The sequence below is a fragment of the Pholis gunnellus genome (genome assembly GCF_910591455.1).
Source record: "Pholis gunnellus genome assembly, chromosome: 8".
Lineage (NCBI taxonomy): Eukaryota > Metazoa > Chordata > Actinopteri > Perciformes > Pholidae > Pholis > Pholis gunnellus.
Genome location: NC_136534.1, coordinates 19,861,507 through 20,005,685, shown reverse-complemented (window position 1 = coordinate 20,005,685; position 144,179 = coordinate 19,861,507). Strand labels below are relative to the sequence as shown.

At 41.2% G+C, this 144,179-nt stretch overlaps 7 protein-coding genes and 1 long non-coding RNA gene across 11 annotated transcripts in view; 6 read left to right on the top strand and 2 right to left on the bottom strand.

The window, feature by feature from the left end:
• Positions 1–57,159: 57,159 nt before the first annotated feature.
• On the top strand, positions 57,160–63,947 carry zc3h12aa (zinc finger CCCH-type containing 12Aa). The gene is made up of 6 exons (XM_079164569.1): positions 57,160–57,249; positions 58,086–58,534; positions 59,007–59,146; positions 60,943–61,177; positions 61,344–61,450; positions 61,576–63,947. Exons 2-6 carry the CDS (start codon positions 58,161–58,163, stop codon positions 62,604–62,606), a joined length of 1,887 nt encoding a protein of 628 aa, XP_079020695.1. The 5' UTR covers positions 57,160–57,249; positions 58,086–58,160; the 3' UTR covers positions 62,607–63,947.
• Positions 63,948–66,239: 2,292 nt separating this feature from the next.
• Positions 66,240–66,719, bottom strand: LOC306699812. Its single transcript, XR_013767181.1, has 3 exons — positions 66,673–66,719; positions 66,354–66,450; positions 66,240–66,252 (listed from the first exon to the last, which is right to left on the bottom strand). It is a non-coding gene; the product is annotated as an uncharacterized lncRNA (long non-coding RNA).
• A 14,269-nt stretch (positions 66,720–80,988) lies between these two features.
• Positions 80,989–97,483, top strand: inpp5b (inositol polyphosphate-5-phosphatase B). Of its 3 annotated transcripts, XM_079165114.1 has the most exons (23): positions 80,989–81,343; positions 82,198–82,276; positions 82,594–82,691; positions 82,841–82,870; positions 82,980–83,090; positions 84,294–84,437; positions 88,543–88,636; positions 89,105–89,260; positions 90,738–90,839; positions 91,086–91,200; positions 92,089–92,205; positions 92,622–92,809; positions 92,934–93,045; positions 93,149–93,258; positions 93,696–93,831; positions 93,978–94,088; positions 94,179–94,344; positions 94,566–94,801; positions 95,087–95,194; positions 95,454–95,538; positions 96,201–96,328; positions 96,435–96,546; positions 96,996–97,483. In XM_079165114.1, the coding sequence occupies exons 1-23, from the start codon at positions 81,286–81,288 to the stop codon at positions 97,103–97,105; spliced, it is 2,706 nt and encodes a 901-aa protein (XP_079021240.1). In that variant the 5' UTR covers positions 80,989–81,285; the 3' UTR covers positions 97,106–97,483. The 3 variants fall into 3 exon arrangements, with proteins under 3 accessions (XP_079021240.1, XP_079021241.1, XP_079021242.1); XM_079165115.1 differs by lacking the exons at positions 80,989–81,343; positions 82,198–82,276; positions 82,594–82,691; positions 82,841–82,870; positions 82,980–83,090 and adding an exon at positions 83,133–84,087; XM_079165116.1 differs by lacking the exons at positions 80,989–81,343; positions 82,198–82,276; positions 82,594–82,691; ... (1 more) ...; positions 82,980–83,090; positions 84,294–84,437 and adding an exon at positions 85,596–85,655.
• A 176-nt stretch (positions 97,484–97,659) lies between these two features.
• mtf1 (metal-regulatory transcription factor 1) lies at positions 97,660–105,878 on the top strand (the record flags this gene model as incomplete). The annotated part of the gene is made up of 11 exons (XM_079164612.1): positions 97,660–97,723; positions 98,880–99,405; positions 101,580–101,818; positions 102,403–102,534; positions 102,820–102,893; positions 103,247–103,380; positions 103,545–103,622; positions 103,790–103,892; positions 103,981–104,651; positions 104,989–105,058; positions 105,376–105,878. Exons 2-11 carry the CDS (start codon positions 98,944–98,946, stop codon positions 105,876–105,878), a joined length of 2,466 nt encoding a protein of 821 aa, XP_079020738.1. The 5' UTR covers positions 97,660–97,723; positions 98,880–98,943.
• Positions 105,879–110,091: 4,213 nt separating this feature from the next.
• Positions 110,092–114,181, top strand: yrdc (yrdC N(6)-threonylcarbamoyltransferase domain containing). The gene is made up of 6 exons (XM_079165222.1): positions 110,092–110,310; positions 111,223–111,418; positions 112,087–112,201; positions 112,307–112,426; positions 112,612–112,742; positions 113,370–114,181. The coding sequence occupies exons 1-6, from the start codon at positions 110,139–110,141 to the stop codon at positions 113,491–113,493; spliced, it is 858 nt and encodes a 285-aa protein (XP_079021348.1). The 5' UTR covers positions 110,092–110,138; the 3' UTR covers positions 113,494–114,181.
• A 1,815-nt stretch (positions 114,182–115,996) lies between these two features.
• Positions 115,997–126,791, bottom strand: LOC306700195 (glycoprotein endo-alpha-1,2-mannosidase-like protein; the record flags this gene model as incomplete). 2 transcript variants are annotated; one of them, XM_079165136.1, is made up of 4 exons in its annotated part: positions 115,997–116,633; positions 117,244–117,320; positions 123,950–124,074; positions 126,281–126,791. In XM_079165136.1, 4 exons carry the CDS (start codon positions 126,789–126,791, stop codon positions 115,997–115,999), a joined length of 1,350 nt encoding a protein of 449 aa, XP_079021262.1. The 2 variants fall into 2 exon arrangements, with proteins under 2 accessions (XP_079021262.1, XP_079021263.1); XM_079165137.1 differs by having other exon boundaries at positions 123,965–124,074.
• A 4,053-nt stretch (positions 126,792–130,844) lies between these two features.
• On the top strand, positions 130,845–138,646 carry lin28aa (lin-28 homolog Aa; the record flags this gene model as incomplete). Its single annotated transcript, XM_079164767.1, has 4 exons — positions 130,845–130,875; positions 131,388–131,560; positions 134,982–135,166; positions 138,424–138,646. 4 exons carry the CDS (start codon positions 130,845–130,847, stop codon positions 138,644–138,646), a joined length of 612 nt encoding a protein of 203 aa, XP_079020893.1.
• Positions 138,647–143,605: 4,959 nt separating this feature from the next.
• mecr (mitochondrial trans-2-enoyl-CoA reductase) overlaps positions 143,606–144,179 on the top strand; it is a 3,495-nt gene continuing 2,921 nt past the window's right edge. Inside the window, exon 1 of the mRNA XM_079164602.1 lies at positions 143,606–143,976. Within this exon, the coding sequence (XP_079020728.1) occupies positions 143,792–143,976 (185 nt within the window). The 5' untranslated portion in view covers positions 143,606–143,791. The remainder of the gene's footprint in view (positions 143,977–144,179) is intronic.

The following is a 144,179-nucleotide window of genomic DNA, read 5'->3' as shown; positions in this document are numbered from 1 at the left end:
TTAACTTAGGAAAAAGTAGCTTGAGAAACCTACCACGTCACTTTCCCTGTCTGTTCTATAAGACCGATGTATGAAAAAGGCAATTAATATGACAATAGGTACAACCTAACCATTGAGCTGGGGCGGGGGTAGGGGACATGAAAAATCATGTTCAATTCGCTTTTTTTCCCCCTAGAAATACTGTAATGCGGAGACAGGTTGAAGGTGCATTGTAAAGTTCAACTGTGACTGACACATTTAATTCTGAAAAATTGATATGTAAAGAAAAGTTATGCAGAGAGAAAATCAAGTACAGAGCTAGCAAAAAAAATCAGATTCGACTAACAAAATGTGTGTAGCTTTTTTTTTGTGCTGTTGTAATGTAAGGAGGGAAATGCATAAATACGTAATATAAATTTAGGAAGGCCCTATGCATACTCCCTGGATGTGCCCACCGGCAAAATAAATTATTGATGTTGTTGGAGGAGGATGCTTCCCAGATCTTCTATTGGAGCTCTGCTGAGCCCACAACTCAGGTCAGAATGAGTCACCAGCAGTCTAGGAGATGGATGTGAAGAGGTCAAAGGGTCTGTAACATGGGGGAAACCATGCTGAATGTCAAACTGAGGGGAAGACACAATAGACCGGCCAACGCAACATCACAGCTCTGCACTCAGCTAGCAGCTCTGACCTGTTGACTGAAGTATTTTGCTCTTTCTCCAACGTATACAGCACTGCACAAAACAGGTCAGACTGGCATTGACCATGCACTGCATACTGGAGCAAATGCCATAACATTACAATGATTCAACGGTCGTTGTCTGTCGTGACAGATTCTGATGATCAATAATAGGTGGCATTACTTGAGATGTTTGCTGCAGGAGTCATTTGTCACCGAGAGAGCTGTCCTTTGCTGGATGTTTCCACGTTTTCGGACCATCCTCTGTAAACCCTAGAGACGATGGTGCAAGAAAATCCCAATTGATCAGCAGTTTCTCAAATACTCAAACCAGCGTGTCTGGCACCAAGTACCATGCTACGTTTATAGTCCCTTACATCACCTTTCTTCCCAATTTTGATTCACAACTTGGTTTGGAGTTCTGCAGATCGTCTTCCCCATGTCTACATGCCTAAATGCCTTGAGTTGCTGCCACGGGATTGGCTATTTAGATATTTGCATTGAAGAGCATGTTGAACAGGTGTACCTAAGAAAGTGGTCGGTGAGTGTGAATTACCACAGCAGCTCATTAACACTATTGATGGGATGATTAGCTGGTCATGAAGTCATTGAGCACATTGTGTGCATAGCAATCAGCACCATATTTTTATCTGCAGCCACCCTCGTCCCAAACGGATGCCAGGAAAGGGAGGAGGGAGGTTTGATCAACTTAATTAAAGCTTATTAGAGATTCTATGAGCTGGATTGGATCAGCACTGTGTAGAATAGAAATGATGGAGGAGACACTGATAAATGAGAGCGAGCCTGTGTACAAACAGACCAAAAGTGTTCTGAGAGCGGGATAAACAAATAGAGTATAATCATGTTGTCTCAGCCCCAAATTATAAAATGGAGGCATTACTCAGGGATGATTGTCTTTTGCATGCTTACACCCTGTTGGGTCAATGCAGCCATTAGTGTTGCTCACATTTCTACATAAAAACCCTGCTGTTCAGCCTATTGGCTTGTATATAACTACCATTAGTCTGTCAGTAGCAGCCTTGGACCATGCAGCAGTACTTGTAGAAATAAAGAGATTCCTCATTGACTTTCTTTAGACTAATATCTGCTTTATAATGCAGTTACAAGCCAGTTTTTCCTTGAGATGTGAATGAAATCTTCCAGGTTTATGTGCATAATGCTTTTAGACTGTAATATACACCTCTGATAGGGGCCTTGGAAATCCAGGAAGATGACAATTGCAATTACTCTGGAAGTCATGAATTTACATCATTCAAAAGATGAGAAATGAGCAGGTTTATGGGATGAAATAACGATTCATGTTCACATCCTCAAAGTGAGTATTCAAACAGGAATGACATAAGAGCAGCGCCTCTGCATTGATAGGGTTCCTGAAACACCTTCAGACCTGTCATTACAGTTCCTCGTGAAATGAGCATCAAAAGAGAGGAAGATCCCCCACGGTGACATTTATAAAGTTGCCATACAACCGCTTTGATATTTCAAACAGTTCTAGGTTTACACATGCCGTCTTTGAAGAATCCCAGTTTCTAGAGAATGTCAAAAATAATACTGGCACTTTGCGGATGGGAGGTTTTGCTTAAGTTTTATCAAACAGTTTTCTTGATCACATCTGATTCTGCCTAACATACAGTACAAGCAATCCACAAGCTGGAGGAAAGTTATTCTTCTTGTAGCCTGTGTATGCGGCTGTCAAACTATCACTGAAATGCCATGCAAGGAGATTAATGCAAGGTGGGTTTTCAGTGTCAAACCATATATCAAGGAATTTAATAGCTAATAATGAGTAGGCAGAGTAGAAAAAAACATCTGTAAATATACATCTAAAATAATGAAACCACTATTATGCAGCTTGATATCTAACCAGGTTGACTTTCCCTTCTTATTTTTGCAAAAGCCGTACTCCCCTGTCACAGTAAACTATTCATTATTAGATAGAAGATAATAACTGCAAACAGTCCTGACAAACAATTTAAATTGTTGAAGATAAAAACACGATAAACCAAAAAAGCTTATTTGACAAAACAGACAGATCTTTAAACCAAGCAAGGCAGGTGTAGAGTTTTCTGTAGAGTTTTCTACCACTAGTAGCGATATGGAGGAATGTTTTTCACGAGTGATTTCCCATTTTCTTTTTATCGTGGACAGACCCATAAAACTCTGATGTCTAATAACGTTAGTTGAGTGACCTTGAGCTGAAGTAGTTGGATAAGTGATGTTATAAGTGAGACCTGCTGTATCTTACAACATACTAAAGCTTTTGAGTATTCTTATTCTTTCCTAACTTTTGCACTCAACTCATATTTTGTCTTAACTAGTCTCTCCATGCTGTTGTTTTGCTACAGATTTCAATCCAAAGGGAGTTAGCCATCCCTGCAGTCTGTGACAAGCACTCCTGTTAAGAATGGTGCTCCTCCTCACCACCCACAGCAGCCCAATAATGGTTTGTTATGGCCATGCCCTGAAAAGTGATGATACACCAGTTTGGCCGGCCATGCCTACTCACCGTTAAATAGGGATATCTCTTTTTTCCCCCTGAACACCTTGCTCCACTGCTCTGTCCATCATAATAAGAGCTCTTGTATCCAAGCCCTGCCTGTGAGAGAGTAATCGGTGTGAAGCAGGGAATAACATATCACTTGGTATGCCTGGAAGCCCCTGCAAAGCCACAGACCTAATGAAATATTAATCCGCGGCTCCCCGCTAATGATAATGCACTATCAAGCATGAGTTGGTCCAACTGAGGCAGGCAGTTCCCTGTCACACTTGTGTTATGACAGGATATCCCTGCTTTTACAGCCCACAAATGAGATTTGAATCGGTGAATTACAAAATGGTTGAAGGGGTGGACCGCCACCTTTATTAATTCTTGACAGCCCCTGATTTCCTCAGACAGTTGCACTATAGACCTTTCACCCAGTAGCCTATTATACAGAGCATATGCATATGTTCGACTGAGAGGTTACACTGATGGCCTGTGGATTTTTTTCTCCATCTCTCTTTCTCACTTTCTCAGTCTTTTAATTGTACTGTTAGCCATATTTTACGGATTTACATGCACAAATACAACACCTGTGCCCCTCCACCAGCCAGGTAATGTTGATGACAGTTGACTTGCGTTCCATTTGCGTGCCATCAGAATGTTTTGAAAATTGCCATCATCAAATAAAAACAATGTCCATATTAAAGCTTTAAGACACACATTCATGAATTGAACAAGAGGATGGTGGAGCTTTTTCAGACGCTTATACTGCAGAAATAAAGCAAAAATAAGTGTGTGTAGTGTGGTTCTCAAAAGCACCGACAAAGGGTGAAAGATTAGGTAATATGCATACATTTGGTTTAAATTTGTTTCCTTTCTATGAAAATGAGCCACATTTAAAAAAACAATTCACAAAGATCAGCGCTAATAGTGAAACGCAGTTATAGTGAAATAATTAGCATCTCCAGAGGGTTGATGGTAACTGAAGCACATTTATAAGGGGTGTCACGCCAATACTTTCCAGTGACCATGACATAGAAGATCAAAAATACACTTTCTCTCCGTCACGTTTACATTCCTTACCTGAACATTGTAAAGACTACCTCTGCACCGCGTCAGTCAGGACCAGCAGCTCTCGATCTGCAAAATACGTTTTTATCCTTTTTTCTCTGTTATTGTTCTGCCTACTCTGCTCGGAGCGCAAAGGCAACATTTATCGCAATATCTTTTGTGAATTGGACCTTGTGACGGGGCAGATTGCAGTTGCAAGTGATGCAAGATTCATGGCGCTATCAGCTGTCTCAATCCTTTCTTTGTCAATTCTCCCCACACTGTGGTACCCGCTTGTGCTCACACACTTGTTGTATTTAACGTTCAGTCTGATTTCTTTCCAAACAACAACAGATTAGACGAGTGAGCCAACACAAAGCGGGGGAATATCTAAAGCTCCGCTGTCTTCATAGCTCCTAAATTAACGGTACCATGCTGAACTGCTGAATGTCGAGCAGTCGATACTGTGTGTATCTTCATATTTCACACATGCAGCTATGAACACAAAGGTGTCCACCCACACAGCGGGCACTTTTGAAATACAAGAGATCAAATCTACAATGAAGTTATACTGATTGACAAGCAAGTTCAAAAGGAGCATTTAATCGCTTAGCTTCAAAGGGGAATATGTGGCTCTGTCCTACATCGAGGCAACACAAGTCTCTTTTAACTGGAAATTAATTTCAGTCTGGTGGTGAGGGAAACATTTTTAGTGTAAAATTATAATAAGCCACCTTCTTTCAATTCTGCAGGAGATGCTATCAGGGCCATCGTAATGAAACTGGAGATCTAATCCTGGGAGAAACTCTGTTGTCAACAGTGATTTAAAACTCACAGCAGAAACACCTCGCTGAGACAAATCCTCTTAGCCGCGAAAGATGAGACTGAAGCGCTGTTCCCTCCACAAGAGATGACAAACAGAGGCTTGCGTGTCAACTTTGAATAGTCTCAACCTTGCTAATGTGGGTGAATTAGCATTGAGCACCTTGGTACAGCTACATCACAAGCAGATGGTTGATCTGTTGAAAGGCTGAACATTTCCTCCAGTGCAGGGTCCCTGTAGTACCTCTGGCCCTGAGGTCATGAGGTCAAGGACAAGAGGAGGAGTGGGAGAAAAATGAGTTCTTACATTCTCTGACAAGCCCCATCCTGAGTTTTCAATTACAGCTGTAGAGTGTTTATGTGTGTGTACTGTAAATCTGTGTGTATGTTTGTTTGTGCTTGTGTCACTGTGTATGGCGTACGCGTGTGAGCATGTGCGCATTGCCAGGAGGGGCAGCCAGCAAGGTCCTGGCACAGGATTTCCTGTCCATCAGGATTTGACGAAGGGAACAGATGGAGCTCTCGGAGGTGTGCTCTCAGCTCGGAGTCTCCCTGCTTCAGCCCTGCCACTTCACCCCCACGTCCCCACACCCTCACCACTCCATCCACCTCATCCACCACAGCCAGCTGTGCATGGCCTCTTCAATTTCATCAAAGCACTCGGTCATTCTTTTATGATAAAGCCACGGCCCTTGAAATGCATGGCCTCATGTCCGGGTAATACAATATGCAACAATAAAAACTAAGCTGACCATCTGAGTCATATGCAATGCTGGTGGGCGTCCAGCCACACCGTTCCTATTGCTGCTGGAATAGCGCTTTATTAGATGAGTGCTGTTAAATGATATGAGTGCGGTCTGGCCTTGGCCTGGGCGAGTGCCCGTTTCACTCTCTAGTATTGATTCAAGATTGTTTTATTTTACACATGCTATTTAGTCTCTTTAGATTAGTGTAAGTTTGATTAAGGATTGACAACAAAAAAACACGTTAAAGCTGCAATAATCAATATTTTGCTATTAACAACAGGCCTGATAGTTCCATGTAAAGGGAAAGGTGTTGTTTGCGGTGACAAAACAACAGAGTCTGCAGCTCCTCTCAGCTTTATGGAGCGTCTTCTTTCAGCTCATTATTTTGTTTTTAATTTACTATTTTTGTTCATTCTCATCAGCCATTTCGAGCTGCAGTATGCTACCTGCCCGGCTCACGGCAAAGAAAGGAGAGTCTTTGCTGTGAGCAAAAATGTCTTTAACTATTAAAAGAATATAGAATATAGACCGTTCTTGGTTTGATTTCTTTTTAATACATAAACCGTCACCACAGAGACACCTTTTATGATCAGAGTTTTGAGTTTGGACTCTGCTAATTGTAGCAGTTAAATGGAAGGTTTGTATAATCGGTGCAACGAGTATTTTTGCTGTATCTACGATTTAAACATTAAAGCCCTTCAAAATGTCATTCATGAGCTCACTTCAAATCACATTCATGAGACAATTTGTCTAATTTCAGATTAGATTTTAGAGAAAATGGTGCATTGTTACAGAATCATTTCACTACAGGTTAATAGCAGATCACCTCAAGGTGTCACTCAGAGTACCAGGACATTCTGATGTAGCATTTCAAAGTTAAAGCCCTTCGAAATCCCATTCATGATCTAACTTCAAATCACATTTAACCAGTTTGGTTAAATGTGACGGAGCGAGTTGGTGGAGAGCAAACAGAGGCAAAAATAGAGGACTCAAAAACATAATGGCAAATAAAGGCTAATGTTGCTCTTTATGTGCTGGATGTTTTGGAAAGCCACTTTCTGCCAAATCAACTTTTAGGTGGATAGTATGTCAATTTTTATTTGTAAGGATTGAGAGCAAGAAACCCTTAAAATCGAACAATTCTTTAAGTTCTCTCTTATCTCTTCATTCATATGGTTTGAAACACACCTACAAATGTGGATTTTTGTTTTCTTTTGACTGGTTTAGGAAATAAAATGGGGCATTAATCATATTAACCTTATCAGAAAATGATTCCATGTTTAAGCCGCCTATTTCTCGTTGTGACTAATGTGGGTAATAGGGTTAACAAAAGTTTTTAAGACAAAACCATCTGTGCAACATCACATTTTTGTCCCACTTGCAGTTCGGTAAACACAATGATTGTGATTCCAGGCTCTAAACACTGGTGTATCCCCGTCCTAACGTCCTCTTAAGGCTGTTGAAAGAAGATTCATTTTCATTGTTTTAGCTATCTCTGTATTCACCTGCTGTTAAACAACTGTGAGTTTGGTTTTGTTAAAGCATGAGGATTTCCTTGAAAGGCACAAGCTGTCTATTTATTTATCAGTATTCTTCCACAGGCATATACTAATCAATACATTAAGGTTTTAATTAATCTGCAGACAGCTTCTGTATGCTTTTTTAAAGATAAAGCAAGACAAAAGCAGAGCTTGCTTTTTAATTTCCTAGCATTGTTTGTGCCTATGATTGCATTTCTACTAACCAGTGCTGTATGTATTCAACAAACAATAACTCATTGTGTTTCAGACAGCATTGTGGTGCTGCGGTTCTTTTCTTAAAAATGGATTTACCCAGAAGAGACTGAGCGCTGCTTTTCACACATCACACTCTTTCACCTGGGAGATGCTCCATACGGTGCACCCCTGAGTGGATGCATTGGAGCAGTTGGGGGGTTTAAGACCTTGCTCAAGGGCACCTAATTAGTAGTTGGGGGCAAGAGATTATTCGCTCCCTTCCTGCACCCAGAGAAGTTCAATCTGTTGACCTTCTGCTCACAATCGTGCTTCTCTAACCTTGAGGCTATACAGTCACCCTCTGTTGTATAAAAAAGAGGCAGCAAACAGCCACAGCAAATGCAATCCAGCGTTACCACATTTAGGTGTTTTCCATGCTTTTGTCTCCCACTGTACTCTCTCGTGTGAATTGAAAGGACGAAGACAGTCTTTTTCCACATCCTAATAACCTCTATAATCTGCCCAGTTGTTTCTCATTTATTATTCTTTATCGATTTTCATCATCATTCCTAAACCTCCCCCTAGCCCTTTCCCCAATGAATCATTCTCCTCTCTTTCTCTATCTCTCTCTCTCTCTCGCTCACACACACACACACACACACACACACACACACACACACACACACACATACACAAGCACTCCAACTGATGTTGCAAATCCCAATCGATTCAGTGCCCCAAGCATATGAAGTACGGCGCATTTTTATTTTCAGTATAATACATCACAATCATGCATGTTAATGGTTTATTGTTTTGCAGACTGAGCTTGTACAAAATGCATTGTGCGGTTGGGTTTTTGCCAAAAGTATTAATTGCAGTTTGCAATGCTGGGATAACTCAGTGTTTGACAGCTAAATGGTAGTTGACAAAAATAAAAGTTAGACAATACGGGGATGGAGAAAAAGTTAAAATTCAATATATCTGAGTAGAAATTATACTTTTACATAACCTGAGAATATGTATTTTGGCAAAAGTTTAAACCTCATCTGAAACATTATGAAAACTCAACAATACAATCAAAACAATTAATCTATGGATTTGTAGAGAAATGTTTATTATATATTTTGTCAACAAAAGTCTCATACGATTCACTCAAACATTCTAAAGCAACTATTATTTTCATTAGAAATAAATCTGTAATTGGTTTTATTTATCAATTCAACATTTAGTCAATATCATGTCAGGAAATGGCCACTACAATTTTCCAGAACCCAAATTGACAATACAAAACACAAAGATGTTCAATTTATGATGATAGAAAACAGAAAAGCAGCAAATGAGAAACTGGAAGGAGAAAATATTTCATATTCTTGCTTGATAAATGGACTTTGCAACAAGCTGGATACAAAGCAATGACATGTTATCACTTAATTAAGTTGTTAGCAACACAAAGTTGTGTTTCTGGCCTCCTGTTGAATGTAACTCCAATGTTCTCTCTCTTTTAGCTCTGTCTTGGTCTCCACCAACTCCTAAAGCAGCTTTTTAGCTGCTACAATGCTCTACTATGACAGACAAACCTTTTGTAAATTAAGTAAAAAACGTATTATTTCCATAGGTTTTTAATAACAGGGTGTCACCACTTCTTGCCATGATATATATATATATATATATATAAGGAATATAGGACTGCAACAGCTAATCAATTAAATCGATTAAAACCGATTATAAAAATAGTTGCGGTTGGGTCTGTAATGATGCACGGCATCCGTTGAGAAACGCCAGAGGCAGAGACTGAGATTATAGATTCTAATTTAACAATAAACGTGCATCATGAATCAATATAGTGAAGTCCCTGATTAACCAGAGTCAGTTTGAAGTGAATCCTTTATTTCTTAGCAATAGAGACTTGAGCAATATCAAGTATATGATCAAATATATTAGTTTACATTCCCATTTCATTCTCAATTCATATACTGTATATATATTTTAAATGAATTGCTGGAAATAATATAATAGAGCCTTTTAAAAGATAAATAAATCAATTAATTTAAGTAATAATCATGCTTGAAGCCTAACAGAAAGCTTTACTTTGAATTCAGCAGAACTGGAGTTATCGGTTTTTCATTCAGCAGTGATCTGGCACCAGTGGGTCAGATCTATTTACTGAACTTTCCCTCACTGTGTCTTTTCTAATTTCCTTTTACCAGACTCTTGTGTCATTGTGATCTCTATCTGAGGAACCAATGCCTTGAGGGATTAATAACTTGGGAGATGGAGGTGGAGATAAATGATGCCTTGATTGTCCCCCGTCTGACTGTACAAACTAACTCCAGTTCCTTTCCATCATTTCTCCCGTTACCCTGTAATGCATTTAGTCGCTCCATTATCTTAACATACTCTCCATTTTGTTTATTGTTCATTGTTTAAAAAACCCATTTTAAACAGCACATCCTAAAACTCTAATCATGTTGGTGAGTGACCTGTTAACAAAAAGAGAATGAAAGTTTCACTGCCGACGGCTGAGAATGTACCGAAATGATCGCTATTGATGCTCTGAGGAACTCGTGAGTGGAGGGGTTTGATATGATAATATGAAGCGATGATTTGGAACAAATTCAATGCTTTAAAATGCCTTTCAGAGTTGTAGGGAAATGTGTCGACAATCCATACGGTGGTCTGTGTCTGTGCCGGAAACAATATCTTGACGGTGTACAAAGACCTGGAACGATGAAAAAAGTTTCATTAATGAGATTCTCTCTGGTGTGGCTCCTCCAGGAGGCAGGAAGGGCGACCTGTTTGTTGTGTTTCTCCAGTTGCACATATCCATTTCAATGGGTCAGCCTTACCCAAAGGTGGTTTCATCTTACTGACTAGGATGCGGTGAACCCTTACATGTCTCAAAGGGATAAGACTTATATCGTATGTCTGTGCTACGTAGTATATCTTGTTGTTGCCAGATAGAGCATTAATTCTCCTGCTCAGCATTTTTGTTGGATAACACAACTGACCCCAACCTTTGTGCAGTTAAGTGTGCTAGTTAGCTAACTAAGCTAAAGTTAGCTCTGTTAGCTGATTAAAAAAATGTCTCCAGCTGTTGTTGTAGTGTTACCAGTGTTACTCATTTTAAAACCCAAACCCTGTAAAAGGGGTCGTCCTCAAAAAACTGTCCCAAGTCAGCATCCTCAACATTTGAGGATCAATGTATGAGACATGTGATTAAAGAAACAGTGTTTTTGTAAAGCTAGTTATGATAAGTATAAGTATAGAACACATTTAGTTCAGACTTATTTTGTTCAAATAGAGTTGGGTAGGGATGATATATTATTGTAGGCCGATCCGGTTATCATCTAATTGGTTCCCTCGACAAAAAGCCAAGGGGATTTTTCTATTGGATTTTGTATTAATGCAGAAAAAAAGCTCTGTGGCGTTTATATTTACACGTTTTGTTCAGCAAGATAATATTCACAAATGAACACCACTTTTATGGTTTTTGAAGCGTGAACGCAATTGTCAGATGTAAAAATCTAACGCTATAAATGAACCGCACCACGGTCGCGTGAGCGCGAGTATACACAATGAGGCTGTAAAGGTGAACTAGTTGGCATGATGATGAATCCTGTCGTCTCATTTAGCCACTTCTTTGCAACTGCCTCTTTTAAGACACTTAAAAGCTTCAAAATTCAAGAGAGGGGGATTCACTGACACATTTTATATCAAAGAACAAAATGTTAACGTGTCTAAAGCTTGTCTTAAGCACAGACCTTATTTCAGACATCCAACCAAAAACCCATTTAAAATCCATTCTCTTTAAGATGAGGGAACAGGAAGTGAAGAAATGCCTCATTTCTGAGGGTTAGGACTCATTCCTGCAGCACTCAAAAGCCTGTTTGGCTCCACATACATAACCGCACATATTTACAAAATAACTTATTACATTTAACATTACAATGTTTTTGCCACGAGGATGAAATGAGTTGTGTTTAGCAAAGGTAACACTAACTTGAGTAATGAGGTCGATGGAGTGTGGACTTCCTCAAAGAGCCGGAAATAGCTGCTAACAATAGGTCTAAATTGTAATAGCATCCAGGACCGAAATATTTCCCCTTACCTTATCCATATCGACAACCAGATGTTTTCTGCTGTGCTCAAACTGAACCCTAATACCATGCTATAGCACATAACTTTATCATAAGCTTTTCTTTTAAAGCTTTTCTGTCATTGCAACATTTGTTGTCTTATGCTGTGTTCCATTTTCTTCGGGAATCGGAGCTGGGAATGACATCACACCTGAGTTGTCTGCGTTCAACAAGTTGGAAAATGTTCTGCATACAAACACCGTAGCAGCATGTCCACAGACATATGTTAGACATACTGTATGTATGACTGATACTGTATGATTTAATGAGACACAAATAAGACAGAATTGCTAATAAACACCATTTTTCTATAGTGTTTTTTTGTTTTTTTGTCTTAATAAGCGGAGCAGCCATCTTGCATTTTGAGATTGGGGTTGGTGGGGTTAGTCCGACTCAGGCGACATTCCAGGTGAAATTAGTAACAGCCTGGGCAGTCACACACTAAAATCACATTATTGCCCAAGTCCTTTGGGTGCTGCAACGAACCAGCAACATAGATTTTCATATTCTGGCTGATTTTTTGATGTATTTCAGAGCTGTGAGGCTGAATTCCTGAGAGCAAGCATATTTATCAAGGCAACAATATTGTCTCACTCTCCTTTTTGTTCTCTGGTCTTTTTAATTTTGTATGTGATACACATTGAGGACCAAAAATAAAACACTTGAAATGCAATCTGAGGTCAGGTTGAGTTGCATTTTTAGAAGTACGATTTGAACCAGATTTTAAGACACCTGTATTCATGGTTTCTTTTCTGTGAAGCTGAAATTCTGTGTATGGACCAGACATAGAATATGAGCTTGCAACCTAAAATCTGGCCACAACTGGGTTTTTTTCACTTGGCTGTATTGTAAATTGTAAACAATGGATTTCCGAGTTAAAATAAATGTTGAATGAAAATTGACTCCGTCCCTCAATGAAATACATAAATACGGCAGAAGAATATAAGTGACAGAAAATGAAAAACCAACATTCCAATTCTTTTCGCAGTTGATTGAAAACTCTACACATACATATATATATATACATATACAGTAGCCTATAAACTGTATGTTGGAGCATGCACAGAGGGGATAAAGTGGCTTAAATGCTTAAATACCCTTCCACCAATAAAAGACAATAGTGTAATACGTGCTTTCATTTTTTGATCCCCCTTCTTTTGTGTAAAGTATTCTTACACAGTCGTAATGTTTAATGCACTTATAGCCGCTCTACTGTTTTTGGAAATCCTCCATTAATGGACTTGAAAGTTGCTGAGTAAGGCTCTCAAAGTCACACACAGCTCTTTATAGTTCAGACCATAAGCTGAACATTTCAGTGAGCTACTACGAGACATATTCATGATTTATCAAAGATCAAATAATGATATTTACCCAAGAGTAGTCAGCAGATTAGGAAGCCTGAGTGTGTGGGAATGACTCATGATGGGGTTGTAAAACTGCGGCAGAGTACTTACTCGCCACACAGTTTAGTGGATTAAGGAGTGCCACAGTCACATTCAGACGACTGTGTCAACAAGGGAAGCATCTCCCAAACCACTGGCTAAATCAATGCGCCGCTCACTCTCTGGGATACTTTAGAGGTTATGCAAATGAACGAGGCTGGGATGTGACATTTTGAAAGCCCTGGATGGATCACCCCTATTAGCAAAGGCTTTGACGGATCTTAAAAGGTACTTTCCTCTCTCATGATGGAGGTTTATTCTACTCTCTCACTCCTCTTTCAACATGATTTGTGGTCAGCAGGGTCAGTGGTGAGTTCATATAAAACAAACACAGCCCCTGCTGTAGGGGAGGCCACCTGGGAAATGGAATCACAGCAGAGCAAAGAAGCAGGTTTCAGGAAGCAGAGAGCACATAACTGATTTTATGATGCATCACACTGAACAAATGTATCAAAGAAAGCTTAGTAAAACCAAGACTGCTCTAGTGATTCATGGAAATGAAGCCTGTAGCACAGCGAGCTAGACGCAGCTACTGGACAGTTTCCCACAACTGTAATCAGAAGCAATAATTGCTCACATCATAAAATGAGAACAGAATGTTGTATTCACTCTCTCCATTAAAAGGTGAATAATGTTTGCACAGCACCCAGGTGACACGCTAACCTTCATATAAATTGGTTGCAGCACTCAACTGATGAGATGACAATAGCCTAAAAAGCATGTTGTAGCAGAGGAGGCTGCAATTATCTGGTTAAAAGTCCTTAAACAGAATGATTGAGGAAAAGAATAGGGATGTTGATTGAATTCTGACACACACCAGCACTCAGTGTAGAGGTGGAATGTAAAATCACTGATGTTGCCAACAATTTCCACTGTGGTTTCCTCTGAATTATTGAAATTGTTTCAGTAATAATATCTTTTTTTTTTTAACAGTGGAAGTTTGGCATGTGATGAGTCCCCTTCCATTCGTACTGGGTACTGGGCATCTGTTATGCTACTGCTAACACTTAATAATAATAATAATAATCACCAGGAACTTGTGCAATAACAATTCTTTCGGTTTAGTTATTTTCATTACAAATGGCAAGAATAAATGGCAGTATGTGCAGTGTTGACATCTGGTATTTGGACTCTAAATATGTGGCATATATTGTTAAGCACAATGAGCTGCGATTAACAAATCAGATGCCCAAAACTGCATGACACATAAAGTTAGACGCCAGGTTTCTATTATGTGAAATGTTCTATTTGTCGTCCAGGCACTAGCCCCCGCATTGGCACCCTACAGCATTTAAGGAAATATACTACCAGGGAAAACATCCTCTATTGTGCAGGCCAGGCACAGAGTCTATTGACAGGAATATACAAACTGATTGCTAATTTTCAAATATGTAGCTTGGCCAGGCAATCACAGTGGTTAAGGAATGTGATAGTGTGTGATGATGGGAAGGGATGTGAGAGATCCAATGGTGACAGTAATGAAGGGTTTGAAGTCAAATCTCTGAGTGAATTGCAATGAAGGTCATCAACTCAATGTCATGGTTGAAGCCAGTAGCAGACTAGCAGCACAAACATGTACAGTACAAACATGACTATTCCAACTGCAATTACCGAAGGCCCACACAATGCTCACATTTCAGCGTCTAATCATTATGAATACTTGAGTAGCAATTAGAGTAAACTACATTGCTAAACTTTAGATTAATTCTCTAAAACATTAAATTATTGATAATACAATTTATATAACAGTTATAATGAACTAATGTACAATATCGGCTAACATTAATAAATATAACACAAATGCAAATGTGTTATACAAATGCAAGCATCTCACATTCTGCTGCTGCAAGTGTAACCCTGCTGTTACAATTATATGTTGCTGCATTCCAGTATGTCAGCAGTGATCCTAAACCTATGGAGGATGAAAAATGTCTTAAGTATAATTAAATAAATAAATAAAGCCATGAATAAATGTATAAATACAGAAATGAATAAATAAATGCTGAAATAAATACTGAAATATTTAAATGCTGAAATAAATAAATAAAAGAATAAATAAATGCTGAAATTAATAAATAAAAGTTGATACCTAAAGAGGACATAAATAAATAAATCTATTTCTACATTTCTGTTCACCTTCAGTTATTTATTTATGTATTTCTGTGTCCATATGTTAATGAGGTAGGTGGTCCGAACCTCATTCTTAAGCAGGATTGGTCAAGTAGGAGAGTAAGACAGAAGCAACCGATTCCTAACAAATCATCTCTGCAGACGACGTCAAAAAACTAGCTAGCAGCACCAATGGCTTCCACAGTCTGCAGCTTCGACTGCTGCGCGACGCTACTGTGAGACTGACCGCCTGTGAGTGCTTTGGGACAGCGGAGGGGCTCACGGCAGCACCCGCTGCTCGTTGAGGACAGTAACTGCAGAATGATACGTGCTTTCACGCCAGAGTCTCCAAAACACCAGAAAAGTTGCTAGATTTGTCACTAGTCGCTTTTGACAAAAAGAGTCGCCAAGAGGATTTGGAAAGTCACCAGATTTAGCAAGAAATTCGTCAATTTGGCAACACTGGGCTAGCCATTTTCAACGTTACTGTGCAAGGCAGAAGTAGACCAGAAGTGATCACACCCCTAGACCAATCCTGCTTTAGACAGAGGTTAGGACCTCCCACCTCATTAGCATACTAGCATACAGACACACAAATAAATAAATGAATAATGTATTTCTTTGATTATCAACTTTTATTTATTTATCTATACATTAATTTATTCATTTCCATATTTATTTCAGCATTTATTTATTCATATATACTTTTATTTATTTATTTATACTTTTATTTCAGCATTTATTTATTTCAGCATTTATTTATTTCAGTATTTATTTCAGCATTTCATTATTCTTTTATTTATTTATTTCTGTATTCAAACATGTATTTGAGTATTTATTTATTAATTCCTGTATTTATTTATACATTTATTAATTCATTTATTTATTTATACTTAATTCATATTCTGTCCTCCATAAAAACCAGCATCAGAGCTGGGTAGCAATAATAGTACATTATAAATACTAAAGAAGACATTTCCTAGTAAGTGCTTTTACAGATGCCCAAGTCTTCAGTGTGAAGTAGCTTCTGGCGTCGGTGTGAAAGACAGGAAAATGATCATACTTGGAGCAGAAAGTTCAGAGAGAAAAACTATGGAGTCATTCATAAATACCAAGGGACATGACAAGTCTCTGCACACAGAACAAAAAGAGGGAGGAATCACTAGGCCTTTCCTAAAGCTTGTCACAAAGGACGACAGTCATAAATATTTAAAGTGGTGCCACCAGATGAAAAGACTAAAGGTGTGGCAGGTAACATCAAAGTTAGATGAACAAAGTTTCTATCAATCCCAGGACACTGCTCTTTATACATTATAAGTGGATGTAGGTTTCACACAGCCTTTTGCGGATGGCCAGTGGTTTGCGGACGGCCTTTTTGAAGCCTAGTGTTCTGCATAGTTATCAACGTTTTGGTGTTTGGCGGTTGCAATCTTGTTTGTTTTTTTGCAAACAGAAGTGACACAAGAAGGTGGAGATGAGTACAACCAAACACTGAATAAGACATTTTTAGGCAACCAAAATGTTACAATTAACTTTCATGAACTAAAAACACACTGTGAAAGGGTTAAAGTTCTAGGACGAAAACTCCTAGACCGGACAAAAGGCGTGGTAGCAATCTCTCAATCACAAAGTAGCCCCGCCCTACAGCATACCCTGCTTAATGGTCTATTTTACTGTAAATGGGACCATCATTTACAAAACGAATATCATGTTGTATTGAAGAAGACTTGAAACTACTGATTGAGACCATAAACTCATGTTTACAATGTTTACTGAGGTAATAAATCAAGTGAGAAGTAAGATCATTTTCTCATAGACTTCCATACAATCAGACTTCTTTTTGCAACCGGAGCAGTCGCCCCCCGATGGCCATTAGGAAGATCTCGATTTTAAGTCACATTCGCATTGGCTTCACTTTTCAGGCCCGGACATTGCTGCCTGATTTGAATTAATTGATTTTGCTGCGAAACTTAACTATTTTAAATGATGACGTGTCCAGGCCTGAAGTGTGGCTCATATCCTCTGCCATCAACACACGCTGATGTTGAAAGACTGCTGGGATACTTGTTTACGCCAAGTTAACACAACTCATCTCCCAAAGCAGATAAGTAGCTCGAACACTTCCAGGGTTTTGGCCCGTACTTGGCTAACTTGAATTGGGACAGTACTTGAGCTGTCACTGATGGCATTTCAAGTCCGCAAGAACACAGTACAGATTAATAACCTATCTTGAGATCTATATTGACCCATTCATTTACGCACCGCAACTGGTTGCATTTCTACCAAACTGAACAAACTTTCCTGACTTTCTTCATCAGAGCATTGTGTTGTGTGTTGCTATCCCTGACTTATTAACAGCTCTGATCTGGGAGGAGCAGTCTCCGGTGAGAAGAGTTGCCTGTCCTCTTACAATCTTTCATTGCCGAGTAGCATAATTGAAGATGTTGGGGCTATTCTTTGATCAAGGGCGCTTGTTTATCAAGGGCACTTGGGAGCCAGTTGTCGAGGGAGCCGACAGTGCTTCTTATTACACTTCCTCTCTTACACTTTGAATTTTTTCGAGCCAAAATTCAAACTAGTGACCTTGTCCAAAGCTCACTTCTATATCCATTAGGCTGCCCGCTGTGCCAAAAAGAATTGATCAGTCACTTTGTTGCAACATTATGTGCTGCACGATATGAAAAAAACTATTTTCATTTTGCTTCCACCATTCAGGAATAGATCCTCGTGTCTCCATTGCATATTTCACTAGAGGACAATTGAGTCATATCGAGGCATGTCAGACAAATCTCTATTGGCAATGTCTGACATCTAATCTAATCTTGTCTGTCCTCAATTCCATTTCACTGCTGGTTTAACAGACTATTATGTTTTTAGCATTTTTGGCTTTCGGTCCACAGACTTATTGAGTGACTTCTCATTGAGGCTGGATACTTGGTTTGCCACGGCTATGGATGTCAGCATGCCTCATAAACCCTTAATGAGTCATACATTTTGTCTGTCTACCAGATCAGAGCTTTCCAAGGACTCCAATGGACTTCACAGTTTGGTCAAAAAATGACAAAACAAATGGAAAAAGAGACATCAGAGGGAAGAAATAAGTGTCAATCAAATCGTTATAGATTAGTCACTATGATATGTCAAGAGTGTCATCATGCTCGTAGCACGTGGGGTAGGTTGCTCTGCATGTCGATTGTTTCATTCTTCCCTTTTCTGACAGTGTATGTTTCAGCGTTGAACCAAAAAAATGAAATGTTCCGGGTCGTCTCTTCATTTTCCGATATTCTCATCTCTTGCTTCAGGCGAAGACAGCAATACACCAAATGTACACCCACATGCATCATTTCAACAGCATCCCCTTTGGTGACGAGTCCATTCCCACAAGCGTGATCCGACGTAACATCACACTGTAAAATATCAAGACTGTCAAAGGATAGAGTTATATGAAAATGTAAAAGCCCAGATTTTGATTGCCCCCCAATCCGATCGAGTTAATCATATTTACAAAACTATTTCTTCTGCACAAAGCCTGCTTTTTTTCTTCAACGTAATGATTAATATACCATCGCAATGAAGGCTATCATTTTATGTATTGATTCCGGTCAGGGGCCTTTGGCTCTGGGTGACATATGAGTGTCAGCAACCTGTGCTGCAATGCAATACCTGTGGTACACAGAAAAAGTCACGCATTCAAAATCACATTAGCATGGCTTTGACCAGTTTTACATAACATATCCCTGGATACTGTGGCTCCCACAGGGACGTGAATAAAGCATAAGGCCTTATGCAGTATCTTCCTGTGTTCTAAATATCGCCTCTCAACTTTTTATAAATGTGCAGTATTATCATTTGGAATTCTACCACAAAAAAAACTCTGTGTATCACTGGGGGAAGGAGAGGGAAATTGCAAAGGGAGCACTGGAATAAATTATTCGCAGACAAATCTTTTATTCCAACACAGAGCGCAGAAAACAAGTGTGCCAGCTCCCCCAGTAATTCAAGAGGTACTTTTCTTTTGTTCTTCCCTTTGTTTTCAGTGTGAATGTGGAAATAGACGTTGCTAAATAAGGCCCCTCCCATTTCCCAATTCCCTTACGAGCTTCGTCTGTCTTTCTTTTTCACTTTGGCAGCATCTCTTAAGCAATAGATCATTACCTGTTGTCTGTTTTCAGTAACTTGTACCTCCGAGTCAGGTCTATAATTTAAAATTGCAAGTGACAAAGACTACTCTCGGAACTGGCAGGAGCTTCCCCTCCAGTGTTTATTAAGTGTCCCAATTGAATAAATTACCTGTGGTGGCCACATAATTGAGTTGACCTTATAAAATAACAAGAGGAATGGCTCTGATGTGTCACACCTTCCTCCACCCTGGATGGCCCTCTCTCTCATTGTTTGGACTGACTCCCTCTTATTAAGACTTCATTACTGGCACAATATCAATATTTAATCCTCATTCTCTCCAGCTGCTTTGGTTGCGGTGAAGATGATAGTCAGAGAGGAGGAAAGACTTGGTCAAAGGAATGAGATGAAGGGAAAGGGAAAGAAAGCTCTTTCATCATGCATCACTGAATGGGACTGTTGACGCAAACGAGTCTCATGGATGGAGTATCATATAATGACTCACCCACCCATATTAATGTGTATTCTCAAGTTCACATTTAAAATGTTTGCATGATGAGTGGAGCCTCCAAAACAAGACACACTGCTTTCAAGCTCTTAGTTGCGTCGGAAGCCAAAAGGGTCAAATTTACACCCTTGAACAGTTCACACGTCTCTCCATAGAGACACTTCTCATGATAGGTAACATTAGCTGATAATAAACTGTTTTACAGCAGTGTCTTGCTTTTAAACACATTGTTTAAAAGCATCTTCGCAGGGTTGGAATTCATGAGTCAAACTTTGTTTCCAACCCGTCCAGGGATTCAAACTGAAACCTTTCACCCACCTTGTCTAACCTTGAGCTTGCTACCTCCTCACTTCAGAATGCTAAGACTCAAAAGAACTAGATTATTGCAATAGAGGAGGACTGCACTGAGAGCGCTTCTGGGTAAAACCCTACAAGTCTTGCAGTAACATTGTGTTCTTTAGTAAAGTGTGTTCACTCTGCCAGCTCAGTTTCTTCATCATGTCGAGTGTTGCGTCAATCTGAGAAGTACTGCAGTTTCTACAGGAATGTTTCAAGGCCTGCCTTGTTCTTACACCTGGGGTTCAAGTGCAGGCTTGAATTATTGATGCCCCTTAGGTGCGTACAGTATGGTAAATGATGCATAGCCCCTACTCATCCACACTGAGTTGCGGACCGCATTTAGAAAGCAATATTCACTGCCAGGAGATTTTATTTGCTCTAAAGGTCCATTGGATGTTATGAATGACCACTACGGATTAGTTAATCACAGCATTTAGAGGGAGAATAATCATCCACTGCGGCTGTAAAAGGAGAAGGAATAGCATCATTCCTCAGCTTCCACCACCCAAAGTACTGCAGTGAGGCAGATGTTTTGTACAACATTAAAATGTGTTTACTTGGTTATGTGTATGTCTTCTCCCCGCTATAGTGTGTGTGTATCTCCTCCACTGCGTATATATATATATGCTGCATGCGTGTGTGTGTGTGTGTGAGTGTGAGAGAGAGAGATCTTGAGATACCTGGCATCACTGCTGCCTCTGTTTGTTTGGCTCCAGGCTTTCAGACTGTCAGCGCGAGGGCTGTGTAGTGAAACAAAACATGCTGTCATCTCCGTAACAAGTCTAGCCGCCGGGATTCAACACACACACACACACCTCAGCGAGACAAGACGCTGTGGCTCAGCCTCTACCTCTCCGCATTCTGGCTCCAACAGTTGACACTTAGGACCGCAGCCGCTCTGGGGATATTGGAAAGCTATGAAACACTCTTCTGTTGCCGTGTTTCTCATCTGTATTTCTTTCAGCTTTATGCAGCTCAGTCATTTTTGTGTGAGTACATTACACGAGGCAAATGTGACAAGATTTTAATCATGTACTTACTTGGGAAAGCAGCATCAGTTTGAGATAACGCATCACAAAGACTGATATGTGGAGACAAACGGGATAATCTGCGAGGAGGTGAAAATGCCTTCTCTCCCAAAATTGTTTTTTTCTTCCCCTACAATTCTGAGCCAACTTTCATGTTGTTTGTCTTTGCCCATCTGTTTTCTAAACGCCATGCTCCTAGAGGCACATCAGCCCTGGTCTGTAAGCTGTTACAGACGGGAAGTCAAGCGCCTCTTTCAATTACTCTCTTATTGGTTTAGACCTCCCTCTGGACAGGCCAGGCCCAGTGTCAATCCTGCGCGTAATGAGAGGAGATCTCTCCCTATGGAGGAAGTGTCTCTTTGGGTTTACATTATGTGTCCTCGTGCTCTAACCCCACAAATAGGAAGTGCGGGAAGGGGGGGGGGGGGTTGTGTGTTCTAGCACATGTGTGCAATGAATGTGTTTGTTTTTGTGGGTCCTCTTATTTCCTCTGCATTTGACATTTTCTGCCGTCAACATCACCTCACATATAATGTTTTTCACAATATCCATCATCTAGGTGAATCAAATCTGCGACCAACTAAGCACCAATGTTCTGGGCGTCGTCTGACATTTTGCTCCACAGGGCACGCTGCGCTGTTGTCTTCTGTAGCAAGTCAGTGCAATAACACATAACACATAAACCTCTCTCCGAACTAAACTTTCCGCTCTTCCTCAGGGATTGTAAGTGTGTTGCATGTGTGTGTGTGTGTGTGTGTGTGTGTGTGTGTGTGTGTGTGTGTGCGCCGGGGTGTAAGTGTGTGTTTGCATTTCCAAGCCAGACAGCTGTAGACCAGCCCAGTGTGAAGGTCAGGGTACAGGCCGACTAGCAGCAGGAGATGTCACACCAGGACAGGCCATGGCAGCCATGCACAAAATTGCCTCAACAGATCACAGACCTCCACCCATCTGCTGCGACGCCAGATTGGGGGGTTGCAGAAGGTTGAATTCAGTGGTTGAGCTAATAGCCCTCAGTGCAATTCACCACAGTAGCATGGGCCGATTTGTAAATGAAGTGTTTGTTCCCTTAGAGGTTTGTGGATTAATGAAATACTAATGAAATGCTCCGTGATTGTTATTGAGGTTGCACTACCGGCACAGAGTGATCATAAAGTGGTGTGATGAGGAATGAGTCTTCATCTGGTCTTGCATATTTACATTTTTGGAAGTTATTTAGCAATCTAGTAATATGAATTCATTTACCATAACAGTTGCAGCTGTAGTTCTGTATCTTTTCTTAGAAATGTTAAGAGGTTGAAGCATGACATGGACTGCCGCGGTGCACCTTTCTTGCCAGATGTGACAAGATGATGACCTATGTTGTTGCTAGGCAGCATTTTCAGGAAACCATCTCAGATGAGAAATATCTTGTCGGCCTAGTTTACTGTCCACCGAGTCTCACCAACTTTGACAACATGTAAATATGTCCACCTGGCAGCCTGCGTCACACCGCCACCTGTGATAGGGGTAGAATAACAGACGGAGCTGTCGAGGTAAACACAAAAATATTGCTAGTCTGTCAATAAGAAATAGCTCAAGAAAAAAATACGAGCAAATAAAGATATGTTTATGTTTCCTACGTTGCTAGAGTGCACAAATATACCTCAATAACCCAAGTAGCATTGTAGTCGCAAAGTGCTGGAACAGAAGTGGCACATCATCCACTAGGAACCTGACAAAGTCAGAAATGTGTAAACACCAGCATCATCCCGCACATGCATCACAAAAATGATTTGGCTAGACTGAAGACACAGAGAATGAATTGACAAGTGACTAAGTTCCCGCGTCAAAGTTTAATTACATTCTCATAGTGTGGAATTGACAAAAGTGCTGACCTCTGGGAGAATTTGATGGCTTGCAGTCACACTGCATAGAATATGTATTATTATTATATACAGCTTTGAGATTGGTTGGGGGGCTGAACAGAAAGTCTGTGAGCGAGCGCCTTTCTGACGGCAGTTTCTATTTCTGTTTCCGTTCCTTGTGGCTGATGTGTCCCATCTTGGAGGAGTCAATCTTCCTCACAAAGGAGGAGCCTGCCTTCCCCTGGGACATCGTTTATTCATGTATCAGATTTATTTTTTGCTGCCATGGCCTCCCAGGATTCACATCGCATTCATTACAGGGGGGTGGGGGTGGGGTGGGGTGGGTAATGAAAATTGAATTCATATGGCGAAGCCCCACATGCATTGTGTGACTTGGGTGCAATGCGAAGGTCTCCTCCTTCCCCTACAGCTGGCTGTATCCACAGTTCCGATGTTGAGATAGAAATGTGCAGGTAAAAAAACCTTGAAGTTTTTCAAGGAGAAACATTGTGTCAATTTGAGGTTAAAAAAAGAAAAAAGAGAATATTTAAGTATAGAAAGTTTGATTTTGTTTCTTTTTCTTTTGCAGTTGAAGTTTGCTGCAGGGAGAAATTCATCTGCTGCTGAAACAGGAAAAACTCAGCTTCAACATGAAGCAATTGATTGCATAGATGCACCTGTCATCTTATGTTTATCTTATTCCAACCAACACAACAATACAAATGTCAAGCCTTTGTAAAGAAAAATAATGATAGCACCATCTTCGCTCTGTGCTGTGTCCCAGATCTATACTAATTATTCAATGTGCATGTACTCAAAGAAGTCTGTTCTATATTAGCTTGATTTTAGAGTGTGCTATTGATTGACGCTATTGTCCCACACAACATTGCACAAAGGAAACACGAGGAGCTGTTCACAGCTGGAAAAAATACAACAAGTTGTTAAAAGTAGCGAGATAGCTTCAGGAACATCTCTTAAAAGCCCAAAGTATTACATCTCAGCAAACATCATTTCCTTTGTCTTTGTTCAGTTGAATTGGCAGTAGCTTTCTAAAATAGCAGATTGATTGATGTGCATGTCTTGTTTCCTCTCCTGTTGATACAAAATGGAGAATTTCCCCTGCAAACTAAAAAAAAGAGCAACACAGCAGACCAAAAGGCAAGAGTTGGCCTTTAACGTTTTTACTGAAAGCATTATATGAAACAAAGTAGTTACATAGTACCTCATGGTAGGAAGAAATTACCTTCACCAAATCAGTGAAAAATCAACATCATTAACATCACGCCGTAGGGAGTACAACACCGTTATTAATTACAGTAATTCATTAAATAAACATACATACAGAGTCCACAATAATACATGTAAAAAGAGGTGATAAGCAGTTAGCCCAACAATACATGTATTCAAACTGCTGTATTAGCAACACAGCCAGCTAGTCCAAAGGTGTGTTCAGACAGAAAGCACAGCTGATGTGCCGTGCTGGACCTTTTGTGCAGTCTGTGTATATTCACCATAAACTGGGGCAGCATTGGCTCTGGGGTTAGAACGGGTTGACTTTTAATCGCAAGGTTGGCGGTTTCATCCCCGGCTCCTCCTGTCTGCACATTGAAGTGTCCTTGAGCAAGACTCCCCAAGTTGCTCCCTGACCACTTTACAGCAGCCTTACAGCCTTTACTGCAGCCTACCGCTTCTAATGCTTGGATGGGTTCAAATTAGGCTAAATTCCATTGCGTTGTGCTTTGTACGATTGTATATGATGATGATAAACGTAACGTATTTCAGATTTACACCGCCAATGTATCAACTGACCTTCACTGTAAGCTAGCTAGCTACCATCCGTGTGCATGGTCGGTGGGTGCCTGTGCGTTTTTCAGGCAGCTCAGCCTCTGACTAAACCCAGATCTCATCAGGAACTCCAGTTCTGTCTTTTATTTCCCTCCAAAATGTTGGTGAAGTTGAAACAATTTCATTGACTTTACATCAATCCTGTTTTCTTTTGTATGTCTGAAACCTTAGTTTGAACCAAATAGTAGGCAAATATCTCACTATTTCTGGTGAGATATTACAGTATGCAAACACTGGACACTACGCCGGCATTAAATATCCCACAATGCAATGCGGTAGTGATGGCAACGCTCATGACAGACAATGGTGGACAGCTATGTAACCATGGTTACACCTTTCCAACCGGCAAGAAAGCTCTCAGGAAAAGATGTGGCAATTACAGTTCACTGCATCTGAAAAGATAGTAGTCTAACGGCTAACTGGGTTAGCTGTAAACCAATCAATAATCACAAAGAACCCGAACAAAACCTACAGATAGTGCTCCAACATGGAGTGTTCAGCTGAAACCGACTGCTGGCGGTGTACTTTTCTAATAATCTGGACTGTTTTAATCTACAGGATACTGACGGTACAGTTTTATCTCACATGTGACATGTTCAATAAACTGCTTGACTGTTCATCCCTGATTTTCACACTCATTTCGTAGTAAAGTATACTCATGTCTCTGTTATTGACAGTTAAAATGCACCCATTTGTTTGGTGATATTTTATATCACTGGATTTTGTGGTCTTTTGGGGATCACGTGGTTGGACGGATGATGGATTGACTAACAAACTGAATTATTCATTTGTTTATTTATGGACTTAGATGAACACTTTGAAATGATTATTTAGAGTGACATTTCAGCAAATTCACAGAGGACTGGCATGCTCAACTTGAAACTTTTCTAATATAAAATGGATGCATGCAGACTCACTGATATGAAGTCAGCAGCATGCATAGATTGAAATAAACTGACTCAAAATATAGTCGGGCTGCTTCACGCTGGTGCAGGGAGTCAGGAACCTTCCGTCTCTTTCCTCTGAAGAGTCTTCATCTCCTCCTGCTTCATCTTCATACCTTCCTGTTCAACTCACCCTGATCGTTTGTCTCCTTTACCTTGAGTATATTTTTCCTTCATCTGTCTCTGCAATGCCGTCTGCCGTGCAGTCTGCCTGACAGGTTGGCCTTTTTAAATGACCGTTTGTCATTGGGGGAGGCGTCAAGTAGCTTTTGTGAGTCATTTGTCCTCAAGTATGAGGCAAAAAGGACACGGGAAGTAAGAAGGAAGAAGGGGGAGTGGTAGAATGAAGAGAGAGGAGGACATGGAAGGAGGCAGGAAAAGGCCAAGGGACACAGGAAAGAGGGGAGGGGGGGCGGGGGGGGGAAGGGTGATTCAAAGAGAGAAAATAAATCCTCCTTTCGCTTTAAATGACTGTGTGAGGGAGCATTTTTCACGCCCGATCCAACACCAAATTATGAAAGGTAATCTCTAGTTTGAGTGTGTGACAAAGTGATAACTTGTGCAGATGGAGAGGAATCCTACATCCTTAAGACCAGGAGTAAAGCCAGCTGATTTTATCAAACATGGCTGATGAGGCCTTCGCTGTCGGCGTTTTTTCTCTCTCTCTCTGCTCCATCCCCTCTCTCTCATTCTCTCATCTCTGTCTTACAAGCTCACTGGGCCTGGCCCGCTGACATGCTTCAGCACGACCACTAAGCACATCCCCACTGTCGGGTCCAGAGTTCACTCTGCTGACAGTGCCAATTCATTAGTGTCCACTGACGCACAGCTAAACTCTAAGTCATAATGCCACAAGGCATTACATTTAACTTTCTTTTAGATCATTCCTTTTTTGTCCCAGTTTCTTCTGTACGAAGGAGCGATTTAAAAAGATGTGCTCTATTCCTTCAAACCAAGATCCTAAATCAATTAGATGAAGAGTGAATGAGGATGATGGTAAATTCACCGGAGCATCCGAAGCCACAACCAGAAGAAGAAAAAAAAAAACACACACACACAGGATCATTTATGTGTGGCTGGCTTCCTCTGAGCCTTTTCAGCACTTTAATTAAATTGGATCTGCCTCCTAATTATTCTAATTGATAAATTATAACTTGATTATGTCACATTACGGCTCTGTAAATCTAAAATGCTCATTTGCTTAACAAATACAGCCATGTCTACCGCTCATTTAAAGTGAACATGGGAGGGCCTCGGCCGTACCGATGAGAATGTGCAGCGCATTGAAGATCCCCGTTTATTTTCAGTGGCTGCTCAGGGCTGGGCGATTATTTGTCTCGAAGCTCCTTCAATTAGAGCTCTTTTCATTTTATTTCAATAACTAATCTGGGAATTGGGGGTCCATATTTTATAACACACAGGCTGTAATTATATTCAAAATATATTGCCACGCGTCTTCACTTCTGACTGGGAAATGACTGAACCCAAGGGCTGTATTGCTGGAATGGCTCCTCTTTGAACCACATAAGCTAGAGCTTGATTTTGCTGGATTTGCTGAATTGAAAACAGGCTCCTGAAGAGGGAATTGTTTTCCGTGATTAAGATATCAATACATGTGATTGGAAATCTGTGAAGTCAGGAGTGTCCCTGCTCACTACAGAGGGAATCAAACCAGGAGAAAATAAGATGATCAGCTTATTTGAGAGCCAATAAGCAATTTAGCAAAAGCAGTGACCTCATGCTGTTGTCCTCTGCAAACACCAATTTAAAATGAGAATTCAGAGAACGATAAGCTTCCCCAAGATGCCTGCTCATCTTGTAGCCACCTTTGACCCACAACATGACCCACTGCATGCAATCTTCTGCCTTCAGCCATCAGGAGCATATACAGTCACATTTGTGTGGGTAGCAAGTGAAAATGTGCTATATGTGTATGCGAAGAAAACACAACACTGAGAGAAACACACGGTAAGAAGAGTTAGGGGGTTAGGAACCCTCTAAGACCTCATTAACTATGGAGCTTTTAACACTTTGTGTCGTCCGGCAACATCTGCTGTCTAATGCTCAGAGGCCAGTACGAGAGGATGACCACACTGTTATTCTACCTATTTTAACTTCAGTTCAGTCAGAAACTTTCTCGTCATATTTGCAGTAGTGGCTCAGTTGGAAGCAAAGCAAAACCCTCAAGGGGAAAAGGGCAAACGGGAGTAACAGTGTTGTTCATGTGCACGTGGCAAGCTGCTCTAAGGCAGAAATAGGGGTGGGCGATATGGCAAAAATATCTTCTTTTTATTCAGGCAGGATTTTGCAAGTTACTGAACAACAGAAACAAACTAATTTCCCTTTAAAACAAAAGATAATCCATTAAGATAACACCACACCACAACAAGTTTCTTTAATTATTCATCAGTTACTTTTCCAATTATTTATCATATTACCAAATCCACATGAACCACTCTTAACATCAGCATAAATTAGATCCACCTCACAGCAAATAAATATTATATATGTATATACGTATACATCTATAATAAATGCATCACTTTCACAGCTGGTTTGCCTGTTACTTCTGTTATTTCCTTCCTCCAAAACAGTGTTGAAGAACACAAGTAGCAGATGCGAGGAGTTGAGTTTTCATAAAATGAATCAGAGCACACAAGGCCAAGTTACCATATAAGACCATATGAACAACGCCTGTCTTGCTCTTTTGTGTGTCATTTGCACGCCATGTAGTCTGTACTGAGTGCAATGTAAACACATCCACGTGAATATGCTACTCTCTGAACAAGTGACTCAGAATAAAATGTGAGAGAGAGGTGGATGGGTCGAACAAACACAGTACTTGCAACCAGGAGACCGGTGTCCCATAGTGGGGGGGGGGGGGGGGGTTCAGTTACGTTAGTGAGGTTTGTGACATTTCTGACATGTTTTTCCTCTTATTATTAGGTTTTTTTCCGTACGTATTTTACACAGTTTCCTTTTTTTCTTTTTAAGCCCAACCATGATGTTTATCTTAAACCCAACTAAGTGGTTTTGTTCCCGAAAACATAACCGCAAACGTTTTTACGGTGATGATATGGTGTTAAATGGCGAGCGAAAAGCCTAAAACGCGTAATTATGACAAGCTGTAATGTTGTGCCATTTAGACGCCATCCCATGACACCGGGTTGACTTAACAATGGCGCTGTCAACTGTATGCAGGGGAAACACCATAGAACTGCAACTGACAGGATGCGCACTGTAGCACAATACTAATGATCTCTCCGAAGGCAGATCATGGAGACATTTTAATCATTCCCAATCTAATATCGTCATATCCCACACCCCGAGGCAGAAACATGTTTTTTTAATTCTTGGTGTATCTTAAATGAAGTTGAAGTCAAAAGGTTAACTATCCAGTTAATTCATCACCTAAAGTCAAACTACATGTTGGTGAGGTGCTGCTTCAGCTGCTGGTTCATGAAAAGCAGGGCAGCAGCAGCAGTAACAGCTGTATATAGTAATGCTTGGAGGCTGGTTTGTTATGTGAATGAGTGCGTAGTCGGCACTAAGAAAGACCAGCTCGTGAGCAGCTCACATGGATGAAATAAAAAACGTTGTGTTTCTGCCTGAGCCAAGCTCCATTAGCGAAGGCATAGGAACAGATGAAAGATGGACTTTGTCCATAGATGTGATTCCTCTGCCTTGTCTCATTGCTGCGGTTAGATTGTTCTGTGTAATAGCCATATTATTTACTTTATTTCACTATGATAAAGAGTGTTGATCGTGTATGTTGGCTCTCAGTACTCCCAACCAGCATCAAAACCGTCCTGGAGTAAACACAAACTGACCAATCACAGTTCTCATTCTCCATGTGGTACCTCCCATAGCCCTGACATGTAGTTCTAGTTTTACAAATATTCATTTGAAACTATTTGCATAGAATTGCTAATAGATTAGACCTTTTCAGCATTTAATCATCTCCATTAGAGGGGGAGCAATGGTGACGTTACGAAACCGTTTCACATAGCAGGACAAGACGGTTGTTATTGTTACCAGGATCTGCAGAGAACATATGTATCCTGTCCTGCTTTTGCCATTTTATTTCAAATTAAGCATAAGACAACATAACGACGACGGAAAAACTGAAAGTGTGACTGCATCGGTCTCTGTTTCATGTTCAGCCTCTGAGGAAATCATATTTTCCTTGTTGCCACAAGCAGTGACTTTTTATGAAAGCCCATTATTTTCTTGTTAATTATCCTTTTTGCAGTTTTACTGAACTGTCTGCAGTGCTGGTGACAGTAAACAAAGTGACTGCACGGGGTTTGTAGTGTATTGAGCTCACAATTATGGGATTTCTCATGTATGACTTTTGAAATGAAATAGCAGAAAGATACCTGAATGCTAATTCCATCAGTAAAGTGATGAATTCAAATCAAGGAAATCAAAACACCTCCGTAGCACTTTGAGTCTTGATTGTGTCTGTTCTTTGCAGAGCTCGCACTGACAGCATAAATCTCACTTGGTGGCGTTTGAGGCCAAGGACAATATTGAATAACCAACCGCAGCAGAGTGACAGATTGATCTACCGTGAACATGATACAGATGTAACCACGCTATTCATCTTCTCACTCCGTCAGTGTATTAAGATGCAAGGTGTGTTTCCCATGCCCCGGTAAATAAGCTTTTATTGCATCAAAGCCTCGGGGACTCATCTGAATATTTAAAATCTTTGGATGAATACACTGATTTAGTAGCTTTGAACATTCCCCTCAGGGCGCTGATGAGAATTTATGAGAGTCGATTCAGTTGATCATTATTAATCTTTGAAATGACAGAAAAGAGATGTTGGATGATGAGAAAATGGAAAACATCCATTAGGGTTAAATTATAAATAATATGTAGAGAAAGGAGACTTTATCAAGAGAAAATGTTTTTTTATTTTTGATCTTTCAATAATCTACCTTTAAATGCTAATGAAAAAGAAAAGGTTTTTAAATCATACAATCGTCACAATATCATGGCAGTGTTCAGGAATGGTTCATTTTGCATTTTAGTTCTATATTTTGGATGCAAAGTTGATGCGATGTGTTGCACTCCGGCGTTACATAAAAAGTGAATTTTACAGGCAAGGTGGGTTCAAAGAAATATCAAAACCTCAATCTATCATCAGTACGTTATATCTCTGAAAAACCCACATGAACTGAGGTGGATATTGATCATGATACAAACACACACCAAAAACCTGTGTGAGGTCAAGAAAAAAAAGGTACCTCAGAGGGACCTCCAATTCCCACAGTCCAAAGTTAACCCGAACATCAGCACAAAGTGAAGCCTCTCTCAAGGTCAGAAGAGACATCTATACCTACATTAATCATGAGAGGAGTCATCACAAGAAAAACTCGAGTGCCCATAAGCGTCACTGTCTAGGTGTATAAGCATTTTTTTCTCACAAAGGCATCCATCAGATTTTTCGTCCCCGGGTTTCTTTTTCTGTTTTTCATGATTCATCTGTTTTGCCTTCATGTTTGTTGCAGGCTATCCACTAAAGGTGGATCTACAGAGCTTTGTGCATAGATGTTTCTATCTTCTTATCATCTCTCTGTGTTTGTTTCGTATTAAAACCCCTCAGCTCGCCCAGAGGAGCGAGCCACGGCCATCAAAGGCTGGGTGACTGCCTTGAAAAGGGGAAAACAAGCAAAATCAAAATTCCAATAGTGCTATTTAGTGTAGAAATGTTGTGATGTGAAATGTAGTTTGTGATGGATGGTTGCAGCTTCTTTCAAATCATTTCAATTCTTTTGAGTTCTTAACTGCCAGTTTGTGATATCAACATTCATTGGGCAATTACACCCACTCATGTCTGGGCTTTAAATGTGATCTTATCAGTTGCAAAAGTTGCCCTCAAGGACAAAATCACTTCTTACAACAGATTGCAGAGTAAAATGAAGACATATGTTAATAGCATATTTCCCATTTACAGGATTAAGGCATGGCGATATTCTTATTGTAAGCAAATCCCATGAAAACGACAAAAGAAAGTGTTGGTTCATCTCTCAACACTTTTCTACCTTGTTTGTGGCTCTGAGCCCCAAGCCCATTTGTTACTGCTGAAGACATTAATCTTAAATAAGATGTCTTTGTAAGTCCCAGTCATTTTCCAAACAGCTGGGCATTGTAGTTTTTTGCAGACATTACTCAAACAGGAGTAAATGGTTTATTTGTTGGGGGAACTATTTTTATTGTTGGAATTATGCACATTCCGTGCTCTAATTTGGTGGTTGCCTCCTTTTTTGTTTTGTGACTCTGAACCTCAGGTTGCATGTCTAAGGGTTATAAGCAGAAACAAAATGTGATTTTCTCTTCTCAGACTGTTGCATTTGAACTAGTGCAGTGCCCATTCTGAGCGTCTGGCCATCATTCGCAATGCGAGTCCGTCAGAAAGTGCTGATCGCAGCGTTGTCGAGAACTCTTCACTCAATGACTCTAGGGAAGCGAAGAAGAGTTTGGTTGTAACGTTAGTATATCCAGCTCCAAAAGTGAACTGTAGGCAATGAGCCGGCCTGTAAAGTCCCGCTGCAGACAAAATGCTTGATTCAGTCCACAGAGCCCTGAAGTTCCGCCCTCGCTGCTGCACAGAGTGCTTGTTTATTCAAAGTTTATTAACACTGAAAATGTCATGCCTCCAAATTGCACCAAGTAGATTGGATGAGCAGTTCAGTGCAGGAGTAAGCCGACACAGTATTTCACATGGAATGACCGAGGAATAGAGAAAAGTCTCACTTTGTGTCACAAGTTTTATTTATATCTTATTTTCTAACCCAGAAATTGTCTCATAACCGTAGAAATGAATCTGCTCTAGTGAGTATTAACAGAACCAGGACGGTGTGCAGTATGTATATGTGTGTAAAATAAACCCCAGTGCCCATGTTCATCAAAATGATGGAACATGTATCCCAGTGCAACAATGTGGCTCAATGATCTGTTTTGGACGACATAAAGGTCGAAATAATTAAGCTCTATCAGGCTTTAGTTGAACAGACACTGCTTGTTAGTATCAATTCATTGTTTATTTTGGTCTTTTAATGGGATTTGTTGGCAATTAGAAACATATGTAATATCACTATACTTATCCTTACATTACATTTCTTGAGAATTTGAAATCCCCAAATTTACAACATGCTTCATTATAGATAAACGAACACTTGTTCTCCAGGCCTAAAAACATGTAGATGGTCTAAAGGAAAGGTGCTATGACTTTGATGTTCCATGCATGGCTTCTCTTCTCTGTGCTCCAACAATCGTTCACTCATCTGCGCGTTGTAGTCTAAGTTTATCACAAAGGCCCATTAGCGTTTCTTTATCATGAGTCGTTGATGCACCTTTTGAGAGAAACGGCTAATTAAATAGTCGATACCTCTTGCAATTCCTGGAAATTTGCTTATTATTGATCCACCCTCCATCCCTCCTGCTGTGAACCAGATGTATTTCTCTATTGATCTCGCATCAGACTGTGCAGTGTACCGGCACAGTATTTTTAAATCTCAGGCAATTACGTATTGATTGCGAAAAAACTTTTTCATTTTTGCTCCAAAATACAAGTTTAGTTTCTAGGGAAGTCATTTTCAGCTCAAAAGCAATATCAGACTCACAGAGACATTAATTGTTACACTCATAATGACAAATGCAGTTATTTCCACTAATGTATTCCAAGTACTACCACAATGTTCCGGTGCTTATTAGTCAGTGCAATGGGCATTCTTGGCTTGCTGGACTCCTTCGTAATAAATCTTTTCCTCTGTCATCGCCAACATCATCCTTTTTCTAAGGGAGTTTGAAATGTTCCAAGTCAACAGCCCCCTCAGTGTTAATTCATGCCTGACTTACAAGATTTCTATATATGGCTCCTACTTCAAGGTACACCCTTTGCGGTTCTGATACAGAGATGCTTTGTTGTTAGGAAACGGGGGAAAAAAAAGACCAAAAAAGAAAAACAGAAGTCTATTTCTGTCGAGCGACAACCCTCTGCAGTCTCGTGGATGTCAGAAGTTGAATTTACAAGACAAAGGCGGTGAGTGCACCGCCGACATGCTGCAACTCTCTCTTGACAGATGGATGAGAAATAAACGGCAGCAGCTCAAAGAAAACATACTCCCTGTAAGCCGAAGTAAGACGTCTGGCAAGATGTCCACTATTTCTAAATGACAGTCGTGCTTTGTCACTTTATTCTCTCTGTAGTATCTGTTCACCATGTGTTTATTGTATCTTTGGTTTCTTTTTTTATTCGGACTAAAGTGCAGTGGTCTGTGGCAGCATTTATTTCACGCTTAAATTCCAACTCATCCGCCAAGTAAACAACTACAGCAATTGTTCAGCTCACAGAAGCTATTACAAGGTTAACATGTTTAATCCAGGCTTCCTCTTGCCTCAACTACATTCAGGTCATTTTATTTCCAGTGTTTTGATTCTTTAGATATACAGCTTTCAAGAGCGCAGTGCCCAGCAGGAAATCCAGTTTTCTCATCTTCACTTCCGCTTATCCCTATTAGTTCAATATACTGTTGAGCCCTAGGGTCAAAATAAAGTAGTCTAACTTGTGTATATAAGAAAAGTCCCTGTCTATGAATATGTAATGAAGTTTTGCAGAGCCTCAGCCATGATTATGACTTATGAATATGCATACTTTAAATCTTGGAGACTTCCACGCTGTTTGGGAATTTTCCAGGCGAAAGGGTGTCGAGCATCACACTGTTGCTACACCAGGGTAACTGATGGAGAGACACTTTTAATGTATTCATATGAAAACAAGCAAGGCATTGTCTGAGGTGCTGCATGAGTCACGTGTCTTCCTGGTGTCAGTATCAGCAGGGGGTCGCACATTGAGGTGGAAATCCACAGAATATGACAATTATTATTCATGATTACAGATCTGCAGTCATTGCTCCAAACTATCGCTATAATATTAAGATGCAGCTATAGGTTTTGTCCACATGTTGTATAGAGTGCTGCATAGGCTCTCGACAGGCTGACTCTACTGCAAATGCTTCTCTGCGGTTTATAGCCTTCGGTTGTTCTTGTGCTGCGTGATCGGCTCTGCTTTAACATCCTGTATTGTTTCGGTGAATTCTAGGCCTTTATCATATCATTACATTTCATATCAATAACATTCATAGAAGATTTGATCTGGTAAAGGGCGAGATCAGCCAAATTACAAAAAAGAAAAATGTTCTCACTCAACAGTCGTAGTATGTAGCTGTGGAGTTTCTGCTCCGTGTGCCGCAATTTGGCGATAACCACTTGTGAAATTTCTGTTTTCACCCAAATATTATTGAGGTAAATTAATTTAATTCTAGTCAAAATATTACCATCTCAGTTTTCTTAAAAGAAAAAATATTTTAAACTGTACATTTTAAAGCACATATATTCAGCTTCATCTCTGTTTCTATTAAAAGAAAGTAAACAACAGAGAATAGGTCTAAAAAAATGATTAAGACTGCAGGAGATTTCCCAATCTTAAAGTGTTTTCCTAACTTATACACACATAAATACTCATTATAGCAGTGTGGCTTGCAGCCTGCATTTGCTTCTTCTCTCTCTCCCTCTGCATATGTGAGTGAAAGACTGTGGCTGATACTGTGCCCAGGTGATGAATGACCAACGGTGGATAAAATACACAGCAATAACCTCCAGGCAATCCGTGGCACACTCGGGTACAGGCCAGCAAATTTATCATTCAATTGTCAGAGGATTTTATCAAGTCTGTTTTCTCCCGTGTCTTTTGATTTATTTTACAATTTATAAAAGTCAGTCTGAGTCAGCATTCGACAAGTGTCATTGCAGCCAATACACAGCAAACTCACGAGAGGTACAGGAAAAATCCCAGAACAGGTCTAGAAAATAACGGTGACCCATGAACAACAATAGGACATAGCGTTTTGCAAAATTCTATTAATTTAGCAGAGAATTGTCAAATCTGTCCACAACAGAGAAGCATGAGTGGCGCTTAGGCCAACAGTATGCTACAAACTAAACGGATGACCTCGCTCTCTCTCCGCTCTCTCCGCTCAGACGAGTGGAGTGCGTGGGTTTGGGCGGCGTGGTGTAGGAGGCACAAACCCTGCTGAGCCCCGTGGGCTATGCACACTCATCAGCACATGGAGTGCACTTCACTATCTTGAACAGAATATACATGCTCCCCCATTACACAAATGGGTCTACAGCAGCGGAAAAGTTGTCTCAGCAAACCGCTTGTTTATTTCTCTCTAGCAGGCTAATTGTTAATCATTTCCTTTTTAATTGTGGTGGCGGGCCTGGCCTCTCAATCTAAAGTGGCAGGCCTCCCAAGGCTCGCCCCGGCGTTAATGTGATGTTCAGTCTCATGCGTTTAGTCTTGCAGCGGCAGGCTGTCCCCCAGAAGTCACTGAGCACAGCATGAAGGCAGCCCTTGAGGGACATTACCAGGCCATCCTCTCGGATGTGTAATATGTAAGCTGCTTCTCACTGGAGGCAGGGAGCCTGGTTCTCTGTCTTGCCCAGCACTTGCATCTCTCTCTGGGGGCTTGGCAGTGCCCATGTGGAGGTGGCAGTGATTGATGATGCCCACTCCGTTTAACACACTGTGGGAACCCAGCGGCAGATGGGTATCTACAGATACATACTTCGCCACAAAGCTACACAAACCCAGGTCTTGAGGAAGTCAGCGTTGCTGCAGTGTGTCAGTGTGCCGTTTTACTAGTGCAGTAGATCATGTTGCCATCTTTCCTCATACGGATCATCCAATTGAATATGTATCATCCAACATGACACGTGTTGCTTTTAATGTATTCATGTGAAAACAAGCAAGGCATTGTCTGAGGTGCTGCATGTACAGTCATGTGTCTTCCTGGTGTCAGTATCAGCAGGTGGTCGCACAATGAGGTGGAAATCCACAGAATATGACAATTATTATTTCCGATTACAGATCTGCAGTCTGTCATTGCTCACAACTATCGCTATAATATTAAGATGCAGCTATAGGTTTTGTCCACATATTGTATAGTGTGGTGCATAGGCTCTCGACAGGCAGGCTTTACTGCAATTCCAAGTCATTCCGTATGTTTATGTCTCAAATTTGTATTCTATGCAGATTCACAAATCAAGCTGAAGATGTCATAGATGTGGAATGCGAGAGTTACTTGATAAATAGCAATGTTGGGTTGTGCCATCTACTGTTTTCCACGCATATTTCTCTGCGATTTATAGCCCACTGTCGGCTCTGCTTAATCATCAACTATGGTGGCCTGTCCAGCAGCCACTTCGGTGTAAAATTGTGAATGGCCCTCCTCAGAGTTTGTCCATTCTGGGCTCCTGTAGAAACACGGATTGTATGCGGCATCAAAAAGTGGCAACGTCACATACAGATGTTATCTCATTGGTAGCACTTTGAAAGGTCAGTGGCAATTGGGGTCAAAGTTTAAATAATTCCAATTTTGAGCACAGCAAGCGGTGGCCATTTTAAGCAGGCTGCGCCAAGCCAAGAGTAGCGCTTCCGCATGTGTGGGTTTGTAGGTGGCTTCATGCTAGAATGAGTGTTCTTTTTATGCAGTTATTGGACCATCATCGCTCTCATGTTCATGTTGTGGTGTGTAGCGCCAATTCCAGAGAAATTGCATTTGTTCTGCGACTTACTACTTGTTCATTCTGAACAAATTTGAACCCCCCCATTCCCTCCACCAGTTTGACATATTAATCGTATCAACGTTACAAGAGCGCAGATGTGAATGACTTAAACATCTCAAAGTTATATTCATGCGAAGGGGGGGGGGGGGGGAGGGTAGGAGGAAGTTATTTGTCGGTCTGCTGAAGTGGGAGGAAGTTCCATTTAATTGGATTTTGATGTGCCCTGTTGTCATGGCACCCAGATCCCATCCTTACACTTATATGTACATGTTGGTCTGTGCGTAAGTGTGTGTGTGTGTGTGTGTGTGTGTGTGTGTGTGTGTGTGTGTGTGTGTGTGTGTGTGTGTGTGTGTGTGTGTGTGTGTGTGTGTGTAGCAAGTGAGAGACAAAGTGGAAGAGAAGTGGAGACAGACAGACAGACGGAAAACAAAAAGGTGAAAGAATTATCTGACACAGGAAATGAGCTTCTATACAGATCTTTTAGTGATGGAGGTATAGCCAGTAATATTGATTGAGAAATGAATGTTTGTCCATTTGTCACAACGGGCTCAAGCTACAGCTGGTTAAGTGGCCACGGATCCCTTCGTCAGTGGCAAGTGAAATCGCAGCCAAGAGGTTTAGTGCATGTGTAATGAAGGGACACAAAGTCCATCTGCATCTCAGTCTGCTTTGATGCTTTGATGTGGCATGCGCTCTATCTCGATTTATCTCCAAAGGCGACTCTATAAAACCCCAGATTAGCAAGACACACACATCATTTGTCTGTGATGGATGTGGAGCAAAAACAGAAAAAAATAAGCATAATTTTAAAACCTTAATTAATTGGTGGAGAAAAAATCCCTATTTAAATCAACAATTTGGAGAAGTAACCATTCAGAGAGTTAACTAGTGCCCAGAATGTCTTCAATCCAATTTAAAGTTTGGGATTTCAAGTGCTTTGCTGAGGGGCATTGATGATTCATAGTATTTGTCCAGCAGCAATCTTCAAACACAACACTGATGTATTTCCACCTTATAACTAACATGTGAGCAAACTGTTGCTTATTACGGTAAAATGTAAAGAAGACACACAGCAAGGTTTATTTGGAATTGTGTCATCTGACAAATGTATGCCTTATATAATCCTGTCTAATATTGACTCACCTTTTGGTTGCAAAAAACTCCTGAGAAAAATATCTGGTTCTTTAGCCCCACCATCTTCATCTGGTAGCAAACGGTCAAAGTAGCAAACGGTGGGTTTATCAGAGCTCTTTCACGGGAGACTGCCTGATGCAGGTGTAGACGCTGCTCATGAGAGCTTTGAGACTGAACCAAATCACTGAAGTTGCGGTGCCATACAACCAAAACAATCAGCTAAAAGACACAAAGAGGTTCTGTAGAAATGAGGGGAATTGCAGAGTTTGGTGATAACTCTGTGGGTTTGTTACTACGAGCGACCCTTTTCATATAACCCATCGCAATTTGATCCACTGCTTTAAATAATACACATACAATTCATAGAAAGTATGAGGCAAAGACAGATATATGGGGATTCAACTCTATATCTACAATATATATATAATTACATTTATTGATTCCTGAATATATTTCTGTAGTAATAGTAAGCGATGAGACCAAACACTGAACTCGACAGAGCTGTGAGCGCAGCGTGAGGTAAATGCTATCATCACAGAGAAGAAAACAGATTCACTCCACAATTGCCATTTCAATTAATTGCCGGTCCCAGTCCACAGAAACCGAGTCATTAGTCTTTAAATCCGGCCAAGGATGTTAAGAATGACATAAGGCAAGATTAACCATCCATCCTCAGAAGTACCAAACTGAGTCACAGTTGAGTGTGAATGTAAACACTAATATTGACATGGGGAGTTCTTGTAGCTTAACTGTGCACAAGGGAGCTCTATAGCCTATTCACTCACACACACACACACACAAAGAGACACTTCTTTTTAGGACGACTTACATCATTAAAACAAGCACATCCTACCTTTTGTGAGTTGTTTCATTTTGAAAGGTGTTCCCAAAACAAAGAGTAGACACTCATAAAATAAATTAAAGGGGTCATAATTCAGAAAATCACTGCTGTTTGTTTGGAGGTGGTGGTATTAATAATAGTGGAGACTTTTAACAGACCAAATGAGTCTCACTGCATTAAAAAATGAACTATGTATGTGATATCATTTATGCTTTTGTTATCATTTCATGTGTTTTAGTATAGTCTGCAGGCGGTTCAACTGATTGCAGGTGATAGAGGAGCTGATCGTGTGACCTTTTCCTACGTATGACATATTATACAGTAAACCTGCCTTATTAAATAATCACCTTCAGGCTTGTGGTTAAAGCTGGTACACGTTAACCTCTTAAATCCTAGGTCTCTGGCTCAGGCCCCTGCTTGAAAATTAATAGATTTAAAGACACAAGGTCAACAAGGTCTATTTAAATAATGTTGGTATCATTATAAAGGTAAAACTTGAGAGATTCTGCAGAGGTGTAGCAATCAGTGTATATGTTACTTGGTCTGAGTAAATCAATATGGAACACAGCATACATGTTCTGCATTTCATTTCCTGTCTAACAAACCTGTACACTTTTTTAATGAATATCCCTTTGCCCAAAACCTCCAGCAAATCATATCACCACATCTGAACATTATCTGTGCACAAACTGACGCCAATAAAGTGGAGCAGAGCAAAGTTGGAGAGGTTTTAATTAAGGTTTGTTAAGGGGGATTCTTCAAATTGGCCATTTGGGTAACATTTATGCCATTTGAAATGTCCTCAGGTAACTGTACTCATTTAACTTAATGTATCTATTTTATGTCACTATAGGTATGAATTCTATGTTTTGGCTTTGTTTTGAAAAGAGACTGCCAGACTGCTAGCATGGTTAGTGCGTTTTTGCTGTGTGCTCATATAGTTGCTTGGTGTTGGAATTGTGTTTGGTTTCGGTAAAAATGGTTATAAATAGCTTTTAGCTGAGTTATGTGGGTATGCAGGATGACTATGGGACGGGGATGTTTAACATGTGCTTATCTGGTGTTTGTTGCAATGTCCAGCAACTGTCCCTGGTAGGACAACAACCCTTTAAAACGGAAGACATTACAACTTTTAACAACAATTAAAAATGGATTAAAGTATTTTTAAACTGTAAAACCCCTTATATTGTACAGAATAACATCCCCTGATACTTTTGATTTTAACCTTAAAGGATGCAAATTAGGCTAGTTTGTGTATATAAGAGGGTTTTTTTTAAACCCTTAAAGTGAAATTATGTAACTGTTGAAAGAAGAAATAACGCAATCGTCCTCTTACAAATTAAAAGTTGAATGCACAAGCAACGAAAAACAGTTTTGCTCAATTTAATGCACTCAGGTATTTTGATGTGTATGACTTTTAGTATGTTCTGGCTGATGTTACCCGTAGCAGACTCTAGTTTACTTGTGCTACTGTTACACTTTATTTTATCATTCATAATTGTCCTACATCTTTCCACTTGTTGCCAAAGTTCAGTAAAAGTTAGATAGACTTGTTTTAATTTAACTGGCCCTTTGAAAAGAGCAGCTGGCCCCAGTTTGGCCCATGTGGCTTAATGGGCCAGAACCACCACTGCCTATACAGAAAGTTCAAACTTAACTCCACCTCAAACAACTATGACAGTAAAAGCATGCCTTTACATTGATGCATCAGTAAAAATAGTCCAGTGATTTAATAAATTGTTCTACTTTGAGTACTACACTTTAAGTACATATTCCTGATTATATGACATACTTCTGTAAAAGTAACATTTTCAATGCAGGACTTTTTCTGGTGATGGAGTATTTCCACAGTACACAGTAGGATGAGTACTGAAGTTAAGGATCTGAATACTTCCTCTTCCACTGGCAGATATCAAAAATAGATAAGGAAGCACCTCAGTGTTGCGTGTGAGCACTTAGATCCCACAACAGCGCTAACGAGAATCTGGAGCATCCAAATTTAGTTGAACGAAATCCAGGGTTAATCACCCAGGATGCAACGCAGACACTCAAACATCTGTTAGAAAAGAGAGAACACGGTGGCTTGCTCGCAAAAATGAATTTGCACCTCAAATAAATAGGGGGAGAACAGTGAAATTACTTTCCAATCTCTGAGTGGACAAGAGACATGAATTCGTTTCTTTGACCAAGCTAAAAATGATGTCAAAGGGTGGAAAAGAGGGAAGCACAATGATTTAAACAGCAAGCGTTTTAAAAATGCATTACCTTTTAATCCAAATGAGCTGGCTTCTCATTTCTCATATGCGTCAGAGAGATGAATTGGTACACATACAAAATCGTAATTGTATTTAGTGGTGAACTAGATTACACATAGGTTTGACGAGGCTATATTTAGCGATAGGCTGTGCACATGTTGTACATATTAACCCACATCAATTGCTGGGTAAGTGAGCTTATGTGCCTCATAAAAATCAAATATTCACACCCTGCACTACAAAAAGCTTTGTTTTTTTTTGTCTCCGGAGAGCTGGGAGTTTCTATCCCAGTAGACTCTAATCTATTCTACTCTACTCCACGCTACCTGAAGCAGTGTTGTAAACAGGTACATGAAAGTGCAGTTCTCGAACGAAGAGTCTTCGTGGCTGTTAAATTGTGAGTAAAATCTTTTGGCCGTACGCCTAAGTTCCCACTAATTGTCAGGGAGGAGGGTTACCTTGAAAACACTCTTCAACTCTCACGTCACATTAAGTCTTAACCAATACAGAGAAGTGGGAGAGAATGAAACAGACTTCACTCCAAAAAACTTAAGACAGGATCCTATGGGAAGATCCGTGCCCATTCATCTATAATGTATCTCAACTTGTGCTCCGCGGCTCCGAGGACTGACAATGGAGAACAGACAGAGCGAAAGAAGAATGGGAAAGGGAAAGAGGGAATTTGGAAGGAGAAAAGAGAGGATGAGGGGGCAGCTTACTGGGGAATAGGAGTATACTGTGAATGATTGATGAGCAGACAGGGCTGTTGGATGCGTTCACCAAGCAATAAAAATAGACTAATCCATCCTTTTCACTCCCTGAGGATCATAGCACCATAGTCATCACCGAGCTAGTGGGATTTTTGGAACTTTCCAGTTTGTTCACTGACCAGTTTTCAAGAAGCAAAACATTGGAGGAGTTGGGGCCAAGTGGTTACCAGCTTTTCCCTTGCACCGGCTGCCTGTCTCTCCCTTTGTCTTTCTGTACCTGTCCATCTGACTGCTGTTTGCTTAATTTGCCCGAATCAATCTGTTCTCCTCCAAAATGTCCACACTCATCTCCTGTGTCATTTCCCCCTTGACCACCCACTCTCACCGGTGTAATTTTTCCGTCCAAACTCACCTTCATTCACGCTGCATCCTGATGACACTTTTCTACCTCTTGTTAATATTTTTCCCATCAGCTGCCTCTCTTTTTTTTGCTATACACAGAGTGACCCCTGTTGGTGGACAATATACTTACAGGCAGTAATGGCACATCTTTCTCTTCTCTGGGGGACATCAACCGTGAAATCAGCCTGGCATTGGCTACACTGTGACAGACCCTCTGTCTCGGGGCCATATTTGCCCCCTGCTCTCCCTCCTCGTTTGGGAAGTAGCACCAGTCAGCAGGTGGGGTTAGTCTCCTTGATTCAGAGGTCTCCACAGTGTTTCCTCTCTCTTCTAGAGCTACTGTACAGCTGACCATTAAAAAGCTCTACTGTAAATGCAGTAGCTGGCAAATCAGTGCCTCCTCTGGTTTTTCTTTTTATCTCAGAAACATGAAATAATGTGTTTCCTAAGTAGTGTGCTGTGGTGTAAGAAGTACTCAAGAGTTTTTTTGAAGTAGCAACACCACAATGTAAAAAGTATGTATAAGCAAGATTGATGATAACCACAATATTTTTTATTTATTATACCTTCTATGTACAGATATATATATATATATATATATATATATATATATATATATATAGCAAAAAGGATGAAAACCAGGGAAACCATAATATCTTGTTTGTTTTATCGGTTTAAGCCGATTTGTAAAAACAACAAGTTTAGGTTTTTCTGTTGTGTGCTGGACTATTTCTTAGCCAGACGCAGTTACTTCCTGAAGTCTTGTCGACACCGTGAGGTTGCCAGGCATCTTCATCTGCAAGCTTTAGAGGTGCTGTTAAGGACATTTTGTTACTTTTGGACAGACCCAGGCTATCTGTCTCCGGTCATTATGCTAAGCTAAGCTAGCTGCTGGCTGTAACATGTCATGTGTGCGGACCCTCATCTTTCTTCAATCAAATCCAAACAGATGTCTTCACATTTCCTGTTGAAACAGTGACTTATTCATTCTGAGACTAGCTTCCCGAGATGCAACGTTGATATCATTGTATTCACGCTGCAGTTGCTCCTCGAAGTCAAAACAGAGAGAAATGTATCGTCTTAAATTTGCAAAAACGCTTAAGTTATGTCACAGCCAGCCGAGATTTCTTTTGAAATGCGGAGTGCGGTGTGCTGGGCTGTCTACAGTAAGTGAAGTGTAATTGGGTTTCAGCGTTGAAAAATGTCCTGAGTTTCACTTCAAGTTAAATTTGCTCCAGAGTGAAAAGAATGAATAAGACGCATGCAGATGGAAATGTCAATATGAACTATGCTTTCTCTTTGCTTTCATCATTCTCGTAAGCCATCGTGACATTGCCGATTTTGTTAAGGGGATTCAGCTCCCCAGCAGGAGTTTAATATATGTATGCCTGAAACAAAGGGTTTGTGGGGAGCACCTTGTTTGTTTGATGAAATCGTGTACAACAGCTCATCCATAAGGGAGGAAATTGCTCAAAATTACACAATGTCACTGAAGTGATATTTCACATGAAGATAGTTCACTAAAGGGTTGATAACCTTAATAGATAGCGTGCACCTGATTGGTTCAGTTGGAAAGTTACACCCGACTTCTCCGCAGCCAATCACGCTCTGCTTGGACGACATATTTGGTCACCAGATGAGACTGGCCCCTCTGACACTCTCAATTACCCCCACATGATTTATTTCAGATTTCATTTGATGAGACTGACCCGAGCCCCAGCCACAGAGAAGACTGACTTATAAACGTCAACCATGAGATTTTGATTTAAGGGAGATCCAAGTGATTAAAACTTAATTGTTGAAATGTGTCAAGGTGGCTCGTTTGATTACGGCGAACGAGGCATTCACTTGGGCTCCGACTTAAAATAGCGCGGCGGGTAACTAACACTGCGAGGCTCGCCTGTGTGTGAGTGCAGCGCTGCTTTATTTACTTTGCAGAAGTCACAGCGATGACCCCTGGGGAAGATAATTAAGGTGGAATCAACATTTCATGCCGTACGTGATGAGCATAACACAATTATACTTTTCAAAAAAGGGATGGGGAGCTTGAAGCTGGAGAAAATGCTGATAAGCAGTGTTACGCAGGTTTAAATTGTGAGGAATAACAGACAGTTTTGAGTATTCAGATGTGGCTTATCCCCAGGCTGCTGCTTACACGGGATAATTAGGTCCAATGTAGTAGCTGGAGGAGGAAGCTGGTGGAGTGGGAGTGCACAGATTCAGAATCAGCCTGTATTTTTTATGTATTTATCTGTCTTGAGCTATTCCCCACTCAGTAAGCCCCCCCCCCCCCCCCCCCCCCCCCCCCCCCCCCCCCTCCCCCCTCCCACTGTCACTGGGGAACCCACAGAATGCTGTACCATCTCTTTTAGATTTGTTGGGCTCATATTCATTGCCACTGATGTATGTGTCAGGTCATAGTCCTCCATTGGCATTAATGTATTCCATCATTTCCACTGTATTCGAGAAGAAGAGAAGCCATGAGGAGCTTTCTTGCCTCCCGCAAAGTTTGAACTGGGTCACGATAAAGACCCCGCAGGCCATTTCTCTTTGCATAAGTGTTCCTTTCATGGCATGCCAGTTACACAGCAGATACTCAAGCAAAGTTAATTTTCATGTGAACTACTGCCCCCTTTTCTCTTCTCGTGACTAGAAAAAGCACATTCGACTATTTGTCAATAAGGTCACACAGCGTCATTGAAGCACAAGTTCTCAGATTCCACCAATAACATCCATTTAAAGACCTGCAGTTCTGAAAGTAGCGCCACCTGCAGTGAATGAGTATTTTTTTTTACAGCAGCTGCTGTGTGTGTTTGTTTTTATATCTTACATTCTCAAGGTTTTTCATTTCTAAGATATTGCTGCTATAAATGATTATTTTCATTACCGATTAATGTGTTGATTATCTCCTCGGTTAATCAATTAATCATTTAGTCGATAAAACTGTGACAGATGTCTGTCTCACTTACCCAGAGTCATACGGGACGTCTCCAAATGTCTTGTTTTGTCCAACTTTTAGTCTAAAAACCCAAAGATATTCAGTTTATAATGGTTTAAAACAGAGAAAATAGATATGGGAGAAGCTGGAACCAGATATTGTTTGGTATAGTTTCTTCAAAAACTAACTCAAAGTGATTATTTGATTCGCAAAATACCTGCCAATTAGATTTCTACGGATGGACTAATCGACTAATAGATTATCAACTAATCTTTGCAGCTCTGTAATATATTTTCTGTTGAATACCGTAAAGAGTTCACAATGTTATGAGTGCCTGCTTCATGTCTTTTGTCCTCTGTGCTGCTTTTTAAAACATGTAATCTCATTTTGACACAGTTCACCGATAAAAGCAAACGCCATACAAACAAACAAAAGGACGTAGAATCTTTCTTCAGTTTGCATGTGACACACATTTGTGAAAGGTGATGATGTCACCATTACATCTGCACGGAGACGGATCCCATAAATCACTTTTGTGATATTTTGGGAGTTTTGAGTGAGAGGGTCCTAACAGCATTTGATTAAAGTAAAGAAAAGAAAGCAAATGCGTAGTGTTCAATAGCTGAACTACAAAAATGGATGTTATTGAAATCTTGATCACATCTGTTATTTATATGTAGAGCTGTTAACTCTGGACAGCTGACTTTGTCTCTCTATTAGCACTTTAGTTCACTTGTCTAAGCCTTAATGCTTGAAGCTTAATGTTATCCCCAGTTCATTTATTGAGAAACACATCATTTTAATAGAACCGGTCATAAAAGTGCTATTTTGCATGTTTCAATGGCATCAAAACACAAACACACACACACACACACATATATACTCATTCAATATAATTGTAAAGCTAAATTATGGCGGCCATTGGGAAATGAAAATTGTTTTATGTGTGCTGTACTCATTTCACGCCTGATGGACCTCACCTTTAACCGGAAACGTGCATGTCTTTCGTTGCGGTTTCAGGCACAGGTCTTCTAATAAAAGAATAATGGAAGTGTTCTCCCTTTTTAATTGGAAACTGTTAGAATGACATATCAATCCTGCTGCAGAGATGCCCTTTCCATGTATACTGTAATTGAAACGTTCCCTATTTCCCACTCAGAGTCCCACTATACAAGAGATTGAGATTGTTTGTGTCGTGCAAATCTAGACTGACTAATATCTTGACGCTTGTGTGATTTACTCTTTCTGTAATCTGGGTCGTAAATGCTTCCTGCGTATAAACACACTAATGTGCAATTCTCTTTTGATTCGCATTGATATTAGCAATATTACGATTGGTGATTCATCCGCCTTCATAGTATTTGCTTTCTGCAATTTTACATTCCAAAAGCTCTGATTTCCATTAGCATTTTTGCAATTACCCAGAAATTCTATTAAAGTTCTTGGCAATGAAATGACAATAAATGATCATCCTATTAAGCCCCGGAGCTAAAAACAACATAATGTGCACAGTATTGTATGGTAATCATTTTTATTAGAGAAAGAAACTCTGAATTACTACCTGTGTTTAACCACTCAAAATTCCATTTCAGGTATTCATGGCATGAGGCTGACAAGTGAACTGAAGCCGAGCAAATAAAAACTGGCAGCGGCTGGATAAATGGCTGCATGTTTGGGTCATGATAAGGAAGAATTACATTTTTTACACATCACTGAGGAGAGGAAAACAAAGCCTGGTGTGGGGTTAAAAGCTCTTTAAACTGTTGGAAAATAAACCAGCGGAAAAAAAACAACATCATTCTCTCTTAGTGGTTTAAGCCTTTTCCTCGGTGGAAGATGTAAGTGATTTAGAGCTCATCAAAATGACACAGTATGGCCCCCAAAGCACACATAGTAAAAAGCATGATAGTGGTCCGCAGGATGGGTAAGGTACTGTATCAATCTTTTGGGGGCGTTCCTAATGGAGCTATTAACAAGTCAGTTGTCCTATTCAAAGAACTTCATTAATCATGACAAGAGGGATAATACTCCCTCTTTTAACAGGACAACTTCCAGATTCTCCAGATTCTGTGTGATCGAACGTAACACTTCAAGCTCTTTATAGATGCCTCCATCCATCCATCCATCCATCCATTTATCATTCCTCCATCCATCCATCCATCCTTCATCCATCTATCCTCCATCCATCCATCCATCCAGCCATCCATCCAGCCATCCATCCATCCATCCAACCATCCTTCATCCATCCATCATCCATCCATCCATTTATCATTCCTCCATCCATCCATCCATCCATCCATCCTTCATCCATCCATTTATCATTCCTCCATCCATCCATCCATCCATCCATCCTTCATCCATCCATCCTCCATCCATCCATCCATCCATCCATCCATCCTTCATCCATCCATCCTCCATCCATCCATCCATCCATCCATCCTTCATCCATCCATCCATCCTCCATCCATCCATCCATCCAACCATCTTTCATCCATCCATCCATCCATCCATCCTCCATCAATCTTTCATCCATATATCCATTCATCCATCCATCCATCCTTCATCCATCCATCCATCCAGGAAGTCTGACTCATATCCCTGCATGCCCTGCTCAATGTCAACCTGTTTTTCACACATTTATGTAATTGAGCAGGGAATTTACAAGCAAATCCTAAAGAAGCAATGCCAAACTATGGCAGGAATAATGATAATGAACAGAACAGGAACAAGAAATGGTTCTGCAAGGATTGTTCTCTGTCATTGAAAGAGCCCAACAAAGCTTGATTTTACTGAATAACATTGAATCTCTAATAGCAAGGAGTAATACTATCAAGGGATGTTGTATGAAGTTTGGTGTAATTTTAAAAATCGATTTAATAGGAAGTAAATACACCTACTAATTAGTAATTAACATTACTCAAGTTATTGATTTCTCGATCAACATAAATTCCAGCAGCTTCTCAAATGAGAGCTTTTCTCTGTTTTATATAGTTGTAAATTGAATATTTTAGGTTAGTTGGTTCATCAAAACAAGACATTTAAGGACGTCACCTTGGGCTCTGGAAAATATTGATGAACATTTTCTCCTGTTTACTGACTTTTTATACATCAAACAACTGATCAATTAATCAAAAGAATAATAATCAGCAGCAGATTAATCAATCGTTTGTTGCAATTCTAGTTTCTTTTGGTCATTATTCAAAGATAGAAAAGCCAGAAGGAAAGCGTATAGATGCACAATCAGTTCGGTCATGAAGGACAAAAAAGGGCCGACGTTACATTTGCCCAGCCAGTTGGCAGCTTGGCTACTGAGAACCCACTCCCACTGGGTGTGAATCAGAAATCTAACAGCTAATGGCAACAGTCGCCCCATGTAGCGCTACTGACAGCAAACTAATGCCCACACATACAGAGTGGAGCACAAGAGCTGTCAACACCCCACCATGGCCCTGTGGGTATAAACTGGCAAAAGGAAGAAAAGAGAGACGGAAAACTCAGTTCTCAGTTGAAATTGATGGTCGTTATTTCTTTTTCCAACACCTCGTAAGCACTCGAGCCTTTTACCACTAAGGGTGGATTTTCCTCTTCAGTGTTTGTCTTGTAATTAAAAGAAGGAGCACACTGAATGGATCAGTGAAGGAGTATATTATTATCAAGTCTGTAAACACAATTCAAACAGTTCTTTTAAGCTCTCACACACACATTACTCACATGTGGATCTGCAGCAAGAGAATTAAAATGCCTGCAGATGGGCGACAAATTGAAAGGAAAACCAAAGTTTCTTAGTTTCTTAGATCAAACATGATCTTTCTTCATTTGATGTTTTGATGATGGTGGAGCACTGAAATCTTGAACCTTCCCGTTTGTACCTAACCAACTAAATTTCTCCAGCTACTGAAGGCCCTAATTATGTGTAGTGCACCTTTCGGGCCACTAGAGGGCAGCGCACAGAAATGGTCACGTTAGTGCTGCGTAAAAGTAAGACAATTTAATGCATGGTTATTACTCATTATCCTACAACAACATCGATCACAGCTTGGTGAGTTCATTTATACATCTTTGAATTGTGTTGCTCCTGCTATTTAATAACCATAAGCACTCTACAGCCCGTGAAAAACTTTAAAGGTCTTTTGTGGCTCAGCAGAGAGCTGAAGAGAGAAAATTATGAGCTCTGCTTGGGCGCAGACTGCACATTTTGTCACAGAACGTTATGAACTGATGACATGGAGTTTGCAGACTTGGGCATTTAGCAGGCAGGGTGGGTCAAACAAAGTGACGCTATCGATTGCATTATGGGAAATGTATAGGATCCAGGGTTTTTGAAACTGGGCTCAAGCTAGAGACTAAAAGTGAAGATATCTTGGCCCCTTCTCTTTTGATTTTGACCATCTCCATTTTTAGTATGTCTCTTGTAAGTCGCCAAACTGGAAGTGCAAAACTAAATTGCCGGAGTGCCCCTTTATTTAGCATCACTTTTCCCGCAAGTGAAATCCGGAAATGATTATGTATCTTACTGTATAACATGACAGCAGAAGGAATTGGAAGCTATCCGAATCTATTAAAGCATTATTTAATTAACAACAGAGCTACCAACCCCCGCAGGCTTTCATGAGACAAGCATTGACGAGAGTGAGGGAATCGCCGAACAGCTGCACTCATCAAGATGAGCGGTATCTCCAGCGTTCAGCAGCACCAGCGAGCAGAATCAAGTTTATCAGTGTACAGGTTAAACACCGACGCAGAGCACCGTCAGCAAAGAACTGGAGTCCTGAGGGGAACAGACATCAAAGTAATCAACATCTAAGCATCTACGATTTCCCCCTTTTTCATTCAGTAGAATTGAGTCTTCAAACATTCCTATAAACGCTATTTATTTATTTTTTACATAAAACATAATCCGCCAACATGATAAACCAATAACAATGGTACAATGTCATTTTCTCCTACAGGCCGCAGCAGTCTTGAATAATGAAGGCTGGTGCAAGTTCAGAAACTTGAATTAGTAGCTGAGAGTGAAAATGCAGCAGCTCATCCCAGACAATGCTCAGAACAAACAGGCGTCAGCTTAATCCATCTTGAGCAGCACACATCGCAGACTGCGAGACCGACATGATTTTCAATTTTGCTATTTTTCGGCGTTGCTCCACAGAGTAGATCTTGTGTGACTGGATCACCACAATATGAGCGAAGCACTTCAGCAGAAACTCCAGGTTCTTTCTCCGAGATCCCAGCAGAGAGTGCATTAATCATCACAGTCTCCCTTCTAAGTGAAGACAGAGAGCAACAGCTGGGGGAGAGGAGCTTGGCTTTAAACAGTACAGACTGCAGGAGGTTCAGCCATCACTTCTTGTTGTGGATTCTGACATCAATAGTAATGAATACCTTGGAGCGTTGCCTGACTGCCTGAGCATGAATTGCTATCACACATGAGGCCGGGCTTTGGAAGCGGTTTTGTTTGTGTGCCTTTGTATGTGCTAGTGACCATGTCTGTGGGTTCGGTGTGTGACCATGTGTACTTGTAATGCACACACCTCTGTGTACCTGTATGCCCTCATGCATTGTCGTGAGTGTGCGCCTTTGTTGAGACAGATATGAGTAATATGCAGAATAACATGTAGGCCTAAATGACCTAAACTGACAGGCACAATTAATCATAACATTGTTGGTGCTCTTGGACGAGGCCGGTGCCTCATGCTGAGGTTACACCTGCAAGGGCTGGAGCTGCATTGGAATCCAGTGCAGCTACACACAATGATCTTTAAATGATCCATGGCCGGCTGGAGCACATTTATTTCTAGCAAAGAAGCAAGTGTTTGCATGGTTGTTGGACAGTTAAAGGGTCAGTTTACCCAGAGTACAAAAATGTGTTTTCTCAAACACAAAAAAAAAACGGATTATCTCAATTGTGCAAACAAAAAACCCGAATTATCTGCATATATGCCACAAAGGTGAGTAAATACGTTCAATCCTTCCACTGAATAAATGGCAGTACACACATGGGGTACGTGCCAATTCCCTTATTTGATTTCCCTGCTCCATGATCGTCGCTTGACCCGAAAATCATTCCGGTCCGCCATCATAAAGGCCATTCCATGAAAGCGACCTGAGCTGCAGTCGTGGACAGACAAATAACTACTCGAGTACAATAGGTTATTGGATTTTATGTTTTCTGAGACACCATTTAGTTGGAAATAATGGTTCCCTTTCGGTGTGTGTCCTGGTTAACAAAAAATACATAACTGTCTTTATTCAGTAGAAAGATGTTTCTCTTCATGAACATGACTAAGATGCAAGGAACGACTGTAATAAAGGGAATTGGCATGTACCCACGGATGGCCTTGAACTGATTTTTCGACCAAAACAGGGAAACATGCCATAAACACAACATTGACAGATCATAACCTTTTGAAGTTCTTGTGGCTCATTTAAACTTCAAGCTCACACGCAGCTACAGCATTCATTTGTAGTCGTGTTTCCGTCCACCTGATGAATGTTAATTCAATATTCACTCTAATTTTAGCTTCAGTAACCACCAACTCAATGGTGGTTCTGGGAGAGGAGGTGGCAGTGCCCCATAATATTAATCCTGTATCCTCATCTTGCCCCCCCAGATTTATACCCAGAAAGGTGAAATTGTAATTATTCTTGAGCACTATTGGCATTCTTGTGTTAATTGTTATTTGTGTATCATTTGTATATTTGGTACTTCTAAAATCACATGTGGCCGCAGCATTTCTTCCCATTTTCTGCAGCTACATGCAATATTTTTCAAACCATTCGAGATCACAGAATGCCAAAATATATGTACCTTATTTGGGAAAATAAAAGATATTTGGCAAGGAAACAAATAATTCTGTAAAATCTCCATCTCCTTTCAAATTTCAAATTCAAATTTTAACCATTGAAAAAAAAAAAAAATATTGATTATAGCTGCTTTAAAGATGTCTTTAAATTGACCTTTCAGTTGCGTCCCCTGTGTTTGGCAGTATGACAGAGAGTGCAGAGTAGAAGGTTGACAAACCACTAAATAAATGAGTGCATGTGACGTTGAGATAAATACAAATGCTTCACCAGTATGGTGGGCAGATGTCTAGGATTAGCAGGCTGGAGTAGTCACTAAATTCCTGCTCAGGGAATTCAGCTTACAATAATCAAAGCAAACGTAATTAACCACAGACTTGAAATCGGGGCCCTCCCCGTTCTGCTGCTCTTCTGTCCGATCTTCTATCAATGCTATAGCCACCTATCCAGCTTTAATGACTTACCTTCTCTCCACTCACTCACAATGCCGGGAGGTCTTTGCTTGCTGATCTATGTAGGACAAGCAGTGGGCTGTCTGATGCAATAAATGAACAAGATGAATGTGGGGGATATGTTCATTTGAAAGCTCTTGTCACTGAGGGTTTTGTCGTCCGGCTGCACAAAGGGTGGAGCCGTCCTGCCTGATTTACTTTAGATTTAAACCATGGCTAAATTGGAAATCGTGAATCACTCTGACACCATTGGCGCAAGATGGATTACACCAGTTAAAGGCTGCCATTTCTTTACTTTGGTTCTTTTTAAAGAAATCATACAAAAATTATTTTCTCCGACAGACGGCTGACCCGGGCAGTCGACGAAAGGAATAGCAAAGGGAGGCCAGCACTGAGGCACTACAAAGCTGTTTTTTATCAGCGCAGCACTATCCCAGCGACATCCAAAAGCTCTCAGCAGCTCAAGGAGCCTGGCTGAATATTTGATCAACTGTCTCAGGTTTAACAAGCCTTGCCAAACTACACCTGCCTGGAGGAAAACGATATGCCTTTGAGCAGGGTAATGCCTTCCCCCCCACAAGATGTTAAGGAAATAAGCGTTTGATGTTCACAATACCCAATCTGCACTAATCTCCAAATCTTGGGCACTGGGATTCTCAGCAAGGATAAAGATTTGCATTGCTGAACAATAGCTCTCTGAATGCAAATGATGCCTTCCAATATAATCAAGCCATAAATTACAAAACAAAACACTCAACCACACTGTAGGCTAAATGGAGCTTTTACAGAATGAATTCAATAAACATACTGTACGACTGTCCTTCATGCTAAGTGCGATACAACCGATATTTTGTATTTGGAAACTCTCCCACATATAAAGTCATGGATAACTCACTTGTACAAAGGTGGGAATTTGCGTGTCTATGCTCTCTGTATCTTTCTGTCTCTCAGTCTGAGCTTGAATGTGAGTGGGTGTGTCAGTGTGTATTCACCCCCAAAATCATCATTGCTGGCTGCAGCTCATTGCCCAGCAGTAATATCAGGCCTTGCAGACACCTGGGACCAGTGGTGTGGGCCCTCAGAGGAGGCAACCGCCTGGCAACTGGCCCTGATTACTTTCTCCACTCTCCGGAACTCAACTCTGTATATGCCATTAACCAGCTGCACACGGTGTGAACCCAACTTTAGCCCTGTACACAAAGGGTTGTTTACAATCGCACACATACACACAAGGCAGAACTTCACAGCTTAACCAACAGCCTACCGAAGGCACAACCATCTGCAGACCAACATCTTCCATAATCTCCCCGGTGAGAGTTGCACGGCGGGAATACCATGAAGCGAGGGGGACATCTAGTGGGCATGTTATAGAACAATCAGACATGAGCTGTTACCTGTAAACAGTCTCTGTAATGTGTTATTACAGTAATATACAGGATAAAAAGGGGAGGATGCCCTCTAATCAAACGAGTACGAGGTGACTTGTTGACCGTTTGCTTTATTTAGCCTTTGGTTTCATTCTGTGTTTTCTGTTAGCATTAGTTTCTTTTGTTACATTCTGCCAGCCCTTCGTGGCGCTCATTGCTTGCCCCCGAGAAGGTAGTAAAAAAGATCATTATAGATCATAACACGTGTTTTTAGTGTCTGTATGTGAGCTATAGGACTGGTGGACAGCGTGGCCGTACAGACAATGGAGGGTTTTGGCGATATAATTCCTCCCCTGAGCTTCACACACCAATAATCGGGTGTCTAGTTATTTTTGCGCTTACTTCACACTTGATATTATTTTTCCCTTTGCGCTGATGTGTGTGAAGGGCATGGTGGTAGAGAGTAGTGAGTAGTGTCCAAGTATAAATGTGTTCCCCTCACTGTCACGGCCACTACCTATCATACTGTAGTACTCCCTCTTCTGACTTCAATTTCCATCATTAAGTCTTTTTTTACATACAGCTTAGACCAATTATATTTAATACATGTCTTATTTCATCACCCTGTTTAATTAGTTTTTTGACAAATGCATTTTGTAATTGTGTGTCATGTTTTACTTCCTGCTTTTGTCTTTTTCCCGCCTACCTTCTACCACACCTGTGTTTCATTAACTGATCAGTCTCTTGTGTATTTAGTATGTGTGTTTCCCTGTTTCATTGTCAGGTTGTCTGCTACATTTCATCCTTTCTCCTCTTAAGTTTTCTTTTGTGTTCGGTAATCCCTGTTTGTGTTGGATAGACTTTTGTTACCTGCCTGATTTTGAACTCAAGCTGTAAGTCATTTTTGTCATTAAATCATTATTCTCCCTGTTGCCTCCTCATCTCTACATCTGCGTTCGGGTCTAAACCTGCTAATCCCGGACCTGTGATAGTATCATTAAGGATCCGAGGACGTTTAGTTGGTTTGAGTAAAGGGTCAGTGTAAACTAAAGTTTTAAAGTCATGGCCCGGCCTAACATGCATTTAAAAAGCAAGGACTGAGAGCAACTCTCACATGACCTTATGACATTACCCCTCCAATAAAATGTAAGTATGCTGAAGCAAAACTATGTGCAAGATGGTTACATTTGGCAATTACTTTCCTTGAGAAAAGAACAAGCTTAGAGGTGCTTTACCGCCACCAACTGGACGGAGTGTGGAACAAGAGATTGTGACACAGTGCTGTCCTGGTGTACAACAAAATGAGATTAGTTGGTTTTCTAGAGTTTTCTATGACATGAACATGGCTCTCTTTTAACCTGGCTAGATCGTCATGACTGTTTGGGATTGAACTCGCCCATAAAAAGCATCTTGGTGCCAGAATTGCAGGAGCTTCTCTTTGGAGTTTTTAGAGACTGAATGGATCCATTGGCTTTTCCTGACAAAATTCTCCATGAGCGATAGAAAAGCCGAAGGGTAAATGTTGTAAATGCAGAGTTTTTCAGCCGTACATGTCACGAAGCCATGCAATTACAGCAGCGCATGTTGCCATAGGAACTTGCATGCATTCAGCTGATGATGTGGAAAATCTGAGCAAGAATACTGAGCAATTCTTGCTCACACTGAAATGCTGACTATGCTTGTAGTGTTTTCTGGTCGTTTGACCTCGCTTTAAAAGACGCCTTCTATAATATCTCTGACGTACATCAATCACTATATTAGTAATCAGTGTGATCTACCAGCATTCCTCTCTTGCCTTACAGTATTTTCACCCATAGAGATAAATGATGCACCAAATGCTCCCTTTTATGGGAATGCACTCAGAGCGTGATGAAGAATGCCTGGGTTAACAAAGCACGTTGATAACCACCATCATGTTACCTGATGTGGGTATTTAGTCTGTGTCGAGCCAGCTAAGGGAAAGATAACCTGGCTCTGTTGAACTTGCGTCATGGTACACAGGTACTGTTGCTTTGGTCTAAATCTGGGAGATAACTATTCATTTGAATATAACAGATCATAATAAAAAGAACTGGGAAATAAAAGTCCTACTGAACAAATAAATGTGGAATTATGAAACAAAAGTTTCCTAACATAAAAGTAGCCCTTAATAAAAAAAATCAAATAAAAACCTATTTGTTTAACTATGTTGGCAGTGATAGTGATAAAAATAGATTACGTGTTTATAGCCAAAGGCTCTTTACATGTTTATTGCCTGTTATATATTTCAGGATTTATTTTATAGCCATATTTATTTATTCTCCAGTTATACTTTATGTATGTATTTATTGATTTAATATATATATATATATATCCCAATTACAATCAATATTACATATTTCTTTCTCTTTTCATTAAAGGGATAAAATTAGATTTTTTTATTTGGTCAATATGTATAGTCTAAATATGCTCTATAAATAAACTTGATTTTGACTTTTGTTTTTAGGTGCTACATCTATAATGCCTCACAGAAAATGAAGAGTGGATTTCATTTAATTCCATGGTTAGGTAAAGTTGGCCCATGTTATTGCCAATGTATTATCGCCTAAAGGGACAACAGAAACAACAAAGGCGATGTAAAATTGCAGAAGACACGGACACTTAAATAATAGAGTGGTGTGTAGCCAACAGCGTGAATGACTGACAGCTAAAGGGAAAAAGAAACACCTTATCTAATCTTTATGCAAATATGTCAAGGCTCACCATGCCTCCGTCAGGAGGAGGAAAAGGCAAGAAATCATTTTCCGAGAGGGCGGTGCTATGAAGTCGAAACCGTGTCAAAGTTACTGTACTTTGCGGGACTTGTGAGTGACTTCTGCTTGACAAACGGAACACGAAGAGAAAAGACACGAACAGCTGGAGGTAAGTTGTGGGTTCGCCTCTGGGATTTTGTCGACGAGGAAACGAGCGGTTACCTAACGTGCCTGTCGGTTAGCGGAGGAAATGCCCCGTTGGTAGATGTCCTCTGAAGTACCGGGGACGATTGTTACTTGTTTATGTTTCCATACAAGTGACATAAGGTACATGCAGTGAAGCGGTGTTTCTCCTGGTGTGTCCAGCTGACTTCATTTATCAGGCTGAGGGGGAAGCTGAGTGGACTTCACAGGACACTAGAGGCCTAACGTTAGGCTACACAAGGAGCACGGGCTTCCCACACCTGATACTGTGTGGTGGGCGAGTCCTTTTCATTTGACTTTAACGCCTCATTTTCAAATGTGACAATAACATTGTGTACCTTTTTACAAGATACACTACAATATAATATATAGAATAGAAGTTGTTGGTGTGTGTATAGATATGTATATACTTTGTACTTAAAATAAAGGCAAATAAAGTTTGAACTGATGAACATTTTCATTATAGGTTCATTTGCCAATTATTTTTTGATGAATCAGTTCATCGTTTGGTCTGTAAAGCATCAGAAAAATGTGCATCACGGTATCCGTGAGCCCAAGGGTTGTTTTGTTCACGAATGGGGGATTGCCTATTTCACCCTGAGGTAATTTTAGGACAACAAACGAAGCTAATTCTCACATTTGGTTTGTTGATTTTCGTTCAGTCTTGTGGAGATGTCAGAGTTTCCAAAGACATGCCAGGCGGAATTTGGGGGAAATGATACAAAAGTGAAAGATAAAGGGAAAACTAAAGGTTCAATTATGTCAAATAAACATGTATTCCTGAATGTCATTTTCCATCAGTCAGTCGATGAATATCACCCCGAAGCCGTGTAACACGTCTTCTATGCTGCTGAAAAGAGGCCCAGATGCTCCAGGATGGATGAGGCACTTCCCAGCCAGAGCCCAGTGTTGGACTTGCTTGAACCAGAAAGCCAGGCGCTCCAGCTCAGAGTGGACTTCTTCAGGAAACTGGGTTACTCCTCAGCAGAGGTGAAGGCTGCTCTGAGGAAGCTGGGCCTGAGCACTGACACCAACTCGGTGCTGGGAGAGCTGGTTCTGAGCAGGACCGGCGCTGCACCCGGCATGTCCGGTTCTGACGGTGATGAGATTAGCACGGGCCAAAAGGACCCACTGCTGCCTCCGAGTTGGGCTCTTGGACCCTGCAGAATCAATCTACAACTCGGGGACCGGAAGAACACGGACACAGAATTGAGGCCCATTGTTATTGACGGCAGCAATGTTGCAATGAGGTACTCTTGATAAACTTTTTCTCTCTCTTTTATGGGATCATAGATAATTTTGTTAAATCATAATTGACGTTTTCAAAGCTATGTTTTACTTCTTTGAACTACGGCAGCAAGTGTTGTCTACCTGAGGACAGTAAAGTGCCTTTAAAACGTGTCATTGCGATCACTCATTGCCATGGCGTCCTTAAACTCTGACCCTGAAATATGCATCGCTGTGTTGCTTTAAAAAGAGGTGTTCCCCAGCCCTGCCCGTGCATGTTTCTGTAAAGCCACTGCTGCAATATGCAAATTCTAGGCACACACCTCAAAATCTCCACCACTCAATAGATATGCAGTGTTATACAGGACGTTCACAGTGAGTTATAGCCCGAGACATTCAAAGGCGTGTGGTGTTTACACAGATCAACTGAAGTCTTACTTCTCCCTTTCATGTTCATTTATAGGCAAATTATTTGTACTCATCTTCTTTTTACAGCCATGGCAACAAGGAAGTGTTCTCATGTCGCGGCATCCAGCTTGCAGTGAACTTCTTTCTGGACAGAGGTCATAATACTATTACCGTGTTTGTTCCCACTTGGCGCAAAGAGCAGCCCAGGCCGGATGGCCCCATAACAGGTGAGGATACGAGAAGTGTACGACCAAGCAGACGGATGGTTCTCATCTAGCAGAGTAGTGTTAATGTAGCCTCACAAAACACCTTTCAGTCAAACAAGAAACGATCCCTTTGGCTAAACCATAAACAAGCAGAGGCTAACCTATTTTTCATTCTTGACCCTTGCAGTCATACGTTTGAGTGGCAAGCTGGTCAGCAGGGCTAACTAGCTGGGTTTTTTTAATTAATAGCCACAGCACAGGAATTCACACTTTTAGCATACAGGAGATAGTAGAGGTAGAAATCACAAATCACTTTGCTGTTTCAAATCACTTTGTTCAGTTCAGTTCAAAGATTTGTAGTCACCGGGCGTCAACCTCCGGTTCTGAAAAGTGAAGCCAATGTGTAAATACCTTAAACCTGCTTTATTTCTAATGGCAAGCAAAAGTTGCAAAAGGAAGTCCGATTGTCTAGAAGTCGTCTCAAGTTCTTCTCACTTGTCACCTCAGTAAACACTGTTAACATGATATTATGGTTGATTAGTCATCTGTAAGGCGTGTTCAGCACACTTTCCAAAATGTTGAACTCCAGGAATCAGTGGTTCTTTTGCTTTGCTTTGTCCTTGAGGACATTGTTTCCTTTTTGAGCTTTTCTTTTTTTAAAGAAATGTGATTATGACCAAATCTCCTCTGAAACTGTATCGGTGTGCATATTCCCGTATCTGACATTCAGTCCCACAGTGGCCATGAGATACTGTTTCAATGTTGTCTGAAGCAGAACTACTAAACTCATGCCAAAGCCATGAGGCAACACAGTTAAGATTGTGAAACAGCGGTTTACCCAATTGGCTGCTAAGTTATGTTAACAGACGAAACCAAGAGCTAGTGTGGGAATACACTACGAACAATTTGCTCCAATCGTTTCTGCGTGGGTACAGTGTTATAATCTCTAGCAGCAGAACACAAAAGAGAGCGCTACATTTCAAACAGCTGAGTCCCGAACATTTTTGGGTGTATCTGACAAAGCCAGATTGATATCATATCTACACCATCTCTTTTATTCAGTCTTAATGCATCATGGTTTCAAGCTATTCATAATTATCTAACCTCATCTCAAACAGCAACTATATAATGAAGGGTGGACCATCCTTGAAAAACGGGTGCATCCTCTCAGGGTGGAGCAATCCAAAGGCTCTATTTGAAATCTGTGAACAAGGAAGTAAAAGTTGGCTCACAGTCATTCCTGGGGAAAGCCCCATCAGGAAGTATAGCGTTCTTCTGCATGTAGAGTATAGTTTACTGCTGTCAGTCATCTACAGCCAGAGGTTAAGTGAAGGCTGAGAGGCACTTTAGTTCGAAAAGGGCCTTCAAGTGTGTGTGTGTGTGTTGTCTGTCAGCCAGTAGCTCAGCCATTCACATGTCTATTTTTCATGTAACCTGGCCTCTTCTTGATTCATACCAATTTCATGTTTCATTTCACTTCTTACATGTGTAATAAGCACCTACAGTGTGTGTGTGTTATGTTTTCAATCCGTCATACTGCAGTTGGAGTAATATGATATTATGTGAACATTAGATAGTTCGTACAGGTGATACCTTGTATGATGTCTTTTGTCTGTGATTGATTGTCGGGGCTTTTGGAAAATGCTTTGTGTTTTTCGTGTCTTGAACGTGTAGTTGTGGATCACGACGAATGTGTGTCATGTTACATAACAAAGCGTATCGCTTTATATATACAGCTTTTAACAAAAAGGATAATACAATTAACTCCTCACTGTTTCTCCACAGCCATCTGACTCACGACTGTTTGAACATTTCAGATCAACACATCCTGATGGAGCTTGAAAAACGGAAAAACGTGGTCTTCACTCCATCACGCCGGGTCGGTGGTAAGCGAGTGGTTTGCTATGATGATCGCTTCATTGTCAAGCTGGCGTATGAGTCCGAAGGAGTGATTGTATCCAATGACACCTACCGTGACCTCCAAGGAGAGAGACCTGAGTGGAAGAAATGCATCGAGGAGAGGCTCCTCATGTTCTCCTTTGTGAATGACAAGTAAGCAATTAGCCTGTTTGTTCTTGTGAGTTTCCACATGTTTCTTCCATGAATGCTATTTAATTTGGTCCCAGAGGGCATATTGCATCTTAAGGGTGTAATCAGGGAAACAATATTATGCAGCACCCTGCTGATTTATCACAAGTACTTTCTTTTTTTCTTCCAGGTTCATGCCCCCAGATGACCCTCTGGGTCGCCATGGCCCCAGTCTTGACAACCTCCTTCGGAAAAAGCCGCTGCCTACAGAGCAAAAGAGACAGCTCTGTCCTTATGGTAAAGTGTGATTAGCATAGCGCTCCATTCCTTCAGAGGTTTTGGACAAGGAAGTAAACTGGTTCCCAAATGAGATGACCTGTAACTTATGTGTATGTATGTGTGTCCGTTTTTGTTTTCCTCAGACAAAAAGTGTACTTACGGTATCAAATGTAAGTTCTACCACCCGGAGCGGTCAAACCAGTCCTACCTGTCCTTGGCTGATGAATTGAGAGAGAAAGCCCAGATTTCTACTGTAAAAGAACAGAGGAATGCCAGATTATCACCCAGACAGCTTCAGTCTGATCCTGGGCCTGCTCACAATGCATTTTCCCATCCTAAAGACTCTAACACAGAGCACATAAGAGACCAGCAAAGTTACTCACATCCCAGTCAGGTTCGGGAAAATACACTGTACTGGGAGGATCCTAGAAAAAGTCAAAATCATATACCCTGTCCTGTAACAGGAAGCCAGTGTCAGACAGAGTGGCCTGGGCTGCACTCCATGCCAAATCATTACTATGCCAACCTCTCTCACGAGTACCTGGATTCTGGCCTTGGCTCTTATGAGAGTCAGTACTCTGACTATTCGCATTGCCTCGGCAACTCCCACAGGCTCAGGCCTCAGCAGCAAAGTGCCCTCGCTGGGCCCAGACATGCCCCTGTGCATTTAGAGAAAAATAACACCAGCCAGTCTTGCAGGTGTTGTTCCCACATTGTACCAGCTCACCAGCAACATCACGGAGACCAGGACTCCAAGGGACAACCCAAATACGACACCTACCCTCCTCACATGTTCCCGGCCGGTGTGCCGCACCAAAACAGCCTCCCCAGCCATCTCCATTACAATGGAGCCCCTCATCATCAGCAACATTACTGGTCCGATCCCTTTCAGGGGCTGCCCCAAGCCAGGACATCGTGTGTTCTCCCCTCGTCGGTCCATTCATCAAACCCTCACAACTGCTCTTACAAAGACCAAGAGTACCACTCCTGGGGCCAACAACAGTCGTCCTCTGCTGCGTACGACCCACAAAGGTTGGAACTCCGCAAGAAGCTGCAAGCCATCTTCAACCCGCAGCAGGTGGATACAGTCATGGAAATGTTTCCACATGTGATGAATGCGGAGAAGCTGGCTGCAGAGATCCTCAATCTGAAGGCTCAGAGAGGGATATTCTGATAATTCCTCTGATTATTTTCTTCTCTGGCATCATCCTCCGTCAGAACTAACATGATACTCGTGTTGACTCTCTTATCATAGCAAACAAGGAAGCTCCTGAGAGGCTTTGAAAGTGTCTATAGTTGAATGATTTGAAATCTAATTGAAAAGATGTGCCATTACAGAAGTGCAATTTGCCTTAATGCATTCTGTTAAGCGCATTTGAATGACATTGTACTCAAATGTGACCCTATTATCCAATGTTTTGGATGTAAAGTGCCTCTTGACCAAAAATATTTATGACTGAGTTTCTGGAGTTTTGACTTTTGATGCATATTGTGTCAAATGTGATCCATTTTTATCTTTTTTCCAAAAATAAGTTCTCGTACAATAAGGAAAGGCTGTATAAAGTATTAGATTTTCTTTTAATTTCACTATTGTTCTCCAGAACAGCTTGTTGTTCAATATTATCTCTGTGAGGTGTAGCTACACCATATGACAATATGCTGTGGCCGGCCAATGTTGGTGTCAATCCAGGCGAGGCTCCGGGCTCCTACATTGTATTTACAATGAAACCTAACCTAACAAGGAAATTGAGAGGAAGACTTTGAAACTAGCAAAAGGAATTTGCTGGTGTTACTGCCCTTTCCTGTAATCGGCATCAGTTTCATGAAACATTCTCAGAACAAGTGTTGCTGTAATACTACGCGCGTATTTGGATCATTGTGCCATTTGAAAAATGACAATAAAAATTTGGAATTTAATAATAATTTAATAAACATGCAGATTTATGTACTTTTAGAAACTAACTAAGTAAATGTATACTGTGAGATAAATGCATAGTTTGCGTAACTAGGAATAAAATAAAATAAACACTACAAATAAAAGTGTCTGATATAATGTGTGTCAGATAGGTTAGTGCTGTACAAGGCTTTCTTGAGCTTAGCTAATTCTGTAAATATATCTCCAAAGTTCCTTAGAAGCTTAGCATTTGCACTGACTTATGCTTACATCACACCATATTGCCTAAGACTCTTACCAAACTCCCTTACTAAATTTCACAACTACGTCTCCTACACACAGACCTGCCTACTACAACCAGTTTTCTGAAAAAAGTAGGGGGATCACAAGGGTTTTACAACTTAATAAATGCTTTTCAGCTCATGTTGCAAGCTTGACCAAATAAAAACTTGTTTTGTTTTTCCACTGTGTGAGGGTAAAGCTTAGTGTATGTGTGTGTGTGTGTGTGTGTGTGTGTGTGTGTGTGTGTGTGTGTGTGTGTGTGTGTGTGTGTGTGTGTGTGTGTGTGTGTGTGTGCTCAGACATCAATTGAACAAAGTTTTCAGCTATTCTGTAGTAAGTTTTGAATGACACAGTTTAGATGGACAACTATTTGATGGATTTCTGTGAGTTTTGGTAAACACATTCATGGTCCCCAGAGGAGGAATAATCCCTTTGATTCCCTGACTATTTTGGTTTATGACCAAATACCTGTAAAACTAATGATATTCCCATCGGTCCCTGCTGTATTTAAGTGCTAATTATTGAATATGCTAACACGCTAAGTTAACATGTGAACGTGGATAACCATTATACCTACTAAACAGTAACATGCGATCATCATTGTGAGCATGTCTGAGCTTACGGCAAGAAAAAAATATATGTTGTTCACAGTGCTCAACTGGTTTTTAAGACCTATGGTTATTCAAACCTGAGCCTGAAATTCAGCATTTCTCCGTGAAACTAAAACACTGTTTTGCTTGTTTTGTGAGCAGACGGGTCCGTCCACCAACTTAACTCAACAAAAAAACAGCAATTACTTTTTGAAATACCAACATTACTGACCGGCCAACCTCACAAAACGGAAGCACTTGATGACATGGTATTTTTATTGGGAATAACAGACAGGAAAATACATCTGTTTTATGTCTATACTTTGATACAAAGACTATTCTCATTAGTTATTAAATCCATCCATGTAATAACTGCTCTGCCCTCTGTTAGCCCTCTTTCTCTGCATCCTGATGGCCAGTTCTACATCGGCAGTCTGTACTTCTGTCATTCCCAGGCCATCAGTAGTTTGTGGAATGGTACAAAGGCACCATAGCCAGGCTTGCTGCAAAGGACAGAAACAGAAATAACAAAATATCGATAATGGCCATGTGAAAGGTTATTTAAAAAAGTTTTCTATACAATATTCAGAGCATTAATATAGAAGCAAACAACTATTTGCAATGTAAAGATATCGCAGGGTGTTGAGCAGATAATGAAGTCACACTCCTGTGTGTGTTGTAGTAATGTGTTCAGTAATTTGAGGCTGACAAGTTTATCACTTAACAGGATTTGCTCAAGTGTGTGTGGAGGCATTGTTTGGCTGTTGAATACCTATGGGTCGCAGTGTGAGGCCTTTAATACGGAGTGACTATTACATGTGATTTTATGTATTTATCCCATGCTTTTGGAATAATAAAAGATGATCTTGCCAGAACATTACAGCTTCTTTTAAATGAACTGTGTAAATCTGCAATGTGATATATGAGTGACGCAGTGGTGAACACAATGAATCCCAGCGCAGCACTGAATGCCAGGGTTACACACCCTGAAGACACATTGGAAGGCTTCATGTTGCTTGTGCACACACAGTAAGAAAATGAGATCAGTTACCATTCAAAGTAGCTATGTCCCCTGTGGCTGCCATCATGCAATCCTTGATCAGGTGTCTGCAGCTCCACCCCAAGGTGGAGATCTGCCTCCCCCTGCAGGTGACCCAGGAAACGAATCGTTCCTGTGCTGATCCGTCCAGATGGCAGCATGATCCTGACCCGGTGACCCAGTTCCAGGTCCATGGGGGAATGTGGTACAAACACCCGGTGGGGGCCTTTGGACGTCCTCCATGATCCCACACTGGAAGAAGAGAGGGTACAGTCAGTAATGCAACAAAAAGAGATATGATAAATTCCAAAGTACTTTAATAGACAACTTTAGAAACATATTGAATAATTTACAATGACTTTTCTTTCTTTACTACAAATACCTAACATTTATTGTGAAATAAATTAATGTCTGGACAGCAAATATGATGATATAGCAAGCCGCCGATTAGCTTAGCTTAGCACAGAGACTGAAAACAGGGAAACAGCAAGCCTGGCTTTGTCCAAAGATAGAAACCACCAGCAAAGCTCAATCATTTGCACGATATATCCTCTGTTTAATCTGCACAAAAAAGGAGCCAAAACACTATTTTACAAGGGGTCATATGGTTGACTATTAGAATTAGTCTTGTACACAATCCAAAAGGGCAAACAATATAGTTTTGACGTTTTGTTTTTTGTCCATATTAAACACATCATTCATTTGGTGTTGATCAGTGAGCTTTAAAGGTGTTTTCCAGTGCCCATGCAGTCTCTGTGCTCAATTAAGCTAACAGGAGTTGTTGGAGCTTAATTTTTGCCGAAACAGATACAAGAATGGTCTTCTCATCTAACTCTCTTTCAAACTATTGCTTTAATGGCTGCATACCTGCACCTGGTGGCTGTGGAGGAGGAAGATCTCGAGCTTAGTGCCAATGATAAGGATAACTGGCTGCCGGACAAACTGCTTGCACAAGTGTCGTCTTCTAACGACACCTCTGACCCTCTGTGTTGGTACATCATTCTTGAGAGGCCACCTGTTCATTAGAAACGAGCAGTTGACATCATTGATGAATTCAAAAGCATGAATATATAAAAACAATTCTAAATGAGCCCAGTGTGTATTACTGTCATTTACTTGAACACTCCTCAAATGCTTCTCCATTGTCCACCCCTGACTCTCCATGCTCATCACAACCGCCCACTTTCACCAACACTCCAGCCTGAGAGGCCAGCTAAGGAAAAGGAGACAAGTTATCATTACTGAAGTCCAGAGGTGGAAATGAGTGAAGTACTTTTACTCAAGGTTTGTTCTGAAAGTTCTTACATTTTGGATGCAAGAATGGAGTATTTTTCTACCACGTTATTGCTACTTAAGTCAATGATTGAATAAGTCCTTGACCTCTTCCGAAGTCATCGGCACAACTTCAACCACACACACACATTCGCAAGCACACCTGATTAAGTAGCTCTTCCTGTTTTATTTGCAGCTCCGCAAACCTCCTCTCCCATGATGCTCTCTCACAGGCGACTTTGGTTTTCAGTGACAGTATCTCCATTTCGGTTTTTGTTAGTCTTTTATGAAGGGCAGTTGTACGGTTGGGGCTGCCTGGTATGGCTGCAATGCCTTTACTTTCAGATCCTGACAAATAAAGTCAAATGTGGTCATCACACACGTATCTCTATCTGCAGATAGACCTTTGGCTCCATAAACTAGATACGACAATACAACAATTCAACCCTAATAGATGTGATAGATATTTCATCATAACAATTCATTTTGTGGGATACTGAAAGTCATCCTTACCCACAAATAGTTTCAGCTGCGGGCTTGTGTCCTCCATAATGTGACGTTCCCTTGGCAAGAATTTGATTGCATTGTATGGGCATATCTAAAAGGCAAATAAACATGGTTTGTATCCACCATAAAAATCTGCCCTTATCAAAATGTGTTAATAATTAGATATCCAGATTTGAATGACACATTTCACAGAGCAAACATTCACCCAAAGGAACCTGCAGGTGCACAGTATCCCCTTGAATGTCCATGTAAACGCTGTCCACGGGATATACTGTTGAAGCATGTTCACCTCACATTGTGATATTCTGACTGGGGAAAGAAGGACTGTTAATGTGAATTGACAGTGATGGAGTGAAGTAATTCATCTAAAATGATATTGATCTCAACATTACCGTGTATTGATGATAGTTTTACTGGACCGTTGTGTAATGAGTCCAAAGGATCAGGTGTAGGCTGCTAAAGAAAGAAGGCTATGCCATCTGTAATAGGATGCTGTCACGCTATCACCGACACAAACGCACATCAAAACATGGATGGAGCCTACCTGTTGGGAAATGAACAGACAGAGCTGGACACTGACCTTTGCCAGAAACTCAACTATAGGATTGGAGGAAACAATCCCATGTGGGGTCATGAGGAGACGATAGTTCCGCTTCCTGCTCAATGGGTCTCTGTCCTAGTCCATGGTGAATGCTAATGTGGCGCACTGACCTGTTGCTATGCGCCACGTCTGTGTGAACAGTGCTGCTGACGACTGCTGGGAAGGTAAATCTTGTCTAATCCTCTTAGTCATGCAGTAACACAGTCCAGTTGCATCCAGGCTGCTTAATTTGGGCTTCTGAGCCTTATCTATAAACAATGTGAATAAGCCTCCGCGTGCCGTGCAAATGTTACCCCTGTTGGAGGAAGGATGATTCAGTGTCAGCATCCATCTGCTCCGTCTGCCTTTTGATTCAGATGTAAGAGCTGAAGAGATTATAAACAAATGTTGGGACAAAAACACTTGGTTTTCCATTTCATTTACAACATACTTTATTTACATTTCCATCGCGGGACGAGACCACATATATGATTTTTATTTGCATGTTCCAGCTCTTCATTACTGTTTTGGTTTTTTTTGTTTGGTTTTTACACGCATTCAAATATAACAACCCCAAGGGACTTTAGACTTCTGACCCTTTTACTCGATGACCCTTCATGGAGGTATGTGGAAATAGTTAAACATGGAGGACAAACGATAACAGATATAAAGTAAGTGGACAGCAACACTTGCTTCCAATAATGGCAAGAAAAATGAGCAAACAAGCACTTTGTGGTCAATGTAACCTAGGAAGCCATTCATTTTCTTCCTAACTTAGCAATATCGGTTAACTCTTAGATGCACTTAAAGTTGAAATTGTTTTCAAATTTACTTGGACTAATTCTATAGTGTCGTTTAACTGTATCTGTTAAGGGTTTCTTTCATTGTAAAAGCTAGGTCAAACTATTAAGTATAATATATATGTATAATATTCTAGATGACTTGTGTATCATTTTATATAAATGTTCCAACATTTTTTTTGACATATGTATCTTTGGTAACTTTGGTATCTCCACTAGATTCTCAAATAAAGTTCAGGAAGTCTTAACAATGTTCTGACAAACATTAGTTGGTAAAAACTGAACCAGTGGTTGGTCCAGTAGAGATTTGCAGCCTAATATTAAATATTATAGCTTTTTTAATTTTCTAATTTTGACAGTGCATGTATGAAAAAGGCTGCAGTTTGTTCTGTGATTAACAGAAAATTAGAGCTGAAAGTTGGAGGTTTTACCTTCTTCTAACTTTCATTTCTTTGCAATTGTGCCAGAGCATGAATACGACCTGCACGTACGACCTGCACACTAAAAGACTGTTGGCCTTGTTGTTTTCTTTCCATGTTTCCAGGCAATGCAAATATTTGTCAAATATTCCTCATGTTGTGGATTCTGACATCATTCATTTCCTGAAACAATGTTGGAGAGCTCTGATGAACTAAATAATTGGCATTGGGTTAAAAATGTCTTTCCAGACATTGTGTTTGTGTATGACATTGCACAGACGCTTTATAATCATGTGGCCCTTGCCCAGTAAAATGACGGAATTGAGACTGCAACCCAGACCTTCTTTACACAAATCATAAACATCATATGTCTCACTGTTAGGAAAGTGTGAAAAGGGGAAGCATTTCCTCGTTGATTATCCTATTGATTATAATTCAATAGTCTTTGGTTTCAAAGCAAAGCTGGGCATTCAAGTGAGATGTGAGCCTATGCAATATCTACATGGTTAATCGTTGTGCGTGAATAGGCGGGTAAATTCAGCGCTAATATGGTCAGCTTGTGTTCAGGTGTGCTTGGTATACCTGTTTCACTCAGAGAGGCAGAAAAACACTCTCTTATCTCGGGGCATGTCCTCATACACATGCATGCAAACAAACAACCAAACCCTAAAAACCACATCCCCAGCATCAGACAATAACAATGACATCTGAGTTGTGAAAGCTACTCACAGTCACTCGTTTGTCTATGAGTGTGCGGCATGTTGGCAGACAACAGTGTCTTTGTAGAGGACATTTGGGAATTATGCAAATGATAATAATATTTACATGGATATACTGCTAGAAATGATGCCTTCTGTGATATCTAGGGAAGATAACCAAATTTGGCAGATTCGTCCGATCTGCTATAGCAGCCCTAAATAGATCACCATGTTGATTACTGTGAATAAACAACAGCATGCATGTAAATGTGCTCTCAAGCATATTTGAGGATAAACAGTATGTGTGTAGTGGGTGAAAACAAATCTTCTCCTGGGACAATAAAGATTGTGTATCTATCCGCTAAAGGTTGGCAAGGTTAGGATTTCTAAAATGTTGCTTGCATCCTTGTATGTAAATAATAGGTTCACATCTATGTCTGTGTGTGTTGGTGTGGCTCCCTTCTTGGCACGCTTTTGCTTATGGCTCATTCACCCCACCTGTCCTCCACAGCTGCCTCCCATCAACTCCTCATCTCCACAGTATATCTACTCCTGTTCTCCATACGCGCATCGTCTTATCATTGATTCTGCTACAGTTGTAGTCTCGACCTCCAGGCCGATTGGAATTGTGTGTGTGCATTCTAGTGTACTAGTTTCTAATTTGTTCTGACTTGCTCTAACCTTCTACTCTGTGCCGCAGGATCACCGTTTGTCTGCTGTCTCGCCACGCTCCCATCCAGCCGCCTCCCCTTGCTCTGCCTCGTTTCTCTCACCCTTCTCCCCAACAACATGTGAAACTAACTGCTGGATTCTTCCCCACACATCCAATCTTCATTCCCTGCTTCCAGTTCATAAACCATCCTCATCACCTCACCCACCTCTTGTCCTGGGTTTGGGTCCAACTAAGTACATCGTAACAATGTCTACATGTACATTGAAAAGGTTATTGGTAAATTATACAATTTCATACCCAACAGCAGTGTTTGCAATTGTGTGGGCACTTAAATGCTAACCATTCCCACAGTTTCTAGTCCAGTGAAAAGATGATACATATATATATATATTTCAGGAGAATATATATTTTATCATTTGAGGCAGGTTATGAAAGGTGGACAGTAAGACAGTATATCTGTTGATTTAGTCCCATCTCCAATGGAAAGATGAGGGGATCTCAATAACAGCTACTGTTAACTCTTTCAATGTACATGGATATGTCCATATTTTCAGACAATTGAGAAATACAAACCTACCCTTTTAAATGTCCCAGCCGTCATTTTTTCACCCCACTAGCAACAGTGATGATGCCCAGATGACAGACCAAGTCTTTTGGATGCACCGTCTTTACTTAAACAGCTCATATTCTGCCTTTAGAGCACTCCATAAATGTGAATAATATACAAGCCTATTTTACAAATACAATTCGAATCTAGACTTGATTTTACCACATAAAGAATTTTCTCTCAAACTGAGTATCTTTCTCACGACAAACACGGCGGACAACATTCCATGTGTTTCATGAAGTTGCGATGAAAAGGGAGGACTTCTGTCACCTGAATTGTGCAAGTGCCTTTTGTGTCGTGCCCAAGAATTCTACGTTCTTTAGGCCACAAAGAGGTGATTGTAGTCTGTGGAGGCTTTATGGCTGTCAGAGAGAGGGGGTCTGATTTCACATTGTGTTGAACAGAAACCAGCTCCCTATACAATCACCCCGCAGGGCACTGAAATCTCACCTGTACTCTTATAGACTCACAAAGGCTTAATCCACTGAGTTATTTTAGTAAATCTTTAAATGTTGGGTGCACTAAGTTATTCCTTACCAAAGCAACCCAACAATGTGATGTATTGTAATGTAATATCTTCTTTTATGTTGAATTGGCATGCATGTGGTATCACATGGTTGATAGCTGAAGGTAGAAACGGTAATTCAAAGTTTTTTATTTACCCGTTGTGTGTACGTAGCACAACACAATGTAGCACAGTTTTACTAAATGTGTGTTTTTTATTATTTATCACACAAAATTAGAGCATTTAGATTAAATATATAATTTGAGCCCTCTTCGTTCAAAAACGAAAAACTCATAATCAGTCATAATGGGATAATTATGAATCAAGCGCTTTCAGTTTTAATATAATGCTGTAATTTAACAAGCACATTATGAAACATTTCCAAAGTAACTTCAACAGGAATTATTACCGCATCAATTCTGATGCATCTAGAGACCCACCCAGCAACCGCGGACCGTTAGTCTCCTCCTCTCACACTAGTATAGCTGTGCAGGTGAGAGTTTCCCCTTCTTATATTGCCACTCCAGTGCCGTCAGCAGGAAGCGAAGGGGGGAGGTGACAGAGAGCAACAGAGAAAGGGAACACCAGAGAGAGAGAGAGAGCACATTCACTTCAACCACAGCTGACGAAAAACAAATCTCTACAAGGTGCACCGCAGGTGAGTGGACTTTAATAGAAACACTACTGATTTTAAATGATGATTTTTGTCGGTATGATTTATATTCAGCTTAACAGGTAATCACGGGGTGATGCAGGTCAACAACAGTGGCACTATTGTAGCCAGTGATTGATACAGCAGGGGAATGCTGTGCTATCTGGGATGTTTTAAAGTTTCTGTTAAAAATGTTATTCCACGTATGCATTATCAGAATGTTATAAACGAGTCGATCACCAACTTGAGTCAATCCAAGAATTCCCTGTATTTTTCGATATAATTTGTATCTTATTTTCTAAAGATTACTTATAATTGTGTTATTTTTCAGTCTCATAAACAATGTCCTTAAAATCATCCTATTTTAGCTGATTACAAATGTATTCACAAAACATTGTGAGGTTTTCTGTTGATAGCGTCTCCACTTTTCTGGAAACATACAGACACCATTCATTACTCTTCACTTTATAAATAGCCTCTTATGGAGAAACACAGCAGGTGATGCTGTTGAGGGTTCCTTATATTTTCATTTAACTAGTTTAATTTAATAAGTAGATCTTGAACTTGTTTCACCCGTTCAACATGATGTAAGTAGAGTGAGTTTATGTAACTCGACAGGAAGATGTGATTCACAGCATGAGAATTTAGCACCTAAACACACCGCTTGATGCACTCTACAAATTGAATATCATCTAAGAAAACTATTCTTCACTTTTTCCAATGAAACTCTGCATTTTCACCTGGAAGCCAACATGGCCACTGTTGTCACTCAGTGTCTAGGGTGTAGAGCCCAAAGGACGCCTTGCTAGGGAGAGGGGAAAAACAAGCCTCGCTGCTTAGCAGTTCTCCCAAGGGGACTGATGGAGGAACAAACACATTTTAATTGTGTTCACTGATAAACCACTGCAAACAGAGACACGGGATATAACTGTGTGTCACCGCACAGAAATAATCTTGACCTCGTGACAGGGTGACCACCGACAAAAATTGCTTATTATGCTTTGAATTCAAATGTTGTGACCGAAGATTTTGTTCTAGGTTTTACTTATGTGAGAAAAAAAGTGCAGCTTTAAATCACACATTTATTAAGAAATGAATAATAATGACTCAACCAAACAATTATGAGATCAGTTCCACCGCAACAACTAGAGGATTTTAAACAGAAGAGACCACAGATGACTTAGCGTTCACAAATCAAAAGAACATAAATGGTGCCCACAGCACCATCGACCATGAAGATCTTTTGTCTGCACCATAATTAAGTTATTTTTATACCTCAGTTTTAGTCTGCGAGTAGATGAGAGTAGTAATTTTGTCTGTCTAAAACTTTGTGGAAATTATAGCAGAACATCTGTCAGCTGTTTCATTCATGCTAATTGTATGTTTTAGGCTTCCCTTTACCAGGATATGACTTCATTACAGGCTGGACAAAGAGCTCTCTCCCTTTCTGCCAATGTGATAATGGCCTCCACTACTTTTATGAAGGACACAGGTATGAGTGTGCATTTGCTTATTTAAAATCAGTGTCAGTGGTCCCATGCATAATCTCACTCAGAGTTATTAAGGTTTAGAGTTTTTTTATGTTTTAATGTTGTTTTAACATTTTGCTGTTGTGTTTTTTAGGTCTGTTATCTGTGTTTTTAGGTTGTGTGGAACTAAAGCTGACCTTCTTGGCCAGGAACCCCTTGTAAATGAGATTACATTTATTTAATATAATAAAAGGGTACATAGTAGAAACAGTGAATCTGTTATTTTAAGCAACCTTATCTGTAAAGTCAAGTGAATTTTATTTACGTAGCCCAACTCTGTACAGCATATGACACCCTTTAATCGTTAAATTATAAAATTCAAATAAGGGAAAATTTCCCCATAAAATACATTTAACTAGGTAAAAAGGAAAACATCTTGAGCAACAGAGGAGGGATCCTTCTTCCAGGACGGACCGACTTGCAATCGTATAGAGTAGAGAAAATAATCATTAGTGAAATTACAATACAGACAAAAAGAATGACAAAATTAAGTCTGTCAAGGTGCATAACATTTTAATAGTTGGGATTTAGCTGTCCTCTTATGCAGAGCAACTTGCATGTACTGCAGCGCAGGTCTTGCTCAAAGACACTTCGACAGTCCACATGGCTGTTGTGAGGTTAACACCGGAAATATCTTGTTGGGTGCTCTTTTATATCCAAAGCACAGTGGTGGGCCGTCAGGACCTTCAAGGCCTTCTCTGCTGGCCTAAACAGAATCACAAAGTTATAGCTATTTTATAATTTAATATTTTTTCTTAAATACACTACATGTATTGTAATTCATAAACATATTTTTGCCATTATTTTATTTTCTCAAGCCACAGCTACTGTTTTCCTCAGTTGCTCTGCATCCAGTGCAGCTTGTTTTAAGTAGAGCTCTTATCCAATCAGATTTCACCTCTGTGTCTCTAGGTAAGAAGAGAGGCCCCAGGCCTGCAGACTCACAAGTGAATCCCTTTGCAGTTTAAGTAAATGGGGACGATATTGTTGATTGTCATAGTCTTCAACCAATCAGATCTTTAGTTTGACATGTTGGGCGTATTCTTTGACGTGCCAGAGCCTGCTAGCTGGCCTACAACTACATCAGCATTACCTGCAGCTCAGTTTTCAGGTGCAGCGTGTGCTGTGATTGGTCAGTGGGCGAGCACGTGACTATCGTGAAACGAAACTTAACAGCAGAGGCTTAGTTGGAGTAATAAGAGTTCAAATTGAAAGATATGGAAGAAATTATGACATTTTTTGCATTTTGCTTGGTGTAGATTTTTTACATAGCTTTGTTTTTTTAACACTCAATGGCTGAAGGAGCAGGAGAAACGGATTTGTGAGTTGTGATTTAACTGGGATGAAACTCTTTGTCAACAAAGAAAGGAGCATGGAGTTTGTCTTTAAGTGGTCAGCATTTGGTAAGTCAACTGCGTTTGTTTTTTTACATCTAATATCTGAATGGCCCGTGCCCTTGAGTGTGTAGCAAAATGCGTGTTGCTGCTGTTGTTTTCCTGTTAAGCTAGTTAGCGTAGCCTCCCAGAACACTTGCGGAGCCCCAGCTGTTTTTTGTTGTGGTTTTTTTTTTGTTCCGGTTCAGAGGTCACACAGTTCTAAACCCACTGGCAATTTTTTGCTGACTAAAAAACTAAAATATCAACCTTCTGTAGCGATACAGTTAAAGGCATGGAATTACCAAAATCAGTAGGCTTCATCCTCAGGGCACCTTGTACGTCTGTGCAAAATTTAATGAAATCCATCTATGGATTAAAAGAAAAAAAATTAGTCTTCCAGTTCACTATTTGTATTAAGTGACAAGTAATTGTATTGTTATCCTTCACTTTTTACCCTAACGTCATTTAAAAAAATTATTCCAGTGTGTATTTTTAAGGTAACCAATTCAAGACATATACAATTTCCCTGATATTATGAAAAGTGCCAAGATAACGTAAATGACTGCAAATAATTTAACATCTGGTTTCCATATACTAAACTACACATTTTCCTGTTATGTTTCCTAAAATAGCAGGTTGCACAGGCATTCTGCACCTCCTCCTGTTAGGACTACTTCTGCCATCGGTATTTGTGTCAGGCGAAGAGTCCACTACGATGTCCATGGATACCTCCACTGCTGCACCCATATCAGCCACAACAATGATATCTGGAGCCACAGCAATCCCCACTAATACCCAGCCCCCCACCACCTCCGGAAGCACAGTCACCAGCTCCACATCTGCAACAGCAGCAACCTCAACCACCAGCGGCAACACAGAGACCATCACCACCCAGTCTTCCACCTCCACCACCTCTGGAGGTACAGCAATTGCCACCACCACCCAGTCTCTCACAATCACAGCAACCTCCGGGGGCTCAGCATCCACCACTACAACCCAGTCCCCCATGACCATAAACACCTCCGGAGGCACAGCAACCTCTACTTCCACCCAGTCCCCCACAACCACCTCTGGAGGTATAACAACCACTACTTCCACCCAGTCCCCCATGACCACCTCTGGAGGTATGACAACCACTACTTCCACCCAGTCCCCCATGACCAGCTCAGGAGGTATAACAACCGACACCACCTCTGGAGGTATAACAACCACTACTTCCACCCAGTCCCCCATGACCACCTCTGGAGGTATGACAACCACTACTTCCACCCAGTCCCCCATGACCACCTCTGGAGGTATGACAACCACTACTTCCACCCAGTCCCCCATGACCACCTCTGGAGGTATGACAACCACTACTTCCACCCAGTCCCCCATGACCACCTCTGGAGGTATGACAACCACTACTTCCACCCAGTCCCCCATGACCACCTCTGGAGGTATAACAACCGACACCACCTCTGGAGGTATGACAACCACTACTTCCACCCAGTCCCCCATGACCACCTCTGGAGGTATAGCAACCACTACTTCCACCCATTCCCCCATGACCACCTCAGGAGGTATAACAACCGACACCACCTCTGGAGGTATGACAACCACTACTTCCACCCAGTCCCCCATGACCACCTCTGGAGGTATAGCAACCACTACTTCCACCCAGTCTCTCACAACCACAGCAACCACCGGGGGCTCAACATCCACCACTGCCACCCAGTCGCCCACGACCACCTCGGGGGGGTCAGCAATCACCACACAGTCTGGCACCGGCAGAACAACCACTGCCAATACTGCATCTTCAACTTCTATCCCCACTTTTAATTCAATCAACACTAATAATTCAGGAACCACCTCTGCCCCCTCTACAGCCATGACCCAGTCCAGCTCCGCCATGCCCGCAAGTGGTTCCATGACATCAATGATGTCCACCAGTCCGTCATCAAACTCCACTGGTATGTTTTGTTTCACCGCTTAATAAGGTGTTAACTTCCCAGGGTTTATTTTCCATGCTAAAATGTAAAAAATAAAAACTATTTTATTTTAATTTCTTTCCCTATCTTTAATTGTAACGTCCATCTTTTTGCCCCAGACAAGCAGTGTATGAATGGAACCATGATGGTAAGTCCACCTTATCAGAGAGGCGTGTATTGTAATATAACGTGTTTCCCTTTAACCTCTCATCTTGATTATGCGCCTTTCCTCTCTTTCAAACACAGATGTACTGCCCCTCATTCACCTGTAACTACCCAGACTGCTATACAATGTACACCAGTCAGAATGCCACTTTATGTGCTGATGATGTCTGCCAGTGTCAGGTAGGGAGGCAAATGACACTGACACAACCTCTTGAACCATCCAACAAAACTATTTGATATGTTTTGTATGACAAATTATAATAATATGTCCTAAAATGCATCACAGCGTATGTATGCACATGCAGCTAAATATACAGAAGATGTATTGTATCAGTAATTTAGAAGCAACTGACAAATCAAAATATGGAGTAGTTTCTCCAAGTAACTGAAAGTAGGGGTATGTATACTTTACACTTTTACTCTCTACATTATTCCGTATATTATTGTATTGTGCTATATGGTCAGTGACATTTATAGAAACATTTTAAAATGTCAAAAGTAATTTCAATATATCTTCCAATGTGTCACTCTGCAATGTATCAGCTGTTGAGACAGATGGACAAGCGCTACACTGTTAGCTGCAGCGGCTCCTGTGCTGATAGTTGCACCAACGCCTCTCAGACCAACTGCTCTATAAACTGCTGCAATTTTACTGACTGCCTCAACAACAGTTTTGCATCCATGATGATGAAACCCACAGGTAAACAGACTCTTCATGACTCTCATAATTGTTTTATTTATGTTATCATCTTCACGCTGTCCTTACAAATGATGACATGTTATGTCATAACGTGCACTTTTAGTAGTTGGTTGGCAATTTCTTTAATATTTTACTCTTTTTATTTATGATTTTAGTAATGCCAACCACGACACCAGCCATTACAACAACGCCCACCACAACAACAAACAATGTAAGGACAAAAGGCTGTATTTGTGAGTGTGTGTTGGCATGTGAATGGATGTGAGCAGAAGGCTAGAGTTGTGTGTATCACTCAGTTTAGTTCATTCTGTCTCTTCAGTCACAGATTATCTTTGTGACTAACCACTAACAACTGTCATTGTCTAAAAAGAGTATTTGTACACAACGTTGACCTTTAAACATTTCCCACTGGTTATAATAACTTTCTGACAATAATTCAATAGTTATTGTAAATACATTTGTATAGAACAATATAACAATTTGCCAAAAAGTGGAAGTCAGGTCTGGTGTGAGATTAGAATCATCCTTTCTTCTGTGTTGCTGTTTTTTTTTCAGGCAAACAAATGCCACAGTGATACATGTGAAGGTACCAATTGCTACACCAATTTTGTAAATGCAGCAGCCCAAATGTGCTCCTCCTCACAGCCACACTGTCAGGTGAGAACTGCTCACTTTTTAAAAGTCCAGGAACATGTTGGTTCATTTTTTGCTGGCTTTCTTTTCATTCAATTTAAAAGGTGCTAATCAACGACTGAGAAAAATGTCTTTGATTAGCACCTTTTAAGTTGTCCTTGCCCCACGTACATCTGTTTTCTCAGCACAAATGCATACAATTTACTTAACAATTTGTCAATTTAACAAAGTATATAGCTGACGGGAACCCTAAATATGAGAAAAATGTATACATCTTTGGTGAGCTATTGTTATAGAACAGTTCAAGTTAATAAAGTGAATTTATAGTATAAATAAAACATTTGTTTGCACACCATCATTGATTGTCCATGTATACCTCTAAAACACTGAATATATTTATAATTCACTGTTTTAAAATGTTCTTTCAAAGATGATTTGACATCTAAAGACATGATGATGTAACATGTAAAAGCCCCACATCATCACTTTCTACTTTACCTTTTCTCAGCATAACACATGTTATGATATAAACAAACGTATGTTACAATATATATAACAATGAATAGACAGAAAACAAACATTTGACTTTCAACCACTTGTACTGTAGGTTCGGCACTGTTCTTTCTCACTCACTATTGCCTTTGCAGCTGAAAAAGGAGACCGTAGATTCCAAATTGCAGTGGACAGCAGGTTGCACCACCAACTGTTCTGGCGAAACCCCATGCAAGACCTCCACAGAACCTCCATGTCATCTAGAGTGCTGCAACGCCACAACAACCTCCTGCCTCTGGTTGAATGGTACGCTGCATGTCCCCAATTTCTCCTCAAGAGGTCCTCATCATCACACAGAATTGATTGCTTCTTTACTTTGCCTGCTCGCCATCACTTTGCTGATGTGAGTGACTGAATAGGAGCTTGCTCGGCTGCCCTGTGAGTCATTAGGTAATCAGAGCTTTGTGTAACTCTCAGTCCCTCCAGGTAAAAAAAAAAAAAAAAAGCTTAGCCGTGCAGAAGTTAAATTACACCCATTTATCTCACTGATATTCATATGTGATTGTAATGTATATATGTATGGAATTATGTAACACCTCGGCTACAATGTTACCTTTGTTACTTGTTTTGTTAAAATGTCCCAATCACGTTTTATCTTTGGTTCAAGAGCATCAAAAATGTCTTTGAGCAGTATTTCTAAATAAAAAACTATATCAACTTCAGGAATCAGGAAAAAAAATCATGCCAGATGCAATTCAGTTTTCATACCACTTCACATTTAAGGTGAAAATCATCTTTACAATGAACAAAATTTATACCATTAAAATAAACATCCTTCTCAGTGAAGCTTTAAGACATCATTTAAGACAGCTAAAGTCTTACGGTGTGTTTGAGCCATAACCTTGAGCCTGTAACTGTAATTGAATTCCGATGCTGTCTTCTTAAAGGAAGCCAAATCTCTTTTTGTTTAAAGCCTTCTCACTTTAAACTGACTGTCGGCACATTTCATATTTGGTTGGGTGAGTGAGCCTCAACACAACATTGTATGTTGACATGGTTAGAAATGTTTTATTACCAAAACCTCTCCGTAGATAATCATCTCTTCGAGCCATTGTGAGAGTGACGCAGCTATGACTCTATATGCACTTTATGAAACACAAATATCGAGCTGTTACAGGGTGTTGTGAAGGTTTGCTTAAGCATTTCTGTAAATGTAATCATAATGTAATGTGCAATTTAGTACATTTGGCTCCTCTTTGTCTAATATTTTTGTGAATAGTGAGTTGTCTACTGTCTGGTTTACAAAGTATATTTTAAGGTTTAATGGGTTATGTAAATGTTAAATGAAATAAGAATTATTACAATTTATTCTAGTTTTGTGATGAAATGAATCTAATATACTATATGTCAGATTAATCTTCATTTGATGAAGTCACATATTTTTCATAGAGTGGGAGGAAGGTGATGACATTTCTCGGGGCTCATAGCGGTCAAAAGGCTTGTTCTGCAATGTAAAGTCTTGTGAATTTCCAAAATGGTGTCTTAAAAACTGTAATCAAGTAAAATTTTGAGGAACTTTGCTTGAGTTTGTCCTTTTTTTACCTCTACTTCACATTTCAGAGGCAACTCTCTGCTTCATTACATTAGCTAAAGTTGTTATCATATCATGAGTAACAATACATTCTAATATGGAAATGACAGTCTTGGTTTGAGGTGGTTTAGAAACAGTATCAACACATTACAGTTTGTCCACCGCAGAGCACTGCAAGTTTTTTTATGAAATGTCCCACTCAGCCACCTCGGTCACAGTTCTTGTGCTTTGTTTTTTGTATCGGCCAATATATCATTGTCAGATTTTTATGGACATCATGGAGTATAGATTTTAAGTATGAATGAACAACTTCAATGGGGGGTCTGTGCCAATTCTGTGTAGGCTTAAATGCCCTAATATCAGTTCCTGGATTCTTAGTTTGAAAAAAAGGTTTACTACTAAGCAACAGAGTTCAATGTAATGCCCGCGGTCATTTTAAACTGGATAAATGTACCACAGTTTGGTTTTAACTCCAACAAAAACCCACTTAATTGACCTGATGGCTCATCAAACCTCCTCGAAAGCTGTGGCATAACTTTGTAGACGCGGGGATACGGCTCTATTGTGGGACATAATCCTCTTCGGGTAGAACGCTTGAGGCCTAAATCCAAAACCAAACCCAGCTGATGACAGCCCAGATGTGACGTCAGCGCGGGCGCACGGGGGCGATCCCGAATCAGTGCGTGGCAGACTGGGCCGAGCCAGCAGCGCAGGAGGAAGAAGAAAGTATAACTGAAAGGGAATAATGTCGCATTGCCCCAGGACCCTGAAGAGTATCTGTGTGTTTAGAGAGGAACAACTGGAGTAACAAGAATCTCCGGGTATATTGTCGAGTCTGGGAGGCGTTGGAGAGGAGAACTTGTCACACAGGTCCTCGCTATGGATCAATCCGTCGCAATTCAGGAAACTTTGGAGAGGGGAGAAAACTGCATCTTAGTATCCTTTGAGACGTTAATGCGCTGGTGTATCGATTGTCAGCACTTGAAAGGAAGGATTACCTGCCTCAAACTAAACTGGACTAACTCCGTTGAAGAATACCAGAGCTCGGACAGGGGCTTGTGAGATTAAGGCTCTCGGTTGACATCTATCAATAAATAGTAGCCTCCAGCCTCACTTGGGCTGTTAAATATATAATCCAGGCGACGTATTTACAGTGCGCGTAGTTTACAGCACGAGTGTAGGTTTAGTCCAAATCGGGTGTGACTTGAATTTGGGCCAACTTTTGTAGTGAGACGTTTCATCCACAAGGTGGCAGCTTTGTGTCACCAGCTGCTGCTTTGTCATAAAGGAAGAGATCTAGAGCCTTCACTTAATAACAACATGAAAAGTACTTTTAATGCAGCAGACTTGTATAATGTAATATTTGACTATTATTAATGGCCACTAGCCTGTAAACAGCATTTTAATGTTGTGTATGGTGGAGGTGATCTTAACCATTTTACATTCTGTTAAGCCGCTTAACGTATCATATTTTATATTCTGCTGATGCAGTTAATATGTAAATTATTAATTTGTAAGGTAACTACATATTTCAGATACATGTAAAAAAAAATATATATATATATATATATATATATATATATTGTTTAGAGTGTAGAGGAATTGGTATAAAATGGAAATACTCTGGAACAACCTAACACGTTGTGCTGTATGAAATATACTTAGAATTGCCCATTGTAACAAAAAAATATGTTGAAATGAGAGTAACGCTAAAATGTGAAATATAAGGTGCAACTGAAGGAAAACACATGAACATATTTCCACTATATCCTTAACTAAACTGTAAACATGCTGTCCAATGTGACGTCTTCTTTGATAACCTTACAGAGAGCAGACTGCTGGGATTGGTGGAGTCTACAAAAGAGCATGCGTGAGTTTTAAGATGTAGTACAATGGAGCTATAATATGGCTGCATTATTGAACAATATGCTTGTATTCAAAGGCTAATGTAGAGAGAGAGGGAGTGACAGGATTGTGCTACGTCACAAACTGGCCTAAAGAAATGATCACAGAGTTGCATCCACCTGTCTGACACAGTAACCAAAATTATATATTATACCAAAATGGTAGTGTTTACTTCAGAGCTGCAAGCCTCTATCGGCTTGCATTATATTTAAAAGTGTATTTTTTTGTGCCATCCCATGTGCTTTCAGACTGCTAACTAAGTCCAATTTTAACATTTTGTAGAATCTTTATTTATACCCATCGAAGGATGGCTATTACTGCTGATGACGTGTCACTGGAGGACATCATACCCATCTCCCTCGACTTCGCTGTGGTGGAGGGTGAGCTGCGTTCATATGTTGTATTGCATTGCCAACAGACGGGCAATTAAAAAGGAGAGAGACAGATAATAATGTGTTCCTCAAGATAACTCTTGTTTCTAGTGAACAAATGGCATGGTAGTAATTTATCTAAAATGATCTTTTTTTAGTTTCCTCACCAGAGGAACTTGCAGTCGTGGGTGAGTTGCACTCGTTAACTTTGCAGCTCTATCATGATATGCTACATAACTGATCCACTGCATGAAATTCAACATCACATTGTTTCCTGTGTTCTTTATCCGATTCTAGGTGCCGATACTAAAGTGAGAATCAGTTACCAGGAAGAGGAATTAGAGCTCAGACTTCCTTTTGGTTCCCACTCGCGTTTCTTCCTCAGTGAGGTCAACAGGGCGTGGAGTGGTAGGTCAGCCTTCAGAGATGTGTGATATTATCTCAAGACATACAGCTCTTTTAAGATTTATGATAATTTTAAGAGAAAAATGCTCTCATAAAATGAGTTTACCTGAGATGACATTGGCAAGGAAACCACGTGTGGGGAAAATACTATTCATTCAAACAATGCAGTATCTTGGACCCTCACTTCTTTTCATGCATTTGGGTTTAGCAGTTCATATCTTTTAAATTTGTTCTTGTCCGAGCAACGTAGGAAGCGGACGCGCCGATGTCTGAAGAAGTCCAAATAATCTGCTGCTCTAATCATCTGTTTCGGAAAAACCCCGCTCATCCAGTCTTCAGTAGCCTTCAGGTTACATCATGTGGCAAACTTTAAAAGACCTTTATTTTTTAAATAGAAAATGAAAATGAGTTCAAAAACAGTACACAAATACATTCTTTGAGACAGTTGGTGGCTGTGGTTCACAATTAACACCATTTTAGAACTGCAAACTGGTGGTGTCACTTCATCTGTCAGTTACTGGGTGTGTACATGATGCATGGCTGACGAGAGAGAGAGAGAGAGAGAGAGAGAGAGAGAGAGAGAGAGAGAGAGAGAGAGAGAGAGAGAGAGAGAGAGAGAGAGAGAGGAGGGGTGGACTCTGTGTCTTTTTTACACTAAGTGTGAGGGTCATGTTGAGAACAGTTTTCAAAAAGGACCTACATCATCCGCTTTAATGCGTTTCTTGAACTGCTTTTTACTTTCTGCTTCCTGTGCATCTGAATGGAATGGGCCATTGAGAGGTTATTTTTGTTAGGGATGTGTCACCTTTGACACTGGCTCACTATTTTTCCCGGTGGAAACTCCACGTGAGCACGGACAAAGACTGATGAATGTTGTTTTTTGTGGTACTTTAAGATGAGCCACAAAGGCTTTTAACCGGGTGAGGGGTACCAGTGATGGAAAGATTGAATGACATTGCACCCGCTGTTGTTAAAAAGAAGAGTGTGGGAAGTGGTAAAGGTAAGCAGATAAGAGTGAGATGTCTTTAATGCACTGCAGTGCCTGTAACTTGAAGCCTCATTTAAAGCAGTAGAGTGTGGAAGTGTGGAAGTGGTCTTACAAACTTGAAGTAAGACCTATATTGAAGAGCAAGAAATAGAAAGATGTTGCTAAGAAATACCAATACTCAAGTGGAGTAGCTCAGTACTCTGTCTGTCTTTCTTCAGATGTTTGCAAGTCAACCACACAGGCACCCAAGTTTGAATGGATCAACAAGTACCACAAAGCCACCAGAGGCCAGGGAGTTGTCAAACAGGCCCTTGCCCCCCTCGGGACAACACTCACTAAACTCAACCAGCACCGGAAAACAGGTTTGTAATTTATTTCTATTTGCAGAATTTCACAACAAGTTCATGTCCAATAAAACTTCAGTAAATTGGAATAGGTCTATCAGTATTTGTGCAGTGGGTGACGTGAGATGCTCGTCTTTATCTCTGTGGTGTTTGCTCACACAGATACAAGTCTACATCAAAGGGTTTCATGATGAAACCAAGTAGTTTTGAAAGCACCGTTTCCTTTGCACATTGGCCCAACCTGTGTATGAGTTGTAACAAATGTAATAATAACTGTCAGAGAGCCATATGGAGAAGTGTCACTAATGACACTAATTATGGCTCCATTTCATTTAAATGTAATGACAGCGAGCCAGCATGGACGACAGCAACATTATTAAAACAAATTAAATCATCAGAGTAATAAGTTATAAAAATGCCGGGCTATATGGGTAGGTTTTTAAAAGGTTATTTTTTAAATGTGGCATGAACTAAGCTGATGTGATACTGAAGGGTGGTATGTTCTACACTGGAACTTAGACAGCAGAAAAAGCATGCTATGATTGGACCCATAACAACATTCGGTTGCCGAAATACTGGGGCATTTTCTAAGTGAAGTACCTTCTACCTGTAAAGTAACAATAGAGACCATTTTACATTTGTAAACTTGACCTAAGCTGACATGAAGTAAACATATGGACCCAGGCTGTTCAATGCAATTCAATTTGAAATGGTCTTTACAAAGAACACAAATACTATATACAAATAATTGTGGGCTTTGTGTATGTAACGTTTGTGTAATTTGTCTTACATGTTGATGGCCAATTTCACACAGATGTCATTCCACATGATGTTTTTGCATTTTAGATTAGAGTCATACTGTTTATAACCCGCATGTTAATGCAATATATATTGTGTAAAAAGTATGTAAAGGAACAAACAAAGACGTAATGTCCATATGCAAATCATGTTTTGCATCCATCTGGTCCTTACAGGGTGTTAAAATAACTATTTATTCAATGTATTTATCTTCTTGAAATGCATGAGCGTAACTTCCTTTAGTGATACCGCTGTGGTGAAGCATTTTCCGGTAGCGTTATCTACATACTCGATCTGTTTGTTCAGCCTCTCGTCTCTGCAGCGAGGGAAGGCAAACTCCTCCCACTACCATGTTAGCATGGGCAGGTCTGATGCACACTGAACATTGCTCCTCTGCACAGAATGCGTGGGAGATGTCTAGGGTGATGAGAGACTCTGGTATGAAAAATATTCCTTCATTTGTTTATTTTTGGGGGGGAGTTGGTGAAAGGAAATGCCATCGCACAAATCTGTGGCATGCAGTCTACGCTTATTAGCTAGCTTTCTAGCTAACTTAATGGTAGCTTGTGGTAACGTTAGTCCTTATTTCAAAGAAGCTAACTTTAGCTAAAGGGGACAGTATTCGTCAGGCGCGATAATAGTTTGTTTTTAAATGCTAATTGTATTGTTAATGTGATTATGTTCTTGCTTTAATGTGAAGCTATCGCGGATGTTAGCCCACAGAGGCGGTTAGCTTAATACACTAGTTTACGGCTGTTATTAACTAGTCCTGTTCATGGTGTTGCTATGTGACAGAAAATGACACACCTGCTGTGGTTGGTGGTGCAATAACGTGTTTTGGAGGATTGTGTCATCCATTAGGACACTGGTTGTGTCTCGCTTCTCAGTGTGCTGCTCTATTCTCTGCCTGTTTTCAGTTAATAAGAGACTTCCACTTGAGGCTCATCCTCGAAGCTAACTTGTTAGCCTGTTAGCTTAAATCAGTGGTCTGTAAACTTTCTTCTGGCCTCTTCAATGAGATAAAGGTGGCTTACTTGCTGTCTGCTTTTTGTTGTTTGTTTTATTTACAACGGTTGACTAGAGAAGTAAATCACAAAATGTGTTCTCCTGCAGTTTATTACCTATCGTTTTATCATGGGGGGGGGGGGGGGGGGGGGGGAGTTGTGCAATGTTGAACAATGTTGAACTTTGTGCAGATGTAGTTAAAGCCTCTTTTAATACTGAAGAGCCTGAGCCCTGATACAACTTGACATGTATGCAAACTTGTGATCGACCACAGATAGGCGTGTGAAACTGCAGTTTGTCACACTTCATGCAAGTTACTCCTTGTAGGTGAAACGTTTAACCTCATTAGCTGGTTGAGAATACTAAAAGGAAAGATATGCCATGAAATAACAACGATGCTCACACACTAAAGCCTCATTGGCTCAGGTGCAGGTTGCAGTAATGGTTAGGTTTAAGTAAATTACTTAGAAGTCCTATGCATTGTGTCATAGCTGTCTTCGGCGGGTTGCAAACCGCAGTGAACAGTCTCAAGCAGTATTGTTTATATGAGACTGTATATATGTTAACATGTTCTAACAAAAGCTACCATTTGTGCATTCAAATTGAGACTCAACATTTGTTTTACCTCTTGTTCTGAAAGATCACTGTACTTTTAAAACAAAAATCTCACTTTTATATGGTACCATGTTTTTGCTTCATTGCTGTTCTACTTTTTTCAGATATAATGTAGTTTAATAAGGAAACAGTGTAGAACTCTTTTTGTAGTCTTATGTTGTTGCCATTTTCAGGGCCATTTAGAATGAAAGTTACTGTACCACAAGGTTATCGATGCAAACAATAGAATAGGAATGAACTCTTATGGTTTATCAATCGGCATCCTTGCAATCCAAGGGTTAGCGTTATTGATGCTTGTTTCTTTTTTTTTTGCATAGGTGAACTACAGTTGTCTCTGTGTGCATATGGAGATCTTCACCATCTCAAATTAAGCGTTCCTATTCAGACTTCCAAAAGCAATTCTCACATTGCTGATGGTTTTCTTAGTCAAACAAAAGTCCTTTTGCTTTTCTTTCTCCTGTTCCCGCAAACAACAAAGTCACTGCTTTTGAATTCAAATGTCATCGACCGATTCTTCTTGGATTAAAAAAAAAGTGTGCTTTTTCTTCTTCTTTTTGTAAAATGAAACAAATGGAAACATTACAGACATGTTGACCTTTTCTCAGAGTTGGTCACAACCTGTTCCCTTCGTGAAGTTGGTGTGATGAGAACATTGTGGTAATAATAATAAAAGTAGTAGATTTTTTGTTGTTATAACTGACCTAGACTTTAGTGCTGCGTTACACGCTGCTATGACAAAAATCACACCTCTTGATCAGAAACTGGGCTGTGAGATAGTCACAGCATTGCCAGTCAGACTTTAACCTTTAATCGCATTGTTTTTAAAGGAATTCTCAATCCCTTTTGTTTCACAAATGTATCACGTCTATGTTTTATTTCCTTACCTCTGTGACCTTGTTTTGAATAGCTGTATAATTTTATTAGTCGGTGTATTGTTGATATATCCGTGTCCAGTCAGTTAATGTCAGTGTATTTGAGCCGTGCGGTTCTTGCGTTGAACGCTGAATTGTAGGTTTCAGCTTGCCAAGTAAAGGTCATGTTAATAATAAGATTACAAACATGGAAGCGTATACGTATCTCGTCTTTTGGGTCCTGAGTACTGTTGGTCAGGTGCACCCTGAATGTAGTCTGCTTCAACTTTGCAGAGTTTGATTTCCCGTTGAAAGAACTTGGCTTTCCCTTTCAGAGCAGCCAGCTGTGTTCCCTGCCAAGCTGCAGGAGACAGGGGCCATGCTGTCTCATACTTCACACTCGCCCATTAGCTCCAGCTACTTAGGATGCAATAACTGTAACACACTGCAAAAGGCAGCCTCAGTCCATTGACCACAACAACCGAGCTGTGACCCGGCACTTTTATGACTGACGTGTGGTACTGTTTGTTTTTTATTCTTAGTGATCATTTTGTATTCTCCATATTAGTTTGTTAAAGAGTTGAAATATGTGTTTGCCAAGGGTTGGGTTATTTCTCATTAGAGTGATGTTGGTGGGAAGGTCTCCCAGAAGCTGGCAAAGCACGCTGACTCGCAGTCTTAACTGATGACCTGCAAACAATATATTAGTTTGTGATTCAAAGGGCAGGCAGTGCTAATGGACACCATGTAGCATTGTGCTGTAATGCTGTCGTTAACCTTTATGCTCTGTGTTTTATGTTTTAAGTTTTTAAAAAAAATGAATCTTCCTTTTCTCTCCTGCTCTTCCCCAACAGAGAAATCGTCGGACAAAAAGGGAAGTTCAGAAAAGGAGAAAGGTGCCAACAGCGGCACGCAGAATTCCAAACAAGCCTATGCCGTCCCAGAGAGGTAAGGCCTGCTGCTATTTGGATGGAATGCCACCATACTCTAAAGACGGAGTTCAGTTCCAGCGTATTCCTGGAAGATTCCAGGGTCCGGGCATATTACATTTCCTCCTCTCCCCTCAGCCTCATTCCATATTCACAACATGGAAATAGAGCTTCACCGCATAGTCTGAGTTCCTGTTGTCACTGTGGTGATCTACTGTACATGAGGCTGTTCGTCTGGAGCAGAGTGTGACGCCTCTGCTGATCCATACTTTTATTCCAGGCTTTTAGCAGAGGGATCGCTTGTTGCAGTTGGGCTGAAGGATCCTGAACGAGAACTGGCAGCTGTCCATACAAACAGCCAAACGCATAGTTTATGATCATTTGTTCCCTCTGAAATCACACCAGTTTGACAAAGTGACTCTCTTTCTGTGTTGAACTGGCCCTCCTCCCAACACCTCACTGTTATTTCCTCTCTCCGGGTCTCCAGTCGCGAGGACCGGGATGACCTGGTGCGCTCGTCCAGCCACACCACCTCCAACAAAGCTCAGATACTGGCCATGCCTCAGTTCGGCCTGCGAGACAACCTCATCAAGTGTGAGCTGCTGAAGAATGAGAACATTTACACGTACACGGAGGACTTCAGGTATTTTACTTGCTTGTCATGAATCTGTTCTAAAAATGTACATGTGTTTGGCAGATTGGTGCAGCGACTTGGACGTAGAACTAGGTGATCATTAGGGGTGTGCGGATACTGATTTCAGGCCATAATGACTAAAATAGCTGGCTCGGGTGTCGGTGACAATGGGGCCGATCTATTAAATTCCATTCTATACTCTATACATTATACACAGGAATTTGTCTTGAAGTTTTGACCAATTTGTTGCTTCATTACAAAGGTTTACACTTGAATTTTCAATTCCTGTTCATTTGCTGGTGCAAGACTTCATATCTTAATCATAAATAACAAATCAGTAAAGTTATATCAACGTATTTATTTGTAACATTTTATGATGTTGTGTTGAGCTAAACCTTGTTGATAAGTTAAGAGTCTCTCGCTTCATGCAGGAACAGAGGGAGCCCACAGTGTGACTGTGGGCACAGTGTGGATCTTAAAGGGTTATGTTGTAAAAGGAAGTAAGCATCTGTGGCTTTGTATTTCTGTGTATTTGGGTCTTTGCTAAATTTAGCTCCACTGTCTCAGACACTGTCAAAAAAATGCACCAATGTTAGGGCATTAACTGCTGAAGCTCGGGTTGTCTTTTATCAGATTCAAAAGAAGCATTTGCTGAAGTCTGCTATGATGCTGACACTGCCTCCTGCTGGTAGAGCTGTGGCTTAATGTTTAAACCGACATCAAGAATATAGCAGAGAATAAACAGCAGTATAGATATAACGAAAGATCAAAAGACAACAATACAACAGCATTTGTGATACAAAGAACTGAATAGGGGAATTGTTCTATATGCTATTCACTGTCAAATCGAATAATTATAATAATGTCAAGAAGCACTCTATGTGTCATTGGCAGCGTGTTGGCTCAGTGGATGGTACCCAGAAATCCTCCATCTTATAGTCCAACTGTGATTCCTCAGTGTTGAATTTGCATGTTGGGTGAAGGTCTCCCCTGGGTGCTTTTATTTCCTCCCACACGCCAGACATGAAGCTCCGGTTCCATGGAGCTCTAAACGGTCTGAATGTGTTTGTGTTTGCTCTCTGAGGTGCTAGCCTACCTTTTCGCTGCCCAGGACTCTGAATAGAAATAAATACACTTCAATAGTTGCCATAATCGGAAACAACGGATATACAGAAAGGGTTGCATGTATGTGCGTTTTCTGCTTTCATCTCATATTACAATTCAGACTGAGAATGTACTGAAAATCTATGCTGATCAAGCAAATTAGAAGAAAGAAGCAAAGGAAAGCAGCAGTCTGTATAAAGACAGCTCCGGCATGGTTCTAGTTAGCTGAGTGTATGGACATTGGGGCAGTCAGCACAAAATACAGAGCTCTGTGCTGCTGTTGGGTCCTTTTGCGATTTCTCACAGTTTAGGTTACCTTCAGCAAGCCACTGAAGTTGCTGCTCAGAGGTCAAAAGATGATATTATTCTCTAATATCCACAGCTTCTTTCTCGGCACATACAATGTGAACGGACAGACGCCGAAGGAAAGCCTCCGTCCTTGGCTGAGCTGCACCGCGACCCCTCCTGACATGTACTGCGTGGGGTGAGTACCGTTCACCCTGCTGGAGAATAGCCTCCCAGTTCTCCGCTTAATCCTGTTACACAGACAGATATTTACTGGTGGAACCTCTGAGAGAGACGTATGCAGCCATTGATCCTGTTTTAAGGAGGAGAGCAGGACCTCCCCTCAGATTCAGCGCTATGTGTAATCCTGCCTACGTTTGCAAAGTTTTGAAAGTACCGAGTAAAGCTCAGAAATCCACATTTTACCGTTTGTCCTTCCTGATAGTTTTCAGGAGCTTGACCTCAGCAAAGAGGCTTTCTTCTTCAATGACACCCCCAAGGAGCTGGAGTGGACGAAGGCCGTGTCGGAAGCCTTGCACCCAGATGCCAAGTATGCCTTAGTAAGGAGCTCTTTTTTTTTTTCTCCTGTATTAATAAATGTTATTAACAGCGAGTTGGTATGTGGACTGGGCCTGTGAACAGCCCACTATATGTTATCTGTAGAGCTTGTTTAGCTCTTTTTTTTAACACGGATGCTGCTACCATAATGTTCTTTGATTGCATTTGATGTGTTCTGTGTTACAGTAGACACAGTAGTAACTGTCTACATCACATTACGTGGATTATTACACTGGATATTCCCAAGGAACAGTCGTGATATCCCTGCTTATGTGATGAGCTTAATGAGGCCTTGTATTTTAAGTTACTTTTTTGTCTTTCTCTTTCCCCGTGTTCACTTTTGTCTACTTCCCTTTTCTCACAGCGCTGACTCTTGCTTATTCGCTTCCTCCTTTCTTGGCTGTCTCTAGTGTCACATCGGCAGAATAATGACGCGTCATTTCTTCATCCACTGTCAACTGAAGCACACTTGGCTGATCTGTAACTGACACTGTGTAGCTCAACAAGCTGGAAAATACATGTTTTCCCTTCACATCTGAATGTTGATTGGGGAAGTTTGACATGGAAGCTTATCAAACTGTTTTTTAAGTTATCTCTTGCACAACTGCTTTGTATTCTGGGATGTGCTTTTCGCTTCTGTTTTCCTTGAGATAAGGCTGGAGATGACAGTAAATGTCTTCAACTGTAAATGTTGTCATTGTTCACAGTAGTTGCGGTTGAAAAACCGTTAAGAAGCTGATGTAAACAGCAAAAACTGTATGAAAGCACGTTTCATATGGCTGCAGGGTCAATTGAGCTGCCATTTAATTAAAAGAATATCCAGCCAATATGCACGTTACATGACTCGGTTAATCGTTGACGTCTGTATACCTACTCATGTTCCGCTACAGGTGAAGTTGGTGCGACTGGTGGGCATCATGCTGATCTTCTATGTGAAGAAGAAGTATGCGGAGTTCATCTCTGATGTGGAGGCTGAGACTGTGGGCACTGGCATCATGGGACGGATGGTAAGGACGGATTTTACAGGTCTTAATCTTTCATGCACTGATCCTCATGTAAATATGCTGGTGTTGTGTATATTATAAGATGCTACACCTGCACTGACGCCTCACAGCAAGAGGGGCCCGGGTTCGATTCCCGGGCTAAATGGGCCTTCTGTGTGGAGTTTGCTTGTTCTCCCCGTGTCAGCGTGGGTCCTCTCCGTGTTCTCCGGCTTCCTGCCACAGTCCAAAGACCTGCAGCTTAGGTTAATTGATGACTCTAAATTCTGCAAGCAAAGGTGCATATATATATATATATATATATATATATATATATATGTAACTGCATAATGTCTAAAACATTGCATTTTCTCTAAATCCTTTTGCAGGAGCTTTAAGTTGCGTTGCCTTCTATGTTCTCTGAGTTTCTCGTTCATTCAAAGGGAAATAAGGGGGCCGTGGCGGTCCGTTTCCGCTTCCACAACTCTGATATCTGCGTGGTCAACTCTCACCTCGCTGCCCACATCGAAGAGTACGAGAGACGCAATCAAGACTACAAGGACATATGCAGTCGTCTCCTCTTTCGCCAGCTGGACCCTAACCAGCCTCCACTTACTATCATGAAGCATGAGTATGCAATTAAATTACAGAGTTACAGTGTCATCATATGTATTTAGTGGTTTCTGTATAGATGAAAATTCTTATCCAATATCCAACTGAGACTGTATTTTCTCTCCCTGGTTCTTTCTCACCAGTGTGGTTTTATGGATCGGAGACCTCAACTACAGGATCTCTGAGCTTGACGTCTCAAACGTGAAGGAGCTAATAAGCAAAAAGGACTTTGAGACCCTGCACAGTTATGATCAGGTGATTATCAGTGTGGTACTCTTCTTTCTGCTATTTAAACAAAAAAAAAGTCTTTACTCATCACTCGTGTTAATGAGTCGTAATACATACAAATGGTCCTCAGCTCAAGAGGCAGATCGATGAGAAGGCGGTGTTCGTTGGCTTTGTGGAGGGAGAGATTGATTTCCAGCCTACCTATAAATATGACACCGGCTCTGACAAGTGGGATACAAGGTAATCTCATACGAAGGCCCGACTGCGAAACAGCAGAATGCAGCATTTATAGTAAGATCGTGTTCTCAGTTAAAGTAAGGATAGTTGAAATGTCAAGAACTGCAACAATGAAACTTCTCCTGTGAAACTTTATCTCTCCATTTATAGTGTAACTTTGTCTTTATCTATGTCAAAACCAATGTAATGTAATGCAAATACTGTAGGGCGTATCCCACTTAAATGCAACACTTCAGCAGCTGGTATTTTCTTTTTTTGTTTAAACAGCTTGTCTTGCATGTTTCCCCTTTTTTCTTTTTTCTTTACATGTGATGGGGCTTCTTGCTAATGAATTGGAAAACTACAACAAACTTTAATTTGCACTCAAACCACCCAGATTTCTGTAACTGCACTTTTTAAATTGCTTGAGTTTTAATATCTGGGCTTTCTTGTGCATTCAGTGAAAAATGCCGCGTGCCTGCGTGGTGTGACCGTATCCTGTGGACAGGGAAGAACATCATGCAACAGCATTATCAGAGTCACATGACTCTGAAGACCAGTGACCACAAACCAGTCAGTTCCCTGCTTGTCATCGGGGTAAATGATTCTGCATTAGGATATAACTCTTATCTGCTTGATTCACGTCAACAGGCTCTTGTTTTCTATTGCAGTGTATTTTTGTATGTCTCTGATGCATTGTTACTTTGCCTTTTTAACGTGTTTCTTCTTCTCTGTTTCTACAGATCAAGAAAGTAAATGCTGAGGTCTATAAGAAGACCTTTGAAGAGATCGTACGCAATATAGACAAAATGGAGAATGAGTGTATTCCATCTGTGACTTTGTCCAAGCGAGAGGTAAAGTTTCCCATCACATTCAGTGATCAATTTCAGGATACAGTAGAATTTATTCTATTTTGCCTCATGAACCGCTCCCTCTTCTTTCAGTTCCACTTTAAGGACGTGAAATACATGCAGCGCCGGGCAGAGACGCTGAGCCTCTTCAATGATGGGCAGGTCCCTTGTCAGTTTGAGTTTATCCAGAAGCCGAATGAGCCCACGTACTGCAAGCCCTGGCTCACAGCCGACCCTCCCAAAGGCTTTATTGCTCAGGGTGAGTAGCGCGTAAAATGAGCTTTTCACCCTGGGTTCACATATTTCATTTTGATAAAGCATCATTGTTCACAAACCCTCAAACCGTATTACTTCAGTGAGTGCTTGTACTGACTGTAGCACAACATGGCAACTCACTGTTGCAGCAGGCATGAGTTCTTGAATCATGACAGTTTCAGCCACACCCTTACTTCCTAAACGTGCATCTCTCTCAACTTCTAGGTGGCTCTGTGGACATTGAGCTTGAGGTTTTTGTAAACCGCTCAACAGCTCCTGAGCTTAACTCTGGAAAGGAGCAGATAGAAGACATCCTTGTGCTCCACCTGGAGCGTGGCAAAGACTACTTCATCTCTGTGACAGGGAACTACCTGCCCAGCTGCTACGGCTCCTCCATCCATTCATTGTGCCAACTAAGGGAACCCATCCAGGATATGCCGCAAGAGACCCTCCGGGACATGGTTAGTGGTCCCACGGGCAGAGATTTCTTCAGATTTGGCACAAATGTCCACTTAGATTGTGGTGGTCAACGGTCATTGTTTCCTCACAAAACAAGTTTTTTGGCTATAATTGAAAAATTGACACGGAAATTATGACATTTCACGCAAACATTTTGGTCGATGGTGGACGTAAACTGCAATTTGACTGGTTGGCGGAGGCATACATCCCCGAGTTGCTAATTGTAGTGTTTTAAGTTGAATCCATTGTGACTGAACTGCGTGTTTTTTGTTTGTTCTCAACATCAGGCGGAGAGGGTCGGAGGTGATAATGAAAGAAACCCTGAAAAGCCTCTCGACATTCCTAAAGAACTCTGGATGATGGTGGATCACTTGTTCCGCAATGCACTCAATCAGGTGAGAAAATTGCTGAAGCTTCTATTTTGGTGCTATAATAAAAACAAAGAACACGTTAGTGTGATTTTGTATTTTTGTGGCAATTTTCTTGTTTGCATCTTATTTTTTAATTTGAATTAAGTCCATTGCAGCTCTACTACGGCTCAAATCAAAAGAGCCTTTTCAGCCCAAGTGAAGCTGTTAGTAATTTACCAACTTGACTTAATGACTGAGCATTTTAAGGAAAACAGATTTGATCTTTGCCGTCCTCTATTTGCAGGAAGACATATTTCAGCAACCTGGGCTCCGAAGTGAATTTGCAGAAATAAGGGATTGCCTTGACACTGGCATACCAGATTCTCTCCGTATCCTTCAACACTATCGCCATCGTTGTAAAAAATATTTTTTATATCTTTATGAAATATTAGAAGAAGTTACACAGTGTAGTCATACATCATTTTTGTTGTTTTCACAACAGCCCTTTTTTATTTATAACTACTCTGTATTTCTGTTGGTTAAAGGTATTATGAGGAACTTTAAACTGGTTATGAAACTGTCTCAATTTAATACTGATGCCTGTATACGACCTACATAAGTACGAGACGATCAAGACCATCAGCAAGAAGAAGAGATGTGTTTCAGAGTGTAGTGTGTCCACGCCGCAGCAGAGCCGGAAGCCCACACAGGCACCACACTGCTGGAGGCCCAGGCCATGTTCCTGGGCCCTTTTAGAGGGAAGGCACGGGAGAACCAGACCCAATGAGTGCGCTGGGAAGACTGTCAGAAGAACCTGCTGCAGTAAAATGAGAGGTTTTCTAAAGGGACTTGGAAATGCTACCGCTTTTGTCCACAGGGACCCCCAACATCAACACAAAATGGACGTTCCTCGTAGTAGCTTTAACCTGCCCCTTTTGAATGAATCCTGGGATGTAACAGTATATTAGAGTTTTATTTTTGCAATAATTACATTTCATGATATGCAGATTCTTCTCAAGAATTACACCCTTGACTCAGTATTGACCTGCAGCGGGCAGCAACCACTCTGCGGCAGAGGCCTTGCTTCTCTTCCTCGATGCCCTCCCAGAGCCTGTGGTTCCCTACTCCTCTTACCAGCAGTGCCTAGAAAGCTGCTCCAACGCCAGTCAGTGTGAGAAAGTGAGTGATACAGCCGCTGATCACCATCGATCTATTCCAAGATGTGTTGAATCATAAAAGTTAATCTCTATCTTTTTACAATAATGTTGATTTCTTTTGTTTCCAGGTTATTTCCATGCTACCTCAGTGCCATAAAAATGTGTTCAACTATTTAGCTGCCTTTCTCCGTGAGCTGTTGAAGAATTCTGCAAGCAATCGACTAGATGTCAACATCTTGGGTAAGAAGCGGAAGCAGGCTGCATGTCTCTTTCATTTGGGAATGTGTTCTTATTATTAGCTGCTGCTTTGTGTTTTCGTCAGCATGTTGAGAAAGTGAAGGGAAACTAACAAATAAAGCCATAGGAAGTGAAAATGAATAAATAACCTGTTTAATACTCTGTTCTGTTTATGACACAAGGGCTGTTTGAACTTATTTTCTTTTCAATACTGGAGAATGGATGCTCACTTAACATACCCTGTATACATAATGGTTGAATATGAATTCAATTCTAGCAACATCTAATGTACAGATACTTGTAAAAAATGATATACATGATCATTTATTACATTGAAATCTTCTCATCATCTCTATCACAACAAAAAGATAACCCTGCATATAAAGATATAACATTAAAGAAAATGAAACCTTTGTTGTACTGTATGAATAACTTCTCTTCTTTCTGCATAGCCACCATTTTTGCCTCCTTGCTCCTGAAGTCACCCACCAAGCAGGATCTTGCAGAAAAGAGGAAGACTCAGGAGTTCTTTCAGCACTTCCTGGCTCAAGGCTCCTCCTAGATGGAGGACCCTCTTGTCCTGTATGCTGAAGCTGAACACTAAAAACTGTACAGTCCAGTATTTGAAATAAACCTGAATGATTTCTTAGATGGCTCTTTGTATAGATATGTAGTATAATTACAGTGACGGTCCTTATCTGATGTTAATTGTTTCACACACAGCAAGCTTTGTGATGTGTGAATGCACAGAGTTTATTGTATATCATTGAGCATATGTAGAGATGTAACAATTTGAAATGTATGTATATTTTATTTAAACAAATAATTTGTATTTTAATGTTTCTGATCTCAACAGCAAATTGTTTTTATACATAAAATGATTGGAGATAATGTGTGTCTGTGTCACTGGTGATTTTTGACAATCAAAGAAATAAACACAAAATTGTTTATTTTTTCTCAGTGTGTTTGTATGAGAATACAATTTATAAAATACATTTGCCACATCTTTAAAAAAAGAATGACATATGATGTTTTAATTAAACAGTCGAAATGCTCTTTAATTTCCCATAATTCATCACGAATGGCTGACAGTCTGTGACGTTGTTTGGTATCACAGGGAGGGGATAGAAAGAAAGTGCTAAACACCCAAAGCACAGGGATAAGGCGTAAAATTGGACAGGTAAATATATTTTAATGTAATTTCCTTTTCAGTTGATGAACCTACGCGTTAACGCGGTACTGGATGTCGGTCAGTGTGTCACCTGGTGTCGTGAAACTTGTTATCCTAGCAAAGGGGAGATAGGTAACGTCAACTGTCGACAGGGAACTAGCTAACGTTACTAGCTAGCGCCCTAGCTTAGCTGTGAGCTAGCAAAGCTATGCATGTGCAGAGAAATAAGTGATAACGTTAGTTCTCATTGCTAGCTTAACAGCTAGCTCCCGAACCTTGATTTTTGCTATCTACAAAACACAGAAATGCTAAATGTTGACTCTGCAGTCAAGTCACTTAAATGTTAACAAGTGCTAATAACGATGGACGTGTTATTTAATATACACCATTGACGGTTTGATATGTTTGTAGCAGGAAGCTAGCGACACACATCTAAAGCTAGTAACGATGTAGACCAAGACGTACTCTGTGAAATAACGTCAGGTCAGTATCTATTGTTACACAGCTTGCTAAACGGTGTAACAACCATCCGTTTCGTGACATTAAGCTAAAGCTAAATACGGTATTGTCATTCAAAACGGGGGTAAACTTGGCAGTCACAGCGCGTTTATCAGGCCACTCTGTTTGTAAACCAGCTATGTCGAGATAAGTTATTGGAAAAGTTATAACTGGTATTCTTGTGTGTGTGTGTGACATCTTTCTTACGCTACTCGTAACGTCCTTTTAAAAGGTAGCCTGGGGGGGCTTTAAATGAATCACTCATGTCAGATTTAATTAGCTGCGTTTAGCCGCAAACTGTCCCGTGACTTCTGTCATTGTTATCAGAAAGTTCTAGATTCCGATGTGGTCGCGTTAGTTTCCGCCTAATAGGGTCAATGTGTCCTGTTAACCGCAGGGAGCAACCCGTTTCTCACCGCTACGGTTAGAGCTGCTGCTATGTTAAGGACTGTCCACACCTCTTAGGTCATTTGGGACAGCATTGCTTACTCATGGAGATGCAGCATTGAGTCTTATTACATCACATAACTGGAACAGACTCAGAAAACATGAGGTCTGCTCCAACTCTGTTTTTCTTATCTGAATGTCTCTTATCTCTTAATGTATCTTCAGCTCTTTGAAATGCCAAATTCTATGTAATAATAATTAAAAAAAATGTATATTTCAGGCTGTAACGTCAACAGTGCGAGTGTGCAGTCCTCCCTGCCAAGGAAGGAGAGGCACCAGGGACCATGAGTGCGAATGGCCCTCATACAGAGGCGACGATGTACTTCGAGGTGGAGGTGGATCACCTGGGGCGTGACGACGAAGAAGACGAGGACAAGATACACTTCGACAAAGACGACGACCTGATCGCCGAGCCTTCGTCGTCCTCTGGACGGGTGTACGACCGCACGACGGTGCTCATTGAGCGGGACCCAATCCGGCTCGATGAGGAGGGCGAAGAGGAGGGTCACTGTGGAGGCTACGACGATGGCGTCACCTTCCTAACTGAGGGGGAAGGAGATGAGGAGGATGGCTCTCTGGCCTTTATGAACGACCCCGACGGCATGTCGCAGGGTTATGTGCACCACACCATTTCTCCAGACCAGATACAGTTCACAATCAATCCAGGCTCCACTCGCATGCCACGCAACATAGAGGGGGCCACCCTCACCTTGCACTCCGAGTGCCCAGAGACGAAGCTGAGAGAGGTAAGCCTAAATATATGCGTCTCCTCCGGAGGATACACAGCTGCTACATACTGATGAATTTTTTATATGCTTGTTGGATTACCGAGGACATCTCTTCTGTCAACTTTGGTCTGAACACAGGTGCACAATGTTTTCAACAGGCGGATAGAACGTGGTCAGCTCTATTGCTGCAGTTATGCTTTGTTGTGTTTCTTTAGTGCTGAAGTAATTGCTCGGTTTTGTTTGGTTATTGTGGAAGTAATCGCTCGGTTTAGTTGGTGGAGGCTCTTTGCTAATTGCTCAACAGAACAGCAGATGGTTTAAAGATAGATCTAACACGTCTTAATGTCCTTGCAGAGTGTTTGAGGCATAATGTAGCAATATAGCAAGTGGTTGCTATTTTGTTGAGTGAAATGCAAAGTACAGTTGCAAATACGTTAACATGCTGGAAGGTCTTTCCAGCTTTACTAGTGGAAGTGGCTTTGAAAACATCTGACAGTGTGCACTGGTAAAGTAGCCGGTCCTTGTGGAATAACGGGTACAGTGCTGAAGGACTGCTGGGAAGTACACTGTACTGTATTTCAGTTCTTTCAAATGAGACATGGTTCACACTTCCCATCAAGGAAATGTGACATACAAGAATTGTATGTCACAATACATGGTATTGTGGATGAACTGATCAGTTTGTCTGTTGCTGTCAGCCCAGTTTTAGGCACTTTATAAACACAAAGAACATTGTTTTATGTTAATTATATACCCCACTACCATCACAAGGAGAATGACATCGAAGTTGTGGATGAATACACATTTCTATGGAGAGTAATTAAAATAATGTCTTCCCGTTTACTGTGAATTTATGGAGCCTTTGTAGTATGTTTTTTTGTTGTTGTCTCTAATAAGAAACTGCACAAATAGTTAATATTTCCTGCAACAACACTATGATGCAACCGTGTACCGATGGTTCTGAGTGACAAGAAAATAACAGACAATTCTTGCTGATGTGTCAAATCCACTTTTTAGTGAAAATCATCTGTTGACATGATTTTGAGGGACACGTGGCTGCAACGCTTTTTAACTGCTGTACGCCGAGCCTGGTGTTTGTTTAATCTGTGTGTCATGTTGGGATTGTCTTGATCAACATCAATGTTCGTCCATTGTTGGTTGGCTTTTATCTGTATCGATTTCTGGTTCAATGTTATTGTTATGGCTTGATTTACTGTGACATTGTTACGAGGATGACAGAATGAATTTCCAAGAGGACAGTAAGCGTTCAGCCACCATACTTCAATGTGCCTAAACTGAAGTGCACACGCCAGAAAACAGAAGAAACCTCCAACCAAATTGATCTCCATCTTGCTTATTCAACGAGCAACGTCAAGCATCTAGTAATACATTGCTGTGAATACATTCACATAACCATTTAGTTTGTAATGCAGTGGTCTTTTTCCACGATACATGTGGGAGAGCGAATCATCCAATTCTCTCTCTGGTGGAGCAGAGTCACGATGGTGTGGGAGATGCAGACAGTGCTGAGCTACACGCTTTAGCAGGCGTCCTACAGTAGCTCTGGATGTTTGCTTCACAAATGATCCTTAAAATCTAAAGGAATGGCCTTTTCATGGCATGGTGAGGTGTGTAGGAGAAGGTGTCCTGAAGTGAAGGGTTGAGACTGCTAGGATGAACACATACCCATGTGTGAGTTATTCCTCCAAACTCCCAAAGCCACCACTTGCGCCATAACAAATATTAAACATCACGAAGGAGTTGTTTTTTTACAATATCAGGGAGTTAATGGCAGTGAGTTAAAGGAATATTGTTAGCTGAGAATGTGGATCCTCTTGCCCACCACACGCTTCCTCCACCTGACGTTGTGTTGAACACAGGGTAACGTTGTTTTGAAGAGGAGAATGAGCTGCTTTTATTCACATTGCCTCTGGGCTTTTTGTGTGAGCAGGGAGCAGGAGACTGCCACACTGCAGTGGAGCTCGGTGCTGTGAAACGGAACTGGTTGGGATGTATTGCATGGGGGTGGGTTAGTCATCATCACTGTCCTTTTGTGCCTGCTCGCTTCGTGCGCTGGCGGGTGGCCGAGTCATCGAGTTCAGGTCCCGTCTGAAAGGTCAAACCGAGTTTGAATTCAACCATGTTTTTTTTTAAGCACTGATGTCCCTCCACCCCTCTTCTTCCTCCGCCAGGTGAAGCGCTACCAGTGCATGCTCGAAGGCTGCACCAGGACGTACAGCACGGCGGGAAACCTGCGGACACACCAGAAGACCCACCGGGGAGAGTACACGTTTGTGTGCAATCAACAGGGCTGTGGGAAGGCCTTCCTCACCTCCTACAGCCTCAAGATCCACGTGCGCGTTCACACCAAGGAGAAGCCGTTTGAGTGCGATGTGCATGGCTGTGAGAAGGCCTTTAATACGCTATACAGGTAAGCCTTTACACCAGTGATGTAGATTGGATTGTGTCATCATTATAACTGAAATGTATAATTGTCTTTGGTTTTATATCGAGGTGTGCTGATCTATTTTTGACAACAGCAGGCCCAGGTTACGATCCGAGTCTATTTTGTCCAGGTTCTTAGTTTCTAGCGTTTTCACTGTTCTGATGTTGCTGTATTTTGGCTGAGGTCTCAAAGCAGTCACCATCCGAGCCCTCTGGTCTGTATTGTGCCTGGCAGAGGCTGGTACTCGGGGCAGCCCACTAATGGCACACATGACCTGGGTGGATTCTCTTTTTAATAACATTACTTTCCTCTCCCCCTCTTCCATGACACGCAGATCCTCCTACACGACCACCACTTACACCGTGTACTTTGTTCAGTTTTCTTCCATGTCTGTGTAGATGCAGTTGTGATCGAAATGTGGGCTCGACTGTCTTTTTTTTCATGATGCTTTGTAGACGGTCTTAACACAGGAATCAACACGTGCTGTTTAATGCCACTGTGCTTCGCTTGTCTCTCTCTGCATGTCTCCCGTTGTGGTTTTAATGCGACACACTTGATTGTCTCTACAGACTAAAAGCACACCAGAGACTTCACACAGGCAAGACATTCAACTGTGAATCAGAGGGATGCACAAAGTACTTTACCACACTTAGCGACCTGAGGAAGCACATTCGCACACACACGGGGGAGAAGCCGTTCCGGTGAGCATTGCCATTATCACACCATATTTAATCCCCCCCCCCCCCCCCCCCCTTTTAGTAGAAGATGAAGGAACTGTGATACTGATAAATACTCACAGATCGCTCTTTGAGTCTGTTTTAATGTTTGCTTGTCAACACAAATGACATGGTTAGGGCATTGTTATATTTAATGCTTTTACTCACAGTGTCTTTCACTCTGTTTTTATTGCGGGGGGGCTGCACTTTGTGTGTCACATGAAAATTCATCACCGTCTATTTGTATATTTTTTCTGTCTTTGCCTTCAGGTGTGACCACGATGGCTGTGGCAAAGCATTTGCTGCGAGTCATCACCTAAAAACACATGTACGGACACACACAGGTACATTCACTGGTTTGTTTGATGTAACCTTGGTTTTTCAGCTGTGCCTCGTTTGCATTTGCATTGTTAGAACTGCCTCCCACACGCATATATATATATATATATATATATATAGATATATATATATATCCATTTCTTTGGTAGATAGAAAAAGCTGTGGCCATGTGTACTTAGTCTTATTGGACAAATAACTTCCCTGATTGGCAAGAGGTCATTGTTAGATTTCTCTGTAACATTTTTCTCTGTTAAAAGTTAAGTAGGAACTTTTTATCTCGGCTGACGTTTTAATGATTAAGCCGTAACTACGAGTCTCCTTCTGTATCCTTCCCGCTTCGTCTCTCCTCACTCCGTAGGGGAGAAGCCATTCAACTGTCCCAGCGACGGCTGTGAGAAGACTTTCAGCAGCCAGTACAGTCTCAAGAGTCACATCCGGGGCCACGACAAAGGGCAGCCCTTCACCGTCACCCTCACACACCCGCTCTCTGAAGTGAGTCCCAGCACGGCACATGTTCTCCATGCACAGCCTGAGGTTCACGCTATACCAAATGAAAAAGAACTATCTTTAGAGTAAACTACCCTCATAAAAACTAATTTTGCTCATACCGAAGCAGTGGCAAGTTTAATCGGGTCCAATTAATCTCTTAATTACAGGATGCAAATCACTCGCTGTGCCTCAGTGACTTGAGCCTCATCTCTACCGACTCGGAGCTACGAGAGAACATCCATAATGTAAGTCTGGTTTAAAACATGTTCTCAAGATAGTCCGTAAAGATGGCCATTAACAGGCAACCATATCGACACCTAAGTTCAACTGTCACTGTAATAAAAGTGTAGAGGTAAAACAAGAATTTCTGCCATTTAATGCATTCATTACATACGTTGTAACTGTATTGCAGGCTCACCATTTGGACCTCAGCAATGTTACCCCTGTGAAAATCTTTGAGCTCATGTTCCAGAGTCCTGAAAATAGTGTCAGCCAAGATGATTCCCATCCCAACGGTGAGTACACACCAAAACACCGTCAGCCTGAATTCTAATGAATGTTCCCGTTCACTGAGGGGAGTGTTTTTTTTCTCCTCTTCCTCAGAGAGCCTTGCTGAATCCTTCAGCCTGGAGACGCCTACCCACTCGCTGGTGACTGACGGATCGCCTCTCATCTCTTTCTCTCTGCATCATACCTGCTCGTCCTCCTGTTCCCACACGACTACACCTATGGAGGCTCCTTCCCGGCTCCGTCGGAGCTCTTCCTCTCAGGCCTCCACCACGCCTGCTTCTGTCACTGCTGCTGTCGGCTCAACGCAGCCTCCCCCTTTCATTCAAGTGACCGGGCCTCAGCAGATCTCCGACGTGCCTGCCCAAGCCTCCGTCCAACAAGCACCGAACCATGTGACCCCCCAGCACTACGTGGCACTGCCGCCCACATTCCTGCAGCCGGATGCTGCCGCCCAGTCCGCTCCTCTACCGCCAGCTGTCTCCGCTCCGGCGGCTCCAGCACCGAACTCCGCGGCGCCGGGCACCGCTCCCGCGTCTGTCGTTGCAGCCGCCGCAACAGACGCTGTCGTGGCGGCTGTGGCTCAACCTGTGCCTTTGGCCAACCACCCCGTCACCAACTCTGGCCCCGGTTTGGCTACCACCCCCGCCACCATCACCATAGCTCCCACCTCGAACCTGCTGCAGCCCAGCCTGGTCATGTCCGACCAGAACCTCCAGTGGATCCTCAGCAGCGCTGCTAACAGCCAGCAGAACCCAGATCAAACGGTGAGTAATGGGGGACTCGATCTGTGCTAGTGTTGATTTTGTGATGCGTTAAGTTTAAAAAACGCATGCCTACATTTCTTTCATTCTGCCTTCTAATCATAAGTACGTTCATGTGAGAGGATTAGCAAAAAGCTGCGGCCGTGCTCAGCAGTGACTCTGTATTTGCTGTAAAGGAAAAGGTGTTACTTTTTAATCTACATTACGTTTAATACGACACAGACACACCACACATTTCCCTTCAATATAGTTATAAATCTGATGCAAATCAACCTCATAATACTTTAGGGTGTCCTCTTCATATCCTGCTTCAACTGTGGCGTTAAATATTTGTTCACAGTCGCATCAAGGAACTCCTAAAGTGGAAAAAGTTTTCTTCACCACAGCCATTCCAGTGGGAGGAAATGCTGGTAAGTCAATGAGTTGTGAGTTATTATATGTTTTTGGACATGGACCAAAAGGCTGTAATTAAATCATAAATGTAGTTTTGATATCCGGGGCCGTGCTTAGCTTTAATAGGATTCATTAAATGGTAGAATGGTGTCCTGAGAGCTTCACTAAAATACTGTCACAATTAATGCACAGTGCTAGAACTGTTCAAATGGTGACTATAACTTTTATATCTCATATTTATCTTCACTTTCTTTTGGTATGCTTTGCAGGACATTTGGAAAACAACATGCTTCTTGTTTTCGGTGAACTTAAAGTTCATTTTTTCTGTTTTCAGGCAGCTCGGTTCAACAGATCGGCCTCAGTCTGCCCGTCATCATCATCAAACAGGAGGAGTCCTGCCAGTGCCAGTGTGCCTGCAGGGACGCGGCTAAAGACAAGAGTTCAAAGAGTGCCTCCTCCGTTGTTTCCGCCCCAGCACCGCCGCAACCACCAGAGCCCCCTCCCCCCCCACCGTCACAACCCCCAGAGCCTCCACTCCCTCCAGCCCCCGCGTCTTCTTCATGCAGCCTCCCCGCGGCTTCCTCCAAGGTGGGTGAGGTGAGGCTGGAGGCCCCCTCTTCTTCTTCTGCTTCTTCTTCTTCTTCTTCCTCTTCCTCGGCTCAGACTCTCTCCGCGATAGTGAGCAGCACTGCCACAAACCCCCCCTCGTCTGACGGGTTAGCCAACATGGACGTCTCGGACTTCCTCTCCCTGCAGAGCCCCGAGACAGCCGCCAACATCGAGGCTCTGCTGCTGGTCGCCGATGACTTCAGCATGGCCACTGACGGCAATCCTTAGAAGAGCGGCCTTCTGAGTCCGGTACTCGTCCACAGGCTTCAATTCCACCCTCAGCAACGCCTCTTCTTTCTCCCTACATAGTGTGTGCACCTGCAGTGCTTTCTGTTCTGTAGAGAATTGTGCAACACACATAGAGAGAGATATATATATATCTATATATAGATATATATACACACAAACTATGAATACTTTTTGTCTCATTGCAGTAGTTGCATTTTGAAAGACAAGATTAATTTGCTTATTGAGATTTAGCCTGTCTATGCTAATGATGATAATGCAGGGAAAAGGCAGTAGACCCTTTTTTTTTTTTTTTATATATATATATATAAACATAATCCAAATGTATATATATTAACCCTCAATATCCAATCTGAATGGATTGGATGAAACAAACGAGTGTTGTTGAAGCACTGATAACTTAAGAGTTCCATTTTCCTTGAAGGTCAGACGCCTGAGCAGGAAAACAACTTGTCTGTATATCTTTGTACTGTACTACAGGTCCTAACAAATGCTTAACGCTGGTATGCAACTGACCAGAATGCACTGTTTATTAGAGGAATTTACATTAAGCGTTGCTCCCAGGAGGAATTTGAAGGGTTTGGTCACATCGCCCCTCATAAGGCTACAACATGAAGTGATTTCCTCTGTATTTAGTTGTTGTTTTTTTCCCTAGGAAGACTAGTGTAGTCCAGAAAATGTGATAGTTCTTTGATTTCTTTTGACAGATATTTACTAATCGAGAAAAGAACCTGTGAGCCGATCTGCCTCTTTGAGTCAAATTAATACATCGATAAGTTGCCTATAACTTAAACTAATTTAAAATTGTACATGTTAATTTATTTAAATACTTGATTCTTTCATCATACTGGTATTACCCTTAAGATAGCAGAAAAAAAAATCTATTAATTTATTCCAATCACTTGTTGTGTTTTTGAAGTTGAGCTGTTTTTATGTTACTGAATTGTTTTATTTTGCTTTTGTAAGAACGTGATGGGTATTGTTTGAGAACAGAGGCACCTGCAGTAGAGCGCACAGTGAAACTAAACGTCCCGAGGATCCGCTTGTTTGCAAAGATTGTCCACAAAGAGACAGTAAGCACCTACTGTCAACACCCCGTGTTTTCTAGGGTTGGGACCCTCTCAGGGATGCATCAAGTCACAACTGATCCCGGTTCCCTTCATTTGTTACTCAGACATACGTTTCTTTTTTCTTACCAGATGCCCAACACTTGCAGTAGCCCTCCGTTTCGCTGCACTCTTCCCTGTTTATTGCACACTAACTTGTAAAGTGAGTAATCCGACAGCTTGTTCCACTACAGACTTTTTTTTTTTGTATACAACTGCTGTAAAGTAGCATTTAAAAGATGTGTCCTGGCAACGATGTAAATACAGTACATTTTAGTGTAAACATCTTTGAGAAACTTGTAGATTATTCTAGAATTTGTATTTTTGTATAGACTTTTTGAAGTACTAACTCTGAGTTTGGAGCTAATGTGTTTATACCCTTAGTTCATGTATAGCCTCTGTCCTTGCATTCTTCCCCCAGTCACATGGATGCAGAAGAGTTTTTTTTTTTGCCGTGTTTTGTTGAATCGTTCTTCAAGCAGCTGGGCTTTTGTACAGTCCCCCCATAGTCCCAGAATATACGTAACACATAGCCTCCTGCTCAGAGTTTACCAGTATTGTTTCACACGGGACACAATGCAATGATGAGAGAGAACGAAGGCATCGTGCCCTGTATACGAGAGTGTAGAGCTACTTGGCCTTACAACAGAACTGTTTCCTTGAGCCTCCTTGCCTTCACAGTCTCTGCTTCTGACCGACATGCCAACCCATCATCTCCATCGAGTCTCAGGCGATCACTTCCAGCAGCAGACCACAATAAGACGAAAAGCATCGAGACACAAAAGTTTACCGTTTTCCTAGAAACTGCATTTTTATTTTTATTTTTCAGCCGTCTGTTTGGAAAGTCGTGAATGGATATGCAGCGTAACGGTTACAAGTGATGCGATTCTACATTTTTAGATCCAGGTTGTAGGATCAAACCAAACCGACGTGTCACAGAACACACGTCTGGTTTCTTTTTGCCAAAATTTAGGAGTGAAGCATCCCCTTCAACTCACAGGTGCCAAGAAGGCCGTCAGATATGATGTGAAAGGCTCCAGTCACACATGTCGCGCTCTGAACCATTCCGTATATGCAGTATTAGTGTCTCCGCTCGGTTCCATTGGATCACAAAATGTAAATTTACTCAACAGTTCTTTGTAAAAGGCACTGAAATTGACTGCCGGGTGTCCAGTTCCTACCATCCAATATATATTCTCATACATGCATACAGTCAAAGAACACAACTATGCAATTTTACGTATGGCATTAGTAAGTTTAAATACTGACTCCATGACAAAACATTCATTCCTCCCTCCATGAAGTCATATTCTGCCACAACCTTGTATGCAGAAGTCGCCTTTCTAATGCGTATCATGTTAAAGATGCTTCTGGAACTCCAGTACATTTTATTTCACATTTTGGAGTGGTGTGTGAGAGTACTGTTCCCATGAATGTTGCAGCAGTGTGATTCTTTTTATATGCTGTTTGAAACCAACTGGATTTGTTTGGAGTATTTAGTGAATGATTCTGTTTTAAGAATTATTTTGGTCAAATGTATGCAGCTTTTTTTTTTTTCTCCTTTTTTTACACCGATACATTTTATGTGTAAACATGTTTCATTTGGGCTCACTCCATTTATGTAATCATCACTTTTCACTCATTTAAACATTTTGAATCAATAAGCAGATGAATAGGTGGACATGTGGCCCACGTTTGTCTTTCTGGGAGTTAACCTGAAATGCAAACATCAGAAGAAGAATTCCCTGATGGAGACATTTGTTTGGAAGCAGATTGTTTGATCACAATATGTTATAGCCAGAGTTCTTTCTGAAGGTGAGAGCAGAGTTTCTCCTATTGGGCAACATTTTAAGAGAAAAAGAACAATGTTTCCAAAGGAATGTCTTGAAACCCAAAGAGTGAGGAATAATTAAGGGTTTGTATTTTAAAAAACAAGAATGTACAATGTGAAAATGTTTGCTTATGCTTGTTTCGTACAAAAGTAATATGATAAATACATTTCTGAATTGAGAGCAATATAATACTAATAAAACCTTATCCGTGTCACTGAAATGATTGCTTCCTCTGCTTAATGAAGTGTTTCACAGCTAAGATTGATGGTTGATCTTAATTAGATTTATTTAGTCATACAATAGAAAGGAGGGGGGGGGGGGGGGGGGGGTGTTCCACTTCTGGTCACTTCTGTGTTGGTAAGGACACATCCTGGAGAGATTTTCTCTGTGGAAAATAAAGATTGCCTTTAAAAAAAAGAAAAAACTGGCATTAAGTCACAACCGTCCAAGGAGAGAAAAAGCGAGCTCACCACTAGTACACCCCTGAGATCCTTCAAGTCATTCAGGACTTGTTTGCACAGGTTTAAATTGTCGGACAGGGTCACTAGTCTGTCCTCCACGTCCTCCAGGTCCTGTCGAAGACAAAACATCCAGGTCATTTGCAAGTGTTGGGCAGACGGCAATCAAAAGTTCAAGCTTCAGAACGTGGCTGACCTGTTTGACTGGTGAAACGGCCTCTTCAGTTCGCAGGGTTAGGTCTGAACAACCTGGAACTGTTTTACAAACTACTTAGAGAAATATAAATAATGTAACTGGTAAAACCCCAAAGGTGCATTTGTTGTTACCTGTTTCCGAAGCCATGACCATAGATTTATTGTTTGTCCTGTTAATGCTGCATTTCCTTATTGTGTGTGCCTTCTGCGTATTTAAGTCAGTGCTCACAGGTGATTTAAATTTCCTTAATTAATGAGTAATGAGGGGGCATGCAGGTAATGTGGATTTGAGATCTGTTGGAGGGTTTGAAGAAGTGCCAGAAAATGCTTTTCCAGACATTTGCAAAATAACACCAGACTAAATTATTTTTATTTTGGATTTGCTAAATTATGTAAAATCAAACTTTAATAATAAAATATATTAAGGGTCCTGGGAATGAACATAAATAAAGAAAAATTAAAAGTAATTTAACACATTTTTCAGCGGTCCAGGCAATTATTTTGAACCCCACTTGATCGTTAAAACAACGTGCTGCTGGCCCTTTAAGTGAGCCGGCGTCATTATCTGGGGGCGTAACCCGGAAGAGTTCTGTCATATCAACATGCATGCTCCCACGGCTGTGAGGTGACCGCCGCTGCAGCTTCGATTGTATGAAGTCCGTTTGTAAAGTCGCTGTTGAATTCATCAGATCCAGAAGAGCTCACGGTTCAGCCTCAGCTCGTCCGCTCGGAGGAGACATGTGTAAAGAGCTCAAGACCAAAGTGCTGCGTCTGCTGCCGCCGACCCCCAATGGGCCATGTGTCCACCAGGAGAGCCGAACAGGTCAGCTCATGTTCACAGCAAACGTGCATCCCTGTAGACTACAGGTGCATGACTTTAATATATTTTAACTACAGTAATGTAAGATGATGTTTGTCAGTAAGTGACGCAAACATGGCAGCGTGTTGCATCAGATTCCTGTTTCTCCTGTCTGTCATGCGTGTGTACACACCTACACAGCTTACGTCGTTGTCCAATACAGTAACGTTGATATGCTTTATAATCAGACAGCTGCCTGCACACACTGCGCATCAAAGCTTTATTTATAATGTCATCATGTGACAGTCCATGACATCAGATGTTTAACAGCTATTAGAAGTGAAATTACTTGAACTATGGATCTGTAATAAATGTTTCTCGTTTAGTTGGGTAGTATAAACTAAAGATATGTATCATATTCATCGCTTCGTCTTATGTTTTCCATGCAGCCCTTTTTTTCCTGCAAAGTACCTTGTGATTAGATAAGTGCAGTTGAGGAGAAACCAGTTACCTCAGAAATGCAGTGGAGTGGATGTATGAAGTAACACAAGTGTTTAAGCACTGCTTTCATGTACCCTTTGTTAAAGCATGGTCGGTATACTGCACTTCCCATAATGCAAGTCAATAGTTATGTGAGACACTGTGCCCTGGAACTGTTATCACAGGCTGAGGAGTCCTCCACATAATGAGTACATAGACTTTCACATGTGAGTTCGGTGGATTGCCCTTTATGTGCAGCTCTAGAGCAACACCTGTCATTGGTTACCGTCTATTTCTGCAAGTTTTTCAGCCCTTCGCCACCATTGAATCAATCTCCAGCAGACATTACATATATATTGAAAATGACACACATACATATCTGTTTTGTCGTCATGTCTGTCCTTGCAATGGATGATGCCTCCCATTTACCCTCCATTGTTTGTTTTTTAACTGCAGATGATGCTGAAATCCTGAGTCATACGGTGAAGGCTCTGAAGGAGGGTCACGTGGTCGGCGTGCCCACAGACACCATCTACGGCCTGGCATGTCTGGCCCAGAACTCTGAAGCCGTCAGAAAAACCTACGACATCAAAGGCCGAAATGGACATAACCCGCTGGCCATCTGTGTAGGAGAAATCCAGGATATCTATAAGTAAGTTTATGTGCGGATGCTTGCTGTTTTACCTCCAGAATGAGAGGAAGACGTAGATCTGGCGCCCATCTTGAGTGCCCGTTGGTGTGAGTCCCTCCAGAAGTGTGATGGTTTTAATCATAGACCGACCATATATATTAGTCATCCGCAGATGAGTCAGACCTAGAAGAGGCAGAGATGCCGTCTCCACACCAACAAGACACACACTTCGAGTGACGATCACACCTGCTGTCACAGAAATACCCCAGGATTCATTCATTATGTACTCGGGAGGAATCTTTTTAAATTAAGGCATTCGTAAGCAAATCACAAAATAACACCGAGGAGATGAGGCAGACTACCAACTGACAACATCTTGGATGAAACAAAGAACATCACAGGCTTGCAATGTGGAACGGTGCAGTTGTCTGTAACTCTCATTACTAAATGTACCACTTGCTTTAAAAGCACTGCTCAACTTTAGAGTTGCTCCATACGGAATCCAGAAAATATCCGCGTCCACGCGGCTCTCAACATTGTGACAGCTGAGCCGGCGGCTCGCGGTTAACGGCGTTAAACTGGAGGTTTGCGACGCGCTTTGGGTCGGGAGCGGCGTTATCAGCGGGAAAACCACCGTATGAGAGCAGACTAGAGACACTTTTAAACATTGTGCTTGTTTCCATGGTCAGGTACTGTAAGGTGAAGGTGAAGGAAGAGCTGCTAGCCGACCTGCTGCCCGGTCCCGTCACTCTGGTGCTCGAAAGATCCGAAGTACTGAACAAGGATCTCAACCCTTTTACTTCGGTAAGTCCACTCCTTTTCAACTGGATGTGACTGAAAATAGAACCGCAAACAAATGGTTTCGCACTGAGTGTCGCTTTGCCGCTAACATGTCCGTGTGCCCCTCAGATTGTCGGTGTTCGTATCCCAGACCATGTCTTCATGAGACGCCTTTGCCAGATGTGTGCCGAACCACTCGCTCTTACCAGCGCCAACCTCAGCTCACACACCAGCCCCTTGGCTGCGCATGTAAGAGAATAATAATACAAGACAGGCTGAGATATGCTTTTATCAGTCGCCCATTCACTGTGTTTCATTCAGTATGTTTCCCAGCGTCTTAATCCAGGTTGGAAGGGTGTCTGTCTTTGTTTTGATCTCGTTGTCATTTAATATTTCTAAATTCTCCTTTTAATGTTGCCGTTTATCCTCTGAAGGAGTTTCAGGAGCTTTGGCCCAAACTCTCAGTGGTCGTGGATGGCGGACCAATAGGAGACCAGAGCCGCCTCGGATCAACAGTGGTCAACCTATCAGTTCACGGCAAATACAGCATCATCAGACCTGGCTGGTGAGTTCATGCGCTTTCTGTGACCCGGTTAGCTTTTTCTTTCTGCTGTTATATGTACCGTTTACATCTTCTAAATTGCACTTCATTTAACTTAACCATTTTTCCTATGATATATTTGTAGCCTTTTCACTATTTATCGCTGTATACGTGTACACTAAATAAATAAACGAGATACAGGTCACCATCACATTATACTTCGGTTCCAGAAAATATTCCAGACAAAGGATGTGATGTGATGGATCAGATTTCAGTGATAACTAGATATTGATCAGAGCGATCTGTAAATACTGTGTGAGACTGATGCCTGCAGCTCGTCTTCTGGCAGTATAATGATAATTTGCATTTCAAAACATATTTCCCAAATTATTCTCCATACTGGTTTTTAAGATGCAGGGTGTTCACAGTGGAAGTATACTCAAAGAAAATAAATACACTGAGTATGAAGGATGCTTACAGGTGATGACTATTAAAATAAATACTTGAGTAATCGGAGGTGTAATGCATTGATTAGCAGACTAAAACATGACTACGGCTGCAAAAAAAGCTTTATTGCATCGTGTCCTCCCACATTTACTCTGAAGGACACTCAGTACATTAAACAGGAAATGACTGTAATTCTGTTTTTAGTGCTCTTTCTTCTACGGTTGATGTGCTGGAGCACAAATATGGACTGTCGGAGGAGCCGTGGGAAGATGGACCGTTGAAATCTCCACACTCCGCGTCACACGCAGAGAAGCACACCAAGCGTTGACCGTTGGCTTCTTCAGAAAAGACAAACGCTTTTCATGTTCACAGGGAACAATGAGTTTTTCCCGAGAAGGACTAGAACTCGGGGAAGGACTCGACGGCTGACGTTGTTCTGGTGGCTGCTTTAAGGTCTGGAGTAACTCTTCTATCACGGGATTATGTGGGATCTTAAAGTGTCACAATTCTCTATTCCGTCTGTTTAGAAACAAGGTCAGATAGATTGGATTGAATTTTTTATTTTTTTGCATAAAATTAAAACTTTACATCTTTTTGTGTTGTCAAAACAACGTGGCTTAACAGAAAATACAATGGTGTGAGATTTATTTTAATATTTCTATCATGGTTAGAATTGTCATATGGTTAATTTCATGACCTAAATGTGAGGACATAAGGGATGGGAGGAGTTCTATGACTTGCATTGACGATACATCAAACCTGAGTCCAGAACTATATGTTATTATCTTATGAATCTCCTTTATTTTATTTTTTTTATCCGCATGTCATTTTAACGTGTGAGGCGACAAAAACTCTGTTTTGTGTTGGAGACTAACCTACATTCACAAGTTTGAAAATGCTTAATTTACAAGTGAAGAACTGCAGCATTTTTTTAAATTCTCATCGCCTGTATTGACTTGTTTTGATGGATTGCGCAACCTTTGCGCGATCACAATAAAAGTAGTTTTTTTTCAGTATCTGCGTGTTGTTATTATTGCATAAGAAAATGTTTGAGCCGTACCTGTCTTTATTTTTAGGTGTCTGGAAGTTAAGTGTCTGATTTTATTTATTTTATTTTTTTTAAAGCGCAGAAACCATTTTAAGCGCCCGTCTCAACCAAAGAGCATACTTTTATTCTCAAAAATGCCTGTTTGAAAGCACCTTTTTACTTTAATAGACAGCAGGATTTCATCAAATGAATCCATATAGCAGAGTGCTCCAGTAATTGGTGCATTTTTATTCATATAGCCTCTTCAAAACATTGAGCCTTAACACTTAACTGATTTATGTTTAGTTCTCACTTCAGTGACAGAAGGTGCCCACCATTAATATTTATGGACGTAACCAGAATGTTGCCAGGCAGCCAGCAGAGACTCTACAAAGTCACTGCAACCGGCCAAGAAATTGCAAAAACCCTAACATGTAGCTTTTACACAAATGAGGTATAATGTGTTAATAAATTAGCTTTAGAGCTGCTGGTAGATTCATTTTGATACCGTCAGACAGACCCAGGCTCGCTGTTTCCAGACTGTATTTTTTTTTATTTAACAGGCAAATATGAGAGTGGCGTCAATCTTCTCGTCCAGCTGCCTGACAGAACGTGAGCTGAAAGTATTTTCCAAAATGCTAAATGGTTCTCTTCACTTACTTAACCGCTACTTACTGCTTTTTGAAACACCATGGCTGGATTCGAACTTGCATACGAACATACAGTTCATACTAAGTACGACGTAATATTTAGTTTGTAGTGCGCTTCAACTGCGTGTTATGTGGATTTTGTGCACACGAGAAATGCCTGTAACATATCAAGAATTTCTGAGTATGAGACATGAGCTTACTGGACATAGGCTACTCATCCTCCCCGAAATACATTGCTGCCTTTCAGACTGTCCATTGGCTGACCGTGAGGTTTGAATATTTCAAATCATTAGGAATGATGGCGACAATGAGGAACAATTGAAAAGAAAAGGTGCCGGAGCCCACTTTTTTAAAAATGTACTGTAGAACACAAAAATATTTATTAATTTTAATTTGCCTTAAAATAATACAAGAACATATTAAATTGAGTGGTAGAGGTAATGCTGATTTAAAATATGTGATAAACAATTTGCATTCAATGGTAACGCGGACCATTAACGTCATCGAGACAGTCGTGTGATGCAGAGGAGACGTATTGCTTGGCTATACTTCAGTGTGCTGGTAATGGCTAAATGGTTAATTTAATAGGCAGTATGCAGTACATACAGATGTAGTATGCAGTACGGCATGCGTTTTCAAACACACAGGGGAGGTCACCGCTAGTGTATGAAAGTGAAACCATAGAAGTGTCTGGCTATTGTCATCAATTCTATTATTTAACTGCAGAGAGGGAAGGAGGCCCTTAAATGGAGACAGTCTTCTTAGTGTGTTTGAGACCGTACATGAAGTTGCATTAAGTGAACAAAGACCAAGAAGACGGCCTGCAGAACATTTTCGGACTCTGGGCTGTCAATGGAACAAATTCCCCCAGAATAACCCTTTTTTTTTTAATGCTGCTTTACTCAGAAACTCAAACGAGACAAGTCACACCGACGACACAGTGTCCTGTTCTTGCAGATCGGCATGTGTGCACAAAAATACGCACACACACATACTTTCAGAAACTCTCCCATTCGGCTCGTCTTTATGCGCTCACATGTATACTGATCAGTCTCTACATTCACTCCCCCTCTCCCCCCCTTTGTTCTCTCTCGCCTTCATGTGTACACACACTTCCACTCGTGCATGCTGTTTCAAGTCAGTTTGATGAAAGCTCACATGAGCCACTGCTCCTTCTCTTTGTTGAACTGCTCCGCCCAGCGGCGGGTCAGCTCCAAGTAGTGATCGGGTCCGTGTGGCTGATAGTCCAAGTACACACGGGTCACTGTTTTTTTGGGCGTTGCCCTCTCTATCTGCGTTCCCTCGTGCCATTCATTAAAAGATGTGATGGCGACGACGTCCGGCCTCGCATTCAGCGCCGCCTGCAGGGCCGTCTCATAGTAACGACCGTTCACCCTGTTGCGCGTGTTGTGGTTGTTCCACGGCCGGATGCTGGTGTCGATATAACCAGGTCCAACGCTTGGGATGAAGAGCATGTTGTTGCTGTCACAAAAGGCTTTGATGCCCCTCCAGTTCTGGTGAGAGGAGCCGAAGGAGAAACCGTTGGAGGCAAAATAAGTGTACATGCCATCAAAGCCTCCTGCGAGGATGTCGTGCTTGTGGCGCTCCTCCACGATCAGTGCAATGAAGATGGCGTCGTAGGCTGAGCCACGCACGCTGTGGGTGCCGGTGGGAGTCAAGAATTCAGACCAGGACTCTGGAGGAGTCAGGTAGGAGTCGTAGATGTAAAATAGAGGAAGGCTCTTCCCTGTGCTGGAAGTGAACTTGTAGAAGGCTCCATGGTCACCATACCTTTTTTTTTTAAAGACACAGTAAAATAACATAGTAAGTTAGTGCTGAAATAGTTGGTTGATGAAGTGAAACGGCTGCTATGTTCTTTACTTATCATTTTTGCAAGGCTTGACAGCTAATTAATGGGGCTAGAAATAACTTTCTCGTGAGTCTGGTGGTCGAGAAAAGAACACACGGGTCTTTAAAGTCGATTCAAAAGGGTTTATCTTCTCAGCATTAATATTATTTAGTGTCAGTGTAATCTGCATGTTCAAATTGACTGTGGGACATGAGGAAAACACAAGAGGAAAGCTCAGGTTAAAAATGGAAAGGATTCATCTTCCGGGGAGCCTGAATCTGCTTACTAGGCTTCTTGACAATCTTCTTGTTTTTTGGATCGCAAAGGAGTCGATCGCGACCAAAACCAGAGCTAAAAGAAAGAATATTGGACCATTGTGTGGCCAGAAACACAACTCTAAAGGAATAAAAAGTTGCTCTGTAACTGTAAATAAGCAACTTTTTCCATTTCTTGCTAAAATCTTTTGGGGTATTTCATTTTTGTAACTAATGTTCTTTTAACCGTGCATGAATATCCTAATGGTCGAGTCAGTGACGGAGAGGTACAGCCTACCTGTCAATAATATACTTGATGTTGTCATGCACACTCTGGTCGTTTCGTCCTCTGTATGGTTGGATGTGAAATGCAACCTAAGGAAACAGGCAGAAACACACACGCTTTGTTAGTTTCCATTGATCTTATATCTGCTAAAAAGGTACCACTCACAGATAACCGGAGCAACTATTGACTTAAAATCAACATGTAGTTTCTGAGGGGAGACTTCTCATCAGGGATTGACAATGGAGACAATATGAGATCCCATGACAATATGTGTTTTTAATTGAAGTTTGTTACAAATAACATGCATATTATATGATAGTCAAAGGCTGTTAAATCTGATCAGACTGCTGATTCCTCCTCCTCAAAAAAACCATTTTGACCTTCTGTGGCCCTAAGCAAAGCATGACATCAGGCGTCTGGTTTCTCCTCCCTAGTATGTTACAGTTGACTGTACTTATTTACATATTTCCTCACAAGCTATGAATAAATAAATGTGTATAACGCTAGCTGTGGCCACCAGTACATCATAAAACAGTTACCCATTCAGGCATGTTTTCCCTATTTTCATTTTCATGACAAAGTATGTCACACGTTCGATGTTTTCACCCTAAGTGCGGCCCCTCTGGAGACGTTTGTAATGCTCACTTAGTGGCTCAGTTAGAAACGTGTATTTGCAATTGATGAACAACAGCAGCAGAGAAACAAGGGACCTGAAGTGACACGTGCAAAAAATGTGCTTAAGTTGAATATTTTAAGGAATGGCCAGAGAATTCAGAGACTTTGAATAATGTATGATCAAAGTGAAACACGTTTCTTCTCGAGCAGTGGACACCCAAGGGGGGGGGCGATGTGAATAAAAAGGCCTTTTTAAGATGCTGGAGGCCAACGGCTACTAAATAGATGGAGGATGTCATCAAGTGAGCTACATCGCCTATGTTGTATGTGTCCTCTCTTGTCCCGGATAAAAACCCTAATGAAAGTCTGCGTATAGACCAGAAAGACAAAGACTGATCGGACCAGTTTCATTTTATTATCTGATGGTTACGCTGGAAGAAAAGGTGAAGTGATCACCAGAGTTATTACAAATCATCCTGAGACGGACATGAATGTCTGTTGCAAATTTCATTGTAATCTATATAATAGTTGCAGAGGCAATTCACTTAAAACCACAAATGTCTGTTGGAGGCACTATATTGAAAGTCAGTGGATCAACAAAGTCATTAAGCACCCATAGAATGGATTGTCTCTGCAAAGTGTCAAAGCGATCGTATGTTTACTATAGGGAGTGTTTGGTGTTTGTCTGTGGAAAAGAGGACTGTTGGCTGCACTGACTGCGTCACTGTGACATTGAGCATAAGTGTACTAATGGATTAAAGTGATGCTAGAGCCGAGCAAAATGTTTTAAACTGCGAGTGTCTATAGATAAGCTGTCACCTGGAGGCAGGAATAAAAGAACCACTTGTGCCACTAATGGAGATGCTAAGTGATTTTATGTGCTGCAAAAACGTACATTTTAATGGTGTAAGATGCAGTTGCTGGCAAAATATCAATTTGAAGAAAAATAGAGGACGGAAGATCCTGACCTTCTGATGAAACGATAGCCTGGAAGCAATGTTTGTTACGCCGTAACTCTCTGGACTTCTTGTAAAGTAACAGCTCAATAATGTGAGATCAAATGTGAACGTATTCAGAAAAGCTATGAGGTATTGGCAGATATGAAGCCATATAGTTATCATCCACAGAGGGGGAAAAGCTGTTCTGGTCTCCTGTTCACTGCAGCAGAACGCAGGCCACTAGAAAGCTCATTTTCCAAACACATTGGCCCATTGCTCTGTGGTAATTCCGAAGTAAATGAGACAGAGTCTTCGCGTTTTAATACCTCATAAACATTGACAGCATGGGCCGGGATCAACCCCGTGATTCATGCTGAGCAGAGTGCAATTTAGTGCCATGTCAGGCAGAAAGCACTAAAGGAGGGATACGAGCCGACGCAAAGATAAGGGTCCAGGCCCTTATAACAATTTGATCATTTTTAACAAAGCGGAGCACATTTCTTCATGAGAGAGTGTCAGTTTTGCTCTGTGGACAAAGCCAGTTGCAGGGAGTCACGTAGCTACTGCTGGGATCTGCAAAGTGTGGCTGATGCCATCATGGGGCACCCAGTGGCGTTATGGCCCCGTGTGCACGCAGCTACATGGCCTATTTATTGGATAGAACTTGTACAGCCCCTCAGGGTGCAGATTGTTCAGAGCGGCAAACTGAGTCATGGGACCCATGATGCACATTTTCCCCTCTGCTCCTTCCCTCCTGCACCCAGCTTCCAATCAACCCCACCCCCCACCCTTTCCCCACCAAACCGCCCCCGCCCTCCCCTGAGCAGGAGGACTGTTTCAACTCCTCTGCAAGCTGAGGTCGAGCAGCAGCTCTGCTGTGGAGGCTCCATGTGATCTGCTCTCCAACTCTGCTGTACAAAACTCAGGCTACACAAGCTGTGTGTGTGGGTGCTGCTGAAATACTGTTCAACTTATATAATAAAAAAAGGTACATTGCTTTCCTGTGTAGCATTACCCAAAAGAGGAGCCAGTGTTCTTTTTAGCTGTGTGATGTGGGATTGCCAGAAAGAAGGAAGTTGGAATTGTTTTTTTGTTGAGATAGATCTGCTCCAGTTTCCATATTTTAGAAAATAGTAATTACAGGTACATTAAGACAGGCAGTAGGAGAAACATAATGTGGCTATTGAAGCATAGTAGAAACACGAAATACAAGTATGAACCTGAAAGTGAGCTTAATATGTCCCCTTTGAAGTATTTTAACGACTAATCTTGAACATAACGTTGTCAAATCAGACTCGGTTGGCAAATGATGGTGATTATCCTCTTAAGTTATTATTTTTGCCTCCTCTTGACAAGAGTGCAAGTTAAGGAGATGTTGGTGAAGGGCAACAGTCCTCTACAACTCGAAACTCCTTTTTCAGGAAGAAATGACCAAACATTCTCTGGTTCCAGTTTCTAATAAGTCAAAATGTTCTTTGTCATATATACCAGTAAATTTTATATATTTGGCATTTGAAATATTGTTTGAATAAAACCATTGTGATACATCCACTTCAAATGAAATGTTTAGGAAGTTACATTTTGCAGCCTTGGTTTGTATTGTGCTCTCAATCCGATATTGCATGGTGCCGAATACATTTAGAATCTCGGAAAGGTCAATGCCAGATTCATGCCTCAGTGAGCCATATAAAACCACTGTACGGACACATTCACATGCTGTCTTTAGATTGCTCTGTGAAGCAGTTAAAAGTCTGCCACGCTCACTGTAATCCTTGTCTTCAGTTCACAGGAGTGCTGCTGTGACAAACGAGACAAGACAGCGCAGGGCAAGGACGCACAAAGATATGAGATGGAAAACAAAGTGAATACCCGATCCCACTTTCGCAGAAAGTGGATTACATTCTTTCTAGTGTTTTCTGTCTTTTTCCTATCTCTTTATCGTTTGCTCATCTTTTTACAGCAATATAACGTGATTATTAAATGAACGTTATTAGTTTTGTGTAATTATATCGACTCTCCGAGGGCCTGACGTTTCAAAACAACACTGCTCGTGCATTCTTAGAAGCATTTCTCAGATTGGCCGCGATCCACTTTGCTACTAAAAGCAGATTGTTTCCTGTGTTTCCTGAATCCTGATCTGATAATTTTTTTGGCTGTTGCCACTGCTCCATGTGGGACCATCAGTCTTCCTTTGGGCTTTCCTCCCTCCTTTTTTTAGCCTGCCTTTCAGTTGAAAAGAGCAAAGAAATAATTTAAGGTTGTTGCTTTAGAAAAATTAGCATTTGAGTCCCAAACCATCGGAGCCAAAGTTCTTTACCGTGTCAGCATTTTGCTGAAAATTATGCAAGAGGAAACACTCCAGAGAGAAATGTCCCTGTGTGCGGAGGGAGTGGGAGGGGTTTATCAAAAACAAGGAGAACTGGAAGAGCATGCTTGGAAAATGCTGCACTCCCCATGCTGATGTATACAGAGAGAAAATATGCTCTCGTATAACAGCTCTGCTGACTGATTGTGATCTTCTCAGGGCTTTCATAAGACAACACTTCTGAAATTGTCGAAGGCATAGCACACACACACTTCCTTCACACTTTTATGAAAATGTTGTGCTTGCTCGGTCGCTCATGATAATACAGCATGGCATTGAATTCAATATATTAGCTTCTCTCCTGACAGCGTTGTGTGTAAAACCTCATCAGCTCAGCGTTGCATGTCTAATCCAGGCGTTCTTGTCTGGCCCTCGCAGTGATACGTTATTGCTTTGCCTGCAGCCAAACGGCAGACTAAACAAATGTGATATCAGATCTGACAGATTGGCCTGACAAACTGTCTCTCATCAGAGTTGTTTGTACGCAGGATGAGGCCAATATGTGTCACATCGCTGCTGGAAAATAAATTGTCTTTATCTTCCCATCAGGATACAAACACTTGCATCATAATGAATTGTGTTATAATGATCCTTCCGATGACTTTGCTTTGTAATTAACCTTGGTGATAACTTTAGCAAGTTGTCAATACAAGTAGTAGTGGTGGTGTTGTATGATCTCGCAATTGCAGGACAGATGTTCTTCTTTAACTTAATTGAGAGTCTGCTAAAATTCTGACAATTTCTGAACTGGGACTCGAAAACAAACAGAAAATCTCAATACTATGGCCGCTATTTAGCCATTTATTTCCTATAAACATCATTAGGGCTGTAGGTAACTTACTGATTTTCTTCTGCCAAAAAATTGTTACAGCTCTCAAAATCATAGTAATTTAAACAAACCCTGACAGCAATGTTGATGCTTTTATCTGGATGGCTTGGCTGATTTGTCTTTACTTAAACATTTAGTGTGGTGTGCATATGCTGTATGTGCATTATTAATGGCACCTGCCTTAACATAGGAAAACTCTTAGCTTGTCTCTCTTATATGTCATTTCAAATTCATACAGAAAGCTTCTGAGTAGCTTTTAATATGCACATGAACACATGAAGTATTTCGTCTTCAACTCTCATTTAAGAGAAAGTCTGACAAAAGGAAAAACCTCAAACCCCAACCTTCGTCTCTTTCTTTATCTGGAGAGATTCTGACAAGAATTGTATCGCATTACGAGCACGCTTTCCCTGTAAAAGTTTAATAAGCCTTCGATACAGCGACAGGAGGCAGAGAGACCGACATGGTGGGCAGTTATTTCCTTCAATGTGCCATTTTCCAACCTAATTGGCAAATCGGTCATGTGGCTTTGCTACCCCCCCCACCTCTCCACCCTGCTGATATGCTCGCCCCCACTGAACAACTCATCCAGCAGCAGCTATTTGACCTGTTTCTTTTTGCTCTAACGCTGGAGAGGAAATGCCATTGCAGCTGCAAACATCCAGAATCAAATCCGTGAGTAGCACAGACAGCTTCATGGGCGGCAGCAGAACAAGTTCAAAAGCTGTTAACCTTCCTCTCCTGTGACAAAAACAAACTGTTGTTTCCGTGTATAACTCCCCGCAGCACAATAGCTCCTTCGGGATTACTGTCCTGAGCAGTGTTAAGCTCTCTACTTACCTTTTGTGAAGCAGCTTTAATCCTTTTCTAGCTCCTGTCTCACTGTGCTCTAAGTGAGATGAAAGTGTGGTGAGATAATGTACAGAGATATTTACACATCGAACATTATGCCTCAATACTACCATACAGCACATTGTCTCTGTTAGTCGTAGCCTCACTAAGGTTTAGTTCGTAGTGTTTGTAATTCAGTGGGTCCTGTTCAAGCTGGCTTACTGTATTTAATGGAGCGCCTCAAGGTTCTGTTCTTGACCTCCTTTCTTTTTTCTTTACGTAAATCATTTTGGTGTTTCTGCCCGTGGAACTAACACTCATTTCTATGCAGATGATATGGTGTATATGGTGTTCTTCTCTACCAGATACATTTCATAAACACACTCTACCTTTAGTATTTTTGCAGTCTTAGCTCACTCAACTCAAACTAGTCCTGAACTCGTAAGAACTCGGGGAAGACAATATAAAAATGTAAAGGTATTTGGTTTAATGTTTATCTTCCTTCCAACCAAGCAACCACAGACTGAAGTTAGGTTTGCATATTAGACACAAGTCCTGTTTGTCCTCTGTATGCTTTCATTTATAAAGCTGTAAATTACATTCATATCCCTGGCAGTGTAATTCACAGTGTTTATCTTGCAATCATTATATTAAAAAAAAAAGCTACTACAAGAAGCTGTCAGGCCCCGCTGGAGTCTGAGCTGAAGGACTTTCTGGTGAACCTGAATGATTTCATCTGATTTCATGCGGAATCCGACCAGCTGGCACCGATGACTAGCATTAATTAAGAATAACTAGATAGAAATAGCCAATCTTCTCGCTGATGGTCTTGTTTACTTATGTAGGTCATATAGTTTAGTAATGAATTGAGAGTTTTATAAGCAGTTTAACGTTCCTCACAGTAACTTTAAATAAATACAAATAGAACAAAAATAAAAGTTGTATATACCCCCTACAAAGCCCATACCAGCATTATTGGTGTAAAACTGTTTCATCAACAGCTGCTGATTTAGAATTAACTAAGTTTCCTGCGACAACTTGCAGTTTGCGTAAAAATGGAGCTGATAATGGATTTGGTCCATTGCTCTTTTTTCCGCCTTGGACTCTTTACCCACTTTGTTTCAGGTCACACACACACACACACATGCCTTTTACCTTGAGGTTGTGTCTATATGCAGCATCCAGCACAGCTGGTACCAAATCCTCAGCGGGTTCCCCGTTGTCGTCAGCCAAGCCGGGGGGATACCAGGACAGGACCAGAACCCCTGGAGACACACGTAAACTCATGAGTCTGATCATCCATCCTGGACCAAAGACACTGGTTAATACCTCAGAGAGCATCTACTGCAGAGAACGTACTGTATGCCCAAAATGCATATGAACCTCTAAAAAAATGATGTTCATGCATTGTCGAAATGATGTATGGATTGTAAGAAATGCTGACAGTCCTGTGGTGGAAATAGGAGCTGAATAAAACTTTTGCTTTCAATAATCTACAGTGAGGTTTTTTCATGCAGCCCTTCACACAGTTTTACAGACCCATTTGAGACCGTTGAATGAAGTCAGCTGTGCATTTATTGAACACACTGTGAATGTTCTGCCCCGGTAATCCATTAGGATAATTACCGTATTTTATAGGACCAGACAGAAGCTGGTAAGGTCTGTGGTAGGATACTGTATGCATGGTTGGATTATGAGACAATGAGTCATTGAGCACAGATATTTAAAAGCCCACCCCACCCCACCTAAATAGGAGCAAGACACCAACAACGCGTCACTTTGGGGTTGTTTAGCGTCTCTTTGTGGTCGTTTCGCAACTCTTTGTGGCCATTTTGTAACTCTTTGTGGTCAATTTGCATTTCTGGTCGTTAAGCGTCTCTTTGTGGTCGTTTCGCGTCTCTCTGTGGTCATTTGTGTTGTGTGTTGCTCAAACGCTGTCGGTGCATTTTATCATGGAACCTGCTATGACATGTCCATAAGAAATGTTGACCTTGGGGCCCCTGCGGGCCTGTCGTCTGTAGGCCTGTTCAGTATTCCATCCGTGGCTGTGAAGTGTGTGAGTTGATTCTTTTTTATCTAAATGCCTACCTGCCCATCATCCATATCCTGCACCCGATTGAGGAATATGCAGATGTTTATTATGTCTCGTTTTAGGGGCAATCTCGCCGCGCAGCTTTAGTGTGTGACAGCTTATTGCAGTTGAGAAATGCTTCCTCATGCTCTGATTCTGGCTGAGAAATAGCTTCATATCAGCCACAACGGTGCCTGGCACCCGAGAGGATCTGGCACATGGGATATGCACTAAGAGCTAATTCATTAAATAAACGTCCACTTGCTGTGGATCTATGGGGACTATTAGATTACAATGGCCAACTACGTCAGTGTGTATTAAGAATGAGGCAGCTGCTATTCATTTTATTTATGAGTCTCTGTGAAGTGGTGGGGAATCAGTCATCAAGCCAAATGGAACTATTTACAGTTTGGCTGGCTGTGGTGCCTAATTAAATTGATTATTTTTTTACAAAGCATTGTGAGCCAGCACTCCCATGATCCATCTGTCTTTGTGGTGAGGTTTCAAACGGATGGTTGGCGTGCCGATCATTCCGCATGGTGTACAATAACCTACTGAGCCGTGGGACAGAAACATCCGGGCCTATCATGTGTAGGCTACTGACGTCTGGACACACCAGGCTGTTACTCGATACCAGGCTATACAGGACTGTGCTGTCTTTTAGGGAAGCCATACAGGTTTTTGAAAAGAATTACAACATACATATCAATATTTCAAGAGAAGCCCAAGAAAACCTCTGATCCGACCCTGGGTGATAATTTAATACCGTTCATCTCTGCTTTTATGCAAGTCTTGTAACTAGAGTACACACTTAATTAACCTTGCCATGGTTTTTATTAAATCTATTCGTATTTCTTTCTGATAAAAAGCATAGAAGTAAAACGGTTCATTGCATTCAACATCACGACTAATTTAAATGTGATTTCTTTCCGCCCATATGAATATTGTAACTTATAAACGCTTTACTATCCTGATATTGATTTCAACCATTATCCATCACTGAGGGGCATGCTGTGATGAAAAACACACTAAACTGTAATCACACTCTAAATTTCTTTCATCAATTTTGAAGTTGTGACAGTCAGGAAGGTGTTCTAGTCATAATGTAGCCCTAATAAGTTGATCTCTTGATTACCGGAGCTTTTAAAGTCATTAAGTTTCTCTCTGTGCTGCAGAAGAAAGCGCAGCAGTAGATATTTAGGGGCTTTGAGCTGGGCGTGTGGGGAGCTGTCCAGTGGATGTGTGGTGCTGAATTTGTTTTGTGCCTCTCCAGCAGCTTTATAGAGGCCAGAATATTCTGTGCTGCATCTGAGTGCCAAAACAAATTGCAACAATGAACTATTTTCCTTACTAATTCTTCCCAAGAAATCTACGCAGTCCGTCTCATCTCTGAACCGTACCTGCTGCAGATGCTCCTATCTGCTCCATGTGGGACTCCAACACGTCCGGGTCCCTCGAGCTGTACGGATTAAGTTCGGGGTAGAAACTGGAGCCGATGTCCTCAGCCGGCATGTGTCTTCCTCTCGGGTAGCTGGACGCGATTTTGGGGTCCCAGTGTGGAACCAGGATATGGTCCCAATGAATGTACTTGCCGTCCATGTCTGGGTTGCCGTACCAGGTGTAGTAGAATATATGAACATCATAAAAGATGGTCCCCTCTGGGCCAGAGTTGGACAAAACTGCTTTAGTGTCGCTGCCAGCCGGACGGTCTTGACCCGGGGAACCGGTGGCGTCACGGGACACCGAGCGCCGGTCCATCTTCGCCGCGATCATCGGCAGCAGCTCCAAGCCCGGAGCCAGATCCGAGAAGCCGTCACTGGGCTTCAGGGTCCTCAGTCCCATCATGGTCCCAAAGACGAACAGCGTAAAGAGAAACAGAGCTATGCACGCTTTCCTGCGTAGTCGTGCCATGTTTTGGGCTGCAGTGACCGGATCAGGAGTGCCAAAAAAAACCGAGAGTTCACCTCACGACCTACGAACTACTCTTCAAAGTGTCCTGCGGGGCAACTGCAAATGGCATATTCTTCTGAATTCATAGCTTTAAAAAAAGTAGCTACATGATTGCAGTACAGACGCAGCAGACTACTTGACGCAGTTGGCTGTTTTAACTTTTTTTTTTCATTCTGCTGAGCTGCGTAGCTGCTTAAGTGTAGCCTGTGATGGAAACTCGCCTCCGTAAGCGCTCCTTCTGCTCCGTGCAACGGGAAGGAACCGAGTCCGTTAACGTGCTCTCCCTTCGGCTGTAACAGGGCGGATGTTCGCGATGCTATTCCCATCAAGACCCTTCACTCACTGATCTGCAAACTGTTATTCTCTGAGCTGCTTTACTCCAGCTGGCTGCAGAGTCCCGCCCATGAAGCGGATCCGTCCACCTGACACCGGACGCGGACAGACGACCGGCGTCGAGAGGATGCACCCCGGTGACATCCAGAGGGGGGTTTCCAGCCTCCGTGGGTTGACGGTCCGTCTTGGATATCAAAAGAGGCGGGGCTCTTTGGTTGATCTCTGTTTTGCTTGTTTGTACATGGCTGCGGGCAGAGCCTCGCGCGACAGAAATATGCAGAAAATGACCATCACGTGAATGCTGTCAGCACATCGGCAACAAAGATCAAGTAAGTTGGCGATATGGTCGATGTATCACAAGTGACATCACCATGACTCATCGCAGAGTGTAATCTCTTCTGCACGAGACACTATCTGTTGACATAATGTTGACTTTAAATTCCCAAAGTGTTGAAATGAAGGCGCGTTGACTTCAGAGATGTATACTGACATCTAGTGGTATTTTATATAATAAAACCCAAGGGCACTTCACCGTGCTGCTTTCAGGTACTGCCGGGAATTATGACATCCTAGATGTCTTGCTGTTGTGATGTCCAGTTTAATATGCAGAGAGAGTAGGGATTTTATTATTATTAATACAAATAATATTAACAATGATGTTAGCGATAATAACAATCATATTGGTAATAATGATGGTGATGATCACCATCATTATTTTAAATCAGCGGGAAGTGCAAAATGAGTCTCTCTGATTATAATTCATTGATGGATCTATTTTTGATCAAAGGCTAAATGTTCCGTTCATCTTATTTATTACTGCCGACTTTGAACACAATTAAGGAGTTTAGCTTCAACCCCATAGAGGAAAGAAAACAGTTAGTTTAACTGTTGAACTAATTACCGATCAGTCCATTATAGCTCGTGCAACTTGGCTGGAGTCCAGCGCTGAGATCTTGGCTCCCGGCCAAAATAATCTGAGGCAGCATTTTGGAGGCACTGACCCCTCCATCTGGTTTACTGATACGTCATTAGATTGTTTTCCTTGTCTGCTGAGCAGTTTGTTTAGGCACAAACTGGTGACTGATATTCTCATGCAATCTGGCGTTTTAACCTGTGTTATTTAACGTAAAATCAAATCTAAAATAACTTAAACTATCAGTTCAACAAACTTCATTCTCCTATATTCGGACTAAGTATATTACATTTTTTTTCAGCTTTCCTAATGTTAAATTTAAACCCCGCAATATTAAAAGAGTTGGAGTAGCTCAAATGTGTATTACTGTGAATTTCCAAAGGCCAGTAAAGCATTTTGCGCGAGTTTAAAGCGGATTTTGCCGTAATCAAGGCTCATAGTCATGACTGTCGTCTTTCCTGTACCAACAATAAAGAGACCCAGCAGTTTAATTATGTATTGTTTTAAGTTTACTTTCTTGTGTCTGAAGTATTAGTTAAAAAATCTATTTGGTGTGGGTGTATTTGGTTTAGCAGAACATGAATGGCTCCTATAACTTTAAAATGTCCTTCCTATCCTGCAGGTCCAGCAGATGTTTTGGTAAACCTGAGACTTACGTTGTTCTGTTTCACATTATAATATAATATATTATAACCCCTCTCTGGCCTATAAGCATGTTTCTTAAAAAACAATTTACCACTTTAACGCATTGATATGGTGCAACTTTCTCTGATCTGTGTAACAATACCATCATTTGGGACATTTGCTGCTGTCGATTATATAGCCTAAAGTTTAGGGCCATATATGCGCGTGTTGCGGGTCCACAAGGGGTCGTTGTGGTAGTTGTGATGAAATCGACAGGTCACCTTTAAAACATCCATCAAGCGTTATACACAAGCACAAGGGTGGAGCTGTGCTTCCATTCACCAAAATAATACTTAGTAAAGGAAACGTTGTAATTATACTCCACAGATAAATGTGACTAATTCAACTATTTTCCCTCACACACGTCGTAAATGAAGCTTTTCATTCAAACACAATAAACAATAATAATTTTATAAATTGGGTTCACCCATCAGATATTTGTTGGTATGTTTATTCTTTCTATATGTATTCTTTCTATATGTTCTATTTTAGTTATTTTTTAGTTATTGTTTTGGTTTTTAACGTAGTTTTTAATGTCAGCTGTAGTTGTTTTTTTAATAGTTTGTATTTCGTTTACATTCATTCATTTACTCATTGTACAATAATATAATATAGTCATCTTTTGATCCTTTCGGAGCTGGACTCTCACTTTCAGCTTGGTAAAAAGATCACTTTCCTTTGATTCATCCATCACTCCACAAGGACACGAGTCAACGTCTGAACATGATGTAATCAATCACGATTGATCCATGAATCCGTTTGACCAGCTTGGCTTGTTTACATGTTGCCACCTTTTTTTTTTACACCTGTTCTGCATTTTTAATTTTATTTACTTCTATATTTTAAACTCTCCTCCTCTGTTGTTTGAGTCAGTTTAGCTGTTTCTCCTCTGCTGCATGGGAAGACCCCCCATACCCCCCCCCCCCCCCCCCCCCCTTACTCTCCATGTTTTATCTGGATTAACATCACAAACCTTTCTTTGGCATGTTAGGACAGCAGCTAACCAACGCACTGATCGCAAAGGAACGAAAGCCCTCACAACGAGAGACGATATGCAAGATGACATGGTGTACATGGTTACTATTGTCTTGTAAAAACGTAGTCGACACTAATTAAAAAACCCATATATTAATTAAACCAAAACTGACTTTTAAAAAACTTGGGGTTTCAGAAAAGGCACTTCAGGCTCCACTGGTTTTATTTTAACCTGGAGCATATACTGCATAGATCACATTTTAAGAGCTTAACATTTTTGTTTTTTTCATTTATATTTTCGTCATGATTCAAGAGTTGTGAATGAGAAAAACCTGAATAAAAGCAGGTTTCATGTTTTTACCTAAACATGCCCAGTCGTGCAAAAAAAAAAAAGTTCTACTAGCAAATATTAATGTGCAAAATGACTGCAATTGTTAACTATATAAATCGCCTAACTTATCAATTTATTGTGAGTTTCATAAAAAAAGGCCATAATAATGTCACGAGGACGTGTCGCTAGAAGTGATTGGTCACTCTCCACATTTGAGCCCTTCTATTACACAATATGCAATCCATCTATCCTTGGGGACGGTATAATTGTGAATCACGTGGACGTGACCGAGAGTATGTGGGGGGTTCGTTGGATGAGAAATGGTCATTTGTATTGACCAACAGAGCTGACCACTGCAAGAGAGAGAGCAAGAGGGAGTGAGAGGGGGGGGGGAGAAAAACGCGTTTCGGGAAAGAAAGAAAGACACTGTCCCACAAACATGGCAGAAGGTATGTTGGGAGCTTTTTGGTGGGAGTTATCTCTTCTGGCGTTGTTTCAGAGTTGTTGTTTTTTTTCTTTGAGAGAGGGGGGGGGGGGGTTCTTCATCAAAAACCCTGCCCGGTGACCCCCACCCCCTCCACCCCTCATTGTTTAGAGGGAATAGGTTGCCAGCCCCCTTTTGTTTACCTCCCTCTCCCGCTTTCCCTCTCGCTGCGCAGTATCTGCGTTTCACGGCATTTTGCTTGAAAGTGGCAATCTGTGAGGATTACCCAGTTTGAGGGCTAAACAGGATACTGTAGCTGGGGTGCTAATTTTGACTCAAGGCAGAAGTGAAGACATGGGCTCCGTTTCTAACCAGGAATTCCCAGGTTGAGTAACTCTAATTAGAAGCAATTTGCTTCTTTTTTTTAATGTATGAGTTAATTAAGTTTTTTTTTTTTCCTGGTGTGAGACTGTGTATATGATTGCAGTGGAACATTTCAAGGCATTGTTCCCACACGTGATGTGCAGTCCGTGTGTCTTATCAATGCTTTAAAGGCTCTTCAGATATTCTGATATCACGCAAACCCCCCAGGATCACTTATTTTGGGGGAAGTTGTGGCATATTCCTTGAGAAAGAAGGTCGTGTGTTGTTCAGTTGCTTACAGGAAATTAAGCAGCCTCAGCGTGTTACTCAGTTCATCGATTCATATTGATCGGTGATGCAGCCACGCGATAGAAAGAAGAAAAGTTTTCGTTTTTTATACGGTTTTGAAATGTTGGCCCCTTTTTTATGATACAGCTCCTTTTTTTTTTTTTTTTTTTAAAGTCAACGGTGCTAAAACATTTTGTAGGCTTACAGTTTATTTTATTTTTTTTAATCATACACTTTTCATTGCAGGAGTGTGTAAGACCGAGGAGGATGAGGGACCGAGCACCGAGGAGGATTCACAGTCCTTCCACGGGGTCGGCCTCTGCAAATGGTTCAACGTCCGCATGGGCTTCGGCTTCTTGTCCATGACCAACCGAGAGGGAGTGCCACTGGACGAACCGGTCGACGTGTTTGTCCATCAGGTAGGATGACTATCAATGTGCGGGAAACCAAACGCTGCAGAGTATCAACGCTGTTTGTGCTGAATCCTTAATCAAGGGGAGTTTCTTTGCCAGCAGAAGTGAGATCACCCCACCTGTTTCCAATACAGCTTAATTACATTTCGGATTTTTTTTTTGTATCTTCAAAACTATAGTCAAATTAAAAAGATACCCGAATAAAAAAAAACATATAAATAATAGTTTTAAGTTTTGCTGTTTTCTATCTTATCAGGAGTCTCAATATGTTTAATAAAACAGTAAAAAGGATATGAGATATGTTTAACAGGGTTAGATGGGCGCTTTTCCCCCCGCAGTGTGGTGGCTGTTTCTCCCTCAGGGGACCAAGTGTTGCAGCCAGAGAGCTGCGGGCCTCCCGCGTGGTTCTTTTTTAAAAGCGAGACACTGATATAATGTGATGGAGATGTGATCTTTTTAAGTATGCTTTTAACACATACCCATGTCAGACAGCATTCGTGAATTTGCCTTTTTTTTCCCCCACCAGGCTTAAAACAGCCTAATCCCTTTATTGCTATACATGTGAAAAATGTAACTGTAGTTGTAGTTTTAGGGTTGATACTGTTCTGCTCCTCCTTCACTTGAGGTTTAATTGTTTCTCAGTCTGAAGAGATAAAGGAGAACTTTGCAATTCTTCTCAGTTCAAACCATTTGCCTTCTTACATACCGGTGGAGTGGGTGGTAAAGAGGTGTGGGGAGGAGGAGGAGGGGGGGGGGGGGGCGCGGCGCGGCGCATTTCCCTCCTACTTCTCATGAGAGCGAGCGCCTCCATTGCTGTCTGATAAGATAAAGACTTAGCATGTGAATGTGAGGAGTCCCCACTAGCTGCCCATCACCTCAAGGTTCCTGTCATAAAATGATTAAAGGTTCTTTGCTGTCTGCTCAACCCCCTCTGTGTGTGTGTGTCACAGTTGGCTTTAAAGAGGAAAGGAGTTCTCAGGGTTTTATTTTAGGTAAATGTTATCCACACCATGCTACTACTCTCCAGGGCCTCATGCTGTGGAGACTTTTGTCTACTGAATTGAATTTTAAAGATTTATCGCTAGAGATGAAATTGAAGTATTTAAGTACGTTTTTATTTCCTTTTTATTCCCATAAGCTTGCATGTTGCCCACTTTGTTGAAGCCAGTTGTCCGACTCACTTGATTCTGTTTTTCTTTTAAGTCATTCGTGCTCCATGATGATGCATATAGAGAGATTTCATTGTGCTGTGCAGCCGTTGTAACTGAATTATTGTTTGACTATACACAGGAAGTTGCTGACTGATTAATCATAATGCAAACCAAAACATGGGGTTAGAAACTTTCAGTTCGGCGCTCCAGTGGTTACAGATTCAAACGAAAATAGATATGAATGGGTGGTTTCACTAGAAGTATAAAATAAACTGCCATTAAATGCATCTTAAAAAATCTTATATCTCTGTCATGAGAGCCAGTTGATTGTTGCTGCAGGGAAGCTCAAATTGAGAGAGAAAATGCTCACTGCTTAACTGAAGCAACAACCTCGCGTGTTTTCAATTTATCCACTAGAAATGCGTAACCAATGACTTACTTCCCTCTCTGTCAGTAGAAATGGGAGAGACACGCGTGTCAATGATGGATGTATAGGGGTTATGGTGACGTAAAAGGCCTCAGCCCTAAAATTAGTGGCTGCGTGTCAAATTAACTCCCAGGCTCCACCGGCCTTTGTGCAGGTGGACAAAAGAGCCATGCATCCGAATGAAGCACCCCTCGGCCGTGACCGAGCCCCTCTTTGTCTCAGCAGCAGTCCTGCTATTGTCCCTCGTTGCTCTGATGTCTTTCTCTGCCTCACGTGGCTTCCAGACACATTCTGGACAGAGTTTACAGTACTCATAATGCCCCCCCCCCCCCACACACACACACACCAGATCCTTAAGGGTAAAAAAGCCCCACCCTGATCTGTACCTGTATCTGCATGTGGATAACTTGATGTGGCTGGTCAGGGTCCGTTTTGGCGTTTTGGGGGGTGGGGAAGGTCACACATGGAAGAGGAAGTGGGTTAACGGTCACCAGGGCAGAGGGGCCTGATGGGACTCTGCAGACGTCCGTATTGCCGCTCCGATGTCATGGCTCACCAGTTGTGTTGATCAGGACTTCGCAGCAGATGCTCAATTGTGAGTTGTCGGATTAGAGAAGATGGTGCTTTTTTTAAAAAAAAATTTCTAATGGCAGAAGACAACGTTAATTCCCAGCTCATTAAACTATTGTATGCTTTAACTGATCGTTTTGGATTTGGTCCCCAGACTTTCCTCACAATAAACCGTGTGCTTTGAGGACTCTCAATGGAGACCGTTGATCATAATGCGACTTTACTCAGAAAAGAAAATGGGATTAATGTCTATCAAAACAAACCTGCTTCATTGTGGATCTTTCTTCTTATGTCAACAGTCTGTTCTAGTTGTGACATCTCACACCGAGGGAATTTTAGAGAGGGGTTTCCCATGTTGTGTTAGCCAAAGCTGCTCCACACCTTCCCTTCATCACTCTTCTCTTTTCTTTGGAATCGGAAATGTTTCTCGCGAGACTAGTAGAAGAACCTCAAAGGTCACTTCAGGTGAACATGTAGCTAAATTAGTTTTTACTCTCGGCATATTCAAACCTTTTCTCTTGTTGATTACGCGCCTCTCCAACGTTGCTGCTCACCAGACATGTTTCTTTCACAAATAGAAGATTCAAGCGCTGATATCAAAGGCAGATATCAATCATTTGGGCTTTCCCTCAACTTTTATCTCTCGTGTCTTTCTGCCAAACAACTATCCAAGGAATGTCCCCCTGACCCCCCAACCTCCCAGAGAAGCCACGCTGCCTTCTCACCCCACCCCCAACCGTAGCCCTAACCCCTGCATCCTGCAGTTTAGGGCTAGTGGTGGTGGTCAGTGTGTTAGTGGAGCTTTGTGATGTGGGTGGGAAGAGGGATGGGGTGGGGGCGGCAGTGTGGAATGCTGTTCCTCCGTAGAGTGGGGGGGGGATGGGTTGAAGGTTATCCTCGTCAGGTTTACCACTCAAACACAGCAAAAAAACTGTAAAGTGGGAACAGCGAGCTTTGTAGTGCTCGTTTGTTTTATCAAGGTAATCATCACCTTAAATACCTGATAAGTCCTATCAGGCTCTGATGATATCACATAGTGAAGAATGGGTGGGGGTTGTTCTCCTCAAGGGCCAATGTGGAGGTGATTTGGAAACTGGTCATATAATATAACGGGTTATCACGAGATATAAAGATATATATCCCACTAAGCATTGTCTTCTGTATTTCTGTGACGGGAAAAAGATATTTGACTCGTATTTTCTTTGACAAAGTCGCCACATAGCCGGACAATATAGACAATATATTTGATGCTGAATCCTCTTCCTGTGTTACCTTTCAGAGCAAGTTGCACATGGAGGGCTTCCGCAGCCTGAAGGAGGGCGAGGTGGTCGAGTTTACCTTCAAGAAGTCGTCAAAGGGCCTCGAGTCACAGAGAGTTACTGGACCAGGTGGCATCCACTGTGTGGGCAGTGAGAGGAGACCCAAAGGCAAGAAGGTCCAGAAGCGACGTTCAAAGGGAGACAGGTAAGCGGGGGGGATGAATGGGGAAAGAGCAGGAAAGACCTTAAATGAATGCAGGCTATGCAGCTTTCTAAACCTGTAAAGAAGCATATTGCCGTTTATCTAAAACTTATTTGGAGATACTTGTGTTTTTAGCGACAGATTATGCGCTTTTAAATTTGAGACCCTCGGACGCTTTACTTCTTTAGAAGTCCACAAACAGTCATTGCTGGGTCCAGGTTGGATCAGATATACAATGGGGTTTTAGTTTCTCCCCATTTGCCTTCCTCTTCCTCGTCCCCACCCCCCACCTCCAGCCCAAGCAAGGGTCACACCAGCAGGCTTGACGTGTGACCTGGATCAATAACTGTTTAAATCTGCTGGCCCCTGGTGGATTCACGCCCACTGACTCCCTCGCTCTTCCTAAACCTTCCGAAAACCATCAATGTGATTTGAAACTACAAAACCGATCATGATTTAAATAACCTAAACATTCATCGAGGTCTTGTTGGTAATTGTGGCACTTTCTCTTTCGGGAATGAGGAATTTTACCAACTCTATGTCATAGTCATTCCTCAATACTGAAAAGGAAGTTTTATATTTTTGTTTGATCTGAACCTTTACACGACCCCTTTAAAAAGTACTTTCATGAGTTCAGCACCTGAGAAAGTTACAAAAGTCTAAAAATCTACAAATATATGGTCATTCACTCAATTTCTCCTGAAGATTTGAGGGTTCCTTGCGAAGGCAACGACATCCCTCCAAGTGAAAGAAAAGAGGAGCCAACAGGGGCTCGATTTTTGGGTCCTTCTTTGAATATCAATAAAGCACAGGGTTAGAGGTGTATCAACTTCACCCCCTTGTCAGTTGTGATTAGAGCCAGAGAGTAGTCGGTGTGAGAACAGAGATCATTACGGCCCCAAAGAGTCCTGGGAGGCCCGCTGTGGCTCAATAACTCTCCCTTGACCACACTGATCCATGGGTAAGATATCGTACCCCTCTAGCGTATTTCATAATGCAACTGGATGGAGTTTCATTGGTTCATGTAGGATTGATTGATCATAACCAATGGTCAGATATCATTGGGGCAGGAGTAAGAAGTTCTAGTTTGTGTTTTGCCAACCAAAGTGAACAGCTGTTTTTTAACTCTACTTTTGTCTGTGTGTGTGTGTATATATATATATATATATATATATATATATATATATATATATATATATATATATATATATACACATATATATATATATATATATATATATATATATATATATATATATATATATATATATATATTTGACTGAGGGTGGGGAAAAATCTTCAGTCCATTTAATGGATAACAGATGTAGGAGCCCGGGCAAAGGGGTGAAAGGTCACTGTTGTCATGGCAACAGTGTATGAGGGATTGGGGGTTAGAGAACTGAGGAGAGGGCGGGGAAGGCAAGGTTCAGAGGTCATTGCTGCAGCTTTTTTAGACAAAGGGACCACTTCCCCTTCCCTCCACTTGCCTCCTGATAGATGCTGATGCGGGGAGCTCCTGTGCTGTGACGGTATAGACCTTGACAACGCCCCCCCCCCCCCCCCCCCCAACGGCCACACTGACCCCTCGGCAGGCGCCCCACGTACAAACGTCATCTGCTGCTACAATGGTGGCAGGGGGGTCCGCAGTGGCACAGAGTGACCGCCTCACGCCCACCGCCCATCTGTCTTCCGCCCCTGAGCGCGTGGCCATTCTATAAATTGCGTTCAAACAGAGGTGGCCCGATGGCGCCCGCGATGGCTCCCGCTGACCCCTTATGGTGTCCATTTCTAAAGTTCAAAGGCGGATGAAACGGATGTCTTACTTTGACACAATAGAGTCCAACAGGGAGGGGGAAGCTATTGGCAGTGTAAAACTGACAAATAGGACAAGCTGTTCTCGATACTTCGAGATAATGAGTCATGGTATCAATACCGAGTCCATGAAAAACTATGAGCCGCGCCAGTTAAGGGTGTAATATATTGGATTCAGAGCCTGAATACAGCAGCAAACAACTATTTGCTATGTAAAGATATAATGGAGAAATGTCTATCTGAGCAGAGAATGAGGTCGTACATTTTGCCTTGCTTTGTTGATAAAGCCAGGCCGGCAGCTCGGGCCTTTAGTGCATCCTTGTGCATGTGAGTGAACCCCACTGGCGAGCTCACAGCTGCCGCTCTGCACTGCGCTCATACGGCGGTTACAGCTGATGATGCTGTCCCGACTGGACGGCGGTGTCGCGTGGAAGCGCAGCATTCACCCACTGGTTCACCCTCAGATAAACACTGTCAGCTATGTTGGCACTTTGCCATAGTTTGTACCGTTAGTGCCATTAGCACCGTTAGCCACGAGACACTAGCCCAGCCGTCACCATGTGGAGAGCTGAGGCAAATGAAATGCTCCCAACCTTGTATGAAGCGCCTTTAATTCTTGCAAATTACTAGTAGTCCGCTTTAACAGTAAAGCCTTCCAGAAACTTCTGCTTGGCCAAAGGTTGTTAATAAGATTTCATGAATTTCAGTGGTGATTTTAAAACATCTCAGAAACCATGACATGTTGTTAGATGTTCTGACCCAGGGTGCTCCCCCACAGAGCTACGTGGTGTGACCTAAAATGCCCTTTCAAGATGTATGACCAAATGCAAACTCAAGTCATTCCAGGTGAAACGGGGCCATCTAGTGGAAAACAGGTGCAACTTAAAATGCCCCATCAATCAAAAATGGGCTTTGGTTATTGTTACTTCATTTTACCGTCACTGTGCAGAATTATGTATATGCACAGTTTTACACTAGAAGGCTGTTTTCACATTAATCCGCTGAAGGATGAAACATTTCCTTATGTGGTTTACCTTAAATCTGAGTTTAAGATATGCACGTACAAGCACGATCACAAAAAGTTTGGAAGCCAATCGGGGTTCAATATGCCATGTGACATAGGGTGTAGCACACGTCTTGCATCCAGCGGTTAACGTTTTGAAATTGATTTTTGGATTAGTGATTTTATAATGAAGGTGATGGAGTATGTGCACAAAAATGAGACACAGTTAGCGACTAGCCGGTGAACATAGTGATGTATTTAGCAGCTAAAGAGACAGATATCTCCCAACAAGAGATCAAATGCATGAATATTGTTCTTTGCCAGGTGGCCAGAAAATCCCAGCTCCAAATCAGTAATAATGTTGCTCTGTTGGATATGTAAATACGCCGGTTATTGCACGTTCGAGCACACAACACATGAGACTAAGTACTCCCTGCCCTTGTAGGTGCTACAACTGCGGAGGCCTGGACCACCATGCCAAAGAGTGCAAGTTACCACCCCAGCCCAAGAAGTGCCATTTCTGCCAGAGCATCGACCACATGGTCGCCAACTGCCCAATCAAAGCACAACAGTCCTCACCGGGTTCTCAGGGAAAACCGTCCCCACTGAAAGGAGACGAGGAGCACAGCCACGCGGCGCCGCCACCACCTCCCGAGACCACCGATTAAGCGAGAAATTTGGAGCAACACTGACGCCGGGGAAGCACAGAGGCCAATCAAACTGCTTTGATGGAGAGACGGGACACACGGATCCCCTTCCACCCATTGAAGCTGCTTTTGGAACTACCTCAGGTTAAAAAAAAAAAAAAAAAGAAATTGCTGATGAAGAATGTTGCTGATGTTTTTTTGTTGTTGTCATTTTTCAGTTGGTGTAACACACACTCAGGAATACTGCTGTATTATTGCACTCAGTACGCTTTTCTAAATGTTCAAATCACTGCTGTTGCTCGAGGGGTTTAGGATTGTAGTGAGCAATGCCAAATAACGGGTTATCTTGATGATGAGTTTTTGTAGAATCTGTATTCTTTCTTTCATGTGATACTGTGCCTCTCCTGTGGGCATTATACCTCTTCTGTTTTTGTGAAATACTCAGTGTGTTTCGTATAGAGTTACACTTTTGCTGCCTTACCATTTAGTCTCCCTCCTGACTGTTACACCTCAACATCCAACAGAGACGAGACAGTGGGTACCTCTGTAATGAATGTTAGTTTGTATATTGCATGGGGAAGGGGAGGGTTCGGGAAAACACATGGGACGGGTTTTAGGGTATAGCTATAGGCCATGTATTGGCATCTGCCAATATTGCAATTGACCATCCAGTTGTCCTGGGGCCAAATGAATGTCAGACCAGAAGTTATTTTGAGCTTTTGGTCAGAGTTGTTTGTTTTTTTGTCAATTAATTTTCCTCCAGCGTTTTGCTGGCTGTCTAAAGGTGCACGGTCTACCTCACGGTCTACCTCATTGGCTTGTGTTTGGTCTGCTACCAAAACTGTCATTCTAACCGCTGATGGTAAACCAAATATTCTCACAATATGGTTTTGGAGATCTTGATTTGAGTTGGGATTAAATCAAATCCTCGTTGCACTACAGTAGTTACAAAGCATTGCCATTAGTTATAAGAGAATCCATTGAAGCTAGGGTTGGTTTTGTTCTTATATTTGTTGAAATTCTCATAACATACCGACAGCAATCAATAAATTGAATTTGACAAAAAAAGAAGACAAGAATCTGGTATCGATGGCCGTCGCAGGACTTTAATAAGCCCGTCCAATCATTTCATTCAGCCGAAATGAAATGATTGGACGGCCTGCCTGCATGCTCTCATTGCTATTCACCAAAGTCCTCCACAAGCTGCTAACGATAGCCACGTATGCTGTTTACGTTCATGCTTACGACGATGATTTTGGAAGAATGGCTTTGGAGGGTAGGCCTGAAGGGATGGGATGCATACATACCGACTTTCTTGCTAGATTTAGCCACCGTAGGAGCTCGTGCTGCTAGCTACATTCATTGGAAGAGTTGGCAACACTGGGCTGGGTAATGCGGTTGGATCAGGAAGGGGAAAAAAAGCTTCTCTTGCTTGTTTTGCAACATTTCCAACCTTAGCTTTAAAGAGTAGCTTAACACATCCACACCTGAGAATGGTGTACGTCAGTTTTGAAAATGATAGAAATAGTGGGTGTTCTGTTGGAGCATACTGGCCACTTAAATGTCTTGAGCCTCTGACCACACACCAGCTGGATGTGGTCAGCTGTACTTATTAGACTGTGTGTAGTCACTCTTAAATCTCAACCACAGAGCGCAGCAAAACACAGTCTTTCAGCCTGCTGTTAAGTTGCTTAGTCAACTTTCCATCCACAGTATGCTCTCATTCTATTGATTGCGGTGTGAAATGCTGCTGCTTTATAGTCACCTCAACTTGGATTTGATAGAATTCCAACCAATGTGATACTAAACCAACACATCACCACATGTAATGAGATACTTGAAACTGGACTGAGTTACTGAGGGGTCCAGCTAGCTCTCCTCTTGATACTTGAATAAAAAATGAGGCAGAATTAGACATAATATTGCCAGTGGGAAGGCTGGTGTTTTTATTTTATATCCAGTGTCATCCATTTCTAGGTAGTTATTTAAGACATTACCTCCCTATAACCCTTAGTAGGGTAATAGTTCAGGAACACCAAGCCTGCACGGAGGAGCATGTAGAACTAGCTAGCTAATCAGCATTTACTCCCGTTTTACAGGAGATGCTGACACGACTTTTACACCCAAATAATATATATGTAAAATTATTCTAAAGCCTTTTATTTATTTTCATCCAAGAGTGATGCCACTTCTCCCTCTGCTCCTGTTGAAGCCATTATTGTTCTAGTAGACATTAAAAAAAAAAACAGCCAAATGTCATTCAAAGCTATATGTGACATGAGAATATATTTGGGTAACCCATTTTTAACATCACGGTACTCGTATAATTTGTACATATGTGCTTGATAAATCACGGTCATTGTCCTTAACAATAATTCGATGCCGTATGAATGCAGTGTAACTAATACTGCAACACACTAACAATACACAGTACATACTGTACAGGTACAGAGAATTATGAGGACTGACGTAAACTGTGAGTTTGTTTTTCCTTTGCCTTGAATTAGTTTTTTTAAATTTATTTTTATGAACAATGAGCCTTTTGTAAGAGAGTCCCATTGTTATTCCTATCTATGCCAAACCCAATGCAATGTTACTCTGCACTAATCAAGTGTAAGATGCATTAATTCATTTTCATATTCAGTTTAATCTCTTTTTGAATACGTTCCATGTTTTATATTCTATTTTTTAGATTTTCATATACCACATACAGTCGGTTGCTAGTTAGGGAAAAAAAAGAAGAAAAAAAAACTCAACTCCACTCTTAGGCTCATCTCAGGAATTGCCAATCTGAAAACTCAGGGAATACTTCAGATTGATTTGAAGGAGTCGAGGAGTGTTTATACAAGACTAAGTAGAGACTGAGTGTCCATCCGCACGATGTGAAGCGTAGAACAAAGATGCCAAAGTAAAATGGGTTTAGGAATGTCTTAGTTCAGCAGTTTATTTTTTACTTGGAAGAAAAAAAACTAAGATTATGGCCCAAAAAAAAAGCAATGAATGCAAATGACATGAAATGATTGTGATTGATATTCATAAGCTTTTTGACTCCCATACTTCACGCACCCAGTTTGATGATGTTCTTCATAGTTTATCCTCTTTGACATAACTTGCCATGATATGACATCTGAAGAAAATGTTCCACTATTATTGTATTTCTTTCCTCTATAATCGTTGTAGATGGGGATGTAGTAGAATGTTGTTAAAGGGATTGGGGCGAGTAGTATATAATCCGGGGTTGTCTCATCTCAACACATGGCCGATACTTGGTGTTTCAGACTATCAATGCTTAAGACAAAAAGAATGTGTCATGGATGATTTAACACTCAGATATTGTTTCATACTCTGCTGTTAGGTGGTGTTTATTTTAAGAATTGATGAAAAAAACAAAAAAAAACTTGATAACTCAGGATGTGAAAGGACGGAAAGATTGTTTAAGTAAGTGCTCTGATTAGATGGAATGGTTGACTTTTCTGTGTATTTTTATGTTGAATTTACCACTTATGGTCGCAGTGCCAGTGTAACCTCTAACTTGAACATTTTCCTTATTCTCAAAAAAGGACACACGTGGATGACTTTTGTTATTAATCTCTGTGATTAACTTTCTTTAAAAAAAATCCCTGAAATCACTAAATCATCTGTCAAACACATTACTTGGATTCTGACACCCACTATTTAGATAAAAGTTTGAATGAAAGTGTTGTATTGTAATGTTTGCAATATTCTGCTGTACTTAGTTGTGTTTTCAAAGTATCATTTGTGAACTAGAGTCCATGAGAGACATTCTGATTGTGACCCCTCAGTGGTGTGTTATTGTGATCGGTTTGTCGGGTGTTCGACGGCTCAGATATACTTTGAAAATCCAAGGATTTGTGAGGTTTATGTGCTCAGGGCAACATCTGAAGCACATCAAAGCGTTCTGCATCACAGTTTGCATTGTGTGTGCTTTTCATGGTGTATTTTGTTTGTGACCATCAGCCATTTCATCTGTGGTGTATCTTATAAGATTAGGGTAACCAGAAAGATTATCAGATAAATGGCTAGAGCTACTTCCAAAAAAAAAAAAAAAGATTGCATTTATTACTGATGAATGTATCAATGTTTACTGCCATAAAACATGTATCTTGAGTCATCTTATCTTGATTTAATGGCTAGTTTTTCAATGATGAGCAGCATGTAGGCTTTTCAAAGTATTACAGTGATTATGTTTCTATATGTTAAGATCTGCTCCATTTCCGAGTAAATATGTCAATATTCATGTGTCTTTTTGCCTGTTTTTTTCTTGCTCTTAGAACAGATACTGTAAACAACTAAGACACAAATGTTACCAAATATTAATGGTTTGATTAATCTATGAAGTCTTCAGTGAATTTCTAATACATATTAGTAAAGCTGTTTATTTATTAGAACTTGTAAACATAAAGAAGACCTTATTACAAAGTGTTCCCCAGGGTTTTAATGGTGTACACGGTCAAAGCTAAATAAAGCTTTAGAATAAAAAAAGGTAACTAGCTATAACTGTCAAATAGATGTAGTGGTGTAAAAAGTACAATAGTGTAGTGCTGGAACTTCAGTTATCTACAGAAAATAAATCGCAACAATTGTTTTAAGTCCTTTTATTCAGCACAAAAATCAATAGTTTCTCAAATGTGAGAAATTGCTGCTTTTCTCCAACATATATTAATTGTACATTGACTATCTTTGGGTGGTTATTCTGACATAACAATGCATATGACGATGGAATCATGATTCTGAGCATTTCTGATGGCAATTTGTACTATAGCAGCTTAGTTCCATTTCACCACTGTTGATTCCCTGTATATCATCTACTCAGTCATTTTGTGTGGAAATGAGTAACTTCTGGGTAAAAGGCTCACCGCGCACATGAAGTGAGACACCGCAGCAAGGAATTAATTCCTCTTTCTTTCCGCCTGGTAACCCCCTGAAAAATAAAAGCACTGTGTACCATGTCACGGCTATAAGACGTGAACTACCGCGCTTATCCACCAGGGGCGCTACTCTGTGTTTATATTTTCAATGACACAACCCCAAATCCAACATGGCCGTGCAGTAACAGGAATGCTAGTAAAACGCACAGTTGAAATGGCACATGTTATTGAGTAGTGGGGTTATTGTCATAATTGAAAGTGTAACTCCGGAGTCGCCATGTGGCTGCCGCTCTGTTTAAGAAGCCAGACAGCCTGCAGAGGAGGCTCCGCTGCTGCTCTTTTAAAATGTTCACGGCACTGGGAAAACGTGTCTCTCTTCAGTCATTCAGCTGGACCTGCAGCACTAACGACAAGCAAGGCTCTTCTGTTCAGAAAACACGGGGACCCTTCAAAAGTCGTTCAGTAAGCCTGCACGTATAGTGCATTCGTTTCCTGCGATCCTGCAAATACAATACAGTAACGTTAGCTACAGTTCATGTGGCTAAATATGCTCTTTAACGGTTTAACTAGACGTGCATTTGCCAAAGTAACCTCATAGTCTTAATTATTTAAGTATTTTCTGTTGTAAAATTAAAAAATACTTAAAGAAAACGCTTCTGATGAAG

Excerpts from the sequence above, each read along its gene's own strand:
- inpp5b (XM_079165114.1), top strand. The coding sequence starts at position 81,286 with ATGGATCAATCCGTCGCAATTCAGGAAACTTTGGAGAGGGGAGAAAAC. Across the intron at positions 92,206-92,621 it reads CTGGCATCATGGGACGGATG|GGAAATAAGGGGGCCGTGGC; the intron begins GTAAGGACGGAT and ends GTTCATTCAAAG. Across the intron at positions 94,345-94,565 it reads CAAAGGCTTTATTGCTCAGG|GTGGCTCTGTGGACATTGAG; the intron begins GTGAGTAGCGCG and ends CTCAACTTCTAG.
- yrdc (XM_079165222.1), top strand. The coding sequence starts at position 110,139 with ATGAAGTCCGTTTGTAAAGTCGCTGTTGAATTCATCAGATCCAGAAGA. Across the intron at positions 111,419-112,086 it reads GAAATCCAGGATATCTATAA|GTACTGTAAGGTGAAGGTGA; the intron begins GTAAGTTTATGT and ends TTCCATGGTCAG. Across the intron at positions 112,427-112,611 it reads CCAGCCCCTTGGCTGCGCAT|GAGTTTCAGGAGCTTTGGCC; the intron begins GTAAGAGAATAA and ends TATCCTCTGAAG.
- zc3h12aa (XM_079164569.1), top strand. The coding sequence starts at position 58,161 with ATGGATGAGGCACTTCCCAGCCAGAGCCCAGTGTTGGACTTGCTTGAA. Across the intron at positions 58,535-59,006 it reads GGCAGCAATGTTGCAATGAG|CCATGGCAACAAGGAAGTGT; the intron begins GTACTCTTGATA and ends TTCTTTTTACAG. Across the intron at positions 61,451-61,575 it reads GAGACAGCTCTGTCCTTATG|ACAAAAAGTGTACTTACGGT; the intron begins GTAAAGTGTGAT and ends TGTTTTCCTCAG.